General features: G+C 38.8%; 5 protein-coding genes across 7 annotated transcripts; 3 read left to right on the top strand and 2 right to left on the bottom strand.

The window, feature by feature from the left end:
- The first annotated feature begins 7,081 nt into the window (after positions 1-7,081).
- On the top strand, positions 7,082-7,828 carry LOC122643805 (putative disease resistance protein RGA3). Its single transcript, XM_043837386.1, has one exon. It carries the CDS (start codon positions 7,082-7,084, stop codon positions 7,826-7,828), a length of 747 nt encoding a protein of 248 aa, XP_043693321.1.
- Positions 7,829-8,298: 470 nt separating this feature from the next.
- LOC122643804 (putative disease resistance protein RGA4) lies at positions 8,299-14,316 on the top strand. Its single transcript, XM_043837385.1, has 4 exons — positions 8,299-9,034; positions 9,576-10,806; positions 11,048-11,147; positions 14,008-14,316. Exons 1-4 carry the CDS (start codon positions 8,299-8,301, stop codon positions 14,314-14,316), a joined length of 2,376 nt encoding a protein of 791 aa, XP_043693320.1.
- A 6,991-nt stretch (positions 14,317-21,307) lies between these two features.
- On the bottom strand, positions 21,308-21,695 carry LOC122642872. The gene has a single exon (XM_043836477.1). It carries the CDS (start codon positions 21,603-21,605, stop codon positions 21,405-21,407), a length of 201 nt encoding a protein of 66 aa, XP_043692412.1. The 5' UTR covers positions 21,606-21,695; the 3' UTR covers positions 21,308-21,404.
- Positions 21,696-31,851: 10,156 nt separating this feature from the next.
- On the top strand, positions 31,852-34,774 carry LOC122641315 (macrophage migration inhibitory factor homolog). The gene is made up of 3 exons (XM_043834514.1): positions 31,852-32,076; positions 32,996-33,196; positions 34,514-34,774. Exons 1-3 carry the CDS (start codon positions 31,966-31,968, stop codon positions 34,547-34,549), a joined length of 348 nt encoding a protein of 115 aa, XP_043690449.1. The 5' UTR covers positions 31,852-31,965; the 3' UTR covers positions 34,550-34,774.
- Positions 34,775-36,263: 1,489 nt separating this feature from the next.
- Positions 36,264-100,090, bottom strand: LOC122642563. Of its 3 annotated transcripts, none has more exons than XM_043836074.1 (24): positions 99,770-100,079; positions 99,584-99,684; positions 88,192-88,402; positions 76,215-76,296; positions 71,823-72,123; positions 70,342-70,444; positions 70,108-70,244; positions 64,179-64,352; positions 59,217-59,425; positions 58,971-59,114; positions 58,771-58,859; positions 55,641-55,788; positions 53,549-53,598; positions 52,744-52,799; positions 46,912-47,075; positions 40,294-40,487; positions 38,944-39,001; positions 38,763-38,835; positions 37,949-38,050; positions 37,704-37,800; positions 37,496-37,621; positions 37,127-37,371; positions 36,862-37,002; positions 36,264-36,532 (listed from the first exon to the last, which is right to left on the bottom strand). In XM_043836074.1, exons 1-24 carry the CDS (start codon positions 99,915-99,917, stop codon positions 36,320-36,322), a joined length of 3,366 nt encoding a protein of 1,121 aa, XP_043692009.1. In that variant the 5' UTR covers positions 99,918-100,079; the 3' UTR covers positions 36,264-36,319. The 3 variants fall into 3 exon arrangements, with proteins under 3 accessions (XP_043692009.1, XP_043692010.1, XP_043692012.1); XM_043836075.1 differs by having other exon boundaries at positions 40,294-40,484; positions 99,770-100,076; XM_043836077.1 differs by lacking the exon at positions 36,264-36,532 and having other exon boundaries at positions 36,861-37,018; positions 99,770-100,090.
- Between the last annotated feature and the right edge of the window lie 20,703 nt (positions 100,091-120,793).

Raw genomic sequence — 120,793 nt, 5'->3', positions numbered from 1 at the left:
CAGCATCAAACCTGCAATAATGGAGTTTTAAAAACACTTGAGGGTTGACATGCAGAGAGACCACATTGCATGTACCTATGTAGAGGAAGTAAGAACTTGAGGGGTGTGTGTGTGAAAATGGAACATGACCTTAATCATGCTTTTACATTAGTGTAAAGGGAGACACACACATGCGCCATTGCTTTGATTGTGTATCCAAAGGTCCCCACATTTGTCCTCACCTAATAATATTGATAACTTAAAAAAAGCTTCCCGGGCATGGTTTTAGTGCACGGTATCAAAACAAGTATCGGTGACCTGCAAAACCGATAAGTTATTGATACGGTATTAGCCTGAATCAGCTGTATCGGATAAAATTATTCTTGAATTTTCTTAAAAAATGAGTTATCTGATCATTTTATCCCTTGTCCATACCGTGCTATTAATATAATATTGACATGGTATCGATATCAGTGACTAGCAACACCGGTACATATCATTCGATACGATACCAATACTTAGAACCATGTTACTTCAATTATATTAATGAGAAGTCATGAAGAATCCTTAAAAGGGTAGGGCATGGGGAGCTAATAAAAGTCCACAAGCTTTTACACCACCTCTCCCAAGTCCCAGCTATAATGAAGTTTCTTTCACTGTCAAATGATCAACTTGGCTGAGTTGGTTCATCTGTTCTACTTATATCTGGGTTTCAAAAATAGAATAGGATTGGCCAAATTCGGATTGGAATCCGTCGAGATCGATCCCAATTTTGGCCCAACTGACTCGATTGATTCCTTATTAAAAATTAGGGTCAAGCCGTATTTGAGCCGATTTTTATTGATTCCAATCCAATTCAAACTGCAATCGGACGATTACGGGTTTTTAAACCCTTGCCTGGATTTTTTAGGCATCACAGTGGTTAACAGAGATAGTTTCATTTCCTTACTTTTTGGTGTTTTTGCTCTTCTTTTTGACACAAAACAACTGATTCAGAGACCAACATAATTCTATAAAGTTACTACTCTATCTTGCTCCGCAGGAAATGAGTTTGGCCATTCGACCAAACACGGATCATGATCCTCTACTGCCGGCCAGCCGTGTGGCCTCGCCTGGGTGAGATCCGGTCCACACCCTGCCTGTGTGAGGTCACATGCCCGTCGCACGGCTGCCCTTCAGCAGAGGATCCAAATAGACCAAACACACCTCAAAAAGTACCGTTTACAAGAATTTCTTATTTTGAATAATTCTTAGAACTAAACTTCCGTGCAACTAAACAGAGCTTCAGAGTATATCAGAAAAGTTCAGGGAGATTTCGATCATTATGTATCTGGTAAGGCACTGGTTTAAAGTTTAAACCCTACACCCTTTGGATTTTAATGCAGCAGGATGGCCATCGACCATTCATTGGATTTGCATCAAATCCATGTGGCGTCTTGTGACTTGAGCGCGGCATGATGGCCGCTCAACCCCAGGCCGCCGCAGAGGATCCAAATACGAACTGAAAACTGTCGCTCCACTATTTCTGTCTGTGTCTCCTCAATCAATAGACTCCATTGACCATGGGTCTAGGAAAACTCAGTCCTAACATGTGTATAAAAATTTGATACTAAACCAAAATGAGAAGCCTACGAGTTACGGTAGGAATCTCAACCGCTCGGGTTCGGTCAGGCCTAGTCGGGGCTTCACGGTGTTTAAAGCCTGCATCGAGACTGCCTGTTTTTTTTTTTTTCCGGTAATTATCGAGACCGTCTGTTTAAGTATTCGGTTTGGGCCTGGTCGGTGTAGGTCGGGCTTTGGGCTATAATCGGGTAATATAATCGGTCCTTAATCGGACCTTAGACGGTTCTAAATCGGGCTATGTATTTGTTTAAATATAAACGGGCTTTAAACGGTATAGCCCATTAGAATTGAATATTTTAATTTTACAAAGAGGTGTATGATCTTGCCACCTCCAGTAAAATTGAATATTCCAATTGTGCGAACATGGCCGATTCATTAGTAATAGGCTGAAATAGTGGAACCCTTGCTAGCCCATGTCCCATGATATAAATTTAAGCCAGAAAAATCATAAAAATTTACCCAATACATTAGGCCCAGCCCAATAGAAAATTAATGTCATAAAAATTTATCCTATTCATCACGCCCAGTCCAACAGAAAGTTTATGTCATAAACAGATTTGGGCCAATAAATCAAACAGGGCCCAAGTCCAAAGCAAAATTTACAAGTTAGAGGGTCAGGCTAGGTCGGGCCTAGAATCGATCGGTCCGATCGGGCACACGACAAGCTAGGACCCTACACCGGGACTGCTCGGTTAGTAAACATATCGGGCTCAAGCCCGACACGTTTATTAAACAAGCCAAGCTGGGCCTGAAATTGACACCCCTGCCGTTATGCAAATCAAAAGGAGGGGGAACCAAAAAAAAACACCCATTTGTCTCATCGCGGTTGCTCCTGTCTCAGGTTTCAATCAAACATGAAACCTCAGGTATCATCCTGAAATCCTTGATGATTAGAAACCCAACCTCTAAACCTTTTGATTTCAGTAAACCAATCATCTGCAAAATATGACATATTTGAGAATATTTTCTTCCTGAGATATTTATATATTGGCTTGCTTTGCTAGAATGGGTTGTTGGGTATGGTACCTAATGAAGAGACAAAAGACCAAATCCAATATATATTGTGCATTATGCATCGCTAGCTATATTCTTTTGTGCTTTGTTTTATACGTGGCATTTATCTTTTATTTTTTTGGTTATTTGTATGAGGAAAAATTATATTTATAGGAAAAATAACTTGGTTGAAAGCGTAGCTCTTGCGCCTAGACACAGGGCCAAAATGATCATCTCGTCCCATGAAAGGCAGAAATTCCACCCCTTTTAATGCTTATGTGTGCTCTCCTAGTGCAGGGGTCTTGCTCCTAGACATAAAACTCTTCCCCTATATTTATTTAGCAAAGAAAAAAACCCACAATGACAATACAGAGATGCTTTTCCCATGCTCTCTCACATTCCAACCATCTAATTTTGTTTTGACAATCTCTCTTAGGGGTGTAAGTTTGGCCCTGACGGCCCGAGCTCGCCCTGAGCCCGAGCAAGGCCTGAGTTGAGATACCCTGACCCTGAGGGCAGGTTAGGGTTGGGAATTTTTTGGCCCTGAGTCAAGATTGTGCCAGGCCAGGGTTGAGGTCTTAGGTTGAGCCCGACCCAGCCCAACCCGAACCTGTCTTCTTCTTCTTCCTATTCTTCTTATTCTTATTATTATTTCTTCTTTTTGTTCCCCTTCATCTAGAGCCACTTCGTTTCAGGATTTCAGATTACCAACCGGATCAGAATTTTCTTCTTTCTTTCTTTCTACCTTCTTCTTCTTTTTCCCAGCCTAGTCAAACCATGCATCTCTCGTCCCCCTATGGTCAGGACCAATCAGAATCAGCCCGACCCGACCCTGGGGACGGGTCAGAGTTGGATTTTTCTGGCTCTTAGTCAAGGCCGGGCTGGGCCTAGCTAAGGGGACTCAAGATTGGGATTTCTCTTGATCGATGAGCAAATCAATAGCCAGCAAACTAATTCTCAAGAACCCATGTCTTCTTCCTCTACTCGAATCTTGCAGAAGCATGACCGACTAAATGACATCCCTTAGATATGAATTTCTGAGAATCAAGGTGGCTGGACATTTGTGATTCCGGGGCGCTAATTTCCAATTTCACCATCTCATAGAGAAGGGACCACCATTAAAAAGGAAGGCCGTAGTCATGATGGAATTGAGGGGCACCGAGTAATTTTCTTTTTTTGCTCTTGCTTCTTTCCTTCGTCCAAAAACTTTAGTTTTGTTACCTTTAGCTGTTGAGATGAAAGGTTAGTTTAAATGGAGCACACCCTATTAGATTTTTCTAATCCCTACATGTATCTCCCTGTCTCACAAAGATGCTCTAATCCTTACCCTCCAAAATAGATATTCTAATTATTTCACTTTGTTGTTTTTCTTTTTATTTTTGAAGAACAAAATATTATTAAAGTGATTAAAGCATTAAAGCATTACAGCATTTATACCAAAAAAAAAAAAAGCATTACAACATTAAAGCAGTAAAGCATTAAAGCATTAAAGCATTAAAGCATTAAAGCATTAAAGCATTAAAGCATTAAAGCATTAAAGCAAATCAAAGTAGGCTCATTATCCTCTATTTTTTTTTGTTCTTTTTATTTATTTATATTCAGAGAAATTGACGTTTTATGGCCCAATCACATTAGTTTATCTGGTTCATAGTTCATACATAATTTTTTTAGATGGTAGTACGATGTGGTGTTTCTACTCGGGGATCTGGATTAATCATATATCAAATTTCAAACTTAATTCAATCAAAGATCCTCTCATGTATGTTTGTGTTTGATATGTAAGCTCCAGTAGCCCTAACATAAACCTGGGTTTTTAAATCTATGTTTTGCCACTTGGACAGCTCTAAGTGCGTTAAGACTTGACAGGTGGGTAGGAGATTTTCAGATGTTCACAGGATATGGGCCTCATCTAACATGCTATGTGGCATATTGTTCATTTAAAAAAAAAACAAGGGACATATCTAGGGCACAAGGCTCCCACTATTGAATTTGGATCCTCTACTGCCGAGCTGCCCGGCAGGACCGTGTTGCCCAGACACAGTGTTGCGTGCAAAGACCGCCTTACCCCCACTTGGGCAAGACGTTTGGGCAGAGGTAAGGCGGATATTGCGCGCAACACCGTGTCTGGGCAGTACGGTCTTGCCGGGCAGCAAGGCAGTAGAGGATCTGGATCCCCCACTACTGGAGGATCTAGGAAGTATGGGTGTCAAATTCGAACCCGAATCGAAAACTCGAATAAGCCAAACCAATTTGAACCAAATAAAATTCGAATAAGGTTTGAGTATCAGATCTTAGAACTGATTTGGTTCTCGATTCGGTTCTGGATCCAACATAGGAACTGAATTTTAGAACCAAAATCAAACTGAATTTGGATACTAGTATATAAATATTTATTACTTTAATATATTATAATATATATTACTACTATTAGTATTAGATTTTATAATGACAATATACTATATTATAATATAGGGGAGTAGTTCTCTGTCCGAGAGTGTGGCCTACGCCAGCACTCCCATGTGTCTATCTCTCTCCTCCTCAAAACAAGGGGGCTAATGTGTCTTTTCATATGGAGAGGAGAGAGATAGACTCATGGGAGTGCTGGCATAGGCCACACTCCCGGACAGAGAACTTTCTCCCTATAATATAATAATATATTATGCTGTATATTGTATATTATAGTATATGGATTGAGTATAGAAACTAAAACCAAACCGTATAGGAATTGAATATAACCAAAAATTGAAACCGAATAAATACTAAAACCGAATCGAACAAATTCAATTTGAGCATCAAATTTCAGAACCAATTTGATTCTCGGTTTTGGTTTCAAATAACACCAACACTCTTGTAACCGAACTGAATCCGAACCGTATAACCGATTCCAGACCAATTACACCCTTACGTAGTAAGGAACAGAGAACGCAATCTGAGGTTTCCATGATTCGAACCTTGACCACCTGGTTTAGGATTCACATATTGTTCATGTGAATCCTCAATTAATATTGTAAGTTTCAGAAGAAAGAAAAAAATGGCAGGTGGGCTTCATTTTTTTTTTTTCAATGAAAGTGTAATCACATAAACCACACACCAATCCCAAAAAGTTAATCGACTTTTAGGACCATGGAATGGCGGATATACAGAGGTGGGCCTCATTACCCATTACTCATTAGGACTTAGAGGCCATCATGGGCGAGTTCTTAATGCGTTCACTAAGTTTTTTTTGTTTTCATATTCTTTAGAGAACATGGGAAAGGCATGATAAAAGCATTAGATAGATAGATTGCTTTAGAAAAAGAAGCAAGAGGATAAAGTTTAGGAGCTCTTTCTTTGGCATTCCAAACCAAGAAAGACACCTTAGTGTGGGTCCCCTCCTCCGCATGAGAGGAACCCAATAGCAATTGTCCATTTTTATCTCTCTTTCTATAAATTTCCTTCAATTCAATCCCTCTTTCTATAGCAATTGTCCATTAATGAGATCTCTCTTAATTTCTATAAATTTCCTATTGTCAGCTATCTATTCAATTTCCCATTTTTAATTTCTTCGATCTTCGAATCCTCTGTTTTTTTACAATTGTGTTTTCCGGCTATTAAGTTCAGGAGGAGATCTTTAATTGGCCTTCATAACCAGTAACCAAGAAATTAAGGATGGCAGAAGCAGTCCTTTACAATCTTACAAGCAAAATCATAGTGGGTCTGGGCTCCCTCCTCCTCGCCCCAGAAATCGAACTTGCATCAGGAGTTAAAAAGGAACTGAGGTAGCTTGAGGGCTCTTTATCCACAATCAATGCCATATTACTGGACGCGGAGACCAAGGGTGCAATGAACCATTCGGTCAAAGACTGGTTGCTAAAGCTTAAAAATGTTGCTTACGATGCTGAAGATGTGTTGGATGAATTCGCAACAAAAGCCTTGCGAGAGAAAGTCGAGGAGCTTCAAAACAACAACATGGTACTAAAACAGGTACGCAGAAGCTTTTCGCGTTCAAATAATCCACTTGTATTTCGTTTGAAAATGGGTCATAGAATAAGGGATATTTTAGAGAGGTTAGATCATATTCAGAAGGATGGTGTGGCAGCCGCATTTCAATTTACAAATCTTCAAAGTGAAGAAGATATGGACATCTATAATGACGATAGGAGGCATACTGACCCCATTGTAGCTGAATCTGAGATCTTGGGAAGAGACCAAAATAGAAAAGATGTAGTTGAATTATTGTTAACTTCATCAGGTGGTGGTGGTGGTGGTGGCAATAATGAAGAGAATAGTTTCATGGTGATTCCCATAATTGGGATTGGTGGTTTAGGGAAGACCACACTTGCTCAGTATGTTTATAATGATGAAAGAGTCGAGACTCATTTTGAGTTGCGAATGTGGGTGTGTCTCGTTTGATTTTGATGTTGTGCGCCTTGTTAAGAAAATTCTAGAATCCTTAACCATTGATAACTGTGGTGATTTGGGAGGAAATCAAGCAAAATCAAAACTCATGGAAAAACTATCTGGAAAGAGATATTTGCTTGTCGATGTCTGGAACGAAAAAAATCCTGGTAAATGGGAGAATTTAAGAAAACTGTTATTAGGCGGGGCAAGTGGAAGTATGATCATGGTAACCACCCGTAATCAAGTGGTTGCATCAATCATGCAACCAATTAAATTTGTGTACAAATTGGGAGGTTTAAATGAAAAGGATTGTGAATCATTATTCAATGAACGGGCGTTTGGGAAAGGAAATAACGAGGTAGCAAACCATCCTGATCTAGTGGAGATAGAGAAGTATATAGTGAAAAAGTGTGGAGGAGTGCCTTTGGCTGCAAAGGCACTTGGAAGTTTGTTGCGCCTAAAAAGAAACAAAAAGGATTGGTTGGATGTCCTAAATACAGAAATTTGGAACCTAGAAGAAGGAGAAATACTACCTGCTTTAAGGATAAGATACAACCACCTACCATCTCATTTGAAGCAATGCTTTGCCTATTGTTCTATTTTCCCACAAGATCATCAAATAGATGTTCCTGATTTGATCCATCAGTGGATGGCTCATGGGTTCATCCAACCACCACCACCACATAGAGGAGGAGGAGGAGGAAGTCACAATACAAGGTCATTAGAAGACATTGGGTATGTGTATTTCAGGGAATTATTATGGAGATCATTCTTCCAAGAGGAAACAGAGGATGATGTGCTTGGAAACATCATCTCATGCAAAATGCATGACCTGGTGCATAGTCTTGCATGATCGGTTGCAGGGAAGGAATGGTGTGAGCAGGTAGAAGAAGAGTATTCCTCCTCTTCCTCAAGAAATAGTAGTAGTAGTCCTCCATTAATGATATCTATACCTGAGGGAATCAGACACATGGTGGTTGTGTCTCATGGAAATGTGCATGATGCGATATCCATTAATGACGACAATGCCCAAAAGTTACGGACATTTTCTGGGCAATCGAGTTGGGAATTAGCAGCAGCAGCAGCATTGGATTTGTCTCACGTTTTCGAGGGTTGCGCGTGTTAGACTTAAGCTATTTAGGATTGGAAGAAGTGTCGAGTTCGATAGGAGGAGGTTACCAGCTGCAACTATTAAGGTACCTTGACCTCTCCCAAAGTCCTTTCGAAGCACTCCCTAATTCTATTTGTAGGTTATATAATCTGCAAACATTAAGACTTGAGGGTTGTGAGAAATTTAAGGAGTGGCCTACTGATATGACCAAAATGGTTAGCCTTAGACATCTTGAGTTGGATGATGATGCATTTCATGATCTGAAATACATGCCACGTGGGTTGGGGCAGTTGACTTCTCTTCAGACTTTGGGATTTTTCATTGTGGGCGACCCACCAGTCCCAAATGATGACAGAAGAAGAAGAAGAAAGGAAAAGATGAATAAAAAAATGGGTGTTGGTGGGCTTGGGGAGTTGCATGGACTAAACCAGCTCCGAGGGGAATTAGTCATCACAAGGCTTGGAAATGTGAGAGATGCCAGAGATGCGGAGGAAGCAAATTTGAAGGACAAGTTGGAGCTTCAATCTTTGACTTTGAGTTGGGAAGATTGGGATATTGGTCAAGATGAACAAGTTCTTCTAGTGTTGGGGAATCTCCAGCCGCACCCAAATCTTAAGACATTGACAATTCGAAGTTACAAAGGCGTCAAGATGCCACATTGGATGATACATTCTTCTTCCCTTCTCCCAAATCTAGTGGAACTTCAGATAACATATTGTTGTAATCTCAAATGTTTGCTACTCATTGGTGAAGAATTCCCTTGCCTTAGGCGTCTCTATCTGAAAAACTTAGATGCCTTGGAGTCTATATACAATAAAGTGGTGGTGACTGTGAGGGGCAAGAGAGGAGAAGAAGAAGGAAAACCATTAGGATTAATGGTGCTATTTCCAATGCTAGAAAAACTTGGAACTCCAATCTATGAAAAATCTGGAGAGGTGGACAATCTCAGTAATAGAAGAAGAGAAAGAAGCACCAGCAGCAGCAGAAGAAGAAGGGGCAGCAACAGCATTTGATGATAATCATTTGCATTTGCTGTCTTCGATGTTTCCACGTCTCACCCACTTGGAGTTAATTCAGTGCGATAAGCTGACAACAGTGCCAATGCTTTCTTCGCTGGTGGGGAGAACACAACATCATCTCATGACCTCTCTCCGAAAATTGAAAATCCAAGGTCTTGAAAAATTGGTGTCTTTGCCTGATTGCCCTGCTCCTGCAACACTAGAAGAGCTACACATTATAAACTGTCCAGGTCTTGTGAGATTTCCAGATTGCTTCTTTGACAATCTCAAGTTACTTTCTGAGTTTCACATTTCCAACTGTAGTGAGGAGTTGACATCTCTACCGAAAGAGATTCGACACCTCATTGTGCTAAAACGGCTAAAAATTTGGAATTGTCGAGGCTTGACAACATTACCTATGGGCCTGGGAAACCTTTCATAGCTTCAAGTGCTTGAGATTAAGGATTGTTCTAATTTATCGTGTCTGCCAGAAGGGATTCAACACCTGACTGCATTGAAATCACTGTCAGTTCAGGGGTGCAACAACCTCCATACGTTGCCTGAGGGCTTGGGAAACCTCACTGCATTGGAACAGCTGTGGATTTCGAATTTCGACGGGGTCAATCAATTTCCCGAGAGCTTGATAAATCTCACATTGCTTAAAGTGATTGAAATTAGAAATTTCCCAAATCTGTCGTCTCTGCCAGAAGGGATTCGACACCTCACTTCACTAAAAACTCTGAGAATTTTGGAATGTCCGTGTCTGAAGACATTACCGGATGGCTTGGGAAGTCTCTCATCTCTTGAAGATCTCAAGATTTGGAGTTGCTCCAATTTATTGTCTCTGCCAGAAGGGATCCGACACCTCACTTCACTAAAAACTCTGAGTATTCAGGAATGTCCGGGTCTGAAGACATTACCGGATGGCTTGGGAAGTCTCTCATCTCTTGAAGAGCTTGAGATTGGGCGTTGCTCAAATTTATCGTCTCTGCCAGAAGTGATTTGGCACCTCACTTCACTAATTACACTAGACATTTGGGATTATCCGGGTCTGACGACATTACCAGATGGCTTGGGAAGTCTTTCATCTCTTGAAAGGCTTGAGATTAAGGATTGCTCCAATTTATCGTCTCTGCCAGAAGGGATCCGACACCTCACTTCACTAGAAATGCTAAAATTTTTGGAATGTCCAGGTATGAAGACATTACCATCTGGTTTGGGAAGTCTTTCATGGCTTGAAGAGCTTAAGATTAAGGATTGCTCCAATTTATCGTCTCTGCCAGAAGGAATTCGGCATCTCACTTCACTAGAAACGCTAAGCATTTCGAAATGTCCGGGTATGAAGACACTACCATCTGGTTTGGGAAGTATCTCATTGCTTCGAGAGCTTGAGATTGAGGATTGCTCCAACTTGACGTCTCTGCCAAAAGGGTTTCGGCACGTCACTTCACTAGAAACGCTAAGCATTTCGAAATGTCCGGGTATGAAGACATTACCATCTGGTTTGGGAAGTCTCTCATTGCTTCGAGAGCTTAAGATTGAGGATTGCTCCAACTTAACGTCTCTGCCAAAAGGGATTCGGAACCTCACCTCACTAAACATGCTGGGAATTGATAATTGTCCATGTTTGAGAGCATTACCCTATGGACTCGGAGACCTCGCATCGCGTGGTGGACTAGAAATTTCAAGATGTCCTAATCTGTCTCTTCCTAGGGATTTGAGGTCTTATGAAAGATTCATAATCCACTCCTAGCAGCTACTACCAACCTTTCAAGCCTCTTTAGTTGAAGATTATACCAAACGAACGTTGAAAGATAATTACACTTCTCACTTCTTCAGGTCGGCCATCTCTCTCTTTATCTCTCCCCCATTCTCCCCGTCTTTTTTTTTTTCTCCTTCAATTTTTGTGTAGGAAAATGATAGCTTCTTGATCTTCTTTGCTTTTTTGGCTTCTAACTTGCAGAAGAGAAATTGCAAGGAACCAGTATTATTGGAACAAGTCCATCACTTGTGATGCGTTGTCCTCTTCGCATCCAAACGTACAACAGGAAAATTTTAAGGAGGTGAGTAAGAAATATTTTTTTTCTTCATATGTAAATAGAAATAACGTTAGAAAATGGTTTCAATGTGAATATTCTCCCTTTGCTTTTTAGGGTTTTTTTTTTATAAAAATCAAAGAATGCTTTTTCATAGTCTCTCTCTTCCCTACCTCCTCCCCCCTCCCCTCTTCGTTTTCTTTGGTCATTTTTTATAGCAAAATTTTGTTTTCATTATTTTTCTTGACTAGATTTCAGTTTGAGCTCAAAGTGTTTTTTTTTAAGTGATATATACAAAATGTTCTTCTGCTTCCACTTGATTATTTTTAAGAATGTCATTTTCTTTAGAAATCTTATTAACCATTTTGTTTTGAATATTCCAATTTGCATGTTTTAAATTGTTTCTACTGCCTCATATTTATTTCTTTAGTAAGTTCTGAATTTTCACAGATCTCTCGGATTTTGTCTTAGTTTATAGGTTTTTTCCCCCTATATTATTTTAGTTGTACTTGATTTATTTTAAAATTTTCCATTAATTATTTCGTTTCATTTTAGAGGAATTCAGGAGATGTGACAGAGGCATCCACCAGATCACAACCACCGTATTCCAAACTTTTTACATTTACCACTCTGAATACAATCTTATATATACTGTTCAGTTTTATTTTCTATCATTTTTATTTTATGTAAATCATGTTATTTAGTTCAATTTTTTTTTTAAACTTTTTTTTATCCTTTCCATACATTGCAAGTCATTACAACCACAATATATTCTAATATTCTACCATTTCATAGCCTCAGACCAAAGTTATTCCTTTAAACTGATTCTCACTGAAAATCAAGGGGCATATCATCTGATTGATGAAATTTTTTTTTACAATGGATTTATAATTTTATAAAATTTCACCCGTTGTTTTATCTTCCAAATCAATGTTCATCTATCCAAGTTAAAAATGGAGATTATGACGCCTGATAAAAAAGAAATCTGACTTCAATATGTGTCTGTGTGTGCATGCGCAATCAAAGTAGGTAAATATAAATATCAACCCAAAGACACTGTTGGGAGATTTCATTTGGATTCATTTGACTCTCAAATCACCTTAAAAGTGTTGACCCAAGATGAAGCCTCTATCAAAATATTTTCATTCATACTTCAACTGAAATATGATTTGAATGAAATAGGTTCATTTCCAAGATGTTTGATGTCTCCTGAGATTTCCAAGACACTTCTCACATCCTTTGTTGATTGACAAAGTGGTTGATGATGCTAATAAGTGTGGGTCAGGCAACCATCTCTTTCAAAAGGATTTGCATCATGTCAAGCCCTGGTAAGGTTCTTCGCTTTGCATTGAATTAAGCTAGAAGAAAATATATTCATTATATCAATCGGACTGAGATTCTAGTAAGGCCGAACAGTTACCTCTTGAGGTTGAATGTGGACTTTATCCCATTATATCAAATAAAAAGGTTAGATGCTTGTAGGACTCTCTTGAACTTTAGCTCCTTGTTTGTTCATTACTACCCACTTATCTGGTTAAATGCTACTATGTTCCTATCTTCATCTAAAAGATGCGAACCTTATAGATTTCATATTTTCTTATGGAAATATATTTGTGTTTGTTGCGTCAAGAAATCGCCGAGCGGTCCTGCGAGTGCCGTCACCTGCAAGTGAACCAAGGGGTCAACAGAGAGAACCGGTGTGGTTCCGGCCTAGGGCTCTCCGATGCCAAAGTTAGATCTCCTGAGCAAACAGATGAATGTAGAATTCAATATGAGTTCTTTTTTCTCTCCCTCCTGAGGGTGGTGTACCTTTCCTTTTATAGTGGAGTATGACGATATGGAGAGTCCCAGTTTGATGGCGAGTGTGTCGTTGAGTGAATAGAGGCTCTGGGTAGCAGGGCTCTATCCTGATTGGCCATCTCCCCACGGGAGGGAGTGTCCTGGTGGTATCAAGATCCTTGGCGGATAGATACTCACGTGTGGTGATAACGTCATTGGTGCTTGAATCCGTCTGGGTGACGTGACTTCTAAGCGTTGTCCAAAGTCCTGGTGGTGGCATAAGTCTGCAGTGACACGATTGGGTCATAAACGAGCGGCCTCGGTGTCCGTGTACATCACATCTGCGTCCACGATGTCGCGCCTGCGTGTGAGACCACGCCTGGGTGAGAGGCCGCGCCTGGGTGCAAGCCGGCCTGGGTGTGAGACCACGCCTGGGTGAGGCCGTGCCTGGGTGCATGCCGCGCCCGGGTGGGACCCCCGGTTGGTTCTCCTTGGTTCTGGAACGGGTCGCTTTGTGACACATGGCAGCCGTTGACTGGTTCAGTGAATCTTGGATGTATCAGTGTTCATTTAAGTTGGTTGATAATATGTATTACTTAGTTTTCAAAATTACTTGCCTTAGATAGTTACAAATTCATGGGAGAGACAGAAATCACATATCCCTACAATATCTAAAGTCTCTGTAGTTTATATAACATTTTCTCATATATTGACTTGGCCTGTGAATCCACTTTCTTATCCACTATGATTGATGCTAATATATTTGTAGGTATAACATAATATTGACATTGAAATCACAAAGCAAGGTGAATAATTGCCTATTTGGGTTCAGCAACATCATGCCTCTTTATCCTAATTGAAATTGAGGTTGCTGACAGAGCTTTGTTCGTGATCGATGATGAAATGATTTTCTGGATATGAACAAAAACCTATTACAAACCTTTATAACACATTCAAGTGACATTGAAGGTAGAGTTTCAGTCTTAGTTTGTATCTCTTGTCCTTTATTTAATGGTCATTGTTTTATAAGAGACGGTAATAAATATGTCTACCTTGACATGCCAACTTCTCTATACCAATTATATAGATAATCTCTTGATGCTTGCAGTTGATAAAACCATCTAGCTTTACAAGTTTAAATGGAAGTGGTGAAATAAACCATCTAGTACCACACATGTTGATAGATGGTTGTGGTGCTGAGGAGAAGAGGTATTCATGGACAAGGCAAGCTCTGGCAAAAAAGTCATATTGGCTAAAAAGAGTTGCGTTAAGTGTCGGCTCAGGAACTCTAGGCTTCGTATCCAAATTGAATTCGGGATTGTCGATCAAGCCCCCTTTCGGATTGACTGGTGATATGGTGTTGCTGTTATCAATGTTGAATTCCTGGATCTGTTTAAGGATGCATCGAGCAAATTAACAAGTGCATGTCATGGATTGCAATGAATGTTCTCACAATAATCTTATTTGGTGCTAGAGGTTCTCTATCATTCTGACCCTGAAGTTTTAGAGATTTGGAGTTTGTCACCCTACTGATCCATTTGCAGCAGTCTGCCTCTTATCTCACCTGAATATGAGATTAATGTGTTTCCTTCTTCATTAGATCACAACATCAATTTTGTGTTGAGGATTGTATCTCTATGTTTTTCGATCCCTTTAAATTGATAGCGATTGGGTAATTTAGGGTTAAGAGGGAATTCTTTGTAACCAGAGAGCTGGGAGGAAGTGAGCTTGTAACCCTTTATTCTCCATTGCTAGTGAAGATGTTCTCATCTCACCGTGGACGTAGGCACCTTGCCGAACCACGTATATCCTTGCGTTGTGGTTGTTTGATTGTTCTTTCGTTGTGTTTTCTGCATCATGGGTAGGTTTCAGTTTCTATATTTTGATGTCAAGAGGCCCTAGAAATGGTTGCTTCTTATTTCGTGTTGTTTTGAAGAAGAAAAAGCTGTCACTGTATTAGGTCTTTTTAGTTGTTACAAAAATTTGGAGTTTAAAGATCAAATCTCTGTTTCATGCATTGAATGCAAAGATCTCAATAATAAAGATTGGGGTCTTCTCAAGTTTTTCTGTGTTAGAACGACCAAATGTCTTGTTATACATTTCAAGTAAAACTATAAGTGGTTGTTAATTTTAAGTGGCATTATATTTTGAAATTTTATTGGGATTCTGTTTTGGTGCTATATGATCACTTCAAAAAAAACTGCTTGGTGAAAATAGGGTTCATGAAATACATATGAATGTCACATACTAAGAATTCAGAAAGGCCAAACCCAACCATTATTAATGGTTTCAGGGCAAACCATATTTTACCTGTGACCTATAGATACCCTCCAGATTGCACAACTTGGAGAACATTTGCATTGGATAACACAGAAATTGCAGATAACAGAGAGACACCTATCAAAACTGATAATTTTATGATTGGAGTTATACATCTAAAACACTAGTTGATGTAAAGTGGGGGGTGGGGGGTGGGGGGGGGGAATAGAGAGAAAGAGAATCGAATAATCTAGAAAAAGCAAAAGCAAGGAGAAAGAAAGAAAAGGTGGGGCCGGGGGGCTGCCCGGCAGGATCCTACTGCCAAGACACAGCAAGGCAGGGAATGACCGCCTTACCCCCCGGGGGGGGAATAGAGAGAAAGAGAATCGAATAATCTAGAAAAAGCAAAAGCAAGGAGAAAGAAAGAAAAGGTGGGGCCGGGGGGCTGCCCGGCAGGATCCTACTGCCAAGACACAGCAAGGCAGGGAATGACCGCCTTACCCCCCACTTGGGCAAGGCGGTCGGGCAGGGGTAAGGAGGTCATTCCCTGCCTTGTTGTGTCTTGGCAGTAGGGTCCTGCCGGGCAGCTCAGCAGTAGAGGATCAGGGTCCAGGGGACTGGTGTTGGTGAAAATGAAGTGAAGTCTATTTGAAAAGTCTGAACTTTTCTTCTGGAATGGATGGAAAATTTTGCATCCTTGATGCCTTACCAGATCCTTGACCAGCCTATATGAAGCCTTTAAAGTGGTCTGGGGTGCTCTTTTTGTGGTGTAGAGTATCAACAAATTTATTTATCCTTGACACTCATTATTGTTTGCTAATAGCAGATTCTTCTTGGGACGGGTATATGTATTCCTGAACTGTGGTTGTACTACATAGGAATCACATACTATTGTTGCAGATCAGGTAAACTTTGTTTGTTTATCATCTCTTTATATGATCTTGAGCTTTATTATAGCTTGTGTGCTTTTTCTGTACACCCAAAAATTTTCTTGATCCGAATCAGGAGATTATATGTTGATGATAGCCTCTAGGCCCCAAGTGTTTTTAAAATTTAGTTGATCGAGTACATTCAACAACTTAGCCATTGAAGAACCCTCGTACCAAGGACTGCAACATGGTGCACTCCTTGGAAATCTATCATATGGACAAATTTAACGAGTACCAATTCAATTTCAATGTCATGTTTTCTTCTACTCATAGAGGATGGTTCACCGTTCACCCACCATCCTAGGGTTCACAAACCCCTCCTAAAGTTTTGGTATGTTCCAAAATATCCTCCCGATATCCATTCCCGCCCCTCGATGGTGGAGAGAAACTTGGTCCTAATTGCTAAATAATGCACTTGATGATTTGGTAGTTGTTTACTTGCTTTCCAAGAAGTGTGGCCCTGTGGCACCTATTGGCCCCTGATCTGTTGGTCCCCTGTTGACTCCTTCGATCCTGGGTCATTACAATTTTACACCTTAAAAAAACAAAGATTTCTCTGTTTATTGAGATTCATGACCTGAAGAGTGTAGGTTCAATAGTCCAACCCAAGTGGGTTCCATCTGGTTGATTTTCATCCAAGATTGATGAGCCCTTGTGTGTGGGGTCTTGGTAGCAAGTTTATGTACCATCATCTTTATAGACCACAAATTTTTGGCCTCTCCTTCCTTACAATATGAAAGGGGCAATACCAAGTAAATGCTAATGGTAATATGATCCTTGTCAAAAGCTGGCCTGCACTGATAGGCTCAAATAGAATTAATCAGTTAAAGCTCGAAATCAAATTGACCAATTAATAAACGGCTTGTGCCGGGCGTAGGTTGAGTATTATTCAAGCATTTAGAATGAACGTTTATTGCATTAAGGCGTGTTTGGTTTCAGTATTTCTATTTACAAAACATCAAAATAATAGAAGACACCTAAAAATGATAATGGAGATTTTTTTTTAAATTTTTTTGCTAGTAAAGTATATTGAGCATGTGCGACCCAAATGTAAAGGGTAAAATAGATATTTTCATTCATTTTTAGAAAGACAAGCCCGCCTCCTTTTTCTTCATCTCCCTGCAACGAGATAGAGATTTTGAAGGAACTCGAGAGCAGGGACACCACACGGTTGCAATCGATCTTCCCGGCGAGTGATAACTCGTTCTGGAACTCCCGCTCCCCTGTAATGAGCCGGAATACATAAGCTTGATGGCGATATTCTTGGCCGGAGGTGAAAGAACCACGGTAGATGGAACCGAAGCCCTTCTTCCCTTCCTTGCTCTCATCTTCATCTTTACGGTAAACGTGGTCTTCTTCCGTCAGAAGTGCAGAATTGGAGAGCATTAAGTTCAAAGGTGTATTGGGTAAAATGTAGTCTTGACCTCTCTGCAACTTTTTGTTTCCTTTTCAGTTAATGCTCGTGGTTATGATAAGAATTTAGTGGTTTAATTAAATTGGCTCTGCTTTTAGATAGTTGAATTCATATTTTTTTGAGTTTGGTATTCACGATTTGTTTGGGTTCAGACTTGGGATTGATATTCTCAGCCCTTATAATATTGTTGTTTGCTGCAAAAATGTTTTCGGACAATTCAAGGGTGCAAAGCAGCGAATGTGAACAGAGAGACAGGACGGTGAGGGGAAAGAGACAATAAAGGCAAAGCGTGTGTGAACGCGGTGAAGGATGTTTCTAAGGAAGATACATTTACTTGTTTGGGATTTTTAATGGGTAGGTGCGATGCAAGTGCGACGCCGACTTTGGAAAATTGGGACATGGGGACTTGGAAGCTATGCTCTCTGTCAGGCTCAGATCTCGGCACAAAAGCTAAAGATTAAGGGCCTCTTTGCAACGCAGCGACGGAGGCGGAGGTTGGCGTGACGGCATGGCGGAAGCAAACGAAAGCAACGCTCAAGATGAATTTACAGTTGATTTGGTAAAGAAGATGGGTGAAGGGAGAATTTCTTCACCTATCACTAAAATATATATGGGTCTTGACTCAATTTCTCTACAAATTATTTACACATAAATAGTTATCAAATTTATTTTTCATTGTACAAGCTATTTTGTTTAATAGTTATCAAATACATTTTATTTTTTCATCAAAAATAATTTTTAGTAATAATTTTTCTAAATTAAAAAAAAAAAAAAACAAAATGAAAAATGATATCAAAAAGGCCCTTAGATGCTTTTTCCTTGCAATGAATATGGGAAACATCTGGGCTTGTTCAGCAATGATTCTTTCTAGTGGACTTAAGGAACCAGGGATTCCACAGGTAAAATAATTAGGGTTCTCAACGTGGCCGGATTCTCTAAATTAGGCACCAGAACAAATCAAAAATCAAAATCAAACATCTTGACTTTGTGGTTTTTTTTTTTTTTTGGGTATTCGACTTTGTTGTCATATTCTTCCTTTAATCAATGAATAATACAAAAATCGTAATCATACAAAAGTTATTTTCCATAACAATTGACACCCTTATGAACACTTTTAAGGGCAAAAAGCCGATCAAGTTCACAATGACTTTTTTTATTTGTTGATGAATGAATTGTGGTGGGGAAATCTCTCTCAATCCAGCACACTTAATCTATATTTATACAAACTCTTCTATGAAGTATTTCTTTTTATTTTTAATCCCAATAAATTAAACTCAGTTGATGTTAGAATTAAATATAGATATTAAAGGAATAATGTCACATCAATAATTATGTAATGCATAGTTTATTCATTTTAATATGTACTTATGAATATGATGTAAATAAATAAGTAGATTAAAAGATTAATAGAAAAAATAGTGGAAAAATTGCTATTGAGGGGCAATTTGGGTTCTTTAAAAATCCAGGTGAGAAGGAGAACTAAAAGACTACTTTCTTAAGGAAATTAAAAAAAGAAGTGTTTCGCAGAGGAATTGGGTAAATACAACATAAGTTTAGGGGACCGACAGAAGTTTCCCAAATTGTAATCAATGCATCATCATATCTAAGCAATTTTCAATAGGGGAGGCCTTTATGAATGCTAAAAGAAGATACCCAAATTTAAATTTTGGGTTAGGGTTTCCTAGGCTACTCATGTGAGAGTTATCTTCCATTCCATACCAATCACAACAGAAAATAATTTCGTTGACAAAGAATGCACATGGGGGATCCCCACAGTTGCGTGGGCTGTGGGGATTTTTTTTCCCTTAAACATTTTACGAAAACACTAAAATATTTTTGGGTGAGTGTTTTATGTGGGAGAGCATGGCAGCTTGGCTCATGTGCCCAAACATAGAGGCATGTTAAATGACCATCACGCCCCCTAGACCCCCATGACTAATGTCTATGAGCATTCTTCCATTGGCTGGGGCATAGGTGCAGAGATCACACTCCATAGCATGGCCATGAAGCACACCACAGCTCACCAACTGCACTAGGCAGCTGTTGGTGAAAAAACACTGAAATATATTGAAGGAAAAAGTGTGTACTTCCCTCTTTTCTCTCCGTCTCCTCATTTAATATGTTGATCCCCCTTATCTCTCCTCTTTAAAAATCATCTCCAATTCTCCAATGGTGTAGTGCGGTGCAATTCGGAGTGGAGTTATTGACACCTAATAGAGTGACAGGCGCAACATCCAACGGTTTGAATTCATTGATCCATTTTTTTTTTCTTTATTCTTAAGTTGGCACCGTTAGATGTTGCACATGCCAGGTGTCAACTTCTCCACCCCAAACTATACCATATTGCATTGATTTTTTTCCCACACACTTGACTTTGAATCCCAATCATGGTTTTAAGAATCAATACGGACCAAGACCAATACCGATAAGGATTGGCCAATATGGTATGGCTATGGGGTTTTGGGTTTTTTATGGAAATTTTTTTATCTAGAATCGACCCGTTAAGGCCAATAGGTATCGGTAACAGCCATCATGATGAACTAATTCCATGACCCGGATCACATACCCACACAACTTTACGATGGTTCGTCTCATCGATGTTATGTTTTACGGACCAGGCCTCATACCTGAGCATGGTTCGTGATCTCGGTATCGGCTGGATCGGATTGGATTGGAATCGTCCAAACTCAGGCATATATGACACTTTTGTCCCTATTTTCTTATAAATAAAAAAAGAAATTTATATTTTTATCCCTGTCCGTACAGCTGGATCGGATCAGTATTGGGATCGGTCTCGGTCGATACCGATCCGATCCAGCCAAAATCGGCCAATCCGATAATTACCTCAAACCATGTACCAGAGAGGTCCTTGTGTTCTTAAAACCCGCAACCAAATCAAGAATAAACTATACTCATCTTTGCTTAATCTTAACAATCAAGACTGAAGACAAAACAGTAAAGGAAAACGAATAAAGATACTACAGCCCATTCCTCAACAAACACAAAATTTTAAAACCAACTTATCGATAAACACAAGATTAGAAAACCAAAACAAACCCCAGAAAAGGAGATTTGGGATCATTGAGAGAGACATTCTAGGGTTTTTGGGATCAGATTGCTGGGTTTACACTTTTCACATATGAAGAGTCGTTTGGAACCGATTCTGAGATTAAATCCGAGAGAGAGAGAGAGTATGCATATTTGAATCAAGAACAGTACGGAACTTATATACAGACAGCATCCATAAAGAAATTCCAAGTTTTCACATTGTAAGAGAAACTAAAAAAAAAAAAAAACAGAGCATGAAGTCAACTTACAGCATTTCCAGTTCCCAAATCATCAAAACAGAGACCCAGATTTTTATTTTGGGGGGAAAACAGAGACCCAGATTCAAGCAGAAAAAGGAAATGAGGACAAACCCCAAATAGAAGAGGAGAGAGGGTGGGGGGGGGGGAATTCCCAATCAAAACTTACAAGAGAAAGAAGAAAAATAAACACAAACCATTTCTGAAATTTGTCTTTCACGAGCCCATCACTAAAATCGCCCAATATCAAGAAAGTAGAAACGCAAAGGCACACACGTACATAATCCACTTCAGTTTACAAATCCATCTGAAACGCGTCTCCTTCAAGGAAAAATTGAAGAAATAGAGAGAACAGAAAAGAAGAATGAACAAAGAAGGATACTTAACAAACTGAATTCGCTGTATTATTTTACCTGAGAAGAATAACCTCCATGTACAAAGATACAACTCAAATCAACCAATAAAACCCTAATAAAATCAAAATAGGGGTAAACCTTTTTCCCTCAAAACTGCAAACTTTACAAAGTATAAAAAGGGGTAGACAAACAAAATCAGTAAGATCTGAATCCAATAATAATGAATTAATAATCTACAATTTCTAAATCCGGATACGAAGAACATAAGCCAGGATCCTGGACCACGCGAGCCGAATACGGGGATAGAGTCTAACGGTGTAATCTGTGCTCTGTCTTAGAAGAGTCTCTATCGTCTCCACGAAGAGATTCAAGCTTCGAATCGGTGGAACATAGAGCGTCAAAGGCACCGCGGAGAAAGCTACGGCGAAGAATAACTGCAGCATCTGGTTCTGACCCGCCTAGCGAACCAAACCAACAAAGAGGCAGAGAAGAGAGAGAGAGAAAGAGACGACTTTCTGGTTTGAGAGAGGGGCAGATAAGTGAAGACCTTCGGACAGGCAGAGAAATATACGGCTTTCACTATAACTACCCTTCTTAAAGTTGTATTTATATGTTAATATAAACCAAATAATATTATTTACTGTTCCGCTTATGTTAATAAATTATTTTTGGTATTTGTAATCGTGCCCCTATGCTTAGACAGATTCTAGATCCATCTGTTTGTGGTTTTGTGTTTTTAGAGTTTAACCATTTTGTTGTCTTGAGATTAATGTTGTCACGACTCACGTCACGTTAGAAGGGCCTGGGCACAAGGCGACATCAAATGTTTTATCCGCATCCACATCCGAGTAGTTTTCGGATGGATTCGGATAGTACTTAACGGATACGAATATAAATATGGAACGGATATATTATTCATTTACATGTAAATATAACTTTTTAGATAACTATAGTCTATCTGTATCCGTTTAGTTTTCGGATGGATTTGGATAATACTAAACGAATACAAACACGGAACAAAAATGGATTTCGATTATTCATTTACATCCCTATCTGGTAGTAACCATTTTGATGTGGTGTCTGGCTTTGATACCAAATATTGGTATTTGATTGATGGTCAAATGTTCTTTGTGTCGGGGGCACAAGCTGCGCCCAGACACATGGGATTGGCCAAAATGACCACCCTGCCCTCTGAATGGTAAACCTATGTGTTTGGGTGTAGGCTGTGTTATGGCACAGAAAACAATTGCCTTTGATTGATACATCAAAAGCTCCAAAACTAATGGAACAAATTAAATCAAACCATTTAACCTATTTCATACTAAGTTACTCAATTTAACGCTCATACACTAGATCGAATCCCAGTAGACATGTAACAAGTCGCACTACAAAGATGTTGTCTTGAACTATATCTGTAATTGAATTCATAGAACTTAAGGAAGCATTGTAGATTGGATCAACCCTAAATCACCAAGTATGCTTTTAGAAAGGGAAAAAAAAAAAGATTTATATTTCATAGAAATGTCTACTACTATTTTTTTTTTTTTTTTTAAAGTTCTTTCATGAATTCCACATATATGTGACATATCAGATTAAACCATATTGAATTAGAAAAGATAAATGGGTTGTTAAAGGTTTAACCAATAAGGTTTACTTGATGATGTGATTTTAAGTTTAATTGAGTTAGAAGTTTGGATCATCTATACATACGTGGAGTAATTACACTCCACATACATAAGAAGAAACAACCCACGCAAATTAGGTATATTCTCAATAATTATTCAGCAAGACACGTTCACCATCCTTCTCACACGTCTTCTTCACAATTGTAAAGATAGAAAGTTGTTTAAAGTTTGGCTGAACCGGCTTAGCCTGATAAATAATGACTTAAAATAGCCCTTGTCCTTTAAAGCTGAAAAAGCTTGTGGGGTAGGAATGTAAAGAATCTAGAAGAGCCGGGGTGGGCGATGCAATTTTACAAAAAAAGGGGGTTTTATAGATAAAAATAACAAAGAGTGAAAAGCTGGTGTAGTCTACAGGTATCAGATAACGTTGACTGATGCTAGTACAGTAGCCAATGAAAGGGCAGGTAAAGGCATAGGTTTGGAAGCAATTTTCTATTTCATTCGAGGGTGAATGGTCTTTACGCACAACAGACATTGATTTGTGTCCAGATATAAATATCATGTTAAACTTAAGGGTATAGTAGTTGTTCCCCCTATAATGCACCCAATATTCCTCGTACCCCCTAAGCGGCTCAATATTTCACGTATCATCCTTCCATATTCTATGTACCACCTCTGCTTTACACCCCAAATGCCAGATAGGTCCAATCTGTTAAATACCACCGTTAGATGTTAAAATTTTGACCATTTTACCCTTTGCTCCATTTTCTTAAATCTGAAAAGACTTAAAGATCCTCACTTATTTGTTGCCCTAAACTAATTAAAAATGACAATTTTACCTTTGTTTTATTTTTATAAAGGAAAAGATCTAATTGCCATCATTTATATATTACCCTAATCTAATTTGAAAAGACTATTTTACCCCTAAATATTTGTTTCTTACAACCCCAAAATGCCCTCATCTTCCCCAAATCATCTTCTTTTACATACCCACCACCACCACCAACCCACAGTTCAAACATTTGAACCGTCTTCAACCTCACGCTAAATGATGGTTGCAGAGGCTAGCGTCTGAGTTGGAAAGGGGGAGTGAGAACCTATTGGTTGCGACCAATGTAAATAAGTTGCACCGACCTTTAATTCCATCCTCAACTCTCCGAACTCCAAAAAGGGCTGAGAAGAAGAAAACCCTAAAAATAAGACGTAATAGGAGAAAAAGGCATAGCTTGTGCGTGAATCTCTCTCTTAATCAAGTGGGTTTCACGCTGCTCTGTCCTCCCTTTTTCCCTCTCCTCAATTATTCCAGAGAGTCTCAAACTAGCCTTCTTCCAATTCACTCGAACCTGCAATTAAAAAAAACAAAACACCACAATTAGTCAAATTGAACGTCCCGTGACATTTCACACAACACAACTCTGCCAAACCATTCTTCTCTTTTCACTTTCTCTCAACACAAAACCCAAGTTCTGCAGTTCTAAACTTGAGGAAGAGCTAAGGAATTCAGAAAGAGAAAGCTTCAAGCTTTCAGATTGAGTCAGTCGACATTGGTGACCATATATCCAAGTCTAGAGGAGATTCACACCAACCTCCTCCATCATTGCATCCTATAAAATCGGATCCAAAACGCAAATCGATGAAACGGAGAAATTTCACAAATCAAACGACGATGAACAGATTAGCGTGAGGTTGAAGACGGTTCAGGTGTTTGAACTGTGGTGGCGGTGGTGGGTATGTAAAAAAAGATGATGATTTGGGGAAGATGAGGGCATTTTGGGGTTCTTAGGAACAAATATTTAGGGGTAAAATAGTCTTTTCAAATTAGATTAGGGTAACACATAAATGAGGGCAATTAGATCTTTTCATTTATAAAAATAAAAAAAGGGTAAAATGGTCATTTTTTAATTAGTTTAGGACAACAAATAAGTGAGGGTAATTAAGTCTTTTCAAATTTAAGAAAATGGAGCAACGAGTAAAATGGTCAAAATTTTGGCATCTAACGGTGGTAATTAACGGATTGGACCTATCTGGCATTTGGGATGTAAAACAGGAGTGATACATGGAATATTGAAGAGTGGTACGTGGAATATTGAGCCGCTTAGGGGGTACAAGGAATATTAGGCGCATTATAGGGGGATACGTGTACTTTACCCTACACTTAACCACTCGATCAGTTGGCGTTCTTTTTTCCTTTAAGTTTTTACAACCTTTTTAGGTATGCAAAGGTCTGAAATTGTGAACATTTGGCTAATTTTGTTTTCGATTTAACCAATGGTTTAAAAAGCAGGATTGAATCGACTGATTTCAATGAAATCGATCTAATTCGATCGATCTCTATGCTGAAACTAAGATTAGGATACAGTTTTATGCTCTGAGTGTGGCCAATTTCAATTCTCATTCGATCCCTAAATAGAATCGGCCGAAACTATCCAACTACTGATTCAGATCTTTGCAACTCTTGTACAAACTGATTCCCGCTCAAATCCAATTGAATCGAAATCAATGAAGATCGATTCAGTTGCTAATTCCACTTACTTGAACCATGGACGTTAGGGAAAGAGAAGAGAAAGATGCATTTCTTAGTTATAATTGGTATCATTCCCATGTCAATCTCAATTGATAATAATGTTGATACTAATATGGATCGACGATATGGAGTTAGATCCAGACTGTTTTGGCCCTCAAAATACCGATACCTCGATTTTTTGAACCATTTTACCATCCTTTGTATCGATACCAATATCACAGCTACAATATTGATATTGTATCGGTATCGGTACCAATGATTCCGATACCTTTAACAGTGATGATGGGCTTCCTTCATGTTTATCATTCTTAGCCTTTTGTTTTCAAAATTGTTTTTGGTCAAAAAGGGTTTGCGTGGCCTAATAGAGTCATCAATCCTGACCCAGTCCCACTGTAATACTGTATATTAACTGATCCAAATCCAACCACCAAAACCTTTAATATAGAAATCATGTTTACTTAGGTTGCACCGAAATTGACTTTGTCAAGGATAAAAGAAAACTCAATGGTCTTCTTCTTGTTATCCAAACAGTCAAACACGACCTTTTTCACTTTTTTTAATGCAAAAATAGATGCACACGTGGCAGAAGCGCCCACATGAATCCTACAACATTAATTTTTTAGGTCCCCACCTGTAAGCTGGAGAATGGTCCCCACATAATCAGATGTTTTCCATTACTCGATCCGACTCATAAAAAGAGTTACTACATTAATTTCTTTTGAATCATTAATAAAGAATCTTCTGGAACCAACTGGATTAGACTTAGGCTGCCTACGTGGCTAAATTAAGGACTGGGAAAAAGGATGTAAACACTTGGACTTGGACGGGTTGGCGTGGTGGTGCGTGCAAGTTTCTGCGTTGATGTTGTGGGATTTCTTTCAGCGTTTCAGCCGGTTTTGGTTTTTTCAATAAAGGTTCTAAAACTCGAGTTTCGATTAAGTTTTGACAAGTCAGAAATCAAGTTCGTTTCGATTTCAAACATATCTCGATCAAAATTTGGAATTTTCTTCAAATTAATTCGAATCTTTGTTTCGAGGCCTAAAAGTTTTTTTTTGTCCTGATTCTTATTATGCTACTTATTTTTTATATTTTAAACCTACTCCATGTATTAGTTTCACATAGAGAATATTAAAAATATTACTTGTGGTTTTGATCCAAGTTTGAAATTATATATTGTTCTTAAACATGATATCGAATAAGGTTTGATCAGAACATAACACCTTCAATAGTAATCAATTTAAGCAATCTTACATTTGTTTGAAAGCTTGGATTTGTTAGAAAGCTTTCAAACAAATCCAAGATTGTTTAAATCTAATTTATACTGAAGGAGTTCTGTACCGGTCAAACTTAAATTTGGTGTGCGCGAATGCTGTCAAAATCACTCTGAATGAAAATATTTTTTTGGACATCAAAACAAATGAATATTTTATTACACTTTTGATTTTTAGCAATGTTTTATCATATTAAGATTTATGAAATTTTTAGATTTTAAAAAAAACCCAGCATTAGAACGTTGAAAATTGCACCCACCGTCGAAAATTCAGTTATTGTTTTTGAACTGGGGGTTGATTTTTTTTTTTTTTGGAATTTGATTTTTTAACTATTTTTATTGAATTCAAATAGAGGGTATCTGCGTATTTATGAATAATTTCTTAAGTAAAACATTTACTTAAATGATATTAGCCATAACTAAGTGTCTGGCTTGGTTCCTGACATAAATACCTGTCTATCATAGTTTTGAGTAAAGTTTCCCCAAGTTTCGATGGACATAAGTGTTGAATCTAGAGCAATATGGTCAAAACCATCAGAACCTGGTCGAATATAGGGATTTTATAAAATCCACCTTCAACTCGTCTCGAAAACCTGCGAAACCTAGTTAACTCGGTGGTTTCGGAAGGTTTTGATCAAGTTTTTCTTCCATGGTTTCAACAGATGATACATCTAGAGGTGTTCTGGCTCCTACAAAAAGGGTCTCCCTCTGCGATAGAATTTTTTTTTTTTCTTTTTTAGGTTAAGCTCTACGATAGAAATTTGAAAATCGTACAATAATTACTACATAATGTCGATGTTTTGTATATATTTTTTTGGATGAAAGTTACCTGTAGGGGAAGTCGGATCATTATCCTCTTAGGTTCCCTACCCAGTACAGTTGTCCAATTCCTCTCATAGGGGGTGGAAATGACGACCTAACCCCTGTCCGAACATACTGCCTGGGTGTGGTTAAGCCGTCATTTCCACCCCCCTATGAGAGGAACCGGACAATCAGGCGAGGCAGGGAACCTAACAAGAAAAAAATTCAAGGAAGTGCCGTGCCCATGCTTAGACACAAAGAGGGTAAAATGATCGTCCACCCCCATGAAAGGTGGTAATGACTAATGATTGTCCTGTTGATGCCTTCACGTTTGTTCCCATTGGCCACGTCTGTACACGTAGAGACGATACTCCCCTAAACGGATCTAGATCCTCTCTAGCGCACTTGTGCTCCGGACGGTGTCCAACGCACATCGTGCGGCTGGGGGGGCTTCGATCCATACCACCGCACACATCCCGGTGTAGTGATGTGTGGATCGAGGCCTCCCCAGTCAGACGATGTGCGCTGAACATCGTCCCACACGGGAGAGGATCTCAATCCCCCCTAAACGACATCACCCCATGTTTTTTTTTCATATTTTATTAGTTAGAATCCCCCTTGACCAAACTAATAGAAACTTTTTTTAACATAAAATCAATATAAGAATGATTTTCCCATTATAATGAAGGACACATGGAAGTATTAGGGCCACAAGTTACCATTACCGTGGTCCATGGGGTGACGAGTCTCAGAACCTACACGCTTTTAGTTGGTGGAAACTTAGTTGAAACCCGAATCGAAATCATGTAGTTTTTAAAATCTTGTCTCAAAAATCTATGAAATCGAGATATCTCGATGGTTTCAACAGGTTTCAATCGAGTTTTCTTTCCATGGTTTTAACTAGGGATGTCAACTGGTCGGACTCGGACTATAATTCGGTAATATAATCGAGTTTTAAACGGTGCAAAACCGGGCTATGGGCCTATTTATATCTAAACGGGTTTTAAGCGATACAACAGAATTATAGTTCCACCCCCCCCCCCCCAAAAAAAAAAAAAAAAAAAACTGATATTGTGATATTAAGTTTCAAACAAATCAGATAAGTAATGACAGAATCCAGTTTATCAATGAAACCCATAAAAAAAATCCTACTCGAAATAGATTCCATGGAGTGTCAACAAAATCTAAATTGAAGATAAATTATGAAAGAGAAAAATTTTCAATTGAATAATCTTGTGGACATAATTGAAATAAACATCACCAATCTATCAAAATCAAACAATCCTTGTAAGATTAGGATATTGTAATTAATCCATAAATTCTGAAATTGAAATAAAGAATCTGATAGAACACAAGATCAAGCATAACCACATAGGGAGACCGGGAGAGGGAAGGGGAGGGGAAGTTTACAAGGAAAAGGGTCGGGCTAGGTCGGGCCTAGAATCGATCGGTCAAGTTGGACGTCCGACGGACTAGGACCCCAAAGCAGGACCACCTGATTATTAAACGTGTCGGGCCGGAAATTAATACCTTTACTTGTAAAATTAGTATTTCTAATAAATTCTATCACTGTTTGCTATATTCCTTTTAAGAGTAGAATGAAAATTACTTCCCCTAGAATCTGGATCACATACCCACTAGCATCATGGTTCTAAGTATCAGTATCGGATCGCCTGTATCAGGCAATCCGTATCGGTTCGGACCTTGTCGATACCGATACCGATACCTACCCGATACTGGTGCAGTTGCACAGATCGGGTCTGGTATCGGATTGTAATGTGGTATCGCCAGTTTCAATGATACTCTATCTCAATTCTCAAACATGGTTCCCAATAAATCCCAACCCAAAATGAAATCTCTATTCCCAAGTTTCTTATTCAGTTTTTACATGAGTCTTGAGTCTTGACAAGTTGAGATGTGTCCTGTTTTTTTTTTTTTTGTTTTTTTAATCATATCATGTAGTAATGTAAAATACTCATGAGTACGAATAAATTTAAAGAGTAAAAATGTATTGATGTGTGACACACAGTGTGATCCTCTTAGAAAATGTTAAGAAAAATATATTTTATCTTAAAACAATTTAATTTTCATATTGAATAGGTTTTTTGGAATTTAACCCATTTTCTATATTTTTTTACAAACTTATTGTAATATTTGTTGCATTTTTTTAATATTTCACACAAATAATTTATTTAGTGGATTTTCTGAAACTTTTTTTATAAATTAAAATTTTTTAAAAACAATCGGCCGGTATCAAAAAGGAGACTTGAACTTGAGACCACCTGGTGAGCATGGGCATGAAGCGCACCACAGCTCACTAATTGCACTAGGCAGCTGTTGATAAAATAAAAATAAACCACTAGCATAGTTTTAGTACTACAGTATTGGAAATAGTATCCATCACCGTTGATAGCGATAACAATATGTAACATCAATATCATTTTGAAATCTGAATGATCAACAGTTCAGTTTTTCACCTAAAATCTAGGGTTCATAGTCAATCCATCGAATCGTGTCAATTTAGTATTGTTATTAAGCACGATACCGATACTTAAATCCCTGGCTATATGATTTTGTTCCTTGTATGATTAATTGATGACATGTATCATTTTGCTTTCATAAATGTTCCTCTTTGCACCCTTAATGCCTATCTATATATCTATATAAGGCAATTTATGAAAACAAAAGATACACGTCATCACTTTTTTTTGGGTAACAGATACATGTTATCACTTGTGATCATCAGAATATGAGAAAGAATGCAGTCATCCAATTTTAACATCCTTTCGATCCAAAAAAAGACAATTTCTCTCGCCAAAATCTCTTAACTGTAAAAGAGCCATTATAACTACAGTAACAAAGTTAACTATAGATAAAACATGGGAAGTTAACAGAAGAGAAGACCTGACTGTGAAGATAACAATTAGCTTAGAGAGCAAAGGGTAGTGGGGCGAATCTTGGAGAGCAAGGTTGGAAACCTATTGATCCCAGAGCAAAAACAGAAATTCTCCGATGACACCTCCCCAAATTTCACCTACAAGTGACAAATTTTGAGATCTAGAGTTTAAATCATAGCAGCAAGTTTTTGGTTTTAGAGAAAACCAGTCCGTTCGTGGTTTGTCAAGCTTTACGAGAGAGAGAGAGAGAGAGAGAGAGAGAGAGAGAGAGAGAGAGAGAGAGAGAGAGAGATTTACCTGGACGGTGGAGCGACAGCCTCAGAGATCGTCGAGCTTGAGGTGAGGACTATGACAGCTTGAGGTCTCAACTCGAGTAGAGGTTTCAGGTTACGGTGGATCTTGAGCGTGCGCCAAAGAGATAGATGAGCAATAGAGGGAGTTGGAGGTTAGGGTTTTCGAGGGTTTAGACCTTAGGTTGAGCGAGAGATGGAGATAGCAAACAACTCATATTGCAAGCTCTTATCGAGTAACAGTTTTTGAAAAAAAGCCACAAAAATATAAAAACAAGAAAATTTCGTTATTACAAAAATGTTATTTTAACCATAAATTGTTATAAATTTTGATTTTTGTTATAAAAAACACCTGAAACAAAACAAGTTTATCAAACGTTTTTTCTATGCCATTTGTCTGCAGGGAACATTATTGGCATAGAAACAACAGAAACAACACGTTATCAAACGGTGCCTAAATGTGAAGCATACATGTTCGAGTAGGCGATCAGGGCCTTCCCATACACATTTGTTCTAGTAATTGGAATCGGCAACAGAATCAGTTTATTTTTAGGTTGCACCAAATTGTCCGTTTCTATCGATCCACTCATGATTTCTTGAACTGTACCTATGCTTCATAGGAGCAAAACTCTGACCAAATAAGACCGGATAATTCGATCAACCAAATGGATATTGGTTTTCCTCACATTCTTTTCAATCATCATATGGTTATAATCATCTACATTCTCAATGTGCCTATGATATAACACTAGTTATACCATTAGCTAGTGTATATCATTTTATGAGAACATTATGGTTGCGGCGACGTGCCATGACTGCAACAACTTTCATGAAACTTCTTCTCTTCGATATTTGAAGCATAACAAAGATGAAGAGAAAGAAGAGATAAACCTATTGTAATCAAATGGCCCAAGATAATAAGATTATAGGAGTAGGTTCTTTTGATGTCTGTGTGCAATTCTGAAAAGGATCCATGTAATCGACCCCATTTAATTGGGATAAAGTTAAGTTTATTGTTGTTGTTCTCCCGATACTCGTGTGCATTTTTGGACAAAGGAAAAGGCTGGAAGAGACGACCTTGTCCAATAGAGAGGGTATTTAGGAAAAGAGAGAGAGAGCCCATTTCATAAATGGAGCGGGCTTTCCTCGGGATCCGCACCATATTTTTCAATTGAGGAGCACACGTTTGAGTGGCAATGGATCTCCTTATCCCCAAAACGCTGAAAGAGAAGGATCCCCACGTATATCCCTTTGGTTTTTTCCCATTAATTTCTGTTAGAGGTCTCGGGACACAGGAGAGTTCTCAAATCTTCTTGTTGCTCTCTGAATCTCCTTATCCTTCAACATTTGCTGCCAGAGCAGTGAAGGACCCAATTGTTTGCAGAAACGAGCCAGAATGCCCACTTTAAATTTGTTCACCAATATTCCAGTGGATGGTGTAGTGGCTTCAGACATTCTGAAAGATGCAACCAAAGCCGTTGCAAAGATCATTGGCAAGCCTGAATCTGTAAGAAAAGCAAACTTAAGCAAACCCAAAAGTCAGTTTTGTTCTGAAGTTATTAATTCGTCTTGGCAAGCTCTTTTCTGCTTAACTTTTGCAGTGCCATGATTCTGAGTATCACATGTTTGATAAATATTCTCTGTGGAAGCTTTTTATTCATTTTAGTGTTTTTTTTTTTTTTGGGGGGGGGGGGGGGGTGTTGTTAACTGTAATGAGGTTCTTCTAGCAGTTCTAGTTTGTTGACTAGAACTATCAGCATCTATGTCTAGAAAACCAGACTTGGGTGGGAATGGCAACATAATACGTTACGGAGCGCAACCTGCAACAAAAGAAGACTGTACTTGAAAGAATTATTTTGTAATTCTCCTCTTGGTAAAACTAAAGAGGGAAATGATGGGAACCAAAATGGGGTTGTGTCGTTCAGTTTTTGAAAGTTCTGTCTTAATCAAATTCCTTTTTGATGGAAGTTATTGGCAGTTTTCAATCGTTGTGGGGGGAATCTCATGGCTACTGCTATAGGTTCGTTCTAACATCTACCCTCAAAGTAATGAACTTGAAAAGGGAAACAATAATATCTGAGGAACACTCTGTGCGAAGATTACTCTTAAACGAGTAATATTCTCAACAGATTTCCCCCTTTCATCTTCCCACATTGATTTGTTTGGGCGATCGTGAGTTTTTTACCCTTTGTCTTTGTTGTGGAAGCTCAGTCATTTTCACTTCCCTCAATGATGTGGGTTGTTTCTTTCTCCTGATTAGGTATGGTGTCTCTTTGTATTATAGTACTAACTTCTCACTCTGTGCCAGACTATTTCATGGATGTGAATTATGGCTCTTTACTGTTTCTATTTCTCATGAATTATCCATTTTGGTCATTGTGATAGTGATTCACATTGTGAACTTTTTCTGGGTGATGATGATTTAGTATGTGATGATTTTGCTGAATGGCGGAGTGCCTGTTGCATTTGCTGGCACTGAAGAGCCAGCAGCATATGGAGAATTGATATCCATTGGGGGGCTCAATTCAAGTGTTAATGGAAAGCTGAGTGCAGCCATTGCGGAAATTCTTGAAACTAAGCTCTCTGTAGATAGCTCCCGGTTCTATATCAAGTTCTATGATGTTCAAGTAAGTGAGATGTCTGACTTTCATCCAATTCTTTCGTTCACCTTTCCTTTCTATAATCTATTTATAAAATAACCAGGGGCCCAAATGCCCCATCTTATATTTAGGTTTATTGACACAAAATATCCATTGACATAATATGTCACCATATATGCATGTTTTCAACTTGGGCTCTGCTATCATGTAATGGTTATGGAATTATGGAATGTCTTTAACGGTGTTGGATAAAGTTTAAAACCCAAGAAAAGTGTGCGCGTTTATACTGAACGTAACTCCTTTATCCCCTAAACATTATTAGCCATATTATTGACGGAATTATGGTTGATAATTTTTCATGCTCATTTGTATTGATAGGCTAGTAAAGTGTTTTAAGGTCTGCTCCCGGTGCAAATCCATAGGATTCTGGGAGGAGTGGAATGGAGAGGTGTTAACCTTTGGCACTCTAACACAAAGTGGCCACTGTTAAGACTTAAACCTGAGTTTTCACAATTTTACTGGCTAAGTAACCTTTTAAAAAGTTATACCGCAACTCTTGTAGAAACACTGGGTCATGTTTATCAATGGGAGAAGTGAACTATGTTGTTTAAATGAGTTTTGTTTATTCTTTGGTTTATTGTGTAAATATTTTACCAAAAAAAAAAAAAAAATGTTTATTGTATAAATAGAAGTTATGCCACTTTTTAATCATTTGACAGTGTGGGAGAAATTCTTTTATACTGTTAATCTTTTCCTCATCTTATGTTATTGTTGTAAATTATCATATTTATGTTTGTCGAAAGTTTTCCTTCACCCGTGGAGGAAGGAAGAATCCCTTCTCATTGGTGGTTTGACCTTTTGATTGGACTCCTGTGCCAACATAATAAACTCTCACCCACTATTGTACAAGGTTGAAAATACCCCTCCCTAATATAATCAGACAGGGTCAGTGGTAGTGGTGAGGGGATTCATCCTTCATCGTGAGTGAAAGAAATCCTTCTTGTGATCTTATTACTAGGCCAGCAGATGCTCTTGCCACTCAAAAACCACTGAAGCGTGGAACGACCCTCCTAGTTTCATTACTTTTTGGGCAAATTGGGAAGCCTTGAGTAGACCTTATTTTCGTTTCAGCTAGCCTAAATGTTGTACTGTGGCTAGATTTTGTTTGTCTTTTTGGTTTTCCTTTAGCTGGTTGAGTAACTAAGCTCAACAGAGGTTTGTTCCTGTTTCTGTACATTTTCTTTTTCTTCAATTTAATACTTGCTGACTTCTAGCGAAAAAAAGAAAGAAATCCTTTTTGTTCCACTGCTAAACAATTTCTACTTTTTCTTCTCTTGTGTGAAGCGAGCATATTTCGGTTTCAATGGCTCGACGTTTTGAGTTTGCATTAACATGTACGATGGATTAACCATTCAAAGATGCTGGAAGAATGTGCCAAAGCCTAGCGGTCTCCAGTCGTTCTCGCGTTGAACTGTGTCTTTTAAACAAGAGGACAGTCGAGATGATGCTAAGCTTATTATTTAGCCCAAAAAAAAACAATTTGTTACATTTTAAATGTATGAAATTATTTCTATTATAGGTTCTATCTTGATTACTCGGCAATCATGACAATAGCTCAAGGTTATCTGAACCAACTTGTTACTTCACAATAATACCTCTGGACCCTGTCAAAGTGATTGGTCCTTTGGGTTCACAATTGGAAGTGTCATTGCACCCAAAAAAAAAACAAAGAATGGGAGGTGAAAGGCTATTTTTACCCACAAAAAAAAAGAGATCGTAGGCTATTCTAGTGCTTAACAGTGAATTATATTAAAGAGGGACAGTGAGAGGCAAAACTAAGCAATAACAAGGAGAACAAAGGGAGGTCCTAAAACATAAGAGAATTTCTTTAATTGCATTAATGAGGGATTGCAGTAAGTTGGGCAGCAGAGATGTAAACCCAAAAGAAAAACACAGAACTTGAAGAGAGCGAGAGAATAATTACTTATCAATTACACTAGGGTTTTGGGCTATTTTAGATATATAAAGCCAAAACCCTGGATTGCCCTTTTTAGATCCCCACTGGGACTCTAACAGAGAGGGAAGGGGGGGAGAGGAGTTGGTCACTTAAGTGACCGCCACCCTGTCCCTTGTGCGGGTTCGGCCGGTCTGCCCCTTGTGGGTGATCTGGACCGGGCCCATGGCCCATATCGTTTTACACATCTAAAAATGTTCACAAGTAGGTTTAGAATTGGCTATTCCATTCATGGTTGTCACACCATGTGATATTTGGAAGGATGATTCCCAAACACAACTGAATGTATATACGTGTGTACAATAAATTAGATCACTTGAGATTCTTGAATGGAACATTATTGGAAATAAGCAATAAGATTTTCATAGGTAGGTTACAATTGATCATCTAATCTAAAAAGGCCTTTGCTACATAGATGCTCAACAAATAATCCACTTCTTACAATGGAAGAGAGACAGAGAGAGAGAGTATACATGATTGGATGAAATCCAGACACAATGGTATATTTTGTAAATAATTTATAATTTATTTTTAAATATTAATTTGTATTAGTATTTATTTTCTAAATATCTTTGAAGTGGTCTAATCAACAGTACAAATTCTTTGTACACAGAATTACGACTATCTAGGGTATAACAATAATTATTATCATGCCTTGAGGAGTATTACATGATATTGTTTGTTAAAGTGGAGGGACTTGAGCGTAATTAATTATTGTCTCGGGAGAACCAAGAATCATTTTATCTTTGGTGTACATATTAATAAATATCCTAATTGGGAATTAAATATATCATCAAATATCATATTAGAGGTAGATATCCTAATGGGATCCTACATCTTCCTTATTTTAGCAACTAAAGAATCTCAGATTGCTAAAATAAGAAAGATGTAGGGAACTCTCTGCCCCCATTGCCATCGCTTGATGAGACCAAAATCAAAATTTGGAAACAAACAATCAATATATTTATACATCCTCTAAAGGACATACCCAGTGCACGAGGCTCCCGCCACTGCGGGGTCTGGGGAGGGTCCCAATGTACGCAGCCTTACATCTGCTTTCACAGAGAAGCTATTTCCAGAATATCTATACATCCTATATACACATTAAATAGCCAGAAAGATTAAAACCTGCTTGGCTATATGGACAAATTTTGAAAAGAATTGTCCACGGGAGAAGTAATACATGTCAACAACTTCCAACACACTTGTCGTAATTCCAGGGAAGGATCACTTGAAGAAATACTAGAAAGCACCGACCTTGCCTCCAGTAGCCCCCCTGATATACTCTCCACAATTACATCTTCGCTCGCCATGAGTGATGCCATCAGCTTTGCACTAGCCATCCTTTCCTGATGAGAAATAGAGGACATCCAAATCACAAGACTAGCATCTGGAATAACCATACAAATAAGAAAATTCAGAAAGGAATTTCCATGCGGCAGGGTAGATATACTGATAGGTTCCTAACATGCATCATTTTGAACAAAAGAAAAAGTTCCTTTTGTGTCGGTTTTACAGTTGTGTTATGTTTCACACCCATTTGGTCACATGGAAGAACTTCAAGCATTTTTGCAAGATTTTATGTAGTTCACAATTCAACTGTACTAACAACGGTAACAGAAAATGGATTTGGTGGTTGATGTTCCCATCATATGCTACATATACCATTTTTAAATACCTTCATTGATCCTTTTTGCAGAGCTTTTATAGAAAGCTTGAGTAGATCAGGTGAGTAAGGAAGAACAGCAGACTTGAGATGGTACACAGCTGAGAACAGAACCTGGAGGCATGCTGCTCTTATATCTGAATTTGTCATCACCTGCATTATTTTAACACTCAGGAAAATAAAATGGGATGATAGGGAAATCTATAAACTCTAGGACTACAAATATTTAACATAAGGTAGTAGAGGGTAATGATGATCCCCTCAGTGTCTAATATACCTCAATTGAGTGAATGAGAATGGGAATAATTCTCTGAGCAAACTGTTTCTTGCTCACACTTGAGATCTTCTGGCAAGCACTTATGAGGACATTTGCCATGCATAGTTGAAAAGAAAGAGGAACATGATCTGATGCATTGCCGACCAAACTACTCTCACCACCCAATTTGGTGTGAGGAACAAGCTCAAAGTTATCATTTACTAATCTCTGGATCACATAAGAGAGGACTAACTTGCAAGCACCCCCTGCATTGTAGGTTGCCAAGAAAAGCTCATATGATTAATGAAATACAGAACTCCAATATTAAATATGAGATATTTCCCAGTCAGCAAAAGCAATTCTCATAAGTGGGAAAATTATGAAACCAACCAGATAAACTCTTCTCTTCAACACTACTGTTAATCCAAATGGAGTCATTGGATGACGCGGGAGCTTGTAGTTCCACACATATCATCAGTGCTAGACAATCAATGCACCCGTGTTGCGCTTTGGAAACTGAGATGAAATAGAAATTGCTTTGCAGTATCAATACAAATGGTCATAGACAATCTGTGGCAGTGTGGGATCAGCTGCTTACCTTCATCCCCATCCAGAGAAGGCCATAACAGCACCATTTCCAGAAATTTTCTTATTTTCCATATAAAAGGATGTAGAGTTGAATCCCAGCCCCGTACCTATAAAATGAAAGAGCCCTCCAAGATTAAGTGTAGCAACTAGTAAGACAGAACAAAAACTGAATGATGGACATAATAGAGGACCAAAGAGACCTCAAATGTGTGAAATTGGAATACAGAAGATATTTTGAGCAAACAAGATCTTTACCACTAAGGAAGTACAAACTGAAAACAAGCAAGCCTTTATCTTTAGTATATCACGAGAAACTATAGCATTCTCCAGCTGGGAGAAAATAATTGGAAAGAGCACCTACATACCACAAAGCAGGAACAGATAGATGGGTGATATTAGGTTCAGAAAGAAACAAAGACATGTGATGTTCATTGACAAGGAACAAAAGCACCATGATGAGAAACTTTTTCTTTATTGAAGCTCACTGCAATCCAGATTAAATAAGATAGAAAACGATTGCCCACAATTCATTGAATTTAAGGCATGAAAAGGGAAATATGTCCACAAAGTAAAAGAGCATAAAGCATATGTTTTAAGGAAGGACATTGCTCTAATAAAAGAGATTCAAATGTGATTGCAAGAAAATAATCTCATAAGACCCACAAGTTTACCCAAAACTGATCTAGTCGGGTCCCATTTTTCCACAAAAATATTTAACACTACAACCATGAGCAAGACCAAAGGATAATTCTGGGGTATGTAGACCAGTCTCTGTTACATTGTACAGTATATGCAGCAATCGTAGGCTTGTAGCTGTCAGAGGTTGCCACCATGGCAAGTGCTCCAATCATGGGGAACCAAGCAGGACCAGGTAAACTCATATACTTCGAAAAATAAAATTGAGGCCAACAGGCAGGGAACTACCACCACAGATAAACCCATGTATTGATTACAGTCTTGTCTAAAATTAATACCTATGAAAGAAAACATTCCAATTATTTTTATCTAAGACATGTCAATAAAGATGTCATTGCAATTTATCAGTCCCTGCAAAGTCATTGTTACACACTTGGGGATGAATACGTCCACACAGCTCAGCTGCTAGTTTTCGAACATCTTCAAATTCTAACTTGTGGAAAGCCCTGCTCAAATTGGAAAAACTAAATAAATAATGGAATAAAACAAAAAATTAGACTGCTGGTCTGCTGCTCAGAAGTTGAAGATCAAAAAGTTTATGACTGGACATATACCTGTTTACCAAGAAAGCAGCTAAACACTCATTGCTTTGAATATTAAAATCTCTTATGCCTGGAGACATCAAATGCAGAAAATAAACATTAAATGTTTCATATTTTACATGTAAACAATAACTTCCCTAGAAAACTGCAAAAGCAAACTAACAGCAGCAGTTAATCATGCAAAAAGGCAACACAAACTATCAACTAACCAAGATTGGCTGATAATAGTTTAATTGAAGTCTGAATAAGTACTGTTAATTGCAAAGAAGAAAAAAAAGACATTTATTCAGGCTATGTGTGGAAGCCAAGAAAAGAAAAACATAATAGGACAAAGGTAATGATGGAACCAATATGAGTTAACGTGTCTATCTCTTTCCTCTTTTCTCAAAAAAGTTCAATTTTTCTTTTTCTCTTCTTTTCTTGGCTTCCAAACATAGAGTATTTTTTCTTAAGAACATTCTAGGATAATTTTTTGTATCGGAAAGTATTTGACGTTTTGGTCAGGTCTCTCTCTCTCTCTCTCTCAATTGTCAAGCTTGTATGGGAAATGTATATATTTTTTGGTTGAAATACATGTACATTCTCTTCCTTTCTAATAATTTTCTCTTTTGCCTATCAAAAGAGGAATACTTTTGGTTATTTGACGTTTTGGTCAGGTCAGCTCTCTCTCTCTCTCTCTCAATTTTCAAGCTTGTATGGAAAATGTATATATTTTTTGGTTGCAATACGTGTACATTCTCTCTTCCTTTCTAATAATTTTCTCTTCTGCCTATCAAAAGAGGAATACTTTAGTTAACACTATCTTTCAGATCTGTTATCCTTGAAAAGAAAAGCACAAAATAAAAGAGGCTAATTCCAGTGATTACAAGATGGCTGCAGTTCGAGTAAATGAACAATAAAAATTCAAACAGAATCAAGCACTCCAAAAATGTTTTAATAGTACACTTTTGCATGTGGTAGCTAAGTTGGCAGCACAAAACTTGTCCACATGTTCTGAGTTATTCCCTTCTTTTCCTCTGACAATTGCAGCCCTCAAACCGATGCCACTTGGCAGAAAGAACCACTTTCTGGGACTTGTCTAGTTAAGCAAAGTCATGAACATTCAAAAAAAATATCATTTCATATAGAGAAAGTGGAACATAAGATGGGCCAATGTCAAAGGAAATGCACAAGTGGCTAATCCAGAGGGTCCCATAATTTGACTGGACTGGATCTGCCATATCGTCTTTCCATCCGGTTGATAACATGTCACTGCAGCCTTCAGAGCCCACCATGCCATAACAGAAAATCTAAGGTCTAAAAGGAAAGGCTTAATGTGTGTCTGGGTCAAGGGTGTAATGTACAGAAAGCACAAAGACATACCATTCACAATTATTTGATTGAGAAGTTGACCATACATAGCAGCAGAATTGAGATCATTAAAAACTCTCAATGGAAGTATCCTGATTATTAGTAATGGGCAAAGGTGGTCAAACAAAGGATGCTGTAATTTAACAGAATCATCTTCTGTATAGGTTCCACTCTTCCATCCAGTTAAAATTTCTTCATCTATCCTGCTTCAAACAAAGGCAGAAAAGTTCCCACATTAAAAACAAGAAGCTGGCAAAGAAGTAAAAGTCCCACATCAAAATTTCATTATAGACAACATGCACGTCCAGAATAAGAATCAGGTTACAATTTGTCTTCGAAGGTGATATATTATTCATAGATGATTTGGACAGGTTTTGTTGACATAGAACAGACTCGTTTGATTGCACACTCACCATTCAACAAGAAATTTCAGTGCAGTAAAAAATGAATGTCAGAAATCAATATAATGGCAATTGGTATGAAAAGCTCCACACAATCTCTCAAATCCATCCTAAAATAGTGACTAGAAAGAATTCTTGAGGAAATGACATGCACAATCAGTGAAATCTAGATAGACGAAAGAATGGGTCGAGTCCTTAAAATCTGATATGCGAGAAGTTCTCAAGGAAAGGCGATAAATAAGTTTATGAATGCAACATCTATTGGCCTAGTTCTAGAAAAAATGGTACCCTTACCCTATGTATTTCAGGTGTACAAGTCTAGTGGGAATGATGTATGGTGGGCTAACCATAAGGAGAATATTATCGAACAGTTGGAATTAAAGGGGGAAACTATGAAGAATAAAGTGAAGGAGTATCAGTCTCAACTTCAACATTGGTACATTGACAAGGACAGAAAGGCAGATATTAGAAGGGAAGAGCAGGAATAAGTATTAGAACTGAAACAGAAATTAAATCGGCAAATCAGCTTCAGACATGTTGCATGTATAATTAAAGAGCTGATGCTACTTTGCTAACCAAGTGTTCCTGCAGACCAGAACTTGCAGAATTTTTTTTTTTTTTTTTTAAAGTAAAGGATAGATGAGGATAAGAAACATAATTAGAAGTGAGGAAGAAAAACAGAAGTACAGGATAGAGATAAGGAGGAAGAAATCTGAGAGATGGAAGCATAGTTATCAAGGCGTCCAGGCTCCTTGGTTGGCTTGGGCGCCTTGCCGCCTTGTTGGTGTCGCCTTGCTTTTAGTCCCTCTCCAACGCCATGATCGCCTTCCCGCCTTGATAACTATGGATGGAAGAGAATCAAAAGGAGGAGAAGAGATGCGGTACTATTATGGTGCTGTAAACAGTTTTGAGATAAACGTAGTGTAAAGACAGGAGGAAGGAGAGGGGTTGAGGCTAGGACGCCGTTGGAGTTAAGTAGATCTTCAGCTTCAAGGGCCTTCTCAAAACAGTCATTCAAGCTGTGAATGTGAGTCATGCCCATCTTGTCACGAATGTCATCTTCTTCATCTACACTTGTGCGTGCTAAAAGATTAACAAACTTGTCCATATATTCTTCCACAGTCATCATAACTTGACGAAGAGTATTCAGCTAATCATGTAATCTCCGTCTGAAGGTTGGAGGCATGTATTTCTCTTTCAAAATTTCCTTCATCTCCTCCCAAGTAGTGGGTTCTTACCAACGATGATACATCTTGTCTTCTGTGTACGCCACCATTCCCTTGTTATACCTATTTAATTTGGTTCGTGCCAGCCTCATCTTTCGATCTTCTAACAAGTTGAACCAATCAAAGTAGTCGTAATGCACAAAACCAGTCATAGAACACCTGTGGATTATGCCTCCCATTGTGCTCTTTCAAATTGATGGGTGGGGGGGGGGGGGGAGGTTGGAACAACTCTAAAACCATCCTGGATAGGATCCCAAGTCAAAACCCCACTCAGATAGAAACCCAAAAAATTGACTGAAAACCCAAACCTCTCAGAATCACACCAAACTCTATGAAACAATAGTTAATAGGAAGAATAAGAACCCCTCAAAAGATGGAAATGATCTGATGAGCGATTTGGGGGAAATTTGGGTAACAGCGATCTCACGGGCGGAGATCACAGGAACAATAAGCTCAAATAAATTCAATCCCACCAACAGATTGGTCTGGAATTTGGAGCAGACCTGTGATTCAATAATCTATATCAAACCCCCAAAGTATTAAAACAAACCAAAGGCTGGATTAAAATTAATTTGAAAAGTTCTAAATCTGAAATATTGAAAACCTGCAGAATAGGAGTTTTTAAGTAGCTGTACTTTCAGGCCTCAGAATGGGCCCCAAATCAGATCGAGTTACCCCCTTGGATACTCTATGAAACCTCAAAAGATGGGTCTGAACAGATGAATAGGTTCTCCTGAGGTTACCAAAGTTTCAGACTGAAAATAGCACCAGGGGATCCGCCAGCCAATAGATAGATATTAAAGTAGTTTAAAACTCCAGATTTTTCTATAACCAGAATACTCCACAGATTTGAGAAACTATAATACTGAAGTTCAGAGATTAAAAACTAAACACAGAGGTAGTAATTGACAGCAATAAACCCAGTACCTGATGTAAGATTAAAACAGAGTATGAATTAAAAAAGAGATAGGGTAACTCAGGCCTCCCACCTGCAAGGTTCAGCTTCTTGCTGTTGTTGGCTTCTCACCATGGCTTCACACCAAGACTGATTCACACAGCTTCATGAGCAAGGCAATCAATTTCACTCAATGATTTCAATCCAATCGTTCCTCTGGCCAAGGCCTTACATCATGTCTTATAGAAACTGAAGTAAAAAAATTCTAATCTAACTAGGAAACACTCCAATTGGCTATTACAATTCATAGTTGAAATAGGAATCAAAGGTGATTAAAAACTAAGCCTAACAACTCCACGCAAGTGGTAACTAGACTTCAACTTAATCTATAAACTAGCTGGCCGTGGGGCCCATAGGATATGCATGGCGACCTCCTAATAATATGCTGGCTAAGTAGTTATGAATAGACCCAGGATATGGGACAGGTGCATGCCCAATCAATGGACCATATCTACATCAATAATACTAACACACCTAAAAAATGGATGGGATATTGAGATTACACTAGAGGCAATGCATTGTTTTACAATGGAAAACATCAATCAAAATCTTCCTTCATTATATATACTTGGACTGGATAAGGTTCTGGGAGGAAGTAGGAAAAAACTGCTTTGTTTTTGCTTACTCTCTGCAAATAACAAGGATTCAGTTTGTATTGCTTTGCTACTTTGTCTTTCCATCAAACATTAAGGTTTTTAAAAGTGGTCTGAGGTATCAAGAAAAAGACTTGGTTCAACAACTTCCATGTACAATTGCTTGATTTATTTCATCGAATTATGGTAAATCCAGAACAATATTCCTGTAGAGTAAACATAAGAACTTTTAAATACTAAAACAGTAGCGAATGCAAGAACCAATCAAGCAAATGGGGTTTCTAGCACCTCAGGGAATTAGGGTTTAAAAAACCTCAATAAAAGCCAGAATCTTTGGGCTGGAAGCCTGGAACATTGAACCAGCAACTGAGAAATTTAATAACTCACTTAAAGAACGGTCTGATAGGTCAGAAATTCTGGTCAAATAGCTATTTTAACAGGGAGAAGACAAATGGGAACAAGGAAACTGAAAACTCATAAAAGAAACAGAATCGAAATCTTGGTGGAACTGTTACAAACTTACAATTTTAAGATGAAATGAAAATTATTTTGGAGCACCCTAGTGTGAAAAATACAATGAAGCCAACTCTTACATAGGGGTGTAAATGAATAGCCGAAATCCGTTTCCGTATCCGTGTCCGTATCCGTTTAGCACTATCCGAATCCGTCCGAAAGCTAAACGGATGCGGATATGAATAGGCTATAGCTATTCGAAAAGCTATATTTACATGTAAACGGATAAAATATCCGATCCGTATCCGTGTCCGTATCCGTTTAGCACTATCCGAATCCGTCCGATAGCTAATCGGATGCGGATGCGGATATAGCACTATCCGAGCCGAATCCGATCTGTTTACAGCCCTACTCTTACACCCTTCGAAATTGAACCCATTGGGCTTACTCACAGCAGCTGTCAAACCTCAGCTAACAGATCACAGATGCGACAAATGCTAAAGAAGTTTGGAGATGTGTACCACAACATCAATGATCTAGCTATAACGTTGACCGAATGAAATGACAGTCTCTGCACATCATTCTTAGTCATTCCTAAACCTTTTGATCCCCAGAAAAATTTTACTTGTCAACTTAACTCAACCTTATCTCAACTGAATACGGTCAGCTACATGGATCCTGTTTCTCCAATCAGCTCTATTCAAAGCTTTACTTGAGATATGTACCACAACATCAATGATCTAGCTGTAACGTCGACCGAATGAAATGACAGTCTCTGCACATCATTCTTAGTCATTCCTAAACCTTTTGATCCCCAGAAAAATTTTACTAGTCAACTCAACTCAACCTTATCTCAACTGAATGGGGTCAGCTACATGGATCCTTTTTCTCCAATCAGCTCTATTCAAAGCTTTACTTGTTACTATACCAAGCTATGCATGTCTTTCCTCACCACTTTTCCTAGAGTCATTTTTGGTCTATCCCTGGCTCTTTTAGCCATAATCGTCAAAATTCTAGGTGACCCAAGGCGTTGGAGGGGGGGGGTTCAAGATCTAAGGCGACACCAAGAAGGTGCTGCCTAGGCAACCAAGACACCTGGATGCCTAGGTGCTGCCTAGACAACTATGTTTTTAGCTCCTTCAATTTGAATCAAATCCCCCCTCCACACTTGAGCATTCAAAGGCCTCCATTGCACATGTCCATGCCACCTCAAAGCTCAAACAACTTCTTGCAACTTATTATGTATCGGATCTACTCTTAAATTAGCTCTAAGTTGTTCATTCTGTATTTTATCGTTTCTAGTTTTACCACTAATCCATCTCAACATCCTTAATTCAACTAAACTAATTTGTTTATATGTTGTTTTGTTGATGTATACATTGACGCTGCCCTTCCCTAAAATTCGAGCTTTTAGGTGAAATGGTAGCGAACATGGTATCAGATCAGGGAGGTCAAGTATTCGACTCCTGGGAAGTGCATCAGAAGAATTTTCCCGACATTTCTTCTCCCTCAGTGCCACGTAAAGGAAATGCCGCATGAGCTCCACATGTAAGGACCATGAGATCTTGCCTGCACGTGCGGCGGAGTGTTGATGTATACATTGATGCTGCCCTTCCCTAAAAGTTCGAGCTTTTAGGTGAAGCGGTAGCAAACATATTTCTTCATTGCCCAGCATTCAGCCCCATACATCATTGATGTTGTATATCTACCCCATAAAATTTTCCTTTTAAGTTTGAAAGGAATACGTCAATCACACAACACTCTGGATGCACTACTCCACTTCATCTCTTCTTATCAATTTTCACCACCCCACTTTCAGTTCTAGTGTTACTAAGGTTACACCATACAAAGAATTTTTGTTCTACTTATCTTTAAACTTTTTTATTTTAAAGCTGATGTCCATAATTCAAAATTTGCATTTATACCCGATTTTGTTTCATCCATCCAAGCAATATCATCAGCAAAAAGCATACAGTAGGGGATCTAATCTTTGATTGTCTCTACCCAGCTTATATATAACACATGACTAGCACAAACAAATATGAGCTTAGAACTGATCCTTGATGTAATCCAATGTAATTGGGAATTTTCACTACCTTCACCTCGTCCCAACTCCCAATTCTTACACTAGTCACTACACCATTATACTATCTTTAACCATGTTCACATATTTACTCAAAGCACTTTTCGTCTCTAACACTTGCCAAATTAACACTCTAGGGACTCTATCATAAGTTTTTTCTAAGTAAATAACAACCATATGGATATCCTTCTCACATTCTCTAAATCTTACCATTAGTCTCCTAACAAGATAAATAGCTTATTTGATTGATCTTCTTGCCATAAAACCAAATTAGTTGTCCAAAATATAAGTTTCTTTCCTCAGGAAGGTTTCAATTAACCTCTTCCATAGTTTCATAGTATGGCTCCTAAGCCTTTTTTTTTCTTGGTAAAGTATGGCTCATAAGCTTTATTCCTCTTTAATAATTACAGCTTTGAATATTACCTTTATATTTATAAATCGGAACCACAATGCTTTGCCTCCATTCATCTAGATTCTAGCATCATTCTTGTTCTCATAATCTTATTAAACAACTTAGTAGCCAAGTTATTCCATTAATAACCTTACAATCTTGACATAATGACCTATCAACCCTTTTAACTAGCAAGAAGTAAATCTGACTACTGTTTTGCCTACTTTTGACCGTTATTAAATGTTTCTCTCTTTTCAAAACATTTACAATTGATAAATCACAAGCCATAGCAAATTCTAAAACTGATGTCCCCTCCTCATTCCTATCTCCAAAATCTTATCCTCTATGAATTCCTTTCATAAACTCTCCATGTGTTCCTAAAAGAAATAGTAAACAGTTGACTGACCCAAGAATTGTGCAGAAAAGTACATGCTTACAAATGAGTACTGAATCACAGAATAAAAATAAAATATTTGACTAAACTACAACTACATGAGTAAGAATTAGTATAAAACACAATATACTCACTCTTCCTGTCTTTGCATATATGAGAGGACACAGCCCAAAACTATATCAGCAGCATCTGCCAGGTGCTCGCTTATGCAACTCAGGAACCGGATTGTTATTGCATTTGATGGTTCAGCAAACATCTTGTCTACCAATGGTTCAATCATAATGTTCCAATCTTGAACCTACAGATATAAAAATAAAAATTTATCCCAGAAATGGTTGAAATTAATTAGTGGGCATCAATTTTTTGACAAGCAATCATGCAACAGCATTGAGGAAGAATGCTTTAATATAAGTTTAAAGATATTCCAAGTTTTACAGATGTAAAGTAATTTATTTATGCACAAACACTGACAATTCAGTAAATCCTGTCATCAACTCGAGCCATTTGATAATTTGGAAAGTTCGATGGGCCTTGGTGTTTTTCTCTTCTTGGAGCTCAACTAAAAAAAGGAGTGACATTACCTAAATGCGTCGAAGCCATCCCACATGGTTGTTCAGACATCCTAGGTCCAGGGCCTAAAAGCTCAGGTTCAGATAATGATAGAACTGAACACCTCTGAATGAGCATCATCGACAGAAAATATGCAGTAATTTAAAGTTAAAGCCCAATCATCTTTCAAATAAGGAAACACGAAAATCAAAGAAATTTGAACACTGGTTTGAAGGTTGGCTGCACAAGTGAGTGCATATTTTGCGTCCTATACATTAAGAGGGAACATTAAACAACATGCATCAATCACTTCAACAAGTGTGAATGCTGGAAGCTGCAAAGGAAAAGAAGATCAAGAGCTCACTGATGCTTAGACTTAAAACCATAATTTCATGGCTTGACATTAAAAATTAATGAATATTGAAAGTGTTTTGAGGGTTATTACTACCAAGGGGGAGAGTGTTACTGTAACCGTGAGGGAGTATGGAGTGTCCTTGTTTAGTTGTAATTGTTGGTAGTTTTACTTGTACTTTCTTTTTATTTTTTTGGTTTCTTTTAGTCTTTTAGTTATTTATGTTCCTTGTAATTAGACATATACTCTTAGTAGGTTTCCTACTAAGAGTCAATCACTTAAGTATGATATAAGTATTTGGGGATAGACCACGGTAGGTATTCTGAATCCTATTATGGTCTAGTTTTCTCCCTTTCTTCCCATCGTGTCTTCGCTCTTTCTTCTTCTTCTTCCTTCTCTTCTTAAAGCTTTGTAGGGACTGGTTATTGGTTTCTCTGCTACTACAGAAAGTATCATATATAGATAGAGAGAGGACTTGCCTCCTTTCCATGCTGGCTTCAATCAACTCTTTCTTGAGAAGAGTTACTTCCTCTTTTATTCCTCCATTATCAGCATAGCTGCCCTAAAATTTTAGGAGCTATCATTTGTAATTAATACAATCTGAAAATCCAGATTATGGATCTCAGATGCAAGCAGGGCCAATAATCAAACTGTAATCAGATCTGAGATAAAGGAAACAACTGCATTGTTAAGGGGAAGAAATCAGATTGATGTAAGGGGAGGTAAAAGAGATGAGATCGATCTTCTTAGTAAGAAGAAGAGAGAAGAGAACAAAAGAGGAGAAAATATGTTTGGGATACCAATGCCATATGCAATGCTCAATAGCACCAAAACTCTTAAAAGAAAAACTCATATTCTTTATTCAAATCATCTCCAATTGATAGAGGGTGTATTACTATTACACATATGAAGACCTTCTAAAATTCTTAAATTTGACTCATAATACACTCTATAAAGTAAATAAACTCAAAACAAAATTCTATCTAGCTATTAGGTATTCTAATCTAACTCAAACATTTAATTTAACTACTAATCCCATATACTAAATTTATCCCACGTTATGGCTTTACAAATTAGACCCATTACAATGAAACCCAAAAAAATAAAAGACAACCTATAATATAACTACCATGGTACAAGATTTCAGCGAAATTTTGCGTAACCTACCGAAATAATTCGCTTTTGCAAAGGGTAGAAACAAAACCCAATGCGATATTGAAAAATGCACAAATTGAGACCGAAATTTCGAGGTTTCGGCAAAATTTTTGTTCCAAAGTTTCATTTTTGCAAAATTTCGGACAAAAACACTACTTTGGCTTAAGTTTAAATACTACCTTTCGAACGAAATGGTTGAAATTTCCACCCATTTTGCCTAGTTTCAACTCAGAAGCTTGGAAGACCCCAGTTTAGGTGCTTTCTTGGCCAAATCACTGTTGTACAGGGTTGGAACAACTACTAGGGCAATAGAGGAACACAGTCGGAGAATAACTTCTTCCGTCATATTATGACATGGCCAGCTTTGTGACAGTTGGAGGATAACTTGGTTTGGCAGTAGCGTGTCACAGCCAGCCCAAAAAAGGCCCACGGGCCAAGCTTACAGCCCATGGGAATGGACCAGTGGGCTACGGAGGATCCATTATCTAGAACTCTCCACACTTGTAGAGAGTCTAGAGACATCTAGAGAAGCTTCTAGAACCTCTAGAAGCAAAGAAGGTTCTAGGAAAGATATTTGTACATAACTAAGAAAGGAAGAGGTTTCTAGACTTCTCCAAGTTGCTAGAATCCTCCACAAAGGAGGTGGGAAACTTCTAGTATCCAAGGCTAGAAAGTTCCTATCCAATGGATGTGTGACAAATGTAAAGATCCTAGGCATTCATTGGAAGCTTGGGAGCATATAAATAGAGGTGACCTCATTTGGCCAAGTAAGTCTTGTAAGCAAAGCTATCTAAGTACAATACATTCATTCTCTTGTGTTCTTTCACAAGTTCTCTTCCTAAGTCCCTCAAGGAGTCAAGTAAGGCTGACTTAGTGCTAGTGTGAGTGCTAAGTGCCGGTGCGGTTGCTTAGAAAGGTCTAAGGCCATGACAAGCAGCAACATTCTGGTCGTTTGATCCTCCCTAAAACTTGATGTGGTACTAGGAGTCTAGGACTATAGGGATGAGCATAGGGGTGACTTGTTGCTTGTATTGTTGATTCCGATATATGTAACTCTTTGAAACAAACAATGTTTGATGTATGATTTATGAAATGGTTTATAATTTGATGCCTATTCATTCCTGATGCATATTTAAGTTGTTTTACTTGAATTATGTGTGTTTTAGTACTAAACATTGTGTGGAATAGGCCATATTAGTGTACAACGTACACTACTAACCTAGGATCCAAAGAACTATCATTTTGGATGTGAGTTTTTTAAATCTAATGGTTCTATTATGTTTAGAGGGCCTAAAATAGGGTTTCCTACAAAATTCAAGATCTAATTTGGCCATTTGGCCCTCGAAACCCACAATTGAAAATTTCTGGAAAATTGTCCAGGTTTCGGTTGAAATATTTTGGTTTCGAGCCTGGAACTATGATAATTACCCGAAGGTCAATTTCAGCCCAATCGACTGCCCTAAGCACCTTATGAGCGCCCCAAGCTTGGATATAGGCATCCATACGGGATTAATACTTAATGCAACCTCATCAATTCTCCAGTGTTGAGAACAACTCACCCTCAAGTTTTGTAGAACGGTAGGAATAAGAACACTTTAATGGGTGCTTGTAGTTCCTTGTCTGTAACTCGAACAAAATCCAAAACATGAAGCTTCGATGTTGCATATGTATCTTGAAACATGTGGGGAATAACAAATTCAATATGCTGAACATCCTTCATTGTAGTGGAGTCTATTGTTACTTCACCCTTAATAATAATCTCGTTTGCCTTTACTGTTATTCTTGTCCCACATCAGAGCGGTCTTCCTCTTGGATTGACCCTTTCGGTTCTTCCTGTGGATGCATTGTGAATGTCGACTATCTTTTAAGAGTTATCACATTGCCTTTCAAAACAAAATTGTGTTGCAGATGAGAGGGCTTCAACATATATACATTTGCTCCAGGATCAAGAACACCCTATTGATCTTTCGACAATGAAGTTGTGTTTCGAATAATCAACACTTCACAATAAGCATCATCAAAATACAAAGAAATGGAGAATTAGGCAAAGACATCCTCAGACTCAATGATGATCTCATTGGCCTTCGATAACATCTCTACCACGAACCGTAAAATGAAATTGTCACTTTGCCCTTTATCAATTAATAAAATAGCAAGCTTTGCGTTGGGCAAGCAAACCCGAGTCTTGAACACAAAGGAATCCATGGCCAGGTTTGCTCTAATTCCAAATAATGCAATCTCAAAATCCAGATTATGGATCTCAGATGCAAGAATGCCCAATAATCAAATTGTAATCAGCTTTGAGATAAAGGAAACAACTGTGTTGTTAAGAGAAGAATCAGATTGATGGAAGGGGAGGAGAAAGAGATGAGATCGATCTTCTTGGGAGGAAGAAGAGAAGAAAATATGTTTTGGATACCAATCCCGTCTGCACTGCTCAATAGCACCAAAACCCTTAAAAAAACTCATATTCTTTAGGCAAATCATCTCCAAATGATGGAGGTTTACTACATATATAAAGACCTAAAATTTCTAATTTGACTCATGAAAGGACTCTTAATCACTCTAATACACTCAATAAAGTAAATGAACTCAAAACAGAACTCTATCTAGCTATTAGGTATTCTAATCTAACTCAAACATTTAACTACTAATCCCGTGTACTAAATTTATCCCCATTTTATGAGCTTACAAATTAAGCCAAGTACAATGAAACCCAAAATAATAAAAGGCCCAAACTATAATATAACTACCCAAAGGTCAATTTCAGCCCATTGGACTGCCATAAGCACATTATGAGCCTCCCAAGCTTGGATGTAGGCATTCATACGGGATTAATCCCTAATGCAACTGCATCACTAGTTTTCTATACCTAACTTCTAATTTCTTTCTTCTCCTCCAAAGTCAGACTGTATTAGATCTGACTATATTAGGCGCCTTTCGCTTAGAGAATTGGTAAAAGGTTCAGACTGTCAGGGCAAATGCCTGGGTTCGAGTCTCGAGGGCAGCCACTTTGCACAAAAAATGCAAAGGTTTGGACTGACTCCAAACTCACCCCACCCAAGATCCCGCATTGGCGGGACCTGCACTGGGTGATGACCCTTTATGGCCCAGGATTCCCAAAACCATCCACAGTTCCAGACTTCCAGTGCCTTCAAAATCATAGCTAGGTTGCTAAACATCAAAAGCCATGAAAAAGGGTAACCCCCACAAATTCAAAACAAAAAAAATCATATTCATCAACATATTTGCAGGTTATAAAAGTGTTGTGGTATTGTGGTATACTAGTAATTTCAAGAGTTTTTGCTAGTAGAAATACAAATCCTCAAATTCCCATTCTAAACCCTAGATCCCCCTCTTTTCCTCTTTTCCAAAAACCCAAAACCCATAAACCTAACCTGCTGTCATTCTAGTTTTCACACTTCCGCCCATCAAAACATCTCAGGACTTTCACTGATAGACTCCCCTACACCTGCCTAGCATAACCAACACCTCAAACCCTAACCCTAAATTCACCAAATGACTTAGCCGATTTACCTGTTCATAACAGATCCTGGTTTACTGGCTCCTAGTTGGTCCTCTACCAATCTAGGACTACATTACTTTCTGCACATTACTTAATCAGCTACGTTCCTTCGGTTTAATCTGGTTTTGGATCCCACATTCTGGTCCGTGGTTTCTGCTACTAATCAACAGTTTCTGTGCTGTTTTCATTCCTAGGTAAAGCCCTGTTTCAAGGCCGTTTCAGATCAGAATTCTATCATTGATTTCTGAAATTCATATGATTTTTTGGATCTGAAACTCCTATTTCTTGAACTGTTTGCTACATTTTTTTAATTCTGATTTCAGGTTCCGGAAGAAACAATTAGACTTTCATACAAAAAGTAGATAGTAACAGAAATGATCTTACACTTTTTGACCATTCTGGGATCAGCCTGAGCACTTGATCTGGATCCAACTTTGGTCCTATAATAACATTTTCAAAAAGGTGAGCATAAGCTGGAAAAGCAACATAAACCTTTTTTTTTTTTCCCCAATTGGCACCAAGAAGAATGAAAGAATTTTTTACAAAGGAGTAGTCACAACAAGAGCCAGGAAGGAGAACCAGCTAAAACAAGATCACCTCCAACTCACACCATGAAAGAAACACCCCTCTATGGAGAAAATAATTACACAACACGAAAGAGAAAAGAGAAAAACTAAACCCAGACACCTCAACAGTCCAACCCACGCCACGAAATAAACAGTCCTCTTTGGAGAAAATAATTACACACCATGAAAAGGAACGGACAAAAACTAAACGCAGATATCTCAACAGAAACAAGTTAGTGAATGATTAAATGATTAATTAAAACATTAAGAAACCTTTTCTGGAGAAAATAATTTACAACAAATAACACTTGACATATAGAGTGTAGAGGTCTATAAATAGTAACAAAGAATAAATCCATTATCCATAAACTCTTTGACATTTATACCAAACATTGAAATGTTGCATCACACACCATCACTACTGCACCAAGTTAAGAATATTTAAGACTAAGCCCCACCCCCACCCGAAAAAAAAAGACAAAAGAAAAGATGGTTCGAGATGTAGAACAAAAACTCTGGCAATGAAAAAAATTGAACATGCCATCGAAAGGGAAAGAATGAACTATAGACAGGAGGATGCAGATCATGATCCAGTTGAAACATCATGGTATAGTTAGACAAACCTTCTATTTCTCCTGGAGCTTTTGAAAGATTTAGACTCTGACAGAGGTTGCTACAACATGAAAAAAGCAAAAAGAATGAGGCCGAGTAATAGTTTAGTTCAGTAGACATTAATTAACAGCTGGAGATAATCTAAAAATTCCTCAAAAGCTCACACACCCAAGAATATCCACTCCAAGAGTAATGTTGTTTTAAAAGTGCTCAACCCAGCAAGTCAACAACCATCGAAAATCTTAGAAATTTGGACATGCTTCCTCCACAACCCCCACCCACACCCCCCCCCCCCCCAAAAAAAAAAAAGAAACCCATAAAAAGATGTGAAGCAGCTAATGCTGTAGGTAAAACACAGAATTGAAAATATTTTAATAGAATAAGCCTTGGGTCTGGTTCTATACATGTTGGGCTTTTTGTCCAATAAGTTTTCTTTGTAATAGGCCATCTTAAAGAGCCTAAATTATGGGTAGGAGGTAGGGATACGGGATTTACTTTATTAGGTTAGTTTGAGTTGTTTTATTTCATTAAGTAATTGTTATTTACTTGGTTGTTAAGGATAGGATAAAGTCTTGCCTAGCTGCCTGAATAAAACTGCTATTCCTACTTTGGATAGAGTTTTATATTCTAACTAGTTAAGGTAATTTTTCAGTTATAAAGGACATCTATTCCTGTTAAGGATACAGTTTCCTATTTCAAGTACACTTTCCTTTCCTATTGTCAGTGCACTTTTGGTTCCTATATATAGATGCAAGACCCATAGAGCTCCTATGAGTTTGCAATTGAATAAAATTGGCTTTTGCTGCCTCTATATTCTGTGGGATTCAGAATGCTCTGTTATGCGATGCAACAACCCCTGGTGAGATGCTAAGGTTGGCTGATAGGATGTTAGCCTTGTTCCAGGTGGGATGCTTGGTTCATATCTTTCTTCTATTCCTCCATTCTTCTAGTCTTATCTATTACTGATTCAGGTTAGTAATTTCTGGTTTTCTGTTCAATTATTCTTCATGTTTTAGTTGCTGAAAATTTCAGTTTCTCAAATCACAATTCAAATTTGGCAATCATAAGTATTCTAAACAAACCCACGGTTTCATACTTTGATTTTAGTGTTGATTTCTAAGAATCCTACTCAAAGTAGGATTATTTATTCTACTTGTTTTGAAGATCAGATTTTGTTTGTTATTTCTTATTTATAGTCACTTATTAAATCTAGTGTCTGATCATTATTATGCTCTTTTGTTGACTATGAAATAGGATGTTTAAGTTTCTGATTTAACCGTTGTGCTGAAACCCTAAATTCTAGAATCCTATTGCCAATAGGATTAATCCATAACTCCAGATCTGATCATTTGATTTCAATCAGAGTTTGAGAAGTTACTACTTACTCTTGGCCATACGTTTGACCTACAAGCAGAATTTTAAGCCCATCTGAGTTTCTGATTCTTAGTTATCAAATTTTTCTTATAACTCCAGATCTGATCATTTGATTACAATCAGAGTTTGAAAAGTTACTACTTACTCTTGGCTATACTTTTGACCTTCAAGCAGAATTTTAAGCCCATCTGAGTTTCTGATTCTTAGTTATCAAATTTCTCTTATAATCTAGTTTCTAAATCTGTCACTGCAATTCTGGTTTCATTGGTTTCTGAACCTAGAAATCTTAGACTTCTAGAATCCCTTCAGCTAATTTCTTTTATGAAACAAAAAATTAAAAAAATACCAAATGATTAAAAAAAGGAACAAAAAGAACAATACATTGAAGGATGCTGAAAATGCTAAATCATATACCTTTTACAGGAATAAGAAACTGAAAGAGTTGTTTGAAAGAAAGTTGAAACCAAAAAAAATCCACCAACATTATTAACACTAGAATTTACACAATCATTCTCATTTTATAAGTTACCAAAACATGAAGTGATATAAAATATGAGATTGCACAACACAAGCAGAATAATATGTCCTCAGGAAGCAAATAAAGATACACGTATCCATAAGCAGCCTTCTGGCAAATATCAAGTTGCAATCATGCTGAAAATTATAGAGTACTGTCCCATTTATTGTAGTCTTCATCAATTGTAAGTTGCAAGTAAGCTTGAAGAAAACCTGAGGCAGTCAAGCAGTATAAGTATCACTTTCACATTCTGGTTATGATACTTGAGCACCGCAGCTACTGCATCACTAGCAGATGATTGGACTCTTTCATCTGGTGAGTAAACAAGGCGAACCAATGCAGGCAGAACAAGAAAAGGATCTGTGAAGAAAAAACTAATCCGTCAAAGCAGTGGACTAAATATTTATAGGGGGACAAAAAGAGCAACTACAGGGAAGAAAAAAGTATAATGTTTATTTAGAAAGAGTATGAACAACCTAGGTGACATAACAAATAGATGAATAATTTGAACATGGATACCACACACCAGGTTTTGCAAACAGACACTACAGTGACTAAAAGAAGTGCAAGACTGCAAGGCAGCAAATAGCAATGCAGGACAGAGGCAACAATGAAAAAGCATTTTATCGAAACGAAGTACCATTTTATTATTAAGCGAAGAAAAATAATGTATAAAGAATAATAGAAGAACAAACTGGAAAGTTTTAACACAAGAAATGACAGTCAAGTCTCCATCATTCTTTCTTTCCTAAAATGATCAGAGATCAGTAATTTCAGCCCTTTTGAATTTATGCTTTGAATTTTAATATTCTTAATCAATGCACACAGAAATTGTCAAAATTTTGGGAATTATAAGTGCAATATGTGCAGGGACACTTAAAACAAATCATGACAAAGAAAAGCTTGCACAGCGATCTGTCAGTATAACACTGTTAAGTCTCCATCACTCTTTCTTTCCTAATATGGTCTGTACTTTTATCCCACATTGTAACTATCCTTTAGTGGGCGAGCCTTGGCGCCACAGTTATATTGCACTATTGTAGCTATCAAGTTGCATGTTCAAAACATGGAAACAGCCTCTCTGCGAAGCGGGGGTAAGGCTGCGTACATTTGCCCCTCCCAGACCCTGCAGTAACGCCTCTTGCACTGGGGCACTTTTTTTGTATCTATCCTTTGAAATTTGTATATTCCTAATCAAGAGGCTTTAAGATTAGTAGATCAAAGACGGAGTATATGATGTGTAACTTCAGTCACACTATGATGGATGATGGCAAGTGAAAATTGAGGAGAGAGAGATACCACCAAGTGACTATTTCAGATATCTAGGGTCTATCATACACAAAGAAGGTGACATAGATGATGATGCTTCACAAAGAATTAAAGTGGGATGGATGAAGTGGAGAGGTGCGACTGGAGTACTGTGTGATCAACAGATTTCTTTAAAGCTTAAAGGAAAGGTTCTACAGGGCTGTTGTCCGACCTGCTAAGATGTATGGGGCAGAATATTGCAAAGTTAAGAAGTGTCATATAGCGAAGCTATGTGTTGCGGAGAACATGGTACAAAATTTTGCGAAATATCGCCGAAATTTCGGTAATTTCGACACTACCAAGACGAGATGGGCTTCCGAAATGAAAAAAGTTCAAATTTCGGCGATATTTCGGTATATCTCGGTATATTTCGTAGAAATACTGTGTATTGAGCAGTATATTTCAGTAAATTTCGGTATATTTCGGTAAATTTCGTAGAAATATTTTGTGTAAGTATTGAACTATTGACTATTATGAAGTTTATGAGTTATGACTAATGCACTTATGACTTTATGAGTTTAAACTTTAAAGTTTAAACTAAAGGCTACATTTGACTTTATTTTTGTTTCATTATTTTGTTTAAATTTCTTATTATGTCTTTTAATACTTAAACAATATGTATTTAACTATTTTATACAACAGGGTCCGACTGTATACAGTCAATCAAGGGTGCAAACCCAAAACACCACTTTGAGTTCATTTTTTTTGCAATATGAAGGTTTAAATGTGTTTATTTAGCTTAAATAAGGATGTCCATGACGTATCAGGCCTAGATATGGCCAAATACCCACCGAGATGGACTCCCGAAATATTGCAGAAAAAATGCAATATTTCGGCAAAATTTTGCCAAATTTCGGATATCTTCTTGGTAGGCCCGAGATACCGATATATCGCGAGATATAGTACTATGGCGGAGAAGAGGATGTTAAGATGAATGTGCGGCAAAATTAGGAACGATAAAGTGAGGAACGGACGTATTAGAGCTGATGTGGGAGTTGCCCCGATCAGCGACAAGCTTCGAGAATGTCGTCTGAGGTGGTTTGACCATGTCCAACGGAGGCCTGGGGACGCCCCAATAAGGAAGAGTGATCAGATTCCAATTGAAGGAGCTAAAAGAGCTAGAGACAGGCCTAAAATGACCATAGGTGAGATTATGAAGAATGACATGCATACTCTGGGCCTTGTGCCAAGTATGACCTCACATAGAACCTATTGGAGGGCAAGGATCCACGTTGTCGACATCATGTAGCTGAAAATTGTCCTGAATTTATGGGTATCCTCTTTCCTCTTACTTCCATTTTTCATTTTCCATTTCTCACCTTTCTTATCTCATTTTCTTCTTTTTATTCTGCATTACTCTTAATTCCCTTTTTTTTTTGTGAGGACCTCAGTTTTTACCTACGTTGTTTTGAAAGGATCCATGTAGCCGACCCAATTTAGATGGGATAAGGCTGAGTTGTTGTTGTAATCAATGCATGTAAAGGTGTTGTCAAAATTTTGGGAATTGTAAGTGTGTATGCATGTGTAGAGGCACAGATAACAAATCATGACAAAGAGAAGCATGCAACAGCAATCTGTCAGTATGTATTGTGTACCTAATAGAGCAATTTATTTATAATACAAGAAACTAGAAAGTGCCTCAAAAAATATCAATGTGCAAGTGTGTACCTAAGAGTTTCTTAATCTTTAAAAAAGTGCCCCACTAGCATAATGCTTCATATATGTCATACTCGAACTATAGATTCACCAATATGATCTTGTTTGTTTGAAATATAAGGCAATCTACACCTTTTGGCTTTTGCTAAAGCAAAATAGGGAAATTTTACAATTTTTGTGAGTGCTTTTAAGAATGTAATAGGGCATAAAATGAAGCGCTTCAAATCTGAGACTCACTCTGGTCCGCATCCATTTAAACAGGATTTGGATCTTACAGTAGGTCCATTTAATAATTTCAAAGGCAGAGACTATAAAAACCCAATGAATACTTGGTTAAAAACAAAATACATCAGGAAGGTCCAAATTCTGAAGACAAACCAATCTTTGGAAATAAATTTGATGCTTCAACACGTATCATTAACTCTTCATCTCCAAGACACTCCAACAAGTGTTTTGCAATATCTTGCCTGCAGCATCATCCACATGAAAGATTCAAATAGAAGCACAAAGAGTAAAACAACATTAAATACAAATAGTAGAAAATAAAGAAACTTTAACCATGTCACCCAATCATATACCACATCGGAGGAGAAAGCAAGTCCTCTGACTCCAAAGACATGCAAACAAGTTCTGAAATAACATTGAGAGCATTCCTCCTCTGTGAGAGATTTTCAGAAGCAATGCGCTTTAATACGTCTTTAAGGCATTGACCGTCTCTATTTCTGTGAAACATTTGCACACATCAAGTTTGAAAGCCACTATGAAATGATAGGAACATGAACATTGGTGCAAATAGAGATTCATTAAATTCATAGAAAGAATACATGGAGCAGCATTCTGCAGTGAGCAAAACAACAGCCCTAGCTGGGTTCTCTCTCTCATCCAGAAGGTTCAGCAGTAAGGGTAGCACTGCTTCCATATGCTGTGTGTCAGGAAGACTGCTCTGTGTTGAAGAAGAATAGTTTGCCTTCAAAATGATTTCCCTCAAGATGCACACAGCCCCCTCTATTACATCTTCATCAGTGGATTGAAGCTTCAAGAGTAACAAGAGGTGGTCATTACAAAGGGACATACTTTGATATTCCACAATCGCACAAACAGAAACAAATTTAAGATGAGATTAACAGCCCTGACGGAAACTAACGATTTTAGATAAAAAGAGACGCTTTTGCCCTCAAAGCCACAGAGGTTTGACTTCTCTAAGAACAAAGACTTGGGCATTATGTCATACAAATAGAATAACGGAATGCCAGATGTGTGAAGCACCAAAAGCATCAACCAGAAGGTTGTTTGTTTTCTACCTATATTGTTTCTCCATCTCCAACCCAAGAAATGATCCTCTCACCCTTTTGATTACACACCATAGGATATGAGATCTGGGAGAAACCTCCAGTTTCTATTGATGCTACATGATTGCCCTATTCTTTTGAAGTTTGGGATACAAACAAGGGAATCTGGAGGATGGCCCTTGGGAATATCAAATCCACGGGCAATGGTCAAAAGCGAGCAATAATTAAAGCCCCAAATCAAAGGGATGATATCATGTGAATCTATCCTCAGAATTGTAAAAAATTTTAGAATTGGAGACGAGTGTAATTTTCCAAATCAAACAAGGACAATAAAAAAGCGCGAGTCTTAAAATTCCTAATCTGGCCGATATTTCAAATATTTTAAGGTACCACCAAAACATTGCTTTGTTCAGTGTTAAAGTTCCAAATGTCAGCTAAATAATTGAGAACTCCAGCAAGATGGAAAAACTATGCAGAGAGGTTCTCTGTCCTAAAATATCCATACCTTTTTTGACCAAAATTGTCTACAACGAAAACCTCCTCAATTAGTTTTTCCTTTGAATAGAAGCATGAGTTGAATTTTAGGTTATGAATGTAAGTGAGAGAAGGAGAGGAAATTGAAGGAGGAAGAGGAAAGGAGGAGGAGAAGAAGAAGGTTCGGTTGTAATGTGTTGTGTTGGAGAGTATTCTCCACACAGCTATATCACTTCATTGATAACAAGGGAAATATTACATCCACCTCACTAGGGAGGTAAAAGGTAAAAAGGGATAAAAAAGGACAGAATACATTAGAAGGCAAATAGACAAAAGACTAGTTCCTAAACTACCCTCATTACATAAATTCTAACAACTCTAACACTCCCCCTCAAACTGGAGAATAAATGTCATGCATTCCCAGCTTGCATAAGAGGGAACCAAACTGAAGAGAGGTAAGCCCTTTGATGAAGATGTCCACAAGTCGATCACCAATCTTCACGAAAGGGATACAAATGCAGCCAGAGTCTAACTTCTCCTTGATGAAGTGTCGATCCATTTCAATGTGCTTTGTTCTATCGTGTTGCACTGGATTGTGAGCAATGCTGATAGCTGCCTTGTTATCACAATACCGTACCGAGAGAGATTCTATTTTTCCATACCGAAACCATACCAAATTTGTGCCGGAACGGTTCGGTACAGTTTTATATGGTAGATTTCGGTTTCAGTTTCAGTTCCAAATTGACACCCTTACTTGTAATACAAAAATTTGATAACTGTGTGGAGCTGAAGCTTTAGAATACAACAACAACAAACTCAGACTTATCCCAACTTAATGGGGTCGGCTAAAAGGGCGTACCCAGTGCACGAGGCTCCCGCCACTGCAGGTTCTGGGGAGGGTCATAATGTACGCAGACTTACCCCTGCTCTCGCAGAGAGGCTGTTTCCAGACTCAAACCTGTGACCACTGAAGCTTTAGAATGAATCACAGAAATTCGGAGATTGAGGAGTATACCTCTCTTATGATGGGATTTAAAGAAGCATCCACGAATGCACATGGGGAAGATAGTCAGATTTGGAATAATAACTTGAAAGGGATGATGTCATTTTATTCTTCCCAAGACTTAATGGGCAGGAGGGGAGACAATTAAAACTAGTAAGGAAAAAATACGGTGGTCAGTACATATGGGTTTAAACCAAACCTGAATTTGAACTAAACTGTCAAAATGTTGGTCAAACATTTTGGAACCGGAAAGGAAAAAAAAACACGATTAAAAAAATGGCAAAGTATATTAAATAGATAAATATATGAAATTTAAAATAAAACAAAACTATCTCTTGAAAAAAATAATTATATTATGGAGCCAATAAAAAAAAAAAGAGCACCACAGTGCACAAGGCTCCCACTACTGCAGGGTCTGGGACGGGCAAATGTATGCAGATTTACCCCCTGCTTCACAGGAGAGGCTGTTTCCAAATTTTGAACCCACAACCAACAGGTTGCAATAGCGCAACTTAACCATTGCGCCAAGGCTTGCCCACTACAATGGAGTCATTATGGGATTTTAAATATTTACACATAAATGAAGGTTTTTATCTTCAAAGATTCAAATCAAAGGGTTGCAAAGAAATCAAAACCCTAAGTTTTGTCGACTATGATGGGCACAATCAACTTGTTCAAGTCACAAGTCCCCATAAAGGACAAGAGAGAGAGAGAGAGAGAGAGAGAGAGAGAGGGTTCATTGTTCAAGGAGCAGCATTTATTGTAAGAGTACTTCAATAATAAAAAAATAGAACAGAAAAGAGGATAAAAGCCTGCAGACCACAAACCAAGGCTACGATGCCGGATCTTTGTCATCGACGATCAAATGGAGAGAACCAGCAACATACAGAGGTAGGGGCCATATCCTTTCTATATTGGGTCTACTTGCCATAGCTACTTCAGTACTCACCTGAAACTTGGCGACAGACTAACGGCATCTTGATTTTGTTGGAGAAGAAGCTATCGGAGTGGAGATAAGAGGCTAGGGTTTTGGTCTTGCAAAGAAACAATTTAGGAAAGAGAAGAAAACGATAGCAAAGGTTTTTGGAGCTTTTGCGGGAAAGGGCAAAGAAAAACTCCGAAAAAATAATTATTATATCCATCTTTTTCGCCCCTCCTAACACAGCCTTTTTTCCCTTCAAATAAAATGTATACACGCTTTATATGCGTTTCAAATGTATAACTTTAAAATAGCTTATTTTCCCAATCTTTCTACAGCCTTGGGTTGAGTTATATACGTGTCTTGGGCCTTTAGTCCAATGGGTTTTCTCTGGAATAGGCCCCTTTCATGGGTCTAAATTATGGGTAGGCGATAGGAATGCAGGATTTATTCTATTTCTATTTTGAATAGAGTTTTAATCATGTGGGATCCATTCTAAATAGTTAAGATAAGAGTTTTAGATATAAGACACACCTATTATGGATGGAGTTTCCTATTTTATTTCTTTCCTATTTCGAATACACTTCCTTTCCTATTGTAAGTATACTAATATTTTCTATATATTGATGTAAGAGCCATAGAGCTCCATATGATTTTACTATTGAATAAAATTGGCTTTTGCTGCCTCTATGTTCTGTGGGATTCAGAATGCTCTGTTGTGGGACGCAACAACCCTTAGTGAGATGCTAAAGTTGGCTGATGGGATGTTAGCCTAGTTCCAGGTGGGATGCTTGGTTCATATCTTTCTTCTAATCCTCCATTTTTCTATACTATCCGTCACTGATTCAGTTTAGTAATATCTGGTTTTCTGTATAGTTATTCTTCATGTTCTAGTTGCTGGAATTTCTGTTTCTCATTGTTTACATCTCAGCTTTTTAAATCAAACTTCAGATTTGACAATCATACAGTATTGGTTTCCAATCTTGATTTTTCTGCTGATTTCTTATAGTCCTACTCAAAGTTGGATTTTTAGTCTCTATTTTAAGATCAGATTTGATTTTCTGTTTCAGATTAGAATTCTTATTTATTGTTGAAATCTTTTGGTAATACTCTTTAATTGAAAGGGTTTAACCCCATAAGATCTGCCATTGATAGTCATTTATGAAATTCTGTTTTAAAGAATCCTATTGCTAGTAGGATACCCATATAACTCCAGATCAGAGCCTTGGATTGAGTTCCATTTCTGATTTTTTTACTCCTAAATATGAATAGAGTAATCCATTGAAATTTGATTTAAATATAAAACCCAGATTACTGTTTATTACTTATTCTTTAGTTCTGGTCAGTATTTATTCGCTACAATTCTGGTTAAACTAAGTTTCTGAAACCTAATCCCTTAGGCATTTTGAAACCCATCTGGCAGACTCATAGTTTTGTCCCTTGGTAGAATGTCCCTCATATAGTTGACTTTTCATTTGGATGGTGGTTAGACAATGTCTTACTACTGACCACCTCATTCATCAGGATATCCAAATCACAGACCAATATTCCTTGTAGGATGGACCAAGAGAGTGATCATTTCTCCATTCACAGTCATATTGTGCACATTGTTTGGTGGCTCTTCCTATCAATTTCAATTTAATTTGGGTAACACCAATTGCTGTAACATTGAACACACACAACTTTCTGAGGAAAGATCCATCCTTCCACAATTTCTTGGAGTATTTGGAAGGTACATAACTGAAGAATTCCCCAAGATCAGGAGACATTGCAAATGTCTCATATGGATGAAGGGGTTTCTCTATGAGTAATACTAAATCTTAATGTTATTTTAGCAGTGTTAAGCGGGAGGGCGATCTTGTCAGTAATATGTATGGGAAGTGGGAACTAGCACTACCAAGTTTTTACTTACTTTATGAACGCCCCTCTTTGTACATGTGGACCTTGGATGGTCCACATAGAGGAGTGCAGGTGGGCTCTTGAGCGTCTTAGGCTAAACCCTTTATAATGGTAGCATTCCTTTAAATGTATATCTGAACAATTACATGTTGCTCCAGACTACCAATTAAATCAGTTTGTTATTGAACCCTAATATACCAACCTGTGAGAAAAGGAGACGTGATATCTGCAATCTATATTCTGACATTGCAATTTTGAATCGCTTGCTGTCAAGGCGTCCCAAAAGAAGGGCTATGCAATTCAGGAAAAACTTTGTTGTCTCTATACCACCATCTTTATTCTTCAAGCTCTCCTCAGTGTACTCATCCATGTAAAACTGTAAAATTCTTTTGGGTTAGAGACTAGAAAGAAATACAACAAGCAACACCAAGGTACATTGCATACACAAGATCAAGTGAGTCATTGAGCAAAACTATAAAGTGAAATTTTGAAAGAGTTTAAAGATTTGATGACAAAGCTGATTCAGCTTATTGGAAAGACAACCTTCAATGCAGCCCAAGAATAGGAGAGTTAAGGACAATTGATGATCTTCTGAATTGGGATCATACAAGTGGCCAATATTGTTCAATGTAGGTGTTGGTAGTTAATTTCTGTTCCATTTATTTGTTTTGAGTGTTTCTGCCAGTTTGGGGCAGAAGTGTCTTTTGATCTTTATTGAAAATGGGATGTCTAAGCAAGATCATGTGAGCCACCTATGGCAGTACATGTCTTCTTTTACTGACTACTTTAGTCTTTAGTAGTTAATTTTGATCCCAATTAGGGTCTAGTAGGGTAAACTTGCCCTTTGGTTCTTAGTTCAGTTAATATGCGTGTCTTATCCAAACAAATGGCAAGATGACGAAATTCAACCGAAGATTACTTTGGAGATATTGCTTATGACTTGTGAAAATCCTCAAGATCTTTCTTGGTATCATGCTGATGCAGTTAATGATGTCCAATCGGGCTAATTGGGCCTCGGAAGACTTTATTTTAGCCCATGGTTTGATTCTATGGGCCTTGAGGCTTTTATTTTTGGGTTTATTAATGTAATAGACCTCTTTTATAAGCCCCAAAGTTAGGATTTAAAGGGGTACACGGGATGAAGTATATAGATAAGATTGTGTGGGTCTCACATGCTATTAATTTAGTCTAGAAAGGGTACCTATTAGTTGAGTATTTTGAGTCTTAATTTTAGGTCAGCTTCCTTTTAGTTAGCATCCTTATTTATTTGTTTCTGTTTTGGAAACATTTCTACTTTCAATTGTCTAGAAGATTTAGGTTTGATTGGGTCTATAATTTGGGTTTTGGGTCTAGTAGGATACTCGGGATTTATTTCTATTTTGGGATGATCATGTAATCTTTCATTTTATTTAGAAACATTATGTAGGATATTGGGTTCCCCTATTTTAGTTGATTTCAGTTTCCTACTTTAAGAGTTACTATTTTTTAGGAGTTTTATGTTCCTATAATATGCATGTAACCCTACATTGGAGTTTAGTTTCGAAAAATGGAACGAAGTAAGTTCTCCCAAACTAGAGTTCGTTTGCCTAATGGAAAGACTTCTACCCTATTCATAGCTGAAGGTCTTCATGAAAATCTGGTTTCAAAATAAGTGGTAGATATGTTGTCTACAACTGATGAAATCATCATTAATTATTATGATGATATTTTTGTTGAGTTCTTTATTTGCTCTAATTTCGATGGCACAATGTTGCATGTTCCCTTCTCCTAAACATGCCATTGTAGTGGGTCAATATGGCTTGAAGCTCAACAAGGTATTCTATTACCCTCAATCCCCCTCCCTCTGAACGCATAACCTCTATTTACCCGCCTCCGCCTCCCACACTCTCCAAAGCGTGTCCTTTGCCCTCTGCTGCCCTTTGATCACCTAGTCGTGATCGGCAGAAGTCTTGCCAGCGTCATCGCAACCACCATCACGAAGCTTTGACAGGCTCTCCTCTTGACCACGACATCGCTACTACTTCTAGACCTCCGGTCGATAACTCTACTGTAACCGTTGGGTCCTCCCAGCAACCCTCTATCAAAGCTGACAACTTTGTCTTCTCCACTGATTCTTTGATAGTCCCTGCTCCCCACTCCCTCCCTCTGACAGCCCCCTAACCAGTCTTCATCTCCATCTTAGCTCTACATCTAGCCCAGCGTTACACCCAACCACCGGTCCCAAATCTCCTGCTCCTCTACCGCTACCTTCCTCGCAGGCAAGACGCTCCTCGAAATCCCCTTCGAGAGTCTTCGTCTCTAACTCTCATCTACCCCCCCTCCTTTTACCCCTCCTGATTCCTTCTTTATGAGTGGGCCCCCCAAGTCGGTCCCCTCAGCCGAGCATTAAAAGGGAATGGTTTTAGTATGGGATTCTTCTTTACTTCGTTGGGCATTATTAAGGGGAGATCTCATCAACCCTCAAGAGTAGCTTCTTCAATCCAAGTCAAATCAAGGGGATTAATCACACCTTCCTTTGCCTCATTCCCAAGAAAGAAGGTGATTTTGCTACGACCGACTTTAGGCCCATTTCCCTGTGCGGTCTCTTGTACAAGTTCATTACCAAAGTCCTTGCCAATAGGATTAAGTTGGTAGTTGACTCTCTTGTCAATGACAATCAATCAGCTTTCATCACTGGTATAAGTACCTTGGATAATATCCACCTTTGTAATGAGATTGTCAAAGGCTTTGATAGAAAACATCACTACTCTGTTACCCTAATGAAGATAGATATCCACAAATCCTTTGACTCCTTAAGATGGGACCTCATTTCTAAGTCTTGCTCAAAATGGCCTTTGCCCCTGATGTTTGTCAATTGGATCCACCACTGCATCTCGTCTTAGAGCTTCTCAGGGCTTGTCAATGGCAATCTGGCTGGTTACTTTGCCTCTTCTGTGGGAATTTGCCAAGGCTGCCCTATTTTTCCATTCATCGTCACCCTTGCTCTTGAAGTCCTTAGTAGAAGCATCCAGTGTTGTAAGGACCACCAGCTTATCTCTCCCATTCCAAAGTGTAAGGCCCTCAAGCTCTCCCGCATTGCTTTAGTTGATGATCTCATGATCTCCTCCAAAGCAAATATTGTCTCACTTGAGACCATTATGTCTTGCTGCAATATTGAGCCTTCGCATCAACCCCTCCAAATCTCTCTTGTTCTTAGCTGGTGTTTGTGATGTTGACAAAGCTAGACCGGGTTCTCCATCGGCCATCTTCCGGTTAAGTACTTGTGTTTGCCTTTGATTCTGGCTAGGTTGACAGCTCATCATTGCACTCCTATGTTAGATCCCATTCACAAGAAGCTCCAGCTTTGGAAAGGCAAGCTTCTCTCCTACGCTGATCGCTTGGAATTGACCAGATCAGTCCTTCAGTCCTCCTATCCTCTTATATATAGTGGTTTGGTATTTTCAGGTCACCTCAATCCACCATCAAGGAATTGGAGTCCCTTATGTATGCCTTCCTTTGGAAAGGTTCTAATACCTCAAGATTCCTTCATCCTATCAGTTGGGCTGATGTCTGTCTTCCCAAGGATGAGGGAGATTTGGGCTTGCGAAGAATCAAAGAGGTTGATTCAACTGGCAGCCTGGTATTCTTAAGCTAATATGGAAGCTTGTTGCCAAGAACAAAAGTATCTGAGTGGATTGTGTCTTCTATGGTCTTCTTCGCAATAATTATATTTAGACTGCTCCTTCCATCCCTGATGCTTCCTGGGTCTAGTGCAAGATCCCAAAGCTCAGCCCTATTGCTCTTGGGCCCATTACATGCCAAATTGATGATGGTGCCGCCACTCCTTTGCCTAGATCACTAACATCCTATGGGGTGTTCTCCTTTACTCGGTGCTAGGACCGTTTAAGGTTTGGACCTTTCTAGACAGTCGATGGTTGCGGACATTATTAGTCTTGGAGACTCCCCACCCCCCACCCCCCACCCCCAACCTCCTCGCACTCCCCTGCTATCATCTGTGTAGCAAGCCTTGCCCTCCATTTCTAGGAGGCCTCTTGGAAGGGGAGACAATGTTGTTGGCCTGCTTCTTCTTCGAGCCTCTTCAGCTCTAAAGAAGCTTGGGACTACATCAAATCTCGTGGCTCCTTGTGCCCTTGGCACAAGCTCGTTTGGTTCAAGAGTTATATCCCTCGTTAAATTTTCATTGTTTAGCAGGCCTTCTCCAATTGCCTCCCAACGCAGTCCTTTCTCTCCCATCGCCAGATTTTAATCTTTCCTTCCCGCTGCCTCTGTTGGAATGCTTCTGAATACGTGAACCACTTCTTTTTTGCATGCCCTTTCGGCTCTTATATTTGGAAAGGGCTCCTGGAAAAATGCTGGCCAAGGAGTCGAAAGGTTCTTCCATTTGAGAGGGAATGGATTTGGGTGGACATGAACTTTGCTGGTAAGACTCCCTATTTGGTGCCGCTATTATTCATATTTGAATGGAGTGCAATCTCAGGAACTGGTCCTCCAGTTCCAGATCTCCTTTGAAATGAAGTCAGAAGCAAGTTACCTTCGGTCTCTTCTCATTGTGTTGATTCCCAAGGAACAGGCATATTTTTGTGTCCTGGGGTCTGCCTCTCTCCCTTCTACAGGCCGCTGCCTCCTCCCCTTGAGGATTGGACCTTGTTTTGTTTGAATTGTTTTTTTCTCCCCTTTTTAGGGGCCCCTTGTATCTCCTTCTTTTGGATATGAATTTTTTGTTCACCAAAAAAAAAAAAGCCCTCTCATCTACAACAACTATTGTCTCGAAAGGGCTGCAACATGATAGCTCCTTTAAGCCAATCAACATCAACAGACAACAGTGCAGACATAAAAGGAGCCAGAAGAGATCGAACAAGATGAACTTGTTGTTTCTACTGAGCATACTGAGGAAGTTCAGTCCCTTCGAGCAGAAAATGAGCTTGTGAAAGATCCTATTGCAACGAAAGTTGTTCTATATCATGAGTTTGTTCTTCCTCACATGCTTCAAGACATTGACATTCAGTTGAAGCTTCATATTTTGGATTTTGTTTGAGTTGAAGACAATGAGCTACAAACATTCATTAAAGTGTTCTTATTTTGGCAATTAAAAACAAAATAAATTGTGTTTATTGATGCAATTAATTGTGTCCAATCAGGCCAATTGAGCCTCAGAAGACTTTATTTTGGCTCATGGTTCGATTCTATGGGCCTTAGGCCTTTTATATTTGGGTTTATCGATGTAATGGGCCTCTTTTATAAGCCCAAAAGTTCAGATTTAAGGGGGTACACGGGATTATATATAGATAAGATTGTGTGGGTCCCATGTGATGTTAATTTAATCTAGAAAAAAAATCCTTTTTAGTTAAGTATTTTGTCTTAATGTTTAAATCAGTTTCCTTTTGGTTACATCCTTTTTTGATCTACTTATATTTTGGAATCATTTTTATTTTCAGTTTTCTAGAAAATAATCTTTCATTTTATTTGGGTAGATTACGCAGGATATTAGGTTTCCCTATTTGAGTGGATTTTAGTTTTCTAGTTTAAGAGTTACTATTTTTAGGAGTTTTATTTTCCTATTAATATGCAGGTAACCCTACATTGGAGTTTAGTTTGAATAAGGTAATGTAGAAAGGTTGAGTTACCGGTGTGGTGTATGACTGCTCTTTACTATTCATGAGTGCTGTTCACAGCTAGAACAGCCCATTATCTTCTCTTTTTCTTCTCTTATTCTCTCTCTTAAGCCTACCACAGCAGATCCTTCTTTTGATCTGCATTGCATGCCTTGAAATCTGTAGTCGCTTCTACTGCTTTTTATTCTTTCATATTTACCTTGATTATTCAACAAGAAATAATCTTAAACCAACCTAATCGAAAATGCATTTAGTACCTGGAACCTTCATCTATCCCATGTACCAGTGCCAGATGTGACACACTAAGAGAATGGGGAAGGATATGAGCCAGATCCATCAAATCCACACCCAATATTCAATTTATTGGTAAATACATTAATGCTGATGCTGAACAGGGGAAAAAATAACAATAACAACTTTCATGAAAGTAATCATGGCTAAGTTTTACCTGGATTCCAGATATGTACTGGTTCAACAATTCCCTGTAATTCTAAGAAAGTAATCATGGCTAAGTTTTACCTGGATTCCAGATATGTACTGGTTCAACAATTCCCCGTAATTCTGAGCAAGTCTACGATCCTGTAACTGCAAAAGCAGACCATAATGCTTCCAACAAGAAGAGAGCAGCAACACTCGAGTCTTCACAGTTTTGGCACCTGTTTTCAATGTTTCAGGACAAAAAACCCTTAGGATGGATTAAATACACATGAGAACAAATCTGAACACATTAAGAGAAAGTATTGATTATAAGACCTGCCTCATCTTGAACTAAAGTATAATGCCCCTTTATCTCCTGCAACCACTTCAGCACTCCCTCCAATCCTTTGGCATGTAAAGGCCGACCTTTTCTGCTCCACTGCATGACAAAGCGGTATGCAAACAACAAAAAGATGAAAAACAAATGACTTTCCAAAGTCATTATAGTTATGAAACATCCAGAGGCTTTAACAGTTCATAAAACCAATAATTATCACAAGCTTCAGAGGTAGCAATCCTGTAATACCAAAATAGTTCATTCTCTCACAATCAAGTGTATTCTCTGCAAAATTACTCTGGAATGTAATAAAGCTATAAATTTCTCATACAAAATTCCTTCCATAATAAGTTAAAGACCTTTTAAATATAGATCATATATAATTTAGTCTTCAATCAGCTTGTTCCAATTGAAGATGCCTGTTGATGAAGAAACAATATGTATATGTTAAAAGTCTTCAACAAGAAAACCCCACAAATCAGAAAAAACTTAAAGTTCCTTATAGCATTACAGAACAGGCATGGCATGCTCTTCTAAATTTTGATCTTGGACACCCAAGTGTCAGCACCACAGGTGTTGTTTATGGTCTACCTAGCCATCCAAGTCAGTTTCCTAATGAACCAGTTTGAAAAGATCTAGGCATCTAGCAAGGCTGAGTCCTGCTGTGAAATAGAGTCAGTAGCAACTTTATATCTGCCTTTCTTCTTCCATTCTTCTTATTTTGACTCCAAACCAAGTCAGTTGGGTGACAAAATCTCTGTTGTCTTTGGTGGAGCTCTGATTCAGTTTTGGAAGGAAAGGAATGGATTTGATTCGGTTTAAGAAGATTCCTAGCAATACTAGGAGTTCTACACTTGCAGCAACAACTTGATGTTTTTAGTTTTGTTTCTTTTGAATTATTCCTAATTTTTCATTCTTAGTTTGTAATAGAGAATTAGTGACTCAAGGGGTATTGTGCCATCTATAAATAGGACCCCAGGAGGTCTCCTGTAGACATAATACGTTTACCGAGTTTAATAGAATTTTCAATTTTTTACTTCCTTCTCTAGTTTCGCAACTAGAATCCTTTATCTTCCAAGTTTTCTTATGAGAGGCTTTAAAGTTCCAGTCCTTGAGGCTCTACATTATGAACCGGTTGGTCTAACCCAGTTTCTCGTTAAGGAATTTGGTACAATAAAAATCAGATTGTTGATGAGAGAGCGATTCCATTTTGCTGCAATCTTTAACTATAATAAAATCTTCAACATCAGCTCCAGTGTAAAATTTACAGACTGCAAACTCCCTAGGAAAAGTGCTTCAATGTATAGAATTGTCACACAAAAATGTGAGTACAGATACTTAAAGACACAATCATCCAGCAAAGATCCATCAATTAGGATTTGATCATTCCATTTTGACAACTAGTTATTACAGCACAGAATGCAAACAGACCGAAAGATGCCAAAGAAATATATAATATCGGACTTGGATGAGAACATACAGCCTGGAGTCTCTGCACAAGAATAATGAGCTCATCCAAATGATCCCAAAGCAAAAACTCCAATTCCATGTTTTCAGAGACTTGGGGATATCTCCTGACTGATTTCGCTCTCTTCTCACCATCAGCAGAATTTACAGGTGCAATCAGTTGATCAGCTGCATTTGAGTCAGTTGATTTTTTCCCACTGATTGAAACCTCAGAAATAAATGCTTTTTCTGTTAATGCTATAGTCAGAACTAAAATGCAATCAGCAGCAGCTACTGAAAGGCGGGTTGGCAACTCAAATCCATCCTGAAGGGTGCTTTAGAGAAAAGTACCCAAATATTAGCCATTGATCGAAAAATCCAAATGTAATAACTTAAACATAAAATGAATTAATGCCACAGCAATATCTTAAATACAGGAAGACTGTAAACTCAAACAACTTCCACGTGAGGGGGGATTTCCCCACAAAAATGTCACATCCAGAATATAGAAACAACCTACAAATTCATTCATATCTAATAAAGAACATAAAAACTATGTTGGATAAAATTTATAGTATGCAGAATCAAGCAGAGCTACATCCTTGAATAATTGATTTGATGATAAAATGTATGGTAGTCACAATAAACAGTCTTTCCGAAAAACAAAATAAAACAAACGGAAAAAGACAAAGCACAACGCGGCCTTGAGAGTAAACCCATAAGAGGCTTAAGGAAAAGAAAAGCAGAGGTTAAGCGAGCTAATAGGAAAATAGAGAAGAAAATTCTGTCAGTTAGGAATACCAATTGCTAGATTTTAACTCTCACCTTGAAGATCTTGAAGACTCTCTACACCAGCAGAAACTAGAAATTTATATGGAGTTGGACTTTCCTAAGTATACTGATCATATGGATTTTGAAATGGCAAACTATTCCATGTAACCAATTCCAACTTAGCTAAAATAATAAACAAACTACTGAAAACAGAGTTCAAGCGTGTTTATATAGAGGAAGACTTTCCAAAGCATCATAGTTGTCAAGGCCTTGCCTAGGCCTCACCAGGGCGTCTCCTAGATCCCAAGGCTCTTCAGAATGGACAAGTCCAATACTTGCCTAGTTGTTTACATTAGTCAGTAAGGCCTCACCTAAGCATCGCCTTGGCCAGGAATTGACTTAGGTGGGCACCATTTTCAGTTTTATCTTTTATTTTTAAACCATGTATGGTGCATGCTTTTGTGGTGCACCTTATTGCAGCTTATAGTATCTTCTCGAAGGGGATTAAAATTGGAAAAACAGTACAACTAAGAGGTTGAAATTGGAAAACAGATATAAATAGGCCCTAAAATCATGGTAATTGGAAAGGCAAATACTTCTGTAATCATTTATTGCTTGTTTTGATGAATTTGAAATGATTATTCATTGATTGGTGAATGCTTCACGTCTCCACTTTAGATTATACTTCATATTACTATTAAGTAGAGTAAACATCGACATAACTTCGAGAGGGGAGTACTTAACCTGAAAGGTCCTAAACTAAACCCATTTATGCACTCCTTGACCACAAGGCTCGCATAATTTCCTAGGCTCTAAGGCTCTTGGCCAGCGCCTCGGCTCACCTTGACACCAAGATAACTATGCAAATAAAAATAATCTTGGATTTTGAATTGAAATGTTAAAACTATTCATGTAACGACCCTCAGTTTAGCTATATTAAAACTTGCTAGTGAAATAAACCCAAAATAAACCAGGACTGACTAGAACCAGTCATAGTTGTCATGGTGCCAAGGCAAGCGATGGTGGCACCTTGGTGCCTAGACGAGGTCAAGCAAGGTGCCCAAGGCGAGCACCATTTTTGATGAAAATATGCCCATTCCTTGTGCTGATTTGAATTCCAGGTATGTTTTCTTATTTTTCCTTTTCTTTTGCCCTTCTTTCCCTTTTCTTCTTCTTTTTCTTCCCCTTCTTCCCCCCCCCCCCCCCCTTTCCCCCCATATTTTCCCAATTTTTGGACTAAAACTGGACTGGGAGAAAACTAGTGCTAGACCCAGAGGAGAAAACTACAAAAACTTTTTTGACATCCAAAATTAAGAAATTACATAACTTAAGATAATAAAGAGGACTCGAGGACCAGTATGGGTCTTGGCTCTTCACAGTGTTGTGATCAGCTGAAGCAATTGGTCATCCCACGTGGGCCCAGACAAGGAAAACATCATTCCTAGAATCTGTGTCACTCTTGAATGTACAAGTACTTCATTTTGATGGTAATAATAATATAAATTGTAACTAACGTAACAATGCATATGTAGGTTCCATACTCATATTTACTTATTACACAAGATGCTTTGTATGTTCCGAGTCCAAAGTGAGAGAAAATTTTCATGTTTTCTAATATTTCCCAATATTCAAAATTTATCATTTATTTCAAAAAAAAAAACTACAAGTTCTTCTCAGAATTTCAATAACTCCTGGTGGAGAAATTACCACCAATATCAAAGTTTTCAATGTTGGTTGCGCTTAAGCATGGTTTCAGTTCGTTGTCTATGTTAATATACAGTTTTGAAAAAGAAATGACCTACATCGAGAAGAAAACAAAACCAAAAAAAAAAAAAAACAAATATTAACATTAATTCAAGAAACAATTGTTGTTTGATTACCTTCCGTACACACAAACGGAGGAAAATATCCAAATTATTCATTTATATATTTTAAATGGAAAAGGTTCTCTAAGCTGCCAGGTTAGAATGGAATCTCCCACGCCTTCCCATGACAGCTCCTTATTGGCTGTCGGATCTCTCTCTCTTTGCATCTCAACCATTCACTCCGTCTGTTGTTGAGCATCTCAACCATTCACTCCGTCTGTTGTTGAAACCCCACTATCTCCAGAATCATTGTTTACACTCCCTCTCCCCCCGCTTAGCACTGCAGCCCACCGCCTCTCCCTCCCGATGGAGAATCATTGCTACTCTTCCTATCTGGTTTCTGGCAACTCCTATCCACGATCATGCGAGATCGACTTGCAGAACCCCTCTGATCTTTGCTGTGCTGTTTCTTGCCCATTTCGCTGTGCCCCCTCTATTAAACCCAAAAGTTATACTATATATAAAGAATGACAGACAAGGGAAGCAAGGTTTCTGATGTCGGTCAATCTGGTACGGGATTCTCACGTAAACTAACTTCTCTTTAGAGAACAAGAGGTCTTTGAACCTTTGGAGGTTGAAGAACAGTAATCTCGCTATGCTTAACGTCTTTACTGGTTGAAGAATCGTGATCTCGATGGACCAGGATCCTCTGCAGTACCGGCGGGGCGGCAGTGCACATCCGACGGCACAGCAGAGGCCAGGTGGCACACATGGCACACATGGCCTCTGCTGTGCCGTCGGATGTGTACTGCCGCCCCGCCGGTACTGCAGAGGATTTTAATACGAGATCTCGATATCTGTAATTCCGGAAGATTCAGAATGCTTGTGGCTTGGAGACTTTCTACAGCACCTTAACCCTCACAGCCAACACAAAATACTACTGCACCCTTGAAGACGAAGGCTTGAACAGCAAAACCAAATCCAAAAGGCATAAAGACGAATATGAATTCATTGACCTTCTGCCCACAGCTAGAAGAAGAGAAGTACAGTTCTGCTCCTGAGAGCCCAGCGGAGAATAATAATCAACGGAAGAGGTCCCCTCCTCTATTCAAGATGATCGTGGCTGTCGATATTCCCATGACCATAGGTCGTCTCCCCAACGATCTCCGAAGGAATCACCACCACTGCAGCAGCAGTGGAACATGGGGGTGACGTCAGGGTTGCCGGTAGTGGTGGTGAATAGGTCGATGAGGGAGGACCTGGCGGTAGGGAGATTCTATTTGAGTGCAATGTGCTTCTAACAGCTGAGCTGCAGAAAACAGCTACATTTCTTCACCTTGTAATTGGAAGGCTTGTCCCAGGAGGGGTTCTCAAGGTTGATCTCGTATGATCAGGGAGAGGAGTCGCTGGAATCCAGGTAGAAAGAGTAGGAGTAATTCTCCATCGGGGAGAGAGAGAGCGTGCAGCGACAGTGGAGAGAATGGGATTGCAACAGAGGACGGATTGAACGGCTTAGAGAGAGAGATTCGACGGTCAATAAGGTGGGATGGCATGGGAGATTCCATTATACCCTCGCTGCTCAGAGAACATTTTCCCTCATCAAACATGAAAATTCTTGACGAAAAGAAGAAAACTAAGCAATTGTTGTAGACATTCTCTCAATATCTATTCCACAAGAACAAGAACTGCACACACAACCCCCCCCCCCCCCCCCACATACACACCAAATAAAAAATTAAAAAAAAAATCTGCTGGATTAACTGATGGGAAGATATAATAACTTTTGCATAAAAATACATGTATCATGAACATTATCAGTTTTGCTCGACATAAGGGAGGAGAAAACATACCTTTCAGTACATACAATGGATGAAAGATGTGGCATAGATGGGCAAAGAATCTTCAATAGAATATTGCGCCTTTCTCGTATCCCTAAAATTCAAAGAAAGTTTTTCAACTCAATCAAGAAAGGAAGCTTATATTTGTTGAGGATCTAGGAACGAAAAATCTCATCCAATATGGTCTCTGTTACAACTGTTTATCCCAAAACTCAAGCTGTTGAGTAAGGGCCACAACAATGTATATTAACAACGACGATTCAGCACGTGACACCATCATGTGGTCGAGCCATCACATATTACTAACGGTACAAAGCATAGGGGCACAACATGTCAACAATACACAACACAAACCCCTCGCACACACCAAAGATCAAACACCCAACCTCCTAGTTCTGATACCATGTTACAACCACTTATCACAAAAGCTGAAGCTGTAAAGTAGGAGCCGCAACAATGTATATCAACAGTCTCCAAAGGCTCTTACTTTCTATAAGTATAGAAATAATTCCAAGAACGGATTTGGTAAAAGTTTGCTTTGGAGTTAGGCTCATTATTTATTACTAAGAAAAACATGTTCCAAATCCAGATCGTGTTATAAAGTACTAGATTTCGGCAACTTAATAAGATTCCTTTTTTATTTTCTCTTTTAGGCATTGTATTTTAAAATGGAAGTAAAAAAGAGAAACAAGAGAGAATAGTGTTAGGGAAGCACACATGGCCCTATACACTCCAAGTCATCTCCATGATGACATGGGTATTTTGATGATAACAAATAAGACCATCCTTGGACTAATGCTCATGTTCTAAGTGTTTTTAGATTTAAAGCATAGCACCAAGTGAGGGGGAGCGTATACAAAATACAAAAGCATACACAAGAAGAACTGTGCTCAAAGTGTGTGAAGATTGAAGATTTGAATTGAAGACTTTTTTAAATATACCTTTGTAAATTTGTTGAGTCACAATTGATATAATGCACACACCACGCATGCATCATTTTAGAATGACCTTAGGTGGCTATTTGACCCCATAATTATGTGCATAGTTCGAGAACTCGCGAGATCTCGCCGAGTTTCTCGGATTTTCGAAATCCCGAGACAAGATTGCCTGCGAGTCTCAAAAGTGCAATATCTCGACGAGATCTCGGTTGGATCTCGGTTTCGACCCATTATTTTAACCCACCTACCACTTAAATACCTTACCTAATTGGACAAAACTCGACATATCTCGGAGAGATCTCGGTGAGATCTCGGGTTGACCCAAAGTTGAGGCTTCGAGTTGAAAAAAAAAACAATGCACCAACTCGGCGAGATGATCTCGACTCGTCTCGGTTTTTCCAAGAGTCAAGTTGGCACCGAGACCCGAGTTTTAGTACCTTGATTATGTGACTAATTGGGTTTAAAACCCCCAAACCAAACCCTAATGGAGATGGACCATTATTTACCCTGAAATTGCCCAATCCGGCATGCTGGTTCCAGATCCAGCATACCGGATTATTAGGAATCTCAGGAAAACTGGTCACAGTAGCTTGGTTAAGCAAGCTGGATCAGGATCCAGCATACCGGATCCTGAGAACCTGCAATTTGCCCTGATCCGGCATACCAGATTCCCATCCAGCATACCGGATCATTACTGGACCTTTATGAATTGACCGTTACTTCTGTGTTTTAAATGGAAATTAGGTGATCCGGCATACCGGATTCCCATCCAGCATACCGGATTATATATGGACTGTGGAATCCGATCCTTAATTGGATTCCTAATTAATTCTAGCCTCTTTGGCTATAAATACCCGCTTGATTAAGGCTCTAAACACTGCAATTAACAACTATCAATCACAATCAAGAGCCTCCAAGATCAAGTCTCTCCCAAGTGAGAATTTAAGCAATCCATCCAACGAAGATCAATCTCACTTAGCTCCCTTCATACATATTTGCATAGTTTGAAAGCTAGCACTTATTCTACTAAGGTTTGAGGTAATTCGAAACCCCTTAGTATTTCACTTTTACTTTGCATAAAATAGTTTGAGTCCTCTTGCTCGGAATCAAGAGAAGTTTGAGTCCTCTTGCTCATTAACTCAAGAGTAGTTGTACGAGTCCTCTTGCTCTTACTCAAGATTCTAATAGTGAAATTCTCTCTAAGTTGAGAGGAGTGGACGTAGGCACGTGTTGGCCGAACCACTATAAATCTTTGTGTCTCTCTTTTAATTGTTGCTTGTCAATTGGTTATCTTTACTTGTTTAATTTTCGCATATTTTTTTATGTTTACAACCTTCACCTATTCACCCCCCTCTAGGTGAATTCACATTTGGTATCAGAGCAGGAGCTCAAGACCGTGATTTTTTTAATCCAACTAAGAGTTTTAAGACTATGGGAACCTCTGCTAATCGCAAGTTTGAAGGTTATAATATTACCCGACCTCCCTTCTTTGAAGGAGAAGGATTCTCCTACTGGAAGAATCGTTTCAAGAACTTCGTGTATGCCAACAACATTGACGCATGAGAAGTTATTGAAAATGGACCAAATACCATAGACAAGCCCAAAGAAGAGTGGACCCCAGCAGAAAAAGCTAAAATGCAACTCAACTATGTAGCTATAAGCTATCTTCAATATGCCCTAGGAGAAAAGGAGTACAATAGGACATGCATGTGTGACTCCGCTAAGGAGATGTTTGATAAGCTTATAATGACCTATGAAGGTACTTCTGAAGTTAAGCAATCTAAGATTGATATGCTAGTAAATGAGTATGAGCTTTTTAAAATAAAAAATGATGAAGATATATATGCTATGTTTACTCGATTTACTAACATTGTGAACAAGCTGAAAGGTTTAGGAAAGACTTCTTCCAATGGTGAGAATGTTCAAAAGATTTTGAGATCCCTCTCAAAGGAATGGAGACCCAAGACCACAGCAATAAGGGAATCAAAGGACATCGACAAGCTAAGCTTGGATGAACTGTTGGGATCACTCCAAACTCATGAGATGGAGCTCAAACAAGACACCAAGGAAGATGAGCCTAAGGAATCAAAGAAGAAAGTTGGTGCATTCAAAACCTATGACATCAGCGACGATGATGAAGAACTTTCGGATGATAAAATTGCCTATTTGTCGAAGAAATTCTCAAGATTTTTGAAGAACAAGGGCAAAACCTCATTCAACAAGAGAAGGTTTTCCAAAGACCAAAAAGGTAAGAATGTTTCTAAGGATAACACCAACACTTCTTCAAAAGATATTATGTGTTATGAATGTAGGAAACCTGGACATTTTAGAGGAGATTGCCCTAAAATGAAGAAATACAAGAAGGCCTACAAAGCTGAACACACCTTTGATTCAACTGATGAAGAAGAAGATAATGAAGAATCACAAGAAGAAGAGGAACAAACAAATCTTGCTTTAATGGCTACTGAAAATGAAGAAACCCAAGATGAGGTAACCCCCACTTCCCCTTCTCATAAAGATAAGGACTTCTTAGAGTTGGAAGAAGCTTTCGAAGACTTATACCAAAGTAGCATGGAATTAGCTACCACTAAGAAAAATCTCCTAAAGGAGATAAACACCCTCAAAGACCAAAACACAACTCTAACTTCTCAAGTGAATATCTTGGAAGAAGAAAAAGAGAAATTGTGTAAAGCCTTAGAGTCCTTTACAAATGGCAAGAAAACTCTTGATATCTTATTTGGAAATGCCTCCAAAGTATCCTTCAACAAAGAAGGAGTAAGCTATAATGTGAACAAAGGTTCAAATCACACTAAAGAGGCAAGTTCAAATAAAATAACAAGTAACAAAGTAAAGAAGAAATTTTGCAACTATTGTAAGAAGAAAGGTCACTCTATTGAGGAGTGCTACTTGAGAAAGAAAAGCCGTCAATTTAGCAAACCCAATCCCAAAGGGAAGACCACGGTTGTATGCAATAATTACAACAAAAAGGGACACACTGTTTGGGAATGCTATCATATGAAGCAACCTTTTCGCCCTCCTAGAAGACCCTTCGATGGTCAAACTCCTAAAAGATCTTTCAATGGCCAAAACAAGAAAAATCCACCAAAGGCTCAAAGACCTTCCAATAACCAAGGTTCATATAGAATGTCTCAAAATCAAAGACCTTGGAACTCTCAACCATACACAAGTTGGTATGGAAACCACAAGGCAAATGGTCACCAAATGGTGTGGAGACCAAGAGGAATGTATAATACTAACAATGATGGACCCAACACTCAATGGGGACCAAAGTTTTATTAAGCATTCTTGTCTTGTAGGTAAGCAACATGGAATGGTATATTGATAGTGGTTGCTCGAAGCATATGACATCCAACCCAAAGATTTTTTCGGAACTCAAGAAACAAAAAGGAGGATGGTTGTCTTTCGGAGACAACAGCAAAGAAAGAATTATTGGAAATGGATCAATAAAGTTTTGAGGTACAGTAATCTCTAACGTCAGTCTAGTTGATAATCTTAAGTACAATTTACTTAGTGTTAGTCAACTATGCAATAATGGATATTGTGTTAATTTTAATGCCTCCAAGTATGAGATTAAAGATTCTGATGATAACATAATTCTTGAGGGTTGTAGGAAGAATAATGTCTATATTTGCACTTTTAATATCAACTCTCATGATGCTTGTCTCATAACTAAATTTGATGATGCAACCCTGTGGCATAGGAAATTGGAACATATTAATCCTAAGATTATTAAATCCCTCTCTTCCAAAAACCTTATGAGAAATCTTCCTAATCTGAAATTTGATAAGCAACACTCTTGTGGAGCATGTCAAAGAAGTAAACTTACAAAAGTTTCTCATAAGGCAATTAATTTTGTTGCCACCTCAAGACCTCTACAATTACTTCACTTAGACTTATTTGGACCTATACAAACCACAAACCTAGGAGGTAAGAAGTATACATTTGTTATTGTCGATGATTACTTCTGATTCACATGGACTCTCTTTCTCAAGCACAAAAATGATGCTTTTGAAGAATTTGTAGCTCTTTGCAAGAGAATACAGAATCAAAAGGGTTACTTGATCACTTCTATAAAAAGTGACCATGGTGGTGAATTTGATAATATTGAAGAATTTAGTGAGTTTTGTCGAAAACAAGGTATAACACATAATTTCTCAGCCCCTAGAACACCACAATCAAATAGTGTGGTTGAAAGAAAGAATAGAACTATTCAAGAAACGGCTAAGACAATGCTCAATGAGTATTCCTTGCCTAAATACCTTTGGGCTGAAGCTGTTCACACGGCTTGTTATGTGTTAAACCGGGTTTTGGTAAGACCTATTTTGTTAAAAACCCCCTATGAATTGTTTCATAACAAATTGCCTAAAGTTGATTACTTCAAAGTTTTTGGTTGTGCTTGTTTCATTCTTAATACTAAGGATAACTTGGGAAAGTTTGAAGAAAAAGCAGATGATGGTATATTCCTAGGCTACTCCACAAATAGTAGAGCATATAGAGTGTTTAATAAAAGAACACTAGTTGTGAAAGAGTCTATAAATGTTAGATTTGATGAATTTATGGCAAAAGACAAGTATAAAGATCTAAAAGAAGATGATAAAGATGAAGTACTTGAAATTAGGAAAAGAGTTGAAAAAGTTACTCTAGATGAACCTAATGATCAAGTACATCAATTTCCTAAAGAGATCAGAACTGTCAAAGACCATCCCCTTGACCTTGTCATTGGAAACCTAGACAAAGGTGTACAAACTAGGAGTAAAATCCAAAATGTTTGTTCCAATGTGGCTTTCATATCTACCATTGAACCCAATAACATTAAGGAAGCACTTTTGGATAGTAATTGGATATTTGGATAATGGTTATGCAAGAAGAAGTGAAGAACTTAACCAATTTGAAAGAAATCAAGTTTGGGACTTAATGCCTAGACCCTCGAATTCCAAGATTATTGGAACTAGATGGGTGTTTAGAAATAAACTTGATGAAGATGGTAACATAACTAGAAACAAAGCTAGATTGGTTGCCCAAGGCTATAACCAACAAGAAGGCATTGACTTCGATGAGACCTATGCTCCTGTAGCCAGACTTGAATCAATTAGAATGTTGCTAGCATTTTCCTGTCATAAGATTTTCAGGTTACATCAAATGGACGTGAAGAGTGCATTTTTAAATGGCTTCATCAATGAAGAAGTACACGTCATCCAACCACCTGGATTCGAAGACCCAAAATTTCCGGACCATGTTTACAAGCTGAAGAAAGCCTTGTATGGCTTGAAACAAACTCTGAGAGCATGGTACAACAGACTAAGTAAGTTTTTGATCGATGATGGTTTTACAATGGGTAAGATAGATACAACTCTCTTTGTGAAACATAAGAATAATGACATAATCATTGTGCAAATATATGTAGACGACATTATATTTGGATCTACAAATGAATCTCTTTGTCATGATTTTAGTAAGAGTATGAATAGTGAATTTGAGATGAGTCTTATGGGTGAACTGAACTTCTTTTTAGGACTTTAAATAAAACAGACCCCTAAAGGGATTTTCATTAGTCAGACTAAATATCTTAAGGAATTATTAAAGAAGCTTGACATTAATGGACAGAAGTCATCTAGTACTCCAATGAGTACATCTGTAACTCTGTCTAAGGATGAAGATGGAATCCCAGTTGACCCGACCAAATATAGAGGTATGATAGATAGTTTACTCTATCTAACGGCTAGTAGACCAGACATAATGTTTAGTGTCTGTGCTTGTGCTAGGTTCCAAGCCAAACCTATGCAATCTCATTTGAGTACTGTAAAGAGAATCTTTAAGTACTTGAAAGGAACTCTAAGCATTGGCCTATGGTACCCTATGGACACTAACTTTGACCTTATTAGCTTCTCTGACGCCGACTTTGCCGGTTGTCATGTTGATCATAAGAGTACAAGTGGAACTTGTCACTTCTTAGGATCATGTTTGGTTTCGTGGTTTAGTAAGAAGCAAAACTCAGTTGCTCTATCTACCACCGAAGCTGAATACATTGCCGCAGGACGATGTTGTGCACAAGTGCTATGGATGAGGCAAACTCTCCAAGACTATGGAGTTAAGTTTGACACTTCCTCAATCCAATGTGATAACACCAGTGCAATCAACCTTAGTAAGAATCCGATTTTACACTCTCGAGCTAAGCATATTGACATTCGTCATCACTTTCTACATGATACAGCTCGAGGAGGTGAAATTCGACTAGACTTTATTGAGACCGAGAAGCAACTCGCGGATATCTTCACAAAACCTCTGAGTGAAGAAAGATTTTGTTCTCTTAGAAGAGACCTTGGCTTATGTGACCCCTTTGAATAACTGAAACATGTCTTTCAAAATACTGTTTTTTATTGTTTTTGCCTGAAACGGTATTACCGGATCAGCTATTCTGGCAGTTTTTAACCGTTATTGCTTGAAACGGTGTACCGGATGCTCAAACGGTATACCGGATTTTTAAATTTCTGTCCATTTTATAATTGTTGCAATGTATCTCAAGCCTATATAATGACCCCATTTTGTCATTTTCTGAATCACTGTTCACTCTACTCTCACTATCTTGTCTCAATCTATCTAAAATTCTTGAAATTTCCGTTCTCTCTCCTCAATCCTCTCTTGCAAAATGAGTCGAAGAGGCAAGGATGTTATGCCCGAAGGGCAATAACCATCCAAAAGAAGTAGAACCGGAAGCTCCTCGAGACAACCTTATGCTCCTGGAGAAGATCGTCTCTTTCGCTCTTCTGAATGTCGTGCAAATTGGCCCCTTTATCTCGTCCGGAAAATTGAAGAAGGCCGTGAAGTCGATATTTTCTCTTTCAATAGTATTCAACTTGAGGACATGTTCAAAGACATTGGTTGGGAGCCCCTTCTCAACATGGCTGAACCTTGCTATCCTCACCTAGTCAAGTACTTCTACACCAACCTCTATTTCAGCGGGGCGGAAGATTCTTTGAAACTCCACTCATATGTGAAGAGTGTTCACATAAAGCTTTCCACTGCTGATTTTGCTCGCCATCTTGGACTATCTTGCGATGGACCATGCATCTTTTGGACTCCTAAAAGCACCATCTTTAGGGACTTCATCAACCATGAAGAAGTCTACTCCTCCATCTTAAAGAAATATGATCCTCAGGCGGCAACAGTGGTCACTGGAAGACTTCGCCTCATTCCCCATGTTATTTCCTATATTATTCAGCATAACTTTATTCCTCGGGGAGGCGATCGAAACAAGTGTCTCACCCCTCAAGCCTACCTTACTTACTGTGTTTACACCAATACACCTACTTGCCTTCCATACTTCATCATGAGGTACATGGAATCTTGTGCTCACCCTCAAAAGCACACCAATCTACCCTATGGGAGACTTCTCACTCGTCTCTTTCGAGTTTTTTATATTGATCTCACTCGAGAAGAAGGATCCACCATGACTTTTCAGCACATAACCCGTAATAGCTTTCATACTATTGCTATTCCTCCTCCCTCCGATGTATTTGTTGAAGAAGAAGAAGAATTGGATGAGAAAGTGCCCCCTCCTCGTCAAGCTCAAGAAGGCATTCCGACATCCTTACAAGAATGGGTGTCAAGCATCGATGAGTACATGGACGAAGCAAATAATCATATCATGGAACTTGAATTTAATCAACAACGAATTCAAGAGGATGTGACATCTCTCCGCAATGATGTGAGGACCGGATTTGACAATCTCAATGTGCGCCAAGACAAAATTCTTAATGCCATTCATTCTCTTGCATTCAATCTTGGTCATCTCTCTCTTGACACACCGGGAGCCACTCCTCAAGGAGTTCGACCACCTTTTACCGGTGCTTCAAGCTCTATTCCTCCTCTTCCACCCTTTGATCCTAATGCTTGATGTATGGTACCCCTCTTTTTTTTTTATAATGCCAAAGGGGGAGAAGTATTGGCTTTAAATAGATTGTAATGGAATTATTACTTGTTTTTATGCTTACTTGTCTTAGTGTAATAAACATGCTTTGATTAATGAAATTGCTCTTGTTTTATACATTGACTCTTTTTTCTATGCATTATTATTTGTCCCATTTTTTATGGATTATTTGTCATCATAAAAAAGGGGGAGATTGTTAGGGAAGCACACATGGCCCTATACACTCCAAGTCATCTCCATGATGACATGGGTATTTTGATGATAACAAATAAGACCATCCTTGGACTAATGCTCATGTTCCAAGTGTTTTTAGATTTAAAGCATAGCACCAAGTGAGGGGGAGCGTATACAAAAATACAAAAGCATACACAAGAAGAACTGTGCTCAAAGTGTGTGAAGATTGAAGATTTGAATTGAAGACTTTTTTAAATATACATTTGTAAATTTGTTGAGTCACAATTGATATAATGCACACACCACGCATGCATCATTTTAGAATGACCTTAGGTGGTTATTTGACCCCATAATTATGTGACTAATTGGGTTTAAAACCCCCAAACCAAACCCTAATGGAGATGGACCATTATTTACCTTGAAATTGCCCAATCCGGCATGCCGGTTCCAGATCCGGCATACCGGATTATTAGGAATCTCAGGAAAACTGGTCACAGTAGCTTGGTTAAGCAAGCTGGATCAGGATCCAGCATACCGGATCCTGAGAACCTGCAATTTGCCCTGATCCGGCATACCGGATTCCCATCCATCATACCGGATCATTACTGGACCTTTATGAATTGACCGTTACTTCTGTGTTTTAAATGGAAATTAGGTGATCCGGCATACCGGATTCCCATCCAGCATACCGGATTATATATGGACTGTGGAATCCGATCCTTAATTGGATTCCTAATTAATTCTAGCCTCTTTGGCTATAAATACCCGCTTGATTAAGGCTCTAAACACTGCAATTAACAACTATCAATCACAATCAAGAGCCTCCAAGATCAAGTCTCTCCCAAGTGAGAATTTAAGCAATCCATCCAACGAAGATCAATTTCACTTAGCTCCCTTCATACATATTTGCATAGTTTGAAAGCTAGCACTTATTCTACTAAGGTTTGAGGTAATTCGAAACCCCTTAGTATTTCACTTGTACTTTGCATAAAGTAGTTTGAGTCCTCTTGCTCGGAATCAAGAGAAGTTTGAGTCCTCTTGCTCATTAACTCAAGAGTAGTTGTATGAGTCCTCTTGCTCATTAACTCAAGAGTAGTTGTACAAGTCCTCTTGCTCTTACTCAAGATTCTAATGGTGAAATTCTCTCTAAGTTGAGAGGAGTGGACGTAGGCACGTGTTGGACGAACCACTATAAATCTTTGGGTCTCTCTTTTAATTGTTGCTTGTCAATTGGTTATCTTTACTTGTTTAATTTCCGCATATTTTTTTATTTTTACAACCTTCAGCTATTCACCCCCCCCCCCTCTGGGTGAATTCACAAATAGAAGAAGTACAACACATTAGGGTCTTGAAACAATGATAAGCCCCCTGCCCAGTCCAAATGGAAACACTTGCATCTAAGAGCCAAGATGCACCCTAATGATATAGTGTGTCCTTAGAGAAACACTATCGCCGATAAATTCTAACCTCATTCACTGTACAAAGAAAATTATGCATGCCTATAGTTTAGTGACATAGGGACAATTAGCATGCCAAGAGAACTCCACTATCGTAGCAGCAATTGTCCATTACTTAAAAAAAGGATGTACCCAGTGCACAAGGCTCCCGACACTGCGGGCCTGCAGGGTCTAGGGAGGGTCATAATGTACACAGCCTTACCCCAACTTCTCAGAGAGGCTGTAAGTAACAACATTTAACAAGAAAAATACATTAAGTGAAGCAAGGCTTATGGCATGAAAAGAAATTGTTGCATCTAAACAAAGATTTAAATGAAATAAAAATTGAAGCAGTTCATCTGAAAATGCAGAAGGTTGGGAGATGGAGGATGATGTAAATCGGCTGTCCAAAACTAGCCGCAGGTGTAGGGATTCTTCCCCTACACCAGAAGTAGGGTAAGTGTAGGGATTCTCCATACACCAGCATAAATCGTGGGTTAGGTGTTGGTGTTTTATTTAGACTTTGTTTGCTGGAATTGAAGTCCTAATTAGGATTCCTAGTTTAGTTTTGAATCCCAGCTGGGAATCCTAGTTCTACTTTGAGTCCTAGTTTGAGTTTGATTTTTAGTTTCTTTGTTCAGCCATTGAGGCTATAAATATAGTTGCAATTGCTCAATTGAGCCCACGATTTTGATGAATAAAAAGAAAATCGCTTTTAGCAACAATATTGTCCTGAGTTAGGCTGTGAGGGTGAGATACCCAGGCTGAGTTAGCCTTCCCTTTCCCCCTTCTTCTTCCTACTCCATCTCTACTCTTCTTCTATTTTCTGTTTGTTTTAAGAACCTGCAACCAAGCTATCGTGTGAGCATTCTGGAGTTTTGATTCAAGCTTGAAGATCCTTGGATCCCAATAACAACACAGATTCGACTGCTGATCTGAGGGAGACAAGTCAGACCTGCCGGCTACTTCTATTTCGTATTTTCTGTTGGAGAATCGAAAATTCTGATGTGTGCATACCTGCAAACGACTGGTGAAGTTTGGATCAGGTTTTATACTCTTCTTCAAGCTATACTCGATCTGATATTGAAGTCCTACTAGGAACAGCTTTGGAATATCAAGATTACCCTGGTATAGAAATCGAAAATCTGATTTAGGGTTTTTCTGCCTTAAATTCGATCTGCCATATCTCTGCAACTACTACTCTGTTCCAGTCCATATTAGAAGGGTTAGTTCCATCCTTGAAGAGCTCCACTCAATCCAGGTTAGAGCCATACTTCGCTGGCTGGTGTAAACCCTAATTTCTAACCTTCTAATTCTGATTCTACTTCTATATTGGTGGACTGTTTGGATCTGCCGTTGAGGGTTATCTTTTGGGGTTAGGGTTGTTTACAAACTAGCCTTACATTAGAGGAAGCATAATTTGACCCTGGCCACTAATTCCAAATATAAAGAATTCCAAGAGAAAGAGGAAAAAGATAGCAATGCCACATTACCAGAATTTGAAAATTTATTCATAGTAATTTCATAGTCTACAAGTCCATGCATCAGAGTACACCAGCCGAGGGCAATATAATGATCCTCCTTTTTCACTATAATTTCCCCAAAATTACTTGCAAGAGCCTGGAAAATAAGTTCATCTTGAAAAAGCCAGTTAAGAAGTATCATAGCTTGGCTGCAGTGGTTCAAGTCCCTGCACTTCAATGACTGGAAATAAAAGATTAAAATAAAAATATGTAAAAAAGGATTCAATGGAACAGGTTGAACATCATCAATGGTAATCACTTAGAAGAAGAAAATACTTTGTTGAGATGTGTTACCCGATATTATAAGGGTATTTTTGGTTTTTTATTTATGCTTTATTTATGTACTTTTGAACAAGGGTAGGATTGTAATTTGGGCAGTGACAGTGTTCACGTGAACAGTATCGTGAATAGTATCGTGAACAGTGTTTCCCTTTGTAATCTCTTTTATTATTATTATTATTATAAATAGAGAGCTTGACTGATCTCATTGATCATTCAAGCCATTCACGAAATTCCTGTTTTGTTAACATGGCATCAGAGCCAAATACACTCTGATCTAGGTTTTCAAAACCCACCTCCCTCCCTTCGATTTTTTTCTCCTTCCCTCCATCGAGCTTCTTCCCTTTTTCTTTCTTCCTTTCTTTTGGTTCTTCTTCTCCCATTAGGGCAACACTACTGAGGTGATCGTAATGATCTAGCTGCTGCCCCCATATACCTCCTTTTTTATGCCTCTTTTTTGGATCGAGTGGAGCTGAAGCACTGTCTGCGATTTGAAGATTCCTATTTTTTTTGGAGATCAGGCCTCTACATCTGTTTCGGCTGCATCTTCTATTGTGGGATCTTTATTTGATATTGTTCTCAGCCCCTATTCACTTCATCAGATTGGTTGAAGACCCCAGCCCCTTATGGATATCTCTTCTTAGGGTTTTGACATTAATCGATCTTGGGGTTGGGCTACTGGTTCCTGCTGCATCTGATTGGCACCCTTGCTGCCTTCATTCGACATCATTCCCAGCCTACATATCTGAGATTTTTTGCTCCAATACAGCCCTTTTCTATTGGGGGTCGATTCCAGAATTTTTTTGGATATTTTTTGGCTGTTTCATTGAAGATTGGTTACCTGCTGCAATGACTGGTTCAGATTCTTCTTCGGCCTCTTCTGGCATTGATGGCCAGCCCCGGACTGATTTTCTTCCCCTTGCTGCCCCAATCAAACTTGATGGCTCTAATTACCTGAAGTGGTCTCGGTCTACCTATTTGACAGTAGCTGGCCGGGGCCTCACTGGCCATCTTCTTGGGACAACAACTAAACCAGTGGAAGAGGGTTCTCAATTCAACAAGTGGTTATCGAATGATGCGATGGTGATGTCCTACTTGATCCATTCTATGCAATGGGATATCTCCGACAATTTTCTTCTACTGGACACTGCCCATACTATCTGGAATGGTGCCAAAGAGACTTATGGTCGCACGGGGAATGATGCACAAGTCTATGAGATTAGAAAGAAGGCTAATGCCACTACCCAACAGGAGCTCTCTGTCTCCAAATACTATGCTGCCCTCAAGAACATGTGGCAGCAATTGGATCATTACTCCGACTATCAGCCCTCTACTGCTACTGATCTGGCTGCCTATCACAAACACGTTGACAAAATACGTGTCTATGATTTTTTGGCTGGACTAAATATGGAGTTTGATCCTATTCGGGTGCAAGTACTTGGGCAGTCCCCTTTTCCATCCCTAGAGTAGGCCTTTGCCTTGGTTCATAATGAGGAATCTCGCCGGGCTGCTATGCTGCATTCCTCTACTGTTGACCGCTCCGCCTTGCAAGTTGCTTTCAGTACTCCTTCTCTTACCACTACTGATGGTGGTACTGCTGTCCCTAAAGGTCCTGTCAAGTGTGAACACTGCAACAGGCTCTATCATACTAAGGCTCAATGCTGGAAGCTCCATGGGAAGCCTGCTGATTTTGAGGAAAAGAAAGCCCGTGGGAAGTTTAAGCCCAAGGCTCATATGGCTGATTCTCCTACTACTGCTACTACTGCCCCTTCATCTGACATTGGGCTTACTCAGGATGAGCTCCTAGCTTTCCGTCGCATGCTACAGGTCTCTTCCGCTGCCTCCACTACGGCATCTACACCTGCTGCCCCTCCTGGTTCTAATTTTGCCTCAGGTACTCCAGTCAGTAGTCTGTGTGCATCGGCTGTATCCAGTCCTTGGATTATAGATTCCGGTGCCACTAACCACATGGCTGGCTCCTCCCATGTATTTCATCTTTATTCTCCATCTTCTGGCAAAGACAGTGTTCGAGTAGCTAATGGTTCCCTTTCTCCTATTAATGGGAAGGGTTCCATACGCTGCTCACCTACCCTTTCATTAAAATCTGTTTTGCATGTTCCGTCCTTTTCTACCAACCTTCTCTCTATTAGTAGTCTAACTAGAGATCGGAACTGCAAACTGACTTTTTTCCCTTCTCATTGTGTCATATAGGATCTGGAGACGGGGCGCACGATTGGGGGTGGTAAGATGCAGGGTGGTCTCTACTTACTTGACCCGGGTCAGCCTTCTGCTTTGCATTCGGCTTCCTCTACAGCTCATCATTTACAGTCCACCTCGTCCCCTGACCTTCATCTCTGGCACTGCCGACCTGGTCATCCATCCCTTAGTACTTTGTCTCTTTTGTTTCCGAGTTTGATTAAGCATTGTAATAGGAATGAGTTTTTATGTGAGGCTTGTGTTTTGGCCAAACAGACTCATTCCAGTTATTCTTCATTAAATAAAAGAAGTGAGTTTCCTTTTGCTTTGGTTCATTCTGATGTGTGGGGCCCTGCCCGTTGTACTTCCCTTTCTGGTCATCGATGGTTTGTCTCGTTTATTGATTATTATACTCGTGCCACTTGCGTGTACATGATGAGCCATAAAAGTAAAGTCTTCCGCTGTTTTCAGTTATTTCATCGTATGGTTCAGACCCGATTCAATGCCACCTTGCGCATTTTACGCAGTGATAATGGCAGAGAGTACATGGAGGGTCAGTTCCAACTTTATTTGGCAGCACATGTTATTGTCCATCAGACCAGCTGTGTTGACACACCTGCCCAGAATGGGGTTGCTGAAAGGAAAAATAGACATCTCCTTGAGGTGGCCCGGGCCATTATGTTTGCACGGCAGGTTCCTTCTCACTACTGGGGTGATGCCATTCTTACCGTTGCTTATCTCATCAACCGTGTGCCTACCCGTGTCCTTGATGGTTGTTCCCCCGTTGATCTCCTCCAAGGTTCCTCCTCCTTTGTGGTTCCCCCCAAAGTTTTTTATTGTGTTTGCTATGTCCACAATCATCATCCTCATGGGAAATTTGATCCACGGAGCATTCGGTGTATTTTTCTGGGCTATTCTGCGACCCAGAAAGGATACAAGTGTTACCATCCACCTTCTCGTCGTACTTTTGTCTCCATGGATATTGTCTTCCATGAGTCCTTGTCATATTATTCCTAGACACCTCTTCAGGTGGAGCAGGATCAGGGTTTTGAAGATGTGTCTGCTATTCTTCCGGCTTCTATTCAGGGGGAGCCCTCTGTAACTTCAGCTCCTATAGCGGCTCCTATTCAGGGGGAGCGTAGACCAGTCAGTCAAATCCCTGTTGATAAGGTATATACCCGGGAGCGCACAGGACAAGTTGAGACTACCACTACCACCATACCACCTCCACAATCGTCTGCACTTGATCCAGACCCTACTACATCATCTGGTAAGGATCCTTCCCTTGACTTACCTATCGCTGTTCGTAAAGGCATTAGGTCATGCACCCAACACCCCATCTCCAATGTTGTTTCCTATGATGCTTTATCTCCTTCCTATCGTGCATTTGTTTCTTCTCTTTCCTCTGTTTCTATTCCCCAGAAATGGCAGGAGGCAATTGCAGATCCAAAGTGGAAAGCAACCATGATGGAAGAAATGACAGCCTTACTTAAAAATGAGACATGGGAGCTAGTTGTTCTTCCTTCGGGTAAGAAACCAGTCGGGTGCAAATGGGTATTTGTTGTCAAGCAGAAGCCAGATGGAACAGTGGATAGATATAAAGCCAGGCTTGTGGCCAGAGGCTTCACTCAGACTTATGGGATCGACTACCAGGAGACATTTGCCCCTGTTGCGAAGTTGAACACTGTCCAGGTCTTCTTGTCTTGTCTTTGTCAACTTTGGCTGGGACCTCTGACGATTGGATGTAAAAATACATTTCTTCGTGGGGAGTTGGAAGAGGAGGTTTATATGGATGTTCCTCCGGGTTTTTCCTCTGACAAGGCCCATGGGAAAGTTTGTAGGCTCAAAAGGGCACTCTATGGGTTGAAGCAATCTCCACGGGCATGGTTTGGTGGGTTTCATATAGCCATGGTCTCCTGTGGATACAAACAGAGTCATGCTGATCACACTCTGTTCATCAAGCGAAAGGGAGAAAAGGTCACTCTTTTCATAGTTTATGTTGATGACATAGTTGTGACTGGTAATGATACAGATGAAGTTTCTCACCTGAAGGCTTTCTTGGGACGGGAATTTGACATAAAAGATCTAGGACAGCTAAGATATTTTCTTGGGATTGAAGTTGCCCATTCTCCAAAAGGCATCTTTCTCTCCCAGAGAAAGTATGTTCTAGATTTACTATCAGAGACTGGTTTGCTTAGTTGTCATCCTTGTGACACTCCCTTGGAAGCTACTACCCGTCTGCAAGAGAAGGATGGTGAACTTGTTGATAAGGGCAGATATCAACGATTGGTGGGTAAGCTGATTTATCTCTCCCACACCGCACGGATATTGACATTCTTGTGAGTCTTGTGAGCGTTCATGCATGATCCTTATTCCACTCACATGGCTTGTTCTTCGTATTCTCCATTACTTGAAGTCGGCTCCAGGAAAGGGGATCCTTTTGTCTCCTCATGACCATCTTCGCATTGAGGCTTACACGATCTTGATCGGGTGGTAACCCGACAGAAATCTACCTCCGGCTATTGTACTTTTGTTGGAGGAAATCTAGTCACATGGCGGAGTAAAAAGCAAAATGTTGTGGCAAGATCTAGTGCTGAGGCTGAATTCCATGCCATGGCCCAAGGCATATGTGAGTTACTGTGGCTTCAAAGTTTACTCATTGATATTCGTGGTTCTGTTCATCTTCCAATGATGTTGTACTATGACAACAAAGCAGCAATTAGCATTGCCCACAATCCAGTGCAACATGACCGTACCAAACATGTGGAGATTGACAGACACTTCATCAAGGAGAAGTTAGAGAGTGGGCAGATTTGTATTCCTTTTGTGAAGTCTGGAGATCAACTGGCAGGTGAAGACACCAAAGAGTTGAGTGGGAAGTTGTTTTATCCTAGTCTAGTCAAGTTGGGCATGTGTGATATCTATGCCCCAACTTGAGGGGGAGTGTTGAGATGTGTTACCCGATATTATAAGGGTATTTTTGGTTTTTTATTTATGCTTTATTTATGTACTTTTGAACAAGGGTAGGATTGTAATTTGGGCTGTGACACTATTCATGTGAACAGTGTTGTGAATAGTATCGTGAACAGTGTTTCCCTTTGTAATCTCTTTTATTATTATTATTATAAATAGAGAGCTTGACTGATCTCATTGATCATTCAAGCCATTCACGAAATTCCTGTTTTGTTAACATACTTATATTTAGTAAAACAGTTTATGCATTATAAGCGTGTATGGGATGAGGGAACTGGACTGTTGCAATTTAAGTCCACAGACCAGTTCTCCTGATCTGATTTTTTTTTGGGGGGGGGGGGTGTGGGGGATGGTGTGCGTGGGTGGGGGTGTGTGGAGGTCTGCCTGAATCAAGCTGTCCTAAGATCTAGACAACCAGTTTAAAGGTTAGAGGAATAGAAGATGAATCTAACTCAACGTAAAATATAAACAACAGAATAAGGGAATCCCTCAACATTAAAAAATTTAATTAATTACAATCTGAATCAAAAGAACTAATGCAGGAGCATGATCACCACCATTGGATGTGGTTTGATCTTTTATTTTGTGCCTGTTTTGATAGTATATGGTTATGGGCTTTTGTTTTAAGTGTTCTTATTTGTGAATTGTGATGGGTTCAATTATAAAGCCCAAATTTTAGGTCCAAAAGGGGTACAAGAAATTAATATTTTAATTAGGTTGTTAGTATTAGTAGCAAGGGCCCTTAGCAATAAGTTAGGAAGTTATCTTGTCAGATAAAGTTTATCCTATTTGTTGGACTTTGTCTGGAGGAGATAAGGTTAATTTTGAGTTAGCTAGGACTCTTCTAAAGAGTTTACATATGGAAGTTCTTTATCTACTTAAGCTGTTATTTCTTTTATTATTTAAATGTTTGAGTAGGATGAGTGCTCTCCCTCCTTTCTCCCCCACTATTTCTGTTTCCTTTCTTCTCCCTTTTCTCTTCTTATTCTCTTCTTTCCTACCACAGGACTGAACTGCACCAACTTGGTATCAGAGCTAAACCTGGTCATAGATACCATGGATCCTACTCTCTTGATTGTTGTCCGCCAACAATTTCAACGCATGCAGGAGAACTTGAGAGAGGTTGAAGCAAATCTCAAAGAGACTCGACAGCAATACAAGAAATTTAAGAACCATTTGCTGGTCACATCTGATCGTATGGAATCTTCCTTCGACAAACTGATCTCAGTAATAAAATAATGGGTGGAGGAACAAGAAGACGAACCACTGACGATGGAAGACGAAGTGGCTCCAGTTATCATCGTAGAACCACCCATGGAGGAACATAAATTGGTTGATCTTTTGATTTAACCAGTCAAATATGTGCTTCCATATTACAATTTCAACAATGGATTCCTTACTGCAAACTTCATATCATTGGATTGTGGTTTAATCAATGATTTCGTAGGGCTAACGATGGATGTTAATTGTATGTTGAAGATCCTCCCATTATACAAAACTCGAGGATGATTATCTCCAATAAGGGGAGACTAATGCAGGTGCATGATCACAACTATTAGATATGGTGTAATCTTTTATTTTGGGCCTGTTTTGATAGTATATGGTTACGGACATTTGTTTTAAGTGTTTGTATTTGTAATAGGATCAATTATAAGGCCCAAATTTTAGGTCCAAAGGGGGTACACGATATTGGTATTTTAATTAGATAGTTAATCTTAGTAATAGACCCAATAACTATTAGTTAGGAAAATACTTTGTTGTAAAAAGATTATCCTATTTGTGAGATTTAGTTTGGAGGTGATAAATTAGGTTTGAGTTAGCTTAGGACTCTTTCTAAAGAGTCTATGTATAGAAGGGATTCTTTATCTATTTAAGTTGTTATTTCTTATATTATTTAATTGTTTGAGTCCAGTATGAAGTTTTGGCTAGTTAGACTTCTATTTTATGTCTTTTTTTCTTTTTTACATTTATAAATACATGTAAGAGGCTAGACCTCACCCACGGTTTGAAATTATGGAATGGAGTTGTTTTGTTTTTGAAAAGCAAGTTGTGTGCTCTCTCCTCTCTCTCCCCCCATGATTTCTCTTTCCTTTATTCTCCTTATTCTCTTCTTTCACACCACGAGCAGATCCTCCATCAACTGATCTGCATCAAGAATCCTCTCAAAAATTTCAATAAAACAGCTTACAAACTCTAGAAGAGCATATACAAGTTTTCTCACACTCTCAAACTCACAGGTTTTCTCAGAAAGTAAGTTCAAGCCTCCTCATACAGAAGAGCCATGCATTTCATCGGTTGGCTACCCTTGTTTGATTAAATTTATGTGTCTCCTCAGCCTCCACATTATTTTTTTATTCACTAATTTCTTTTCTTTCAATGACAGTCCACATGTCATCTCCATTGCTCCGGCAGTCCCAGATTCCCTGTCCATGTGCATTATCTCATTAACTATGATCCATATTATTTCTCGTAAGCCAATTGGTTAGTTACAACTATCGCAACATCACCTGTATGGATGTATCATGGAGGAGTAAAGAAATATAAAAGAATATATACGTGCACATGTGTCATTTATTGTGCCGTAGGAGCATTCCTGTCAGTCTCTCTCTCTTTCTCCCGCTGTAGTAGTATTCCAATGCAAAGCAATGGAGTAAAATGGTCGTTTGAGGAGTTATTTTGCATTATTTGGTTTATTCTGAATTCAGCTGAAGAGCTGTCCTTGCTATTTCCATTATCTAAATAGATCCAAACAGTGACTCAAAACCATTGATGCAGTTAGCATGTTGGTGGAATCATTTTGTGACATAAGGTTTCTATTATTAGAAGTTTAATTTGATTACAAATTCAATTCAAATTTTTTCATTAGATTGAAGCTCTTATTTATTTATGAACGGGATTAATCACTCACTGGAGTTGTCACATCCGTGATCAAGTCACATTCGGAGTAATCACAGTGAGGTCCACAGATAGGGACCTAATGGTAAGTAATAAATGGCATTTATGACTAGGGAAATTGTGTATTGCAGAATATCTCTTTCCTTTGCTGTACTTAAGTACTTATTGTTGTTTAGATTGCTTACTTGCTAATTGTGAGATATTTCTAATTCTTGGAAGTATCCGTAGCATTTATGTCATGGCGTCTAGGTGACATAAGGCGCTGGAAGGGCCTGGAAGCAACACAACACCAACAAGACAACCAAGGTGCCTGAACAACTTGACAACTATGATTCTTAGTATTCTTGATCTTTCTTGATAAATTTCTGCTAGTTTGTACCCTTTTTCCCCTTATTCCCATCAACCGACCCAATCAACATGAAACTAGAATTACTTTTCAATCCTCAACATTGTTTCCTTCAGCCCATTCCCACAATGACTGAATTTTAAAATCAGCCAAGACTGCATAGAGTCTGTGGTACAATTTACCTACGATGGAAAAGATAATCAGATAAGCAAGAGAAGTGTTAGAATGCATTTGGAAACCAACTTCAGCTATCCAAACTAGTGCTCTGACTAATTCAGTCTAGTTTCCTATTAAAAATAAATATATCTAGTTGTGCTAATAAGTTTAATAGTTTCATCAAAGTGTTGGAATTTGATGTCCGCCTTCCTTTGGGAAGGATCTAATACCTCTAGATTTCTTCACCCTTTCAGCTGCGCCTCAGTCTGTCTCCCTAAGGAATAGGGAGGCCTTGGATTGCGAAGAATAAAATAAGTCAATTCTACAGGTATCATCAAATTGATCTGGAAGCTCGTGACCAAGAAGAAAAGTATATGGCTTGATTGGGTTTATTCAGGCTTTCTTCGCTTTGGTTCCATTTGTACTGCTCCTTTATTGTCTGATGCTTCTTGGGTTTGGCGCAAGATCCTTTCACATTGACCTATTGGTCTAGGTGCTATCTCTACCAAAATTGATGATGGTACCTCTAGCTTTCTTTGGCTGGACCTTTGGCATCCAATGGGTGTTCTCCTTCACTCTATAAATGCCAGAGCCATTTACAACTCAGGCCTCACCAGACAGTCGACAATTGCTGATATCATTTGTAGGGGTGCTTGGGCCCCTCCGGCCTCTTCTTCTCCTATTCTCACAGCTGTGTAGAATGCTTTACCCCGCATGGGAAGAAGGCTGCAAGGTAGGGGAGACATCATTGTATGGTCTCCAGTCTCTTCAAGCCTTTTCAGCTCCAAAGCGGCTTGGAAATTCATTCGGTCTTGAGGTTCCTTAGTTCTCCGGCGTAAGCTCGTCTAATTTAAGCACCACATCCCCCGTCATAGCTTTACAGTTTGGCGGGCCTTCTCCAATTGCCTCCCAACGCAGTCCTTCCTTCTTCATTGTCAGATCGTTGTCTCTCCTTTCTACTGCTTTTGCTGGAATATTGTGGAAGATACTGACCATCTCTTCTTTGCTTGCCCCTATCCTCTTCTATTTGGAATGGAGCCCTTGCAAATTGTTGGCCTCAAAATCAAAGGATCCTTCCCTTTCAGCGTGAATGGATTTGGGTGGACTGTGGACATGTCCTTTGCCTGATCATCTATCTGTGACATTATGGGAAAGCTCGCTTTCAGTGCCACATCAATCAGATTTGGATGGAGCGAAATATCAGGAAATGGTCCACCAACTCTAGATCTTTGCAACAGATTTGGGACACCATTTCTTTTGACATTTGGAATATGCTCTCCTCTGTCTCCTCCCCTTGTTCGGACTCCATAAGGAACAAGCATATAATTGTCTCTTGGGGCTTGTCTCCCTCCATTTTGCAAGCATCTCCCTCTCCTCCCTGAGGGTCTAGTCTTGCTTTATTTCTTTTGTTGTATTTGTTCTCTCCCCTTTTGGGGGCTTTGTATTCTTTTTCCTTGGTAATGAATTATTTATTCACCCAAATAAAAGTTTAATAGTTTCGCATGATGAATAAAATAAGGTGGTGATGAAAGATGAAAGGGCAGACTTCAATCTTACACATGGAGAGGTCGGGTGATTGACGATTATCATTAACTGAATTTAAGATTCACACTCTCCAATAGACAGCGAAAGTTGACCTTATACCAGGAATTGATGGACGAAAAATCCTAACCCTACAGACATGGCTTAGATATGTGACATTTGACTAATAGGCAGGCTAGGAAATAAGTTAATCAAAGTTATAAAAAAAAATGGCAAGGATCTCCAAGGGTTAGAAGATTGAATGCATAGTTGACATAACAGGGGAAGCGTGGGTGTACTATAAGATAAAATGGGTTAGATACAGGCCAGATATAATAGCTGCATGCTAGAGAAATAAGGTTGGTAATTGGAGAAAGTTGGATTAGAAACAGAATAATCAATTGTGTAAAAAGGATGACAATATTGATGAAGCAACAGCTGCGGACTAGGTTCTATAGGAAAAGAGATGAAATAATATTTTCTCAAGCATGTGGCTGAGAGAGAAACTAGGTTTAAGCAGGTCATAGGTGAAAATAAGGTTAGATGAGAACTTGAATATGTGACGGAGCCAGGGGGCCAACAGATATAAGCGTGAGATTTCCTTCACCCACTGAGAGCAGGTAACTGATATTAATGAAGAGAATTCAGCAGATGTTGTGGATGTTAAAGCTCATCCCAAAGCCTATTGAACTGATGCTAGTAGTGCACCCACCTGGAAGAGTTCAGTACATTCCAGCCCAACTAAATCTTCATTTGGAAGCAACAGATAATTCTGAGCATTGTATCCTCCCAACACCCAAAAAGGGAGGGGGGGAAATCTGAACATGCAATAGTGGTGCTTCTAAGTTCTAGCAACAAACGCCCTCGGCAATTTGCCGCATACCAAGCTTGATCAGATACGGGAGTTGAACGAATGAACATCTTTTGGGCCTCCATTAATTAATTTGTATTATTCTAACTGGAATAATAATCAAATACGGTTTCTGAGTTTCTTACATTTTCAATCATGGGAACGAGAATCTGATCCAGCGACTCCTTTTTATCAACGGCATCACTGATGTACTTTCGAAGAAAGCTGAGTGATTCCTCCACAGAAACTGTGACATTCAAATTGAAGGAAAACTACATGAAGAATAATATTAAGAATAAATGAAACTGAAATAAACATAAATCAATACGAACCACCGGTACTTCTCTGCGAGGTCGGACCAAGACGAGTAATGGCGACCTCGAGCTTTCTGGGTCGAGAAGTGAGCAGCGTATTCATTACTTGACCGATTTTCGTCGAAAGCATTGAATTCGTGTCTGATTGCCATATGTGTTCTTCCATTACTGATGTCGTACAGTTTTGCAATCCCTAGTTAGGTAGAATCATACAGAAAACGAAATTCTGATTGTTGATGATTGGAAAATAAAGAGCAAATAGTTCTTAAATTGTGAGAGTTTGCGGTTCAGCTTCGTGTTTTAGAACTCAACTTGTTCGCTGAAATGCCTTTGAACACTGGTTGTCTTCTCTAGGCTCCAGAGACTTCCCGCCACCTCGACGGCTCGACCTGAGCGAGGAAATGAAAGTGAAAAATAGGGTAAATTACTTGGACACCCCTTGTACTATACCCATTTTGCTTACGATTACCAACGTTTAAAACAATTATTTGACACCCCCAAATCTGACGGAGTTAGTCTCCTGTTAGAATTTAAATGGAAATATCTATTTTACCCTTATAATCTATTTAATTGAAAACAGTGAAATTAAAATTACCTATTTACCTTTCTTCTTCTTCTTCCTACTGCAACCACATCTCCAGCTGCAACCCATCCCTTTCATCGTTGAACCATTTGATACTGCTATGGCGATTTGCAAACGCCAGAGAAAAACGAAGCCTTTAATTGGACCGTAAGAGATGTGATTTACAGATTACATCGATGGAGAAGTGGGAGAAACAAATGGAAACAGGAATTAGAAACTGTGTAACAGAAATTAGAAATTAGAGGAGATTTAATATAACTTGCAATACAAGCAATACAACCATCTGTTGGTTTTCAGATTTGGATCGAAGAAGACAGACTAGGGAAGGAATAACACACAATAATTTCAGATTAATTTGTTCCAGAATCAGAGACTGAAGATTAAAATTTATTGTTGTCCTAAACATCTATCGCAGACACTTAGTTGGGCTAGAAAACTCAAGAAAAGGGCTGGATTTTGAAGCACAAAAATAGTAAGTTAATCAGGCATCTGCTTTGGCTCAAGGAGAGATGAAGGCGGTAGACCAGATCCCAAAACTCAAGTATTAAAATAATATCTCTTGCTGCAATGGAGTCTAGGCGGTAAGTGAATGGTCTAGCCTGATTATGGATTAAATCCTCATTGTAGAAAATGATTCAGGAGGGTTCCTGCGGCTTAGGTCACATATGGAAGGGCTTCCTTTGCCCCGAATCTCAACCTCAATGGACTGCTCATTAGAAAATTTAATCAAATCTCTTACGCCCTCAAGTATTCTTCCTAAAAATTTCCCAGTGAGATGCCCGAAGAAGGAATCACAGAGCTACACAAAGAGATCATAACCTGAATCGGCCATGAAAGAGATTTCTTAGGGTTAGAATCTGAAATCAATTAAGGAGGACGCTACTTGGACCGTAAGAGATATCTTAAGGTTAGAATGCAGAAATCGGAATCATACGTAGGAGTACGCTATGCACAACTCTTCAATCTATCTCCATTGTTGGCTCTCACAGAATCTCACCCTCCAGGAAGGAAGAAAGATGGAGCTCTGTATCAAAGCTCAGCCCTTTTGGGTTTTGGTGCCCTTGGTTCTGGGTTTCCTCCTGGTGCTCAAGTCTACCTTAGAGTCCCTCAGATGGGTTTACATCTACTTCTTGAGACATGCAAAGGATCTCAAGAAATACGGTTCCTGGGCACTACAGACGGCATTGAAAGGGGTTGGCCTTGGAGTTGGCCCGGAAACACCTTAATTTGGTGTTGGTGGGTCGCAATCCTGAGAAGCTCAAAGGGCGTGTCCGATGCGATTAAGTCCAAATATGGTTGTAGGAAGAAGAAGAACAACAAGAAGAAGGAGAAGGAGGGGTAAATCTGTCTTTTTCTTTTTTTGTTTGTGGAAAGGGGGTAAATTTGTCACTTCTGTACCCTTTAAGGGTAGTTTAGGCATTACAAAAAATAATTTAACCAATGACATCATCACTAAACTGCCTGACTTGACCTACTTGAAAAAAATGGTAAACTGTAGGGGGTGTTCAAGTAATTGTTTCTAACGTTGGTAATCATAAGCAAAATGGTCATAGTACAGGGGGTGTCCAAGTAGTTTATCCTATTATTTAACACCATCCACTCAGGAGGTGCGGCTATATAATTTAGAAACACAGGGGATCACTCTGTATTAATACAAACCTCAAGAGGTGGCAGTATAATTTTCCCTATTATTTTTTACACTAGATCTCTGAAAGAGTTATCTATTCTTAATCTTGAAGATAATCCTTTTCCATTGTAAGGATCCACACTAAAATCCCAATCTTTCTTCCCCAATCGCTTCGTAATCTTTCCCAAAGCTTCCAATGTTTCAAATTTGAACAATTAATTGAGAAAAAAAAAAATACTAACTAAGCAAGTATATAGATGTATGTTCAGTTAAAGAAGGAAAGAAATCGAAATTTCTCTATATAGTATATACCTTCAGAACTCACGAGCTTGGCTGATTCAGAGGACACGAATGTTGCAAACAATTCAAAGCAAGAAGTCTGATAAGAGATCCACAAAATAACTTATGAGCTACCAAATCAGCTTCCATTTTGTTGTTGCAGTGGATCTTACTTTGTTTTGGATCCAAATATCTAGCGGGTGGAAGTAAGGGAAAGTGAGAACAGAGGAAATAAATATCGAAGAAGAAGAACAGAGAACTCCATGGTGGCATATTATCCCCACTGGTCTCCATCGGAATATCTTCATAGGCATCAAAGTTAATGCCGCCACAACCAGGCCGTTCCAGATCAGACCTTGGACTGCCCCAACGATTTCCACCTAAAGCAGCATCAAACTTGATCGATCATTAGTGACAGAAGAGCCATTGAATACGGTGGCCGGTTACAGAGGTGTGGAGGAACATAAGACGCTTTTGCAGGACGTGAAGTGCTACCAACTTCTTATTCTTTGTCCTTTTGCATGTATTTCGCTAATCTCCCTCTCCTCTCTTTCATTTCTTTGCCTCACTTCTTAAGCCTCTGCAACTTTGCAACATCAAGCAAGCAAGCATTATTCTCTCTGTCTATCTCACTATTCATCTAAGACTCAGAGCTTGCGTTTCATACAAGGTTGAAGGAGCAGGGTCGGGTGGAGTTGCAGGAAAGGGGTTACAAGAGGAGAAAGAAGAAGGAGAAGACGTCCCATGGCCCCCCTTCCCCGTTCTTGCTTCTTCCGCCGTCAATCAAAGAGAAAATGAAAAGGGTTTCAGATGTTGGATTTGGGTTTGATTGAGGGGGAGAGATAAAGAAATAAAAGAGGATTAAATGGGGTGTTCGAGAAGAAAATGGGAACGGTGATGGTTTTTTGGATTTCAGGAAACAGAAAAACAAATAGAAAAAATGGAAGAGAAAGTGGGTCAGTGGGTTCAGTGGTGTGGAGAAGAAATAAAAGGGGTAAGAGAAGATGAAGAAGATGTAGCGACAGCTATTGATCAGTACAAATGGATGCAACATGAACAGGGTACATCTTTTTAATCATGATTTTCAAGGTTTTTTTTTCATTTAAACGATTTTATTTCTTTTCTGTTCTGGTTTTTCTATGCAGAGGTTGGGTTAGGAATAAATTTAGTAAGGCCAGGCAGCTAGCTTCTTGTCTAGATCTTTGTTTTCTGTGAGTCAGACAATTATATATTTGAAAACTTGCTTTAATGAGTCTCCAGTTTCACTCGCCTGGAACTGAACTTCTGATTTTTCGGGCCCTTTCAACATCGTAACATATTTCTTCCCTTGAGAAGAAATCATGATAACTTACAACAACAACCATAACCTTATCTCAACTAAATGGGGTCGGCTACATAGATCCGATAGAGGCTATGACAATAATAGAAATAAGAGAAATATACGGACGTAAGAGGGGTAAAGGAAAGTAAAAATGACAATAAGTAAAAGAAGACGCCAAAGCAGTAGTCAAAGCAGCATCTTAGGAACATTCCCCTACAAGGGGTCGGTTATACAGGTCTTTGTCCTCCAAACAACTCTATCTGTGGTCATACTAGGATCGAACCCTACCACATGCAGATCCTTTCTTACTACTTCTCCAATAGTCAATTTAGGTCTGCCCCTACCTCTTTTAGTTCCGTCAAACTGAATCTGGTCACTCTTCCTTATCGGTGCATCCATAGGTCTCTGTTTTACATGACCATACCACCTCAAGCGGCTTTCACGGAGCTTCTTTTGGATTGGAGCAACTCTCAATTCAGTTTTAATACAATCATTCCTTACTCTATCTCTCTTGGTCTTGCCCCACATCTTTCTCAACATATTCATCTCTGCTACACTCATCGTATCTATATTACTCTTCTTAACTGTCCAACATTCTGCTCTATAAATCATGGCCGGTCTTATTACTGTCCTGTAGAAGAAATCATAACCTCTTTTAGGGTATCTTTTTTTTTTTTTTTTTTTTTTTTTTGTCCCTCTTTTCCTAGTTGTAGTCTCTGAGATTTTCATTTGAATTTTGAAGGAAAAATCTATATTTGATGTGAAAAAAGTATTCTATTAGAGAAGCAAACACACTCTGTCCCTAAAACCCCCACTCGGGCAAGGTGTTTGGGCAGGAGTAAGGCGGACATTGCACGCAGCACCGTGTCTGGGCATCACGGTCCTGCCGGGCAGCTCGGCAGTAGAGGATCCAAATTGGTCCCTAAACTATATTCAGTGTTTTGAGGCAATTTCTTCGTTTGCCATATTAATATATTTTCTTTCCAATTCACGCACCCCATAAGATGAATTTTTATCGGCTGCTGTAACTGGAGCGCTGCTATGCGCAGCGTGCGGCACAGCAGCGGCCATGTGTGCACAACAGGCCCCACTGTGGGCACATAGCCGCTGTTGCGCCGCACGATGCACACAACAGCACTCCAGTTACAACAGCGGATAAAGGTCCCCATAAGATTGAGAAGGAAAGGATTGAATAGATCCGAATAGATCCGCCCCTTCTAATGATCTCATTGGGCTCATGACTAAAATACATTCTCTTTCTTATATCCTGTTTTTTTTTTTCCTTGGACGGGATTTTAACATGAAACGCAATTGGAGCGGTTTTCATGTCAAGTTATAGGGTTTGCAATCGGAGTAGTGTTTTCTACTTCTCTTTGTTGGAAAAAGTAACATTACTAAGTGGAAATAATATTTACAATATCATGCATGCTGTCCGTAGAATACTTGTTTGTCCTAACACACCTGGCTAGCAAATCCACAAGTTGTAAGCTGGTTCTTGGTTTTTTAATAATTTTTACAAACCGGGGGGAAGAAAGGGTGTGGGAAATGTCAAAAAGCACAGTGAAGATCTCCCATGGCCAAGGAAAACCTTCTGGATCCTCCAGCCAGTCTTTAATCTGTTGTGAATCAGTCCAAAGGATTACCTATTGACAGTCCAATGAAAATGACTTTTCGAGTCCGGCTTGGAATCCCTGAAGTTCCGCTTCTTGACCTGACCCTACAAATCCACAATCCATGGCCAAAGCAAAGAGTTCATGTTTATAAAGAAGCAAATAACCCCAACCACCAAAGTAGGAAGATTTACAGAAGCTACCATCAGATAAAACAACACAAGTATCCGCTGTCCCCAAGTCCAAAAAAGACGATAAAGGTATTGTTTCAGATTGGGAAAAAGGAGCAGGGTTGGATAAAGACTGGTGTAGTGGTGAGTCAGGTGAGCCCACAAGCTGTAGATCTAGAATCCAGCGATTGACATTCATGAGTATAACATTTGGGTTGATTGGTTTATGTTCAAAGACAATCTGGTTCCGGTGGATCCAAATGAAGTATAAGGTGACACTTATAATAGCCAGAATCCGATTGTGCTCAATTGGGCAAGTACCCAGTTGCTCAAGTAATTTGGTGAAGGTCTCAATGAAAGATAAACCAGTCAGCCGTTCTGTCCGAAGACCCAGCGGCCCTGCAGCCCAAATACGTTTTGAAAATTCGCAAGAAAGGAACAAGTGCCACATAGACTCTTGTTCCTTCGAGCAGAATGGATAGAGGGTAAAGGTTGGGTTTTTCCAAGTAAACTTAGATTTAGTTGCCAGTCCTGAATGGAAAATTTTCCAGAGAGATAAACGGAACTTTGGTGGGATGCTCAATTTCCAGATTTTTCTCCAGATAGATGGTGTATTAATCCTAATAGGTTGCAGGCGAGAAGAGATGGTGAATGCAATCTTTTTGGTTGTTAGGTTTCCAGATTTAGACAGGGGGGGCGAAAATATGGTCCGAATGTGGGAACTTTGAAATTGGGATAGTCAGGATTGCATTTCTAATTTCTTGAGGAAAGAGGGTGTGTAATAACGGTAGATTCCATGTCCTATTAAGCATAAGGTCCGATACAGAGCAATAAAGGGGATGAGGTTGGATAACCTGGTTGAGGGTGGTAAAAGAAGTGGAAGGGATCCAGGGATCATTCCAAATATGGATACAAGATCCATCCCCCACATGCCATCGAATCATTTATCGAAAAGAGGGGAGGACAGCGCGGATACTATTCCAAGTCCAGGAACCCGATTTAAATTTCGAAAGGGGATTAAGAATAGATGAGTGAGGAAAATATTTACCCCCAAGTAGGGATGCCCACAAGGAATTTGGTTCCTTAATTAGGCGCCAAGTGAGCTTAAGAATGAGGGCTCGATTGTGGTTCCAATGTGATCGAACCCCCAATCCCCCATTCCTAGTATGTTGACAAACAGCACTCCAGGAAATCAAGGGTGGGGACTTTTTGTAACCATGCCAGAATGTTGAACTAATGGAATCAAGTTTTGTGCAAACAGATTTGGGGAAAAGAAAACAAGACATAGGGTAAGTGGGAATGGAATGAAGAACGGATTTAATAAGTGCAAGTCTCCCAGCTTGGGAGAGCAAATTACATTTCCAGTCAGCCAATCGAGCCCTGACATGATTAATGATTGGCAACAGACATTTTGTTTTGGATCGGCTGGGGAAAAGGGGGGGTTCCTAAATACTTAGACTCAGCACTCATGCTATCAATTCCAAGATGTTCACAAATATCATGTTACAGTGTTTTCTACTTCTTGTTAATAAAAAATTGTGATTTATTTTCTTGAAGCTACTTTCATGATAATAAATCTTGTCTTGTTGATAGTATCCTTAATTTTGTTTAGGCTACTTTCATGGCACCTTTAGTTTTAATACCCATTTATTAAGAAAATTAAGTTAACTAAGAAGCATAACAAGCATAGAAGACTGACTTGATTAGTAATTACTTGTGTCGAGATATGTAACAGGCAGTAAAGTGTCTTAGGCTGGTGAATGTGAGCTTGTGAGGTAATTCTGCTAGGAACAAATAAAGCAACAACACTTCCGATGAAAGCAAAAATGCAATTTGGAAAACTGCAAAAGAAATGTAATGTTGGCAAGTGACTGAACTATTTTCACCAAGGACGTGTTTGGTTGCAAGGGAAATGGGAAAGGGAAGGGAAGGGAATTTTTTTTCCCTTTAAAGTCGTTTGGTTGCAAAGGAAGTAAAGTGAAATTAATTTTACTAAGTTGTTTGGTTCTTTGTAAAATTGATGTAAAATCAATGTAAAATTTTTTAAAATTTGTAATCCAACCCATTGTGCTAACTTTCACTTATCAAGGCTCTTTCTTAATAATTTACGAAAAAAGGAATGCTAACCAGTGCTATAGTGCGGTGTACATGCTCTTTCTTCCATGCTCTGATAATACATTAGCATAAAACTAAATATTTGAGGTTATTGCTCATGCATGATCTAAAGTATTAGAATTGTTCTAGTCGCATTGTGTGTGTATGTGTTAGGGGCTGTTTTAGATGGGTCCCACAGTGGTTCGCACCATCAGGAGAACCGCTGGGGAAAGGCCACATCAGCAGCCCAAGGGAGTGAGGACTCGGTCAGAGCGGTTGAGAGAATCATGCCCATGAAGGGGGAAGTCCCCTACACCCAAGGGGGAGGGGAAGCAGGCCACGTCCACCCCAACGATGGGGCCCAGGAAGGGTGCAACGACTCTCGCCACGTGGAGATAGAGGAGGAGAGTTTGAGGCCAAGAGGGGTCTGTCGCCATTGCTCTAAGGGGCCCATTATAAAAGGGGAATGGCTGCTACGGAAGAAAGACACAACAAATCAGACTCCCTTGCTTATCTTTATTATTTCCTTTGCTTGTTAGTTTTACTGTAGGTTTCTTAGTTCTTGGAGAAGTGTACTAGTCGTTTCATCAGGCCAATCATCGAAGAGGCTTTGCTCTGGTGGACTTGAGCTTGGTTGTAATTGGTTAGTGTACTTCTCTTGTTAAGTAGTTTAGTGAATTTTATTTTCGCACAAAGGTCAGCTACTTGTCTCAATCAATCTTTACAAGCTTTCTCAGTGAGCCCGTAATCCGCACAGTCTAACCCAAAAGTCCTTGGAGATAACTTAGGCACGAGGGAACCTTGTATCCCTGGTTGGTAGTCGGATAGGCCACTAGCCCCAGTCCGTTTGAACCTGCGTCAAAGGTTCTGGCATGCCCTGCATTTATCATAATCCACGTCGTGAATGTTGGATACTTTTTCCACCAATTGTATGTTTGTTGGACAGATGAACATACATTTTGAGGTGGCGGAGACGAGGATCTTGAAATGATTTTATTAGAGTTAGTTTGGGAGTAATCCCGTGATAAGCTGAAAGCTTGAAATCGGTTGAGGTGGCATAGCCATATTCAGTGGAGACAACTATGTTCAACATAAGCTTTTAGATGCTCTGTTATGGATGAATGATTTAATTCAGATTGATGGAATTAAAAGATTTATGGGCAGAAGTAATGCCCTGGCCCTGGCATGGTCGGGTCGGGATCGGCTTTGGGCCCTAGGTTGAGCCCGGCCCGGCCCGGCCCTACCCGACCCTGTATTAATAATTATACTTATATATATATATATATAGGTGAGGTTTTGGGGGATCTATTTTGGACCATAGGATTGAATTTAAGTTGTTGGTTACTTAGGTTTAGAAACGAAAAACTCTAAAATGTCCTAACATTTCCTCTCTCGAGCCCTAGCCTCATTTATTGGTCTCGACTTCTCGTTTGGATGAGAAGGTCACCGGAAGTGCCCTAGCCTCACTTGTGTTTCTTCCTTCCAAAGGTATGAGGTTTGCTTCAAGAAGTGTAAGGCGAGAGTTGCGGGTCTGCAGCATTTCGGTGTTGTCCATTGAGAGACACATAGAGAGAGAGAGAGAGAGAGAGAGAGAGAGAGAGAGAGAGAGAGAGAGAGAGAGAGAGAACTTCTAAAGCTTAATTAGTTTTAGAGTTTATCTTGGAGGAAGAGGACGGGAAGTGGAGAAGAGCTCTGCTTGGTTAGATCTTCAAAAGTTTGAAAAAATTTTTAAGTTTGTAAATCTGAGATGGAGAGAGACTTATTGGGTTTGAATGCAAAGGAATCGTCGCCGACGGTGAAGGAGGAGAGCAAAGAGGGATCGAAAGATTATGATAAGTCTTCTATTTGATTATTTTTCACTTTAATTTGAGAAATTTTGTTTCTCTAAAGTTGAATTGCCTTTTTTTTTTAAACCTTCAACCGTTTTCTTTATTTGATAGTTGAGAGCTTTTGAACTAGTTTTACTGTGAATCTATGCTTTTCTAATGGCTATCAAATTCATATTGAGAGACTAATCTGTCACTTGAATTCTTCTTTACAAATGCTTTTAATTCAACTCCATTCTACGCCCTGCTTGCACGGCTTAATGTTTGGCACCCAAATGCTGATTGATTCTACCTAATCAGTGGCAACTACCTTTTATTTGATGATGCCTTAGTTTTAAGCAGGAATTTTTTTGTATTTTTTTTGGGTGATTCTTAATATTTCACATTCAACCTGTCTTTGGGGATCAATTGATCCAACCAAGATCTAGTGACACCTGCTAGAATTATTAATCCATCCTAATTCATAGTAAGAATGAAATTGAAAAGGTGTGCACTCTACCTCCATTTTGTCCCAAATACATGGATGACGTTGCTGCCATTGTAGTCTCTGATCAACGCTTCTATTCCAGTTCTTCTACAGTATGTACGTCAAAAGCAAAGGAGAGGTTATCTTGCTTCTTAGTCTCTCCACAATCACACACTAACGGATGGGGATTAGTGTTCTACCGACTGAAACAAGAACCCTCTCCCCTTTTTTTTATCTCTTATTGATAATCGCTACCCATCATGGTAGTTATCAATTTCAAATAGGAGACTAACCACCATGCAACACTGCAAAAGAGTCTATGCTGATGTGGCGATTTGGACCACATCAATCCAACATTCTCCCACTTGGACCAAATTGCCACATTCCAAGTTAATGTTATTTTATGTTGCACTTATTGTATGGCCATACTTGAAAAAATAGTTTCTCTAAACATTCATAATGAAAACTTCAACTCACGAATCATGGCGGTCATTTTCAAAAAAATAGAATACTCCCTTCCATGTATCACAATGAGCCATTATTCTCATAATGAACCCTAATGTGGTTAGTTATAAGAACATTAGAGAATCGACCCAAAAATCAATTCCGAATCAACCCAATAGTTAATTTGAGGGTACACTTATATTGCCCTATATTTTGAATGGGCATCTGTCATTTCAAGAAACTTAAATTGCGCACAAAACATAATGAATGACAGAAGACCTAAAGTTCAGAAATCATCAAACTTAAGGTTGCAACATTTAAGATAGAATACCAAGTACAAAATTTTACAAAAGTCCCATATTTCTAACATGTCCCACAAATACATTAGGTGGAAGGCCTTTAGTAAAAGGATCAACTATCATCTCCTCAGTACCAATACTTTCTATCGAAACACGACGATCCTGAACATCCTCTTTAACAACCAAGTATTTGACATCTAAATGTCGACATCGACTGACAGTGTATGTGTTGTTAGAGAACTTTACTGCCGCGGTGTTATCACAGAATATTTGAATCGGTTTCTCTATTGATGGAACCACCTAGAGGTCTATGATAGAGAATCGTAACCACGACGCATGAGAGACTGCTTCATAGCAGTCTTTTGTTGTTTCACACTTTTCCAGGATACTGCTCCTCCAGCTAGCAAGAATATGTATCCTGAAGTGGATCTTCTTGAATCTCCACATCTAGTGTAATCGGAGTCCGAGTAGCCTATCAGCTCCAAATCATCAACACGTCGATATGTTAACATGTAATTTTTAGTGCCTTGTAAATATCTTAGCACCTTCTTCGCTGCTTTCCAATGTGACATACCAGGATTTTATTGAAATCTCCCTAATAATCCCACTACAAAGGCGATGTCTGGCAGTGTGCACACTTGTGCATACATCAGACTACCTACTGCAGATGCATACGGGACACTATGCATTTCTTGTTTTTCTAAAGTTGTTCTCGGACATTGTTCTAAGCTAAGCTTATCACCTTTAAGAACAGGTGCTATACTAGGTGCATAGTCCTTTATATTGAAGCGTTTTAATATCTTTTCGATATAACCTCTTTGGGATAATCCTAAAGTCTTGTTAGACCTATCCCGGTGAATTTCTATGCCTAAAACATAAAATGCTTCACCCATGTCCTTTATATCAAAATTAGAAGCCAAGAGCTGTTTTGTTTCGTGTATCAACCCCAGATCATTACTTGCTAAGAGTATGTCATCCACATACAACACTAGGATGATGAAACAGCTTCCCTTAGTCTTTAAGTAGATACATTGATCAGCACGATTCTCCACAAAACCATAAGAAGTAATCGTGGTGTCAAACTTCAAGTACCACTGTTGAGAAGCCTGTTTCAATCCATATATGGACCTCTTTAGCTTACAGACTAAATGATCTTCATTGTCCTTTGAGAACCCTTCTGGTTGTTCCATATATACCTCCTCTACAAGTTCACCATTAAGGAATGCTGTTTTGACATCCATTTGATGTAACTCTAGATCAAAATGAACTACAAGGGCCATAACTATTCTAAAGGAATCTTTCCTTGAAACTGGCGAATAGGTCTCTTTATAATCAATGTTTTCCTTTTGATTAAACCCTTTTGCCACAAGTCGGGCTTTATATCTTTCAATATTACCATCAGAATCCTTTTTAACTTTAAAAATCCATTTGCACCCCACAAGGGTGGCACCTTTTGGTAATTCAACTAGATCCCAGACTTGATTCTTCGCCATAGAATCCATTTCATCCTTCATGGCATTTAGCCACAAAATGGAATCTCTACAGCTCATGGCCTATGAGAATGATGTTGGATCTTCTGTGATTCCATTATCATCTTCACAATTAAGGAGATAAACATGGAAGTCAGAAGATATTGCCGGTCTTCTGACTCTCGAGGATCTTCTTAATCCTGTTTGTTCAAGTTCAATACCCTCAGTTTGTACATCAGGAGGTTGAACAACAGGTTCAGCAACAACATTGTAATGAGGTACCGGATCATTAGAAGATGATCCTCCATAGACAATGATTGGAGGAATGAATCCTCCTCTTTCTGTTGTAGGAGTCGGAACTTGAACATGTTGTTCATGAAATTGAATGTTCCGTGACTCTAAACTCTCACTGTTGCTGCCATCCTCTAGAAATTTGGCATTCTTAGATTCTACGATGGTAGGAGAGTAGGAGGGACAAAAGAACTTGTAACCCTTAGACCTTTCAGGATAGCCAATGAAAAATCCACTAACTGTTCTAAGGTCTAGTTTCCTTTCTTGTGGATTGTATACCCTAACCTCAGCTCGACAGCCCTAGACACGTGTATGTTTTAAGGTAGGTTTTTATCCTTTCCAAAGCTCAAAAGGAGTCTTTGGGACTGCCTTAGATGGTACCCTATTTAATATATACATGGCGGTTTTTAAGGCTTCACTCCACAAACTTAAGGGAAGATTAGAATTACTGATCATACTTCTAACCATTTCCATAAGTGTCATGTTCCTTCTTTCAGCAACCCCATTTTGATATGGAGATCCTGGCATAGTATATTGAGGAAGTATGCCTTGTTCTGCAAGGTAACGAGCAAATGGACCTAGTCTCTGCCCAGATTCTATGTACCTTCCATAATATTCACCATCCCTGTCCGATCTTACAATCCTTATAACTTTTTCAATTTATTTCTCTACTTCTGCTTTATAGATTTTAAAGACATCAAGTGCTTCATTTTTATGATCTATAAGATAGAGATACATATACCTGGTATTATCATCAATGAGCGTGATGAAATACTTTTGACCATTCAAACAAGGTGTGGTAAACGGTACACATATATCTGTATGTATGATTTCAAGTACATCAGTACTACGCTTGACTCCTTTCTTATACTTGTTGGTTTGTTTCCCTTTGATGCAGTTCACACAAGTACCAAGGTCAGTGAAGTCTAGAGTATCAAGTATCCCATCTTTCACTAACCTTTTGAGTCTATCAACAGAGATGTGTCCCAATCTCTGATGCCATAGTTTTGATGAATGCTCGTTCACAATTATGCGCTTAGTACCAATATTACTACAAGAATTAAGTAAATTACTTTCGAAAACTGGATCCAAATGTAATAGATATAAACCATCAACTAAACTTCCTGAACCAAACAACATATTATTTCTGTACAGTCTAAGAGCTGTACCACTAAAAGTAAACACATATCCATAAGGTGTCAACATAGAAACTGAAATAAGGTTCTTTGAAAAAGACAGAATATAGAAACATCTATGTAAGTCCAGCACATATCCAGTTTGTAGGATCAGCCTGTAGACTCCAACCGCTTCAACTTGAGACTGCATCCTATTTCCTGAGTAGATGCTCCTCTCATTTTCCCTCGGCGGCCTTGTCTCCAGAAATCCCTGCAGAGTGGTAGCAACATGGATTGTAGAACCAGAGTCAATCCACCAGTTATTGGAATAAGCATTAACTAAATTAGACTCAAAGCGAACATAGGATTTAGATATACCTTTCTTCTCCAGCCAACTCTTGAATTTTAAACAGTCTTTCTTCACGTGTCCTTTCTTCTTACAGAAAAAACACTTGATTTCCTTAGAGCTAGATTTCTTCATTGGCTTCTTTCCTTTCTTTTTCAGCCAAGGCTTGCCTGACTTAACTGACTTACTAGACTGTCCTTTGTCAAAAGTGGTGAGACATGCACTCTCTGGATTCATTCCTTAGCCTCTGCTCCTCTTGTACACAATTACCATAAGCTCATTCACAGACCACTTCTGCTGTTGTGTGTGGTATGAGACCTTGAAAGGTCCAAACTCCATGGGCAGAGAGAGAAGGATATGGTGCACTAGATATGTGTCTGAGATTTCTACATCCTGATCCTTGAGTTGTGCTGCAATGCCCCTCAAGAGTCATAATGTGCTCACGCACACCTCTTTTACCATCATATTTCAGGGAGCCGAATTTCCCTATCAGGGTGCTAGTCTTGGACTTGTCAGTTTCTACAAACTGTTCAGCGATTGCCGCCAGAAGTTCCTTCACAGTTCTGCATTCTGGGATTGACCCTGTAATGCCTTTACTAATATTAGCTCTGAGGAGCTTCATGCTAAGGCTGTTGCATCGATACCATTTCTCATGGTTCTTCCTCTCATCTGCAGTACTTGTATCAGTGAGAGGGGGTGGCTCTTCTTCATTGATGGCCATGTCCAAGTCCATGCAGCCTAGAGTAAGATCAACTAACTCCCTCCAATCGGCATAGTTGTCCCCATTCAATAGGGGAAGCCTGAATTGGTTGTCAAGAATAACTACAAAAATGTTAACCAAATCAGTGATATGCTCATAACTTTATATTGAAATCAACACATGCTAATTTCAACAACAAATTATAGCTCATTGCAGCCTGCCTGTGGGCTAAAGTTGTAACTTACTACAATTTGTATCCATATTGCTGATATCAACCCATGTTGTTTACTCAGCAGCAACAGACCAAACTCATTACAGTCTACTTGTGGGCAAAGATTGCAATTTGCAAGGTTTGTACCTTAGTTAATAAGACTGAAATGTTTCATATCCAATACAAGAGGAACCCCGTACCTATGGGCCACAAGAATTCCCCTCTTTTGGATATTAATCATTTCATCTTATCCCAATTCATGTATAAAGATTAACACCCTCTTTGTGGAGATTGATGCTAATTTTCATACATTAATTGCAATAACATGATGCTCCAAATTAATTTACAAGATTACCCCTAATTTTAATCCTTATGGACTATTCCAAAAGTGCGGCAACACATAGTCCTTTTAGTGGCAATTTTGTAAATATATGGCATCGTAATCCCCCCCCCCCCCCGCAAAATGGAGTCTGTGTCACTAAAACGTTATGTGCCACAAGGATTCCAAAATATATTTGTTCAAACATGCATATAAATATTAATCGGAAGCATAAACAAGAGGTTCGTGACATTTCAAACCATCACGGAGTATAGAATTGTACTACAAACAGTACCACGTGACAAAACTGGATGTCACGGACAATTCGGTGCTAAACTGCACGTCCAAAAAAACCCCGTGTGTCCAGAAAAAAAAAAAACCCGTGTGGGCCTCAAAAAACACTTAAATCGCATATATAAATCACAAAATATAAGCATACGAGTTGTCACCAATAGTAGTACAGATTCTGCCCTCCCACTGATATTTTAGAATAGCCAGAACAGAATTTTTTCCTCCTTAAAAGCATGCATAGCATATAAGTCATAACAATGAATAAAAAATAAACCGGTTCAAATGGAACAAACCAAAACTTGAACCATATTCACAGTCAAACGGTCAACACTGTGTGTTTCATTAGTAGGGAATTTAACATTTGAATTTTAAATTCAAATTTCCCTTTCCCCATTATGAGACCCCATATCTCATTCCTTAATACACGATTATTATAACCGTTTTAAGCTTTCAACACGGTTTCCGAAACCAAAACGTAAGACTTTGTCGTTATTTAACTTATTTTTTGGGAAAATTTCATGGACACCCCTTAAAAGTATCCAATATCTTAGAAACTTACCATACTTAGTCAAAATATCACATACACCCTAAATGTTAGTACTCAAAGGTGAAATATCCATTTTACCCCTTAATTATTTAAATAAAAGGACAAAACTATCATTTCATCTTCTTCCCTATGTGGCTGCGGCTCCAACGACCATCACCTGCTCCGGCTGATGTCATCTCAAAACCTAAGTCGATTCTGGTTGCAACAATCCTTATACTGCCTATCTGCTACATTGGTCCTAGTTATTGATACTACGAAAATGAACTAGAATCCCCTTATTGCTATACTATTGTTTCTTATGAAGATTACAAGTCCTTGAAGTCAGACATTAAACATTCCTGAAGATCCATTTTACCCCTTAATTATTTAAATAAAAGGACAAAACTATCATTTCATCTTCTTCCCTCTGTGGCTGCGGCTCCAACGACCATCACCTGCTCCGACTGATGTCATCTCAAAACCTAAGTCGATTCTGGTTGCAACAATCCTTATACTGCCTATCTGCTACATTGGTCCTAGTTATTGATACTACGAAAATGAACTAGAATCCCCTTATTGCTATACTATTGTTTCTTATGAAGATTACAAGTCCTTGAAGTCAGACATTAAACATTCCTGAAGATTGTGCTTGCAGTTTCAGATTTCATCATACAGAGTTACAGATCAGAGAGAAAAAAGAAATCAAATGCTGGTTTTTCCTCCTTTTTCTCTTCATCTTTCTTCTCCTCCTTCGTTTCCTCTTCTTTCTCTACCGGTGGGGCGGCTTCAGCTTCCGCTGGAGCTTCCGATTTCTGCTCCGATGGTGCGGCAGTGTCGAGAGCTGGGAGATCTTCGTCAACATAATAGACCTTCAAGCCCATCTCTCCTTTGATCTGCGAAAAGACGTTTCTTTTCTCCAGAGGATAACGGAATCACAACAATCAGATCAGCTAGATCAGCCAAAAACTTCATTCAAAACCATTTCCACAACATGAAGCTAATATTCTTGTAACCAAATCGGGTTTGGACCCGAGGCCCATACCCGTGCCCACTTGGGGTAGATATGGGTCAAGAGGACCCTACTAGGGTTAGGGTTTGAAGAAGGGGGCCACATGGTGGTCCCCCCTTTTTATATATACATATATAGATTGAGAGAGGCTGCGTTAGATAAGTGATAACTGCAGCCCTCTAATCCCCACGTTCTCTCTCCCTCTCTCGTCCTGCTCTCTCCCTACAGTGTGTGTGTTCTTAGAGGCATCCATCATTGCCTAGGGACTTGGAGTGTGAACTATCGATTTCTGTCGATTACCTATCGAGTGTGCCACCGCGAGGGAGACACTACATTGTTCGTATGGCTGTCAATCAAGAGTAATCTCGATGCTCTTCCGCTGCGTCGTGGATAACAATCGATATCCCTTCTATATTAATTTAACATTTCTCAACCCCATCCGTCTCAGATGGTCACCAACCGAAACCCTTGCACTTCAATCTCCAATCACTCAAGCCTCTAATTCCACAAGCCGATGAAGCCACACATTCTGAGCTCAAACCGGAGCTCCTAGGGTTTCCCCCACAACAAAACAAGCAGAACACACAAATCAAGCGGCAGAAAATGACGAAACCACTAGATCTCAGCCACTTCAAGCAAGAAACCCCCCCTCCCTTTTTCCAAAATAAAAACTAGCGTTTTAGATCCCAATTTCACAAAACCACCACCGGAGTTCTTGACTTTACCGAGGAAATTACTTCGCCTCACTGTCTTCTTATCGTTGTAGATGTTAAGCTCGAGGATTTCAGAGGCCATGGTGTCCAGATCATTAACTAGAAACTCAAGCTTCTCGTCCCACTGTGGATTTAGATCTCTGAACTTCATCTTCGTCCGTCGCCTCTGACCATCGAAATCGACGATCACATAAGCACTGGCGGTTCCTTGCCCGTCCTTGGGCATTAGATTTCTCGCGTTGCAGACCTCAACAATGAGCTTTCGACTGCAATTATCTGCCATTCTTATAAGGCAAAGACCCAAACTTTCTGCTATTAGAATGAATTTCAGACATCTAATGGATGAGGTGGTGGCGGGGTTGCAGGGGAGGAAGAGGAGGAGGGCTGGAGGGGGTGGCGGCGGCGGAAGAAACAGCAAAAGGAGAAGGAGAAGAAGAAGGGGAGAAAAAAGGAATAAAGAAAAAGTATTGAATAAAAACAAGGGCAAAACTATCTTTTTTTTAAAACTAACTTCTAACATCATCATTAAGGGTATTATAGGGATTTCACTGTGGTAAGGGTAATTTCACCATTTAAAAAGAGTTAACACTCACTTAACTGCAGAGAACGGAGTGGACTAAATTGAAATAAATTCATAAAAATAGGGGGTGTCTGTGACATTTTGACCAAGTATGATAAATTTATGAGATATTGAATATTTTTAGGGAGTGTCCGTGCAATTTTCCCTAAATTCTTTTTAAGTGTATTTGTTTACCATTGGTATGCCACCTAGTAGCTTACATATATGGAACAAAATTTCGCTGCTATGGCCATAGCAGGATTGTTCCTACTGCATGTACGTGATTGATACTCAGCAAACCACGTTTCCTTTTTATTATTCAATATTAAAATTCAATATAAAACAAACTTAACATAAACTAAATCTGTTTGTTCAACGTTGATTAAAATTTTATTCCACCTTAGCCCTTTGGTTTGATTTCTCTCGCCTCTTCTTCTTCTTCTCGGTTCCTACTTCATTTCAATTTCAATTTCAAATTTTTTTTTTTAATTCTTCTCCCTTTACACACAACAACCGTATCTTCGAACCATAGCCATCGTTGTCCCCGATCCCTATTCATCTTCCCCATCTCCCTTCAATGGCCTCCAGGGAATTGATGAGCACATTTATGTGTGAAATCTTAGGACATAAAACATACATTTTACCACATTGGACAGAGTTACTTGGTGCTTTCTTGTGCGTTTCAGGTTTTTTGGCTATTTATTGCTATTTTGGACTAGCGGAGGCTACATCTCCAAATTTACACGTAAAGCTGCCCAATATTTGTGTCCCCGATCCCTATTCATCTTCCCCATCTCCCTTCAATAGCCTCTAGGGAATTGATGAGCACATTTATGTGTGAAATCTTAGGGCATAAAGCATACATTTTACCACATTGGACAGAGTTACTTGGTGCTTTCTTGTGCGTTTCAGGTTTTTGGGCTATTTATTGCTATTTTGGACTAGCGGAGGCTACATCTCCAAATTTACACGTAAAGCTGCCCAATATTTGTACATGGCTGTAAAGAGGACTAAATTTGGAGTAGGTTGGACGTGATGGAACGCAAGTATGCATTCGTCTAGGCCATCGTACAGTCAATTATTCTTTTCAGCCCAAGAAATGATAATGGGCTAAAAATGGGCCAAAACGCAAGCCCGGGCCAGTTTGAATTTTTAGAGATTTATATTTGGCATCGAGGAAGGCGATTATGATCAAGGGTTGAGATCCTCTCGAACATTTACTTCTTTTTGCATTTTTTTTACTATTGGAGGAGAGAGAAAGGCCAAATGGGACCCATACCTGTTCACATGTGACCAAGGATAGGATGGGAATAATTCTCACTGAAGCTACCAAGGACTAAAGAGGAATTTTATATCCAAATTAGAAGTTTAGTGGGCTGCAAGCAAGGATCGGCCAAGATTGGAGAAAAGTAGGAGAGATAAGAGGAAAAAAGAGATTTAAGAGGAAAAAAGAGATTTAAGAAAAAAAAAAAAAAAACAAAAAAAGAAGAAGAAGAGATGATCTCTCTTTCCATCTCTCTTTCTTTCTTTAACTCTCTCCCACTCACGGCTTCTCTTTCTCTCTCTCTCTCTCCCTCTTTTCTATATCTTCTCTCTCCCACTTCCTCTTAAACTCTCTCTCCCTATCTCCTCTTACCATCTCCCACTCACGACTCTCATTCCTTCTTTCCTAACTTATTCTTTTCCCTCTCTTCCCCCCTTCTCTAATTAGATTTTTACATTCTCTCTATCTCTTTTCTTTTATCTTTTATTTTATTTTATTTTTTTTCCATCTTATCTCCTCTCCACGATTTTTAGAGGGTGAGAAGCCCCAAATTCGTTGGAAGCCTCCCTCTCCCTCTTCTCCCCTTTAACCTATGAATGCCCCCTCTTCTCTTGTAAAATTATTCATTCAATTAGTGAAATTTTTTCTTCTTTTCCTAGTTTTGGCTTTAGTTTTTAGTTTTGATTTCATGAATTAGTTCTTTCAAGTTCTTAGTTTTGCTTTCATAAGATTAGTTTAATGGTTGTAATTTTGATTTCATCAATTAGTTCTTTCAAGTTTTTAGTTTTGCTTTCATAAGAGTAGTTTAATGATTGTAATAGGTTTAGTTTATGCTTCAATGTCTTCAATATGGCTGTAATAGTTTTAGTTTTAAGCTTCCTAGTCTAAGCTCCTATGTTGATGACAAGACTTGGAGATTTAGAAGAGGAAGCCATGGTAAGTTCATGCAAGTATTCATTCATGCTTCTTCAATTAATCTGGTTCAAACACATCTAGGTTTGCATTCTCTAAATTCTCAATCTCATTCGTAGCTTCTCCTTCTTCTTCTTCTCCCTCTATTTCTTTTATTTTTCTTATGTGATTACTTTGTTTATGTGGTTATTTTGTTTAGGTGGATGTGGATGTGTGGCTGCATTTTTATTACTTCCAACTTGCGTTTTAGTATAGGATTTTATTTTTAATTACTCCCAAGTTGCGTTAATTGATAGGTTAGATGCTCATGTGTTAGGACGCTAACTTAATCCCGTAGATGCGTAATTTGTTAGGTGCTTGTGAGTTAGGATTCGTCAGTTTAATTACCATTAATTTAATAATTTAATTAGCTTGATTCACTTTGCATTATTTTTTAGATTAGTTAAATAAAGTGGCGTATATCTCCTCGTGTTCGACCCGTACCTACGATTCACCTGTACGCTTGCGATTTTATTTTAATTCAAACATGAATCTTGCTATGTGGCTCAATTCCTCAACGGCAACGGCGATCAAGGCTGGAAGCATGGTGAGGAAGTAT

Source organism: Telopea speciosissima, chromosome 10 (genome assembly GCF_018873765.1).
Source record: "Telopea speciosissima isolate NSW1024214 ecotype Mountain lineage chromosome 10, Tspe_v1, whole genome shotgun sequence".
NCBI classification, from domain to species: Eukaryota; Viridiplantae; Streptophyta; class Magnoliopsida; order Proteales; family Proteaceae; genus Telopea; species Telopea speciosissima.
Note: the sequence above shows the minus strand (reverse complement) of the source record. Positions and strands in the feature narration are given on the sequence as shown.

Coding starts and splice junctions, on each gene's coding strand:
- LOC122643804 (XM_043837385.1), top strand. CDS start 8,299: ATGGTTAGCCTTAGACATCTTGAGTTGGATGATGATGCATTTCATGAT. Junction 9,035..9,575: donor TGGAGAGGTGGACAATCTCA/GTAATAGAAGAA, acceptor CGTGTCTGCCAG/AAGGGATTCAACACCTGACT. Junction 11,148..14,007: donor AACAGGAAAATTTTAAGGAG/GTGAGTAAGAAA, acceptor TGATGCTTGCAG/TTGATAAAACCATCTAGCTT.
- LOC122641315 (XM_043834514.1), top strand. CDS start 31,966: ATGCCCACTTTAAATTTGTTCACCAATATTCCAGTGGATGGTGTAGTG. Junction 32,077..32,995: donor TCATTGGCAAGCCTGAATCT/GTAAGAAAAGCA, acceptor ATGATGATTTAG/TATGTGATGATTTTGCTGAA. Junction 33,197..34,513: donor TCAAGTTCTATGATGTTCAA/GTAAGTGAGATG, acceptor TCTTGTGTGAAG/CGAGCATATTTCGGTTTCAA.
- LOC122642563 (XM_043836074.1), bottom strand. CDS start 99,917: ATGGAAGAACACATATGGCAATCAGACACGAATTCAATGCTTTCGACG. Junction 58,860..58,970: donor TTGCTTTCTCCTCCGATGTG/GTATATGATTGG, acceptor ATGATGCTGCAG/GCAAGATATTGCAAAACACT. Junction 53,599..55,640: donor ATACTGCTTGACTGCCTCAG/GTTTTCTTCAAG, acceptor TTCATGTTGTAG/CAACCTCTGTCAGAGTCTAA.
- LOC122642872 (XM_043836477.1), bottom strand. CDS start 21,605: ATGCTGCAGTTATTCTTCGCCGTAGCTTTCTCCGCGGTGCCTTTGACG.
- LOC122643805 (XM_043837386.1), top strand. CDS start 7,082: ATGGAAAAACTATCTGGAAAGAGATATTTGCTTGTCGATGTCTGGAAC.